The sequence below is a fragment of the Vicia villosa genome, unplaced genomic scaffold (genome assembly GCF_029867415.1).
Source record: "Vicia villosa cultivar HV-30 ecotype Madison, WI unplaced genomic scaffold, Vvil1.0 ctg.001440F_1_1, whole genome shotgun sequence".
NCBI classification, from domain to species: Eukaryota; Viridiplantae; Streptophyta; class Magnoliopsida; order Fabales; family Fabaceae; genus Vicia; species Vicia villosa.
Window position 1 is genome coordinate 414144 of NW_026705619.1, and position 135529 is coordinate 549672.

At 35.5% G+C, this 135529-nt stretch overlaps 5 protein-coding genes and 1 long non-coding RNA gene across 14 annotated transcripts; 4 read left to right on the forward strand and 2 right to left on the reverse strand.

Moving 5' to 3' along the window:
* Positions 1-18541: 18541 nt before the first annotated feature.
* LOC131635194 (remorin-like) lies at positions 18542-21109 on the forward strand. 2 transcript variants are annotated; one of them, XM_058905795.1, is made up of 5 exons: positions 18542-18917; positions 19748-19801; positions 20016-20103; positions 20565-20646; positions 20737-21109. In XM_058905795.1, exons 1-5 carry the CDS (start codon positions 18716-18718, stop codon positions 20929-20931), a joined length of 621 nt encoding a protein of 206 aa, XP_058761778.1. In that variant the 5' UTR covers positions 18542-18715; the 3' UTR covers positions 20932-21109. The 2 variants fall into 2 exon arrangements, with proteins under 2 accessions (XP_058761778.1, XP_058761779.1); XM_058905796.1 differs by having other exon boundaries at positions 18546-18917; positions 19751-19801.
* A 27705-nt stretch (positions 21110-48814) lies between these two features.
* LOC131635178 (uncharacterized) lies at positions 48815-58082 on the forward strand. Its single transcript, XM_058905778.1, has 4 exons — positions 48815-49269; positions 57041-57100; positions 57539-57620; positions 57710-58082. Exons 1-4 carry the CDS (start codon positions 48815-48817, stop codon positions 57869-57871), a joined length of 759 nt encoding a protein of 252 aa, XP_058761761.1. The 3' UTR covers positions 57872-58082.
* Positions 58083-58147: 65 nt separating this feature from the next.
* On the reverse strand, positions 58148-62892 carry LOC131635195 (calcium-dependent lipid-binding protein-like). 8 transcript variants are annotated; one of them, XR_009293752.1, is made up of 6 exons: positions 61794-62223; positions 61626-61711; positions 61356-61413; positions 60179-61190; positions 59268-59409; positions 58160-59074 (listed from the first exon to the last, which is right to left on the reverse strand). XR_009293752.1 is itself a non-coding variant. In XM_058905797.1 (4 exons), the coding sequence occupies exons 1-4, from the start codon at positions 62350-62352 to the stop codon at positions 61407-61409; spliced, it is 282 nt and encodes a 93-aa protein (XP_058761780.1). In that variant the 5' UTR covers positions 62353-62428; the 3' UTR covers positions 59418-61406. The 8 variants fall into 8 exon arrangements, 1 of the variants encoding a protein (XP_058761780.1); XR_009293748.1 differs by adding an exon at positions 62245-62892 and having other exon boundaries at positions 58148-59074; positions 60179-61711; positions 61794-61888; XR_009293753.1 differs by adding an exon at positions 62256-62404 and having other exon boundaries at positions 58152-59074; positions 60179-61711; positions 61808-61888.
* A 17062-nt stretch (positions 62893-79954) lies between these two features.
* Positions 79955-80614, forward strand: LOC131635179 (uncharacterized). The gene has a single exon (XM_058905779.1). It carries the CDS (start codon positions 79955-79957, stop codon positions 80612-80614), a length of 660 nt encoding a protein of 219 aa, XP_058761762.1.
* An 11176-nt stretch (positions 80615-91790) lies between these two features.
* Positions 91791-96960, reverse strand: LOC131635169 (uncharacterized). The gene is made up of 2 exons (XR_009293745.1): positions 96598-96960; positions 91791-92092 (listed from the first exon to the last, which is right to left on the reverse strand). It is a non-coding gene; the product is annotated as an uncharacterized LOC131635169 (long non-coding RNA).
* A 15133-nt stretch (positions 96961-112093) lies between these two features.
* Positions 112094-113701, forward strand: LOC131635182 (uncharacterized). The gene is made up of 3 exons (XM_058905780.1): positions 112094-112650; positions 112699-112926; positions 113035-113701. The coding sequence occupies exons 1-3, from the start codon at positions 112094-112096 to the stop codon at positions 113699-113701; spliced, it is 1452 nt and encodes a 483-aa protein (XP_058761763.1).
* The last annotated feature ends 21828 nt before the right edge of the window (positions 113702-135529 follow it).

The window sequence follows — 135529 nt, forward strand, 5'->3', positions numbered from 1 at the left end:
CTAACACCGCAGAGGTGCGCGCAATTTACGCTTCTCAGGTACTCATCCCCTTTGAACTTTCTGGAAAACCTCTTGCTTTTATGGGTCCATTACCAGGTGAAAGTAATCCATCTATAAACAAATTTTTCCCTTCTTATTACAAAACTAGACCCTTGGTTAGTAAGATTAAGATAGATGAAGATGGTCATTCCTCTTTAGGAGAACCTGATAATGCTGAAGAAACTTCAACTGCACCCCATTTGGCTCTGGCACAAATTAGGTTAAACTATATGACCAACTTTGTAAAAGTGTTTAGGTCAATCCCTTTAGCCAAAGATCCTGATCTATACTATGCCTGGTTAGAAAAAGTAGAGAAAAAGAAAGAATCTTTCTGGAAATCACTAGGAATATATGATTTGATTCAATTATCAAAAACAGGCTTAGAATATAACCAACCCATGTTAGTAGCAGCGGTTCATTTCTGGGATGCTTCCCACAACACCTTCCCTCTTCCATGTGGGATGGTTACCCCCACTCTCTTCGATATAGCTGCTATTACAGGACTTCGACCAACTGGGGAGACCTTCGACCCCAATGATATGGATATTGATACTATTAGCTTTAATGAATCAACAGTTACTTATACTGCATTCATCCAGAAGTACCACGACACAACACAAGCAGAAGTTTCTGATGAAGAACATATTGCTTTTTTAGCACTATGGCTCTCGCGATGCGCTTTCTGCTCAAGATCCATACAGGTTGCAAAGAGGTATCTTTGCATGGCTAATCAGCTACATGCTGGAAAAAAGCTCAACCTAAGCCAATTACTCTTAGGATTTCTTTATGAAAACCTCAGCGAAGCTGCGAATCTTACCAAAAACTACCAAACTGGCACTCTACTTTTTGCTGGTCCTTTTTGGCTACTGCAACTGTGGCTTAACGCTACATTTGAAACTCACCTTCCCTTTCAAAGCAACGTCAATGAAGAAGATAATAAAATTAAGAATCGAACTATAGAAGGAACTAGGTTGGCTTACCTAACGCCAAAAGAAGAAACTGGGAAACTTCGTGAACATTTTCTAGCATATACAATGATGTTCGCCCAGCGTAATCAGTTCGATCCTTCCATGGCTCCGTTTGTACACAGAACAATCGGTCCTGAATGGTTCACCCGAAGGTTCCCATCAACATCTCAGGATCAACAAACTGAGTCTATGGAAATTTGGGAAGCCTTTCTGACCCCAAGGTTGTTTTATCATCGTCTTCGACCATCAAAAAGTCAATGCGTTCTCGTATGCTACCAACCAAATCTGGTCTCGAGACAGTTTGGGCTGGTGCAGGTAAAACCCAAGTGTTTATATGATAAAAGGAACCATCTGTGCTTCCATACCTTGCACCTGACTGAAAAGGAGTGTGAATCAAAGATCAACAAATATGTTGGCGTCACCAATCTTTCTCCTATTTCCTTCGAACCTGCCTTTTACTCCACACCAGACTTTCACCAATGGTGGACGGATTACTATACTTCACAAATCTTTGACGCCGATAGTCTCACTCAAGAACTAACTACAGCTTTTGATGATGTGCAAGAGAATTTCCACAAAGGTACCTCGACTCATATTAAAGAAATCCAAGCTTTTCAAAAATTCTTTGAAACTATCTATCGGCCTGATGATCTTAGTCGGACCGTTCGTGAAGCTGCAGTTATTTTACGCGAAAAGTTTTCCGCCAAACTAGATAAGTTAAAATTGCCCTTGCATGTTCGACCAGAACTACGCTATGAAGTGGCTTTCAAACTTAATCCTCCAAAATTCCCTCCACTACCAAGTGCGGATTTTGGTGTGGCTCTGAGCCCTCCTTTTCCAAATTGGTTTGTGTGTGGCAACGTTTTAAAAGATCTTCAAGAAAGTACTAAAAAACGTGCTGATCGAGTGGTTCTGACTAAGCATACCCTAGATACTTTCAAAGGGCATCTTCATATAGATCTTGAACATGTTCGTGTCTTGACCCCAATACCTGAAGGTTTGGACTCAGACAATCTTTCGACTGACTTTTCTTTTTTCTGTTGATATACTGATTCCAGTCTCAACTACAGCCGTTGCTCGAAGAAAGAAGATTAAAGAAGCTCCTACACAGAAGGACTCTGGGGCATCTAAAAGTAACAAGCCAAGTGAGAGTGATTCCATTGCCACTAGCAAGAAACCCACGGTACATACCCATTTTATATCATTAATCTCATATAATCTGTGAATAGTGCTTATTTTACTCAATTTTATATTTCCCAAAATTCGAAACCCCCGGTAGGTTCGAAACGACAAGTCTCTTCAACAGTTGTCTCAGATGATGAAGACAAATCTCCTCCTCGTACCAGGCAAGGCCATAGAAAGAGACAGAAAGCTATTACTCCTTCGGGAAAAGAGAAAGGGCTAGGTTCCTCCAAAGTTGCTTCTCCTAGCGACAAGGCGTCTTCTGAGGAATCACCTTTAAAAACTGCCAGTAATGCCTTCGTTGTCGAAAGTCATAACTCAAGTCCAGACAATATTCCACCCAAGGTATTTGGGTTTCAACCCAAAATCATCTCATAATTTTAACTACATGATTAAGTTAACATCTTACCTTGTCATTGCAGGATGATACTGGTACTGCTACTTCAGGTCTTAAGACTTACAATTTCACCATTAATGTCGATAAACCTCAAGGTAATCATAACTCTTTCACTTTCATCGATAAACTTCTCAAGGCCTTATCGTTCTGACTAAGTCTGGTTTGTTTAATGCAGATATTTCCCAAAATAAATCCCATGTTCTCTCACCAGTTTTTGAAGATACCAGGCCTCTTACCACCATCTTACCTAATGAGCCAGTCGAAGAAAGCCAATCTACTGACGAATCCCCAGCTACTCATCAAGATAAAAACCTGGAAGAAAATCATCCATTCTCAGGTAGTGACAACGTGAATCCACAACCACATGGTAGTGAAGATACTGTATCCGAACAAGACGCTATGGAGGAAATTTCCAAACCAGATAAACACAATCGTCCAGAAACTTCAACTCTTGACACAGAAACTACTCCTGGGGCAACTTCGATGCCTGCCCCTATGAAGCCCACTCCTTCGGAACTAGAACAGCTTAAGCAAACTGATCCTCTCAGTTTTCTAAAAGCTATAATGAATGTGAATACTACTTCGCCTTCAGAACTTGACATCTCTCCAGCTGTCCTTGTAGAATCTGGTGACAAGGAAAACATTCCTGACCTCCTTCGACAGATAAAAGAAAGATTCTTTGGGGTCAATCTTGTGGATGTTCTTAGTCAAGATCCTATTAAAAGTCATAACTTGAATCAACTCTTGAAGAAAGTGGATTTGTTTCGAGTCTCGAAAGAAGTTTCAGAGGTGATTGTTTTGCTAGGTTCTCTAGTTGAACAACTTCACGCTAATATTCTTCGAAAACAAAATATCGAAAAGCAACTATCTGAAAAAATAGCCTCTCATGACTCTTCATGGAACTCTGCTGTGGATGCGACGAAACAAGGTGAGGCCCTCAAGCTTAAACATTCAGAAAATCGGAAGGCATATGATAATTATGAGAAGGATATCAACTCCTGGAAACAAGAGATAAAAGCTCTCGAAGAAAAGATAAAGGAAGCTGAGAATTGTCAGGCAACCATACAAAAGGCCAATCAACAAGATCTGCTTGCAGTGGCGCAATTGGGGATTAAACACTTCGAAACCGCACAAAATTTAGTGCCAGAGATTGAAGGATTGAAGAAACACCGGGCGTTACTCGAACTTCGTATGTCTTCATGGGAAACTCAATATTTGAAGATCAAAAATAGTCTCCCTGAGGATTTCAACTAGCTGCTTCGAACTCTGTATTTTGTTGCACTTTTGTTTTGTAATCGAACCTTTTATAAAAATGTCTATCTGTATGCTTGACCTCTATTTTTCGTCTATGTTTTCCATATTCGCAAGCACTATTTTTAGCAAATCTTTCATATTTTGCCAAAATATATATCTTCAGATTTTCCACAGTGATTCTAATCAATGCAACACATAACCCCGACCACTCTTCGCAGTATCTTTATTCTTAGACTTGACGTTTCTACTTCTCTAGCCGTAATCATTATTAAACAGTGACGTCACTTTCTTCAAAACGCTCATTTGAGACGTGCGTGCATCAGTTTCATGATTACTTTTCAACTTCCAAGGGCGGGAAACGGTGGAAGCCTTAACTCCCTTTTTGGAATACCAAACCGCAGTCCAATCAATCATTAAAACTTTAAACCACCCTTCATTACCTCAGGTCTATATAAAGGCCTAAGATCGTTTTCATTTCTCCATTCTTGCATTTCCTCAAACACTAACAACAGAAGAGAGAAACCTTTTCTTCAAACTTTCTTTTCAAAAAAATGGCTGCGCCTCTCTCTTACAACAACATAAAGGCTGTTATCAAGAAGGAGTTCAAACTTTGTGAGTATGAACTTGATAGCAACTTCATCACTCTTGGCAATCTCTTTGCTAACCAAAAACTGGATTTCTATTTTGGAGACATCCTGGAAGGTCCCGTTTACCCCAACATGCTTGCAAATTTCTGGATGTTTGCGTCTCTATGCATAGATCCTGAAGGGAGGACCACCATAGTTTCTGAGGTTCGACACGCTCATCTCAGCATCACTCCCACCACCATTGCTAACCTGATGAGATGCAACAACTCCGGGGAAACATTTGATGACAACAGCTTCAACATGACTACTCATCTTATGTTGAGGACTCTCATGGACAACGATCCTTTCAGTGCCAAGGTTATCAGGATCTGGCATCAAATGCTTGTGGGTAATTTCCATCCTCGGAGGCTTGATGAAAACAACATCATGGTCGAAGACTTGGAGTTTATTCTCTGTGGTCTTCGAGGAAAGAAGATTAACTTCCCTTTGATGATTTTCAAAGGGCTTGTTGAGGCCGTTTCTGTGGCTACTGCCGGTCAGGGAAACGTAACCTGTCTTCCGTATGGTAGACTCCTCTCTTATATATTCCTTAAGAAGGGTGTCGTGAGGCGGATGTGCACTTCTGGATCCATGGACATGTTCGAGGCTGAAAGCTTGCCTGTGCTGTCCTTAGAAGGATTGGATCAGAGGATTAATTAGCCAATATTTGCCCTAGGTTTTTATGCTTTCCCTTTTTTTTTTAATATTTTCAGGAGTTCCTGGGTCATGTCCCCGGATCTCTTTTTGTAATGCTTGTACTTCTATGTTTCAATGACAAAATATTTTGGTGCTTCTCTGACTCTTTTCTTAATTTACCATCTATTTTGATCGTAAAGCCATTTTGATCAATGCAACACATATACTTTGGTACATGTCTGACCATTTTGGCTTTCGTAGTCCCCTGAATGTCTACGTTTTTGCAATCTTTACTTCGTACATGCTTGGTTTATATCTCTTTAGATATTTTCCGTTTACTCTCAAGATCCTACGATCTTCTGCTAACTCTTCAATTTCATAAGCATTATTCGAAAATACCTTTAAGATTCGAAAGGGTCCTTCCCAGTGCGGGGACCATTTACCAAGTGCTTGATTCTTTCGATCTATAGGTAAAATAACTTTCCAAACTAGGTCATTACTAATAAACGTTTTACCTTTCACCTTTTTGTTGTATGCTCTGGATACTCTTTCCTTTTGCCTTTTTATCATTTCCAGCGCTCGAAGTCTGTCTTCATCCAAATCTACTAACTCATTCATCATTAACTCCCAGTATACGTTGGGAGGAATATCTGCTTGTCTTTGTACCCTTACTGACTGTAGATATATCTCGATTGGGAGTACTGCATCATGCCCAAACGTCAACTGGAAAGGAGTTGTGTTTGTAGCTTCTTTTGGAGATGCTCGACAAGCCCAAAGTGCTTGGTCCAAAGTTTTATGCCAATTTTTGGGTTTCTTTCCCACATGTTTTTTGATAAGGCCAATTATTATTTTGTTTGCTTCTTCAACTTGTCCATTTGCTTGAGCATAGTAAGGTGTAGAAGTAAATAACTTGAAACCTATTTCTTTGGCAAAGTCTTGCATTTTTCGTCCAGTAAAGACCGAACCTTGATCAGTTGTTATACTTTCTGGGATTCCAAACCTATATATAATATGTTTCTGAATAAACTCAATCACGGCCTCTTGATCCACATTTGCTAGTGGTATTGCTTCGACCCATTTTGTGAAATAGTCTATTCCTACTAATATGTATCTTTGGCCTTTAGACGACTTAGGGTGAATTTCTCCGATCAAATCTAACGCCCATCCCCTGAAAGGCCAAGGTTTCACTATTGTACTTAATTCGTTTGCTGGGGCGTGCTGGATACCTGCATGTTCTTGACATTCTTGACACCCTTTTGCAAACTCTATGCAATCTTTTAACATGGAAGGCCAATACATTCCATAACGAAATAAAAGCCATTTCATTTTGTGTCCTGCTTGATGTGCACCACATGCCCCACTGTGTACGTTCGACAGAGCCAAGTATGCTTCTGCTTCACCTAAGCATTTCAACAATACCCCTTCAGGAGTTTTCTTGAATAATTCGTTTCCCATCAGGAAATATGACAGGGCTCTATATTTTATCTTCCTGTCTGTATCCGTCGAAGGGCTTTTTAGATAGTTTATTATTGGACTCCTCCAATCTGTATCTACTAATGAGTCTATGTTTAGCACTTCGAATTCTCCTTTGTTGGCGTAACCCAATTGTGAATTCTCCAGATCACTTGGGGAAAGTTTAGTAGACATTGCTCTCCCTCTTACTTCAATCAATTCTTCTAACTTTTCTTTTGATACCTTGTATCCTGAAGCTAACTGCGCCAAGTCGTTTGCCTCTTGGTTATTCATCCTTGATATGTGTTTTAATTCCACATATTCGAATTTCTTGAGTAGCCTATTTGCTATGACAAAATACATGATCAAATTTTCTTTGATGCACTTGTATTCCTTCGTCAGTTGTTTAATGACCAATTAAGAGTCCCCTTTAATTTCGACTCTGGTTGCCCCCAATTCTAACAAAGCTTCAAGTCCAGCTATTAATGCTTCGTACTCAGCTTCGTTGTTGGAGCATAGCGGACCCTCGATTTTATACTTGAGCTTTGTTGGAATTCCATCAGGATAAATTATCAACAAACCAACTCCGGTTCCCTCTCTGTGCGTTGAACCGTCGAAGTATAACTTCCAAGGTTTTAAACCCACATACTATTGATGACTCTCAGCTACTGCATGGTCGACAATGAAGTCTGACACAATTTGACCTTTCATTGCCTTGAGAGGCTGAAATATTAGTGAATATTCAGTTAGGGCTAAAGCCCATTTACCGATTCGACTATGCAGTATAGGCTTGGATAACATATGCTTAATAACATCACAATGAGACGAAACATAAACATCAACTGGCTTTATATAATACTTAAGTTTGATACAAGAGAAATACAAGCAAAGGCAGAGTTTTTCTATAGCGGTATATCTAGTCTCGGCATCATTGAGTACTCTACTTAAGTAATAAATGGCTCTTTCGATGCCGTTCTCATCTTCTTGCGCCAGCATGTTGCCTATTGTTTTATCTGAAGCTGAAATATATAGGCGCATGTGCTTCTTCCCATTTGGGGGAGATAGAATTGGTGGACAAGTCAAGTATTGCTTGATTTTATCAAAAGCTTCTTGATGTTCAGCATTCCATTCGAATTTTCCTTGCTTAAGCCGCAGTAGAGGTGAGAAGGCTTGTGTGCGTCCACTCAAATTAGAGATAAATCTCGTTAAGAAGTTTATCTTTCCCAATAAAGATTGTAGTTCTTTCTTCGTTGATGGAGACTTGGTTTCCATTATGGCTTTCGTCTTATTCTGGTTAATTTCTATTCCCTTTTTGTGGACTACGAAACCCAAGAAATCACCTGCCTGCACAAAGAAAGCACATTTGAGGGGGTTCATCTTCAAGCCATGTTTCCTCATCCTTTCGAATGATTGGCTCAGATGATTGAGATGAGTTACATCTGAGGTGGATTTTACCACAATGTCATCTATATATACTTGCATGAATGTTTCTATGAAGTCATGGAATATAGAATTCATTGCTCTTTGATAAGTTGCCCCAGCATTTTTTAAACCAAACGGCATTACAATCCATTCGTAAGTACCTATTGCCCCTGGGAAACGAAACGCCGTTTTGGATACATCATCTTCTGCAATAAAGATCTGATTGTATCCAGAATATCCATCTAACATGCTCAAATACTCGAAGCCTGCGGCTGAGTCTACTAGCATTTCTGCCACAGGCATGGGATACTCATCTTTAGGGGTGGCTGCATTAAGATCACGAAAATCTATGCATACTCTTAATGAACCATTCTTTTTAATTACAGGCACTATATTAGCAATCCATTCAACATACCTTGTAGTTTGGATGAACTTGCAGCGTAGAAGCCTTTTGACCTCTGCTTTAATCTTCGAATGAATCTCTGGCGCGAATCTCCTGGGAGTCTGCTTTATAGGCTTCTTTCCTTCCTTTATTGGTAGTTTTAATTCGACCAGATCTCTTCCTAGACCAGGCATCTCGTCATAATCCCAAGCAAAACAATCTTTGTTTTCCTTCAACAGTTTGATGACCGTTGCCTTTAATTCTGGTTCTAGTTTCGCACTGATATATGTTATTCTTTTTTGATCTTCGTCTCCAAGATTTACTTCTTCGAGTGGATCTTGAGCTAACATCTTTATATTTGGTGCCATTGGATCTTTTTCGAACCCCAAAGGCTCTTCATCGTAAATTGCATCTAACCTTTGACTCGATTCTTCTCTTATGGTTCTTTCGACTTGAAACGAATCTTCAGAAGATTTGGAACTCATATGTATCTCTAAATCTGTGACTTCCTTCTTGGTTAGACCTGTGTCAATCTTTGCATTTGATAGTTCGGCCTCGAGAGCCGCCTTTCTTTTATTCTCGGCCACGTAAGCCGAAATCTTTTCAAAGAAAGAAAACTCAGACATTATTAATGTCATCGTCCCAGGCTGTCGGCCGTTCTGTTGGATAATTCTCCAATGGTGTTGGATCTGCTGGGCCATCCATGATCTCTCTATCCCACTGGAATCCATTTGGGTGTAGAGTTAAATAGTACAATGCATTCTTATTTGGGGTGTACATCTCTTCTGCCGCATGACAAGGACTTATGTTTGCCAAATTCCTATCGAAGTTAGTTTTATTAACCTGGTTAACTTCAGCCATATAGTAGCTCTAATCTCCTTCGATATTCTCTACTATACCGTCTTCCCTCCAAATTGTCACCCTTTGATGCATTGTTGAGGGCACAGCTGCCACTCCATGAATCCATTCTCTACCAAGCAAAAGGTTGTAGTTTGCTTTTGCTGGTATAACCATAAACATACTTGGCCTCGTGACTGAGCCTACTGTCAAATTGACCTGAACAACTCCTAGTGTTTGTCCTATCTTGCCTTCGTAGTTAGATAAAACCATGTTATGTGGCCTTATATCAGTATCGAACATACCAATTCTTTTTAGCATGTATTGAGGCATTAGGTTCACTGCTGCTCCCCCATTAACTAGGACTTTATTGATGCCAACATTCTCAATTTTAGCCCTGATATAGAGTGGCTTCAAATGATTTCGCATACCTTCATCAGGCCTTTCGAAGAAAGCGTTCTGTTCTTCAACTGCACCGTTATTCAGCACATAATAACACACAGGTCTGTGTTTTGCCATTTCTTCGATGTCAGCCTCCTCGCAGTCTTCAACTTCCGTTTCCTGATTGAACTCATGAGGAAGCACGGACACAACATTGCAGTTGAGGTTTATGGATGACACTCCATCAGAATCAAAGTCATTTGTCATTCGATCTTCTTCTTTCCAAGAACTAGAATGTATCTTGTCTTCTTCATCCAAGATCTTTTCAGCTTCGAATAGCCTGCGTTCCACTAGAGGTTTGTCTAACTTTGCCCCCTGGCGTGGGACTTGGTTGCTACTAGACTCTCCAGCTTCTCTTGGCCTGTATTCCTTCTGAGCCTTTTTTATTCTCTGATGCCTTCTCCACTGGGATCGGGACATAGGATTTTTTCCTTTGTAATTCTCCAATCGATACACCTCTCTATTTGGTTTTTGAAATTGCTTCCTGTATGCCATTGCAGTTCTTCCTCCTTGGTCCCAACTCCGCCATTTGTTTTCTCTTGCACCAGCTTGCACCCATCTATCCCTGGGTGCATCTGCAGGGACTTTGAATGTTACCCTTCGAACTCTGGGGTGTGGACTATCAGGTCTCTTCGTAGGAGTCCATATGTCGAAACCGTATAGGTTAGGACGCAACCCCTGAGTTTCTCGACCCATGTAGCAGTACACACGTTCGAAGGATCGTGCCAGCATTTCATCATAGACTGCCCCACATCTGGGACATAGTGCAACTTCAGTATTGCCTTTGTGACATCTGACCAAAAATCCTACTAAGCTCTCCTCCATCCTTGGGTACACTTGTAGTAGGGGATTTGGTTCTCTCCCTGGGTGCTCCCATCTTTCGCGTCGAGCCCTTTCGAAGTTAGCTTCGACCCTTCGATTCAGCATGATCGAACACCTTGGGCACATCCATTGTTTTCCACCGTTCCTCTTATGACAACCCCAAAGGTAGTCCTTGAAGCTTTCCCCTCTCAAAGGAACTTCAACACCCCCTTTTTGCCTTGTTAGCCATGTCTCTAACTCATCAAATTCAGAAACTGGACGTCTGGCGCTGACCATGTTAACGACTGCTGGAGGAACTTCAGAGATCTGGATTTTTTGGAGTTTCATTCTGAGGTGTTCAGTGGCCTCGCTGTTCTCTCCCCTCGAAATTTCAGTTATCTCTGTCCTTGGAGATTCTTCGACATCAGTATCGAAGATTATTTGGTTATTCAGACTCTCAGTAGCCTGCTCTCCATCGAACATTGCTTTAGTTTCTGCAACTTCGACTTCAGATGCCTCCACCATGTTAACATCCACTGGCTCACAGAGGCTAGCATCAGCGATGTTCAGAGGATTGGTATCGACCTTCATGTGACTCTTGGTCTTGTCAGCAAACTTCAACCTTCCATCTTTGATAGCATTTTGAATTAGATCCCTGAAAAGAAAACATTGTGAAGTTTTATGGCCTAAAAAACTATGATATTTGCAAAAACCTCTCTTCTTTCGTTGTTCTAATGGAGGAATTTTGGAATTTGGAGGCAGTATCATTTGGCCATCTTTTACTAGTAAATCAAATATCTCGTCACATTTGGTGATGTCGAATGTGTAAGTTTTCTTAGGAAACCTATCATTCTTATCGTTTTCTACTGGGTTTTTTCCATTTGCAGGGTTGAGTAATTTGCAGGCATAAGGTGGCGCTTCTCTTAATTCAGCCACATCTATTTCGACTTCTTCAGGGTTGTATGAGTCGCTAAGAGACTCATCACCAGCGTCCTCTGCTTCGACATACGCTACCCTTTCCTTCTTATAGTTTTTATTTGCCCTAACCTTTTCTGCCTTCAAGCGTTCGACTTGTCGAACCCTATCTGCTAACTGGGCCATATCCCTAAGATACTGAGTATCTAATTTCTTTCTAATTGAATAATCTAAACCCCCCGCAGCCATTTCGACTAATTCATGTTCTGGGACAGTTGTGAAACATCTAGATTTCAACAGACGGAACCTATTCAAGTAATCATCAATTGGTTCTGTAAACTTCCTCTTAATACTAGCCAATTCCTTCAAACTTATCTTGGTTTGACCCATATAGAATTGTTCATGGAATAACCTTTCCAAGTATGCCCATGCATCTATCGAGTTTGGTGGCAAAGTGGTGAACCAAATGAACGCATTCTTTGTTAGCGAACTAGGGAAGTATTTGATCCGTAAATCCTCGTTCCCTGCTAAATCCCCTGCTTCTGTCAAATATCTGGCAATATGTTCCACAGTTGACTCGCTAGTTTCGCCTGAAAACTTTGTAAACTTAGGTACCTTAGTGCCCCTAGGCAATTCTGTCTGCATAATGTAATCTGATATGAGGGACGTATAGTTTGGACGTCGAAGTCCAGTACTAAGGCCATTATTGGCCATAACCCTTTCTATCATGGCAGTTAGGTTATTTTCCGTAGCCAGATTTTCCCTTCTGACTCTCTGGACAATCTCATATGGATGTTCGTTCCTACCCACAATCCTTAATCTGGGTCGCTCTTCTTCTTCCGTTTCCTGTCGAATGGGAACGGTTCTTTGATTCGAAGCCTCTAAATTAATCACTTGAGTTCCTTCGATCGTTTCTGTTCTTCGTGAGGGGCCTACATCCCTAGTGGCTGTCCTAGATGGGGGATCCACATCTTGTATACGCTCCAAAACAGGCCTCACTTCTTGATTCGAAGGCTGTTTGTCTTTTCTTCTAGGTGGTGGCACTCCCATGAAATCTGCCATTCGATTCATTTGAGATGATATCTTTTGGAAAGTCTCCACGTTTTCCCGATTTGTATTAGCAATATTCGTCGCTAGTGGGTTCAAAATTGAAGCCAACTCTTTGGCCAAAGCCCCTAACATATCATGGTTGCTTGCATCCATTTCTTGCCGGAATGCTGCTTGGTTATTTGTGGTAAACATGGGTATCTGGGTAGAAAAACTAGTGTTGTGTGCACTTCGACCCACTGAAGCAACATTTGGCGAAAACGTCGCATTATTAGTTGTAGCATATGTAGGCCCAACCCCTCGTACGCCTGTTCCATATGGGTATGGCATTCCGTATGGGTTATTTGGCCTCCATTCGAAAGCAGAGTTTGTGCCTTGACTAAAAAAGTTATTTGCAGCATTTGTCGAGGAAAAAGGTATATCCTCTGCGCTTGTGGATGAAGGTGCAGTGGTCGACACTGAAACTGGAACAGTCCCTAATGGTCCTGTATTATTCTCAGGGATGGCCTGGGAATTATCTGCAGGTCTTGACCCATTTGGACCTGGTATATCCCGTGCTCCTTGAGTGGAAGTCGAATTTGCAGCGCCTGATCCTGAACCTTGTGGGGGATCTTGACCTCCCCCTGCACTGGTCGTGACGACCATTTTCTTGTTGTACCTTCGTTTGGGAATCGGTTGTGCACTGTTCGTTAACTTACCGTTCCTAAGGTTCATACAAGGTCTTGATATTTTCTAGACAAAAATAAAACAATTGATTAAAAACAATCTGGTTGACACAGTCCCACCGGGTGTGCCAATTTGTTTACGGTAATTTCCGGTAAACAACCGCTAGTCTTCCAAACTATAAGTAAATATGATTTGGTTACTCGCAGGATCGACTAGATTGATCCTAGGACACATAGTCAAAAAGATTGTTATTAATGGTCGTTCGAACCATATTTATGATTTATCTTTGTCAATAAGAGTTTCTTCGAATAAAACAAGTAAACTTGATAGTGACTTTGTTATATGCAAGTATAACTTCAACAAAAGGGTAAGTAAAGATAAGACATGAAACGAAAACTGTTTAAAGTGCAAAGAATCTAAAATTGCAGAAATATTAAATACTTCAAAAGTAAATGACATGAAAATAACAGTACAAGAATGTAAATGGCAAGAAGTAAATGAAATGCAATAATACTGAAAAGATATCTGAAAACGAAAAGGGAATACACATGTATTAAAATGGTGGTGTCATACGTACATTTCTCAGCGAACTCTTTCTCTTTAACACTTGATACTTGAGTAATATGTGAGTGATTTGTACAAAATGAACACACAGAATCCTAACATTAAGACTCCTATTTATACTAATTTCGACCTTAACGGCCCTACGCTAATCTAATGCCACGTTTCTCATAAGAACTCCAGGGATGCCATCTGTTGTTAGACAGTTACGAAACCATCTTCGAATTTCAAATCTTCCCGCCTAAGTCCTTCTTCGACGCGTGGCAGTGTATTTAACATTAAAACACTACGAAAACACGCTAATTAGTAATACTTTAACATATTTCATGAAATTTGCCTAAGTCTTCGAAGACATGCACTCCTATGAGCTTCAGTGTTCATCATCTCCGCTGACTTAGAAATCTTCACTCTCGAAGCATGGCCATCAGGAGCCATTTTCTTATCTTCAAACGATGGTCATCAGTAACCATCTCTTCTTCGAATTTTTATTCTTCGAAGAACCATATATTTGCAAAACGAAATCTTCAGCTAACACCTTCACCATTATTTCTTTCATATAGTATGCTGGTGTTGGAGGGAGGGAATCATTTAAATGTATGACTTGATTCCATTCTAAAAGGTTTCCACGAACACTTCCTAGTCATGGTTTATCACATTGATGGTGGGCTTGTTGAAACACGTCAGTTATTCGCATAAGGACTTGAAATTACTATAATGACACACATTAAAAATGCTTGTAATGTACACCTTGCGATTCTTGGCCGTTAATGGATCAATTTCATGGATAAGTCTTGATAACTAGTTTTAGAGAACCTGAGAAGATTCATGTACTCGTGCAAAGTCACCTATTTCAAGGTTTTTAAGAGAAGCTTGCAATTGAGAGATTCCTATGCACCTACGATCCCCATATGTGTATGGAAATTAATAATGTTCTCTTGAAGACCACTTTTTCCATCAAACATCACTAGAGGGGGTGGCTTAAACTTTTATAGGACTAGGGTGTCCCTGATCTCGACAACGAAGGGTTAGGGATCCATAACCTCCATGTCCTCCTGTTGATTTCCATCCTATTGTTATTGTTTCTAAATGTTCTAAACCCTTATTTACATGTTTAATTCTGGATACTTAGATCTTCTACATCAGCCTGTATCTCCGCTTTGGCCTCTTGGTCACCAGTACTGGATGAAATCCTAGTGGCCATCATTTTGAAACACGGGAAGATTAATCAAAAGCTCTTGAAATAGTGTGGTTCATGAACATTTTACCATACCACACAGTGGATGTTAACTATACTTGTTCTGAGTACAACAGTAGTGACTTTGGCTGTCATATGCCAAATAAATGGTCTTTGAATTAGTGATGTGTAAAAAAGTGATAAATAAGACTTAGTATGCAAGATATGTATATATAGTAATTTATAACCTAGCGAAACACACAGAGTCTTGAAGTTTCAATATCGGGTAAAACTCACATAACTCTTCTCTATTTGAATGTGTTGTGGATAACTCATCAACAAAGATGTAGTAAGAAATAACTTGCGAGGCACGTAGAACCGTAGGTTATAATCTTCGTTATGACTTACATGATCTTACTCCATTAAGGACGGTGTTGGTGAAGGATAGAAAAACACTTAGAAAGATGGGGTTTGAATAAGTGTGACTTCAAAAACCTGTAAGATAAAAACAATGAACACAATTATTTTTATCCTGGTTCGTTGTTAACGAAACTACTCCAGTCCACCCCCTTAGAGTGATTTACCTCAACTGAGGATTTAATCCACTAATCCAACTGATTACAATGGTTATCCACATAGAAAACTTCTAAGTCTTCTAGAGTATACAGATCACAACTTGATCACTCTAGGAAATTCTCCACTTAGAAACCTTCTAAGTCTTCTAGAGTCTACAGATCACAACTTGATCACTCTAGGAACCTTTTACAAACAATGTAAATTAATGTTTACAAGAGTAAGATTGCTTCTAGTAAAGCTATAATCACAACAGTGATATTTCTCTTAAGTTCTAAGCTTAACACTCACTAAAATATTACAAGAGTTTGTGAGGTTGAAGATGAAGTTCGTGAGTTTTGATTTTGACAGCGTTTCTGTATTTTGCACAAGTGTTCTACTTTGCTTCTGATCAGAACTTCTATTTATAGGCGCTGAGAGGAAATGATCGTTGGGAGCATTTAATGCTTTGCGTGAATAGTACAGCTTTGCATTTAATGTTTCACACTTTTGTCAACTACCTCGAGCCTTGCTTTTCCTGCTTTTACTGACTTTGCCTTTTGTAGCTTCTAACGTTCCTTTTGTCAGTCAAAGATTAGACTTAGTAGCCTGTCATCTTGTACTATCTTCTGGACTCAGATTTGTAGAATAACAACGTTTGAATTTCAGAGTCAACAACTTGGTGCAGAGCATCTTCTTGTCTTATGACTTTGAAGAGCTTGAGCGTGATACCATTCAGAACTTCAGAGCTTCTGCTTCTGACTTCGTTCTTCTGATGCTTTCAGTTCATGTTCTGATTCTGCTTGACCATCTTCTGATGTCTTGCCAGAGCATGTTCTGATGTAGCCATCCAGAACCTTCTGAGTCAGTTGCTTCTGAGCGCTGATCTGTGCATACTCTTTATGTATTTCCTGAAATGGAAAATGCAAAGGATTAGAGTACCACATTATCTTATACAAAATTCATATATAATGTTATCATCAACACACAGAATATTGATCAAAACAAATCTTGTTCTAACAGTTGGATGACTGATCACTAAGGATATAGTAAAACATGGTGAATATGCATCAATGCTAAACATGTGTATCATATATTCATGGTTTAGGCCCATTATTTCATTTTGGTCCAATATAATTTAATATTTATAAAAACTTGTTAGTTTTAAAAGACCACTAATTTTATTAATGTTGGTATGTAGGACTGTTTAAAAAAAAAATCATAAACTGAATCTATCAGCTGAATTGAATTGAACTCAAGTTAAAATAACTGAATCGTTATGTTTGTTTAGTGAATCAAACTATATTGCACAAACGGTTCTAGAACTAAAACAAAACTGAAATCGAACCGAAACTCAAAATAAAAAAAAAAAATACTAAAAACAAGTTTTTAAGTTTTTTTTTTTTATAAAAATAACTTAACAATTTCATTCTTTTAATAAATGATTCGGTTTGAAAAAAATTAACTTCTAACAATTCAGATTTTCAATTTTCAAAATAGTATATCAAACTAGTGATTTTAATTCAATTCAATTCTAAATAAATTAAACTGATTTGATTTAATTTAAATAATTTTTATTATAATTTAATTAAGTTTAATTCGGATCTCTCACCAGACTATACCATGAATACTCCTGATTGTCATCGATACAAATTTCTCTTTGGACAGCACATCGGAAGGATGGACCCTATAGATGCAAGTGGCATTGAAAGGGATACCAGCAGGGCCCATGTCAAAAGATTCATTTGTTTTTCTCAAAATAGGAATTAAAGAATCTTTTGTACCAATAAATATTATACAACATAGAATGAGTAATAGAAAAACATACAGCTATATATATATATATATATATATATATATATATTGCAAGAAAAAGTGTGAGAAGAGACACAAAACAACAGATTAGTTTATAAATTTAACTTCTCTTTCTTTATCGCACATTTGAGATACTGTTTACTGTAATTTTATTTTTTTTGTTGAGAAAACATAAAATGGAGGTTATATTCTTACATGATTGAGTCAAATATCTTTCTCTATGACAAAATCTAGTATAATATTTTAATTTTATCAATTTTTGTTAATGTGTCATTTAAAGGGAGAACACTAATACATACTATATTTGGTTGAGTATGTGTCACTCATCAATTTAATATCAGACATCTTTTTATATTAATTAACTTTAAAATAATCTAAAATTTAAATGAATTTTATTACACAAACCCGAGACAAAAATATATTTTTCTAAAAACGTGTAAGAGTAAACATCGAAGAAATCTTTATAATTACTTAAATTAATTTATCAATATCTTGTAGGGACAAAATTATATTTAGTTAAACAGAAAAAAAACATTAAGTTCCGTAAACGAAACCGATAACTTTTACTCTTTCATTGCTTGTTAGACATATGCTCTCTTTCGAGTTCCTCATTTATGAAAAAAAATATATCATTGTATCAAATTAATAACAGTCACTCTAATATATAATATAAAAAAGTTGTTTTTAAATAATCAATATAATAAATTTAATAAAAAGTAAATATTTTAATAAATATTAAAAACAATTTTTAACTAAAAATATCAGAAAGATTTATTTTTGTTTGACCGAGGATATAAACATTCATATTTTTAATAAAATTAATTTTTTATATTAATTAAAATATAAAATATATTCATTAAATCAATTTAGTTGGTAGATATATTCGATTGTAATACCCTAAATATGTCACACAAAAAATAAAGATTAATTTTTAAGTCAATTGATAAAAATCAATATGATTATTTAAATTTAAATTTAATCTAAAAATTGACCATGATTTTCTAGAAATTATTGTCATTCTATCTTCACTATGGATAAAAAAAATATTAATATTATTTTTTTCGTTCTTAACGAGTGATTCAGTTCATTATTTTCATTGTATTAAATTAATAATAAAATATTCTTTTATTCTATAATATATTAAAATATTTATTTTTAAAATTGATTAAATAATCAATATATAAATTTATATAGTAAATAAAATATAAACATTGACCGTGAATTTCTAGAAATTATTTTCACTTTGACTATGGACAAAAAAATAATATTAGTAGAAGATATTTTAATTGTTGCTATCCATCGCTATTGATGCGCTGTGCCAACGCACAAGAGTACCTACCAACAAACCCTACCCAGCTAAGATATACTTTAAGAATTTGTAGATAATTATTAAGCAGTAACATAACAGTTACCTTTCTTTTCTTCAACCATAATATCTCAACAACTCTATCCCCCATTCCATTCCAACACTTACTTACTCTTTAATTTTGTTACGAAATATAATTCGCCAAAATTCGTTACAACTAACATCACTTTGTGGTAGCAAAAATGACAGATCAAGAGCAACCAAAAAAGATTGAAACGGAATCAACAATATCTAATCCTTTATCAGTTCCACCACCACCAAAGGAAGATGTGACTGAGGAGAAATCTGTAATTCCACAACCTGATCATCTAGATCATAACCCTCCTCATCCTCCTCCTCCTGTTGTTGATGATTCCAAAGCTCTTGTTGTAGCTCAGACTCAGAGTATGACACTTTTATCAATCTTTTTTTTTCTTTATTATAAAATCAAATTCATTTTCTTTTGTTTCGCAAGTTTTTTTTTTTTTTTTTTTAAATTTAGCCGTGTTTTGTACATTTTTCGTTGTTTTTAGCGTTTCTCGTGGTAATTTTGATGCAAACGAACACTTTCTAGCTTATATATTGTTTATGAGAAACAGTTGAGGCCTGCCGTTACAAATATTCTGCAGTTTTAACGGCAAATTGAATTCGAACCTCTAATTTTTGGATTATCTTTGTCTTTTAGTGTCTGTTTTCTTAACAATTTTAATTTTTTTTTTAGATTATATTAAATTGCAGGGAATATTTTATGTTTTTTTATATGAAATTAGTACCTGTCCTGTCCTGTTGTGTTTTCTGAAGGGGTTTTACTTTTACTGGCCAAGTTTTATGTGAGTTCTGACATGGTTGATTATTTTTTATTTGGGTTTCCTTGTATTTTTTGTAAGTTTTGTTTTGCTGGAATTTGTCTGTTGATTGTTCAATTGAGAAGAGTTATATCTTCAATTTTTTTTCTGTGTTTACCAACCAACTGCATGTTAACTATGATTTTGGCGTTCAAATAAAGATCCTTTTTTGCAAATGAAAATTTGTGTGCAGTATTTAAATTCTAACTCAATTGATAGAAGCCGATATTGCTAAGCTGAACTCCATTACGAGGGTTTAAACTCTGATAGTCATGATTGTGTGTGTCAGTTTCGAGTGATCATTAGCACTTTGTCCGCAGACAAAAAATTGCATATTTGAAGGGAGAAAAGAAACACTAATATCATTCTGTTGTTTAATTTGGTTACTAGCAGAGACTGATGAAGCTGCTGAAGAGAAACCACAAGAGGGCTCTATCAACCGAGGTATGTCCCTTGGCATTCTTGTGTCACTGCTTTCCTTTTAGAGTTTAGTTTTATATTTGATATTGGTTTAGAGCTTTGTAACGACACATCTAAAACAAAGGTGTGTCTAGTGTGTCTGTGTCTTTAATTTATTCATTTTTTTTAGAATTATTAGATTCTTCCCTTTAGGCATTTCATATGTTAACATTACAAGCTATGATATTTCATTCTTCAGATGCGGTGCTTGAAAGAGTTGCAACAGAAAAGAGGCTGTCACTAGTCAGAGCATGGGAAGAAAGTGAAAAGTCTAAAGCAGAGAACAAGTAAGAAGAGCTTCCATCATTTATTGCTTTTTTCATACTTTAAGTGCTTTTTTTTAGTTCTGTCAAACTTTTAGGACCTTTCATTGACTGACCATAACTAGGAAGCAATGCAGATGAGGAAAAAGAAGTTTTGCATAAAACATGAAAAAGCTTGTTGAAGAACTTATGCAAAATAAGTTGAAAACAGAGTACAAACATGTCTTATGAGTAACTTATGCCAGGGAATAAACTGAAATAAGTTAATCCAAACAATCTTAAGTCATTGCAATAGCTAGCCTTATAATAAAATATCAAATTGCCTAGAAATTTAATACCAGCTCAAATAGGTATTAGCTATTTGTTTTGCCAAGTTAAGCTTATTACCATAACATCACATATTCATGTTATTTTATCAGTTAATGACTTGTTTCTGAGTTATTCAACATGCTTTGCTTATTAATTTAAATGAATATAATGAGCAGGGCTCAGAGAAAACTTTCAACCATTACCGCATGGGAGAACAGTAAGAAAGCTGCAACAGAAGCTGAATTGAGAAAACTTGAGGTAAGAACTTACTTTTACAAGCTTATAACATGACATTGAATGTGATAAAATATGGAAAAACAAATAATTTAAACTTTTCACTGTGAATAGGAACAACTTGAGAGGAAAAAGGGTGAATATGCAGAGAAAATGAAGAACAAAATAGCATTACTTCACAAGAAAGCTGAAGAAAAGAGGGCTGTGATTGAGGCCAAGAAAGGGGAAGAGTTACTCAAAGCAGAGGAGGTGGCTGCAAAATACAGGGCAACTGGAACAGCTCCAAAGAAACTCTTTGTTTTATTCTAATGCTACAATCCTCAAGCCTGATAAAAAAAATTATGTGTTGTTTATTCATATATACTTTCTTCATGTGTGGTTTGGTGTCTTTTTTAGTCTATGTTAATTTATTCTGTGTGCATAGTGATATATATTGGCTTGTATATATCCATTACTTTGGAATAAAAATAATTTATTTCTTCTTCAACTTGTGCAATATAAGATTTTTTTTAGCTTTAGACAACTAATTCATTTCTGTAACTTCAAATTCAAATCCATGTTACCAAAGTACACATTTAAGTATTTGCCTTGGTGATGCATTTACAAAAATAAAGTTAACATAAAAGGCAAAGATAACTAACTATTCTATCATATATCAAAGTTGATAACATAAAAGGTGTAAGTTCTCTTTAGCCTTGGCTTAATTTTTGTAAAACAAATAATAGCAACAATAATGAGATGTAGAATAATGAGATGTAGAATAGGATGTTAAACTTGCTAATAGAACATAACTACAGAACATGTACAACAAGAAGATGTCCTATAAAATATTGGAACATGTTATGCAATAACATGTCCTATAGAATAGCTATTGACGTCGCACCTGCTGAGCTGGATTAATGAGATTCAGTTTCACTTTAACAAATGCAGAATATTCTCTGAATATTATGGAAATCATATAAGGTGTTATATGTTTAAAGGGTCTGAAGAATCAATCAGAATATTTGAAGATTATATAGTTTCTAAATATGGAGATATATTCGGAAACTAGGATATTGAAGACCTTGTTTGTAGCAGAAGTTACTACTATCTTGTAACAACAAATTAGCTGTGATTGAAGGCCCAAATCCAGTTGGGTATAGGTTATAAATAGAAGGGTTTGTAACCTAGGTTTGTACGGCTCAAGATGTAGAATTATAGGGTTTGTCAAGGATGAATCTCCAGACTTGTGGGAAAGATCACCATGTCTGTCTCGAAGCTGTGAAGCAAGAGATGTAGTGTCTACCTCGAAGCCTGTAGGTAAGAGGTGTATTGTTCTTGGAGGAATATTTGAAGTAACTCCAAGTTATGGTTCATAGTCAAGAGACTTGGCTAGGTATTGTCATGGAAGTGTGTCTTCCAAAACTGTTTGTCTGTGTGATCAGAATGTTGGTGATTAGGTCATTGTTACAGATCCTCTCTCAATTGCAACTTTTGAATAGAAAAATTGCAAACCCTCTCTCAATTGCAACTTTTGAATAGAAAAATTGCAAAGCCTCTATCAATTGCAATTTTTGGACGGAAAAACCGCAATCCCTCTCAACAAACTATTTTTGAACGGAAAAATAGAAAACCCTCTCAACACTTGTACATTCTCCCGCAATCCAAAGCCACTGGATTATATTAGAAAGGTTATATAACTAATCCATTGTGATTTCTATCCAAAGCCACTTGATTATATTAGAAAGGTTATATAACTAATCCATTCTGATTTCTATATTTGTTATGTATTAGTATAACATATCATCTTAGATAATAATATATTCACATTTTCCAGGTTATTATTAAAGTAGAAGATTTTGGATATATACCTAAGACGTATATTCAATCAGAACTACTCCATGCATCGGTGATCATGTGTATCAAGTGGACTGACACTTTAAACAACTTAAGAAAGGTAAAAATTTAAATTTGGGATGTGTGAGAGACCATGATGGTGGTGAAACTAGTTTTATGTGTTTAATTTTTATTCTCTAACAAATCAAATTCATCTATCCAATGCAATTTTTGATAAATTTTAATACCTGCAGGGTAATGTTTATTGCGGCCCCATTAGAGATTCAGAACTCGAACCTCATTATCACTATCATTCCATAGTAATTACTAGTTACGGGATCCAGAAGATCAGGAAGGAATGTGTTGCATATTGGATGCTGGCTATGAAAAAATTGTTGTTGGAATCTTAGTATTGTCATTTTTATTGGTCAACTTAGTTATTTGTATGGCTGAGTCTGCCTAAGTTTTGGGAAAGTAAGTTTGAGTCATTCAATTCACTTATTATGCAGGTTAGTTATTTTAGAAGTGGCCTCTAAAATTAAGGAAAATGGGGTAGTGGTAAAGTTGAGTCAGACAACGTATTTAAGCTCTATTGCTAGCAGTGAATAAAGTTGTCAGTTTGCCCCAAATATTGTTTTATTATCAACAAAAATTAGCCATGGTGAAAAACTACAAATTTTTTGTTCCACATTAGTGGACACAATAAATATAGTGGTAGATTCCTATGGGAGTTGATAAGGGTTTTTTCTCGATAGTTGCTTATGATGCAAAATAATTTAAAATTCTTTATTAAATTATCACTTTTGAAAAGTTGACTTTTGTCAACAAATCAAACATGGAAGGTTGACTTAATAAAGAATTAATAGACTATTCCTACAAACTATTTGTCTTCCTAATTTAGTATTTAGTTGAAATAGTATAAATTTATCCTCTCTTAATTTTAACTTTTGAACAGAAAAATTACAAACCCTCTCTCAATTGAACCTTTTGAACGGAAAAATTTCAAACCCTCTCTCAATTGCAATTTTTGGATGAAAAAACTACAAACTCTCTCAACAAACTATTTTTGAACGGAAAAATAGAAAACCATCTCAACAAATTATTCTTGATCGGATACGAACCCAAATCCCCAATTCACCCAAAAGACTATATTTTGCTGTTGGGTATAAACTTAAATTAAGGCAAAATACCCTTTTTCGTCCCTTAACTTTATCCCCAATTCACCTAAAAGACTATATTTTGCTGTTGGGTATAAACTTAAATTAAGGCAAAATACCCTTTTTCGTCCCTTAACTTTACCTCGAGGTTCATTTTGGTCCTTCAATTTTTAAAATGTTCAAATGGTGTCTGACGAGGCTATGTTTTACACGCATGGCAGGATGATGTGGCATATGTTGTCACCAAGTTCCTGAAAATTCTAAAAATTATTCTAAAACTCTTGTCTTCACCATGGTTTGAACTCAACAGATTTTAGTTATGGTACAACTGGGTGTACCACTAGGCTATGCTCATTTTGGTTGCTTTCTTTTCTTTCTGCAGCTACTTATTAACTACTGCATTAGTTGACTTCTTTTACTTCTACATTAATAATAATAATAATAATAATAATAATAATAATTATTATTATTATTATTATTATTAACTACTGCGTTAGTCATATTATTATTATTATTATTATTATTATTATTATTATTATTATTATTAGTAGTATTATTACTATTAATATTATTAATATTACTATTAGTATTATTATTATTACTACTAGTATTTTTAGTATTAATACTATTATTATTATTTTTAATACTATTATTATTATTATTATTATTACTATTATTATTATTATCTCTATTATTATTATCTCTATTATTATTATTATTATTATTATTATTATTATTATTATAATAATAATAGTAATAGTAATAATGTAATACCCGGTATTAATATTCCCTAAAAGTCTATTACTTATGTTAATAGTAGAGGACTTTAGGAGTTATATTAATGTAAACCATATATTTGGTGATATTGGGAAATAAAGCTAAATGTATGTGTGTCAAGGGAATTATAGTATTTTCTCTCTTAAATAAAAGTTAGGGCATTGTTTGGATCCATGTCACTAACCTTTTAAAACAAAACCAGAATTTTAGTAGTAGAAGAAGAAGGAAAACGTGGAAAGGGAGAGGAAGAGGAGAAAAGTTCCAACTTGATTAAAGCTCTATCCTTGCATGCAACAGAATCCATCCAAGCTTCACCTCTATCATCTGATTTCTGCTCTCAGCTCCATCTTTATCATCTTCATCTCCTCCTAAGGTGAGTTCATAGTTAGTGAACTTGGGGTTTGCATGTTGGGGTTCTAATTGGGGGTTTAGGGATTGTGTGATAATTAATGAATCCATGAATCTAATTGTGTTGTAATGCCTTAAATCCTTGTTGGTTGATGATTCTGAATACAATGCATGTTTTAAATTCGTGGGAATCTGGTTAGTAATGCAGGGGATCATCTATAGGTTATTTGGGACTGGTTTAGAGCTCCCAAAATGCAGAAAAATGATTCTGGTTCAGTGTAACCGGTTACGGGTTTGAGTGTAACCGGTTACACTGTTGAAAAACTGAGAATCTGGGCATTTTGCGTGACCGTAACCGGTTACGGTTCCTGGTGTAACCGGTTACACTGGGCGCAGAAGGAAAAATTCAGTAGTTTGGGAAATTCATATCTCCCGCTTCGTACGTCCGATTGACGCGTGCCATATACCGTTAGAAAGCTAATTGAGTGTACTATCTAGGAAAATTAGTATCGGTGTTTGAATATTATTTTCCGGTGTATCTGACATACCTTCAGTTAAAGTGCGACACTGATGCTATGTAACTTGCGTATAATTAGACTGAATTAGTTCATTATTTCTAACTGCCATGTTATGCTGAAATAAGAATGCTATATTATGATGAATTATGATCATTCTATTAATGCCCATTGTTTCGGTTAAATAATCGGGTTTGTGTGCTTGCGTGCTTTAGTGCTTGTTTATGTACGTGTGCTGAATCGAAGTAGACCAGGTACTAAGTTACGATTCGGACCACGGGTCCTTGAGTTGTCTGTGGGACTGCCCTGATCTTGGATCCCAGAGGCACATACCTGAACTACCGTTGCAGTGTGCTTGTGAGGGCCTGGAGGCGTTTTACTCACTTGCTGTATACACACTCGCGTGCTCGGTATGATGGCGTTATGCGGCTAAGTAAGCCTACGCATAACAGGTAAACCATCTCTAATGATGCCATGTAGGCTACATCATTAGGTTCCTACCCGGATGGGCTCATGCGTCGAGACGGCGTGTTACACTTGCTGTTAACACCACGTGCGTACAGATGGTTAATGGGACGGTGTCGCCTCTTAGGCAAGGTCACCTCGCAGCCATGTAGGCTTGTGCGAACCCGTTTAACCATTCTTGCAGGGTGCTTGTGTAAGTCTCTTGACATATAGGCGTGGGTGAACCCACCGAGGGTGTGTTAGTAACTTAGTCTAGTGGTATTAACGTACTTCTGGATTCCCCGTTATGGATGCGGGTTTTGCATACTTGGTTGCTATACAATGTGTATTTGCTTGAGACAAGTCCAATGGTGGACGAGTCGCTTGTTTACTCCGTGCTTGTACCGGAAGTGAGAGTAACCCCGAATCCATGGTGGATTCGTGTATTTTTGTATGTTCCCTTTAGATCCGAGTGGACTAATAGGATAGGCGGACTCACTGAGATTTAGTAATCTCATCCCATTCCAATTATTTATTTTTCAGGTGGTTCGAGGCAAGATCGCGGTAAGGGAAAGATGGATTAGATCTCTTGGCGATGCTTGGACATTCTTCTAGTTCTTATCGTGCTTGCTAGTTTATGTATTTTGGATATGTACTTACATGATGTATTTTGGCCATGATACATTCGGCTTTTGTAATCGTGTACTTCTATTTTCCGCTGCAAACATTATGTACTTGTTGTCTTATGAACCATTTATAATACTTTATGCATATTATTCTAGACAAATATGTGTGGAGTGTTACAAATAATAATAATAATAATAATAATAATGATAATAGTAATAGTAATAATAATAATAATAATAATAATAATAATAATATTAAAAGTAATAATAATAATAATAATAATAGTAATAATAATAATAATAATAATAATAATAATAATAATAATAATAGTATTAGTAAAAGTAATAATAGTAATAATATTGCAGCCATTTATTATTATTCCAAAATTCTAATAATAATAATAATAATAATATTAATAGTAATAATAATAATAATAATAGTTATAATAATAATAATAGTAATAGTAATAATAATAATAATAAAATAATATAGTGAAATTATAATAGTGAAAGTAATAATAATAATAATAATAATAATAATAATAATAATAATAGTAATAATAATAATAATAGTAATAATAATAATAATAGTAATAATAATAATAGTAATAATAATAGTAACAATAGTAATAATACTGCAGCCATTTATTATTATTCTAAAATACTAAAAATACTAATAATAATAATAATAGTAATAACAATACTTATAATAATAATAATAATAATAATAATAATAATAATCAAGATTTTTTAGTTGAAACAAAATGGTTGCAGTACTTAAATAAGTAATTACAGAAAGAAATATGGTTAACAAAATGCGAAATGGCCTAGTGGTATAGCCAAATCCTTATTAACCATGATGTCTTTGGTTATCTTGGTAATACCATATGCCACGTAACATGCCACGCGTGTAAAACATATACACGTCATACGCCACGTATACATTGCTTAACGGCTGTTTGCATCAAGTAAACGGACAGGACTAACGTGCCACCTTTTTAATAGATAAGGGGTCTATTTGAACATTTTAAAAATTGAAGGACCAAAATGGACCCCGAGGTAAAGTTAAGGGACGAAAAAGGGGTCTACAAACTCTCTCAACAAACTATTTTTGAACGGAAAAATAGAAAACCATCTCAACAAATTATTCTTGATCGGAAAAATTGAAAACCATCCCAACAAATTATTTTACCCTCACCTTTAGAAACATAACTACGAACCCAAATCCCCAATTCACCCAAAAGACTATATTTTGCTGTTGGGTATAAACTTAAATTAACTATCTCTGTTCGTATTATTACTCAAATTCTACTTTCTTCCTACTAATCAATGTGAGACTTGGATGAATATACTATTTAACCCAACACTTATACATTCTTCCGCGATTCAAAACCACTGGATTATTTTAGAAAGGTTATATAACTAATCCATTCTATATATATATATATATATATATATATATATATATATATATATATATATATATATATATATATATATATATATATATATATATATATATATATATATATATATATATATATATATTTGTTATGTATAAGTATAACATATCATCTTTGATAATATTTATATTTTTTAGGTTATTCTTAAAGTAGAAGATTAAGATTTTGGATATATACCTGATACATATATTCAATCAGAACTGTGTGAGAGGCCAAAATGGTGGTGAAATTGGTTTTATGTGTTTAATATTTATTTTGTAACAAATCAAATTCATCTATCCAATTTAATTTTTGATAAATTTTAAAACATGCAGGGTAATGTTTACTGCGTCCCCGTTAGAGATTCAGACCTCAGACCTCATTGTCGCTATCATGCCATAGTAACTACTAGTTACGCGAGCCAGAATATATCAGGAAGCAATGAGTTGTGTATTAGACACTGGCTATGGAAAAATTAGCCATGGTGAAAAATGGTGTGATGCTCGCTATGGAAAAATTAGCATAACAGGATACAAAGGAATGATTTGTTTGCTATCTACAAAATTTATGTTCCACATTAGTGGACATATTGAAAGGTTAACCAACTTTTGCCAACAAGTCAACCATGTAAGGTTGACTTATTAAAGAATGGATAGACTATTCCTGCAAACTATTTGTCTTCTTAATTTAGTATTTAGTTGAAATATAATAAATATACCCTTTCTCAATTTCAACTTTTGATCGGAAAAATTGCAAATCGAAAATATAGAAAAACCTCTGAACAAACTATTTAACCCCCACCTTTAGAAACATAACTACCCAAATCCCCAATACACCAAAAAGACTAAATTTTGATATTGTGTATAAAACTTAAACTAACCATCACTATTTATATTTTTACTCCAATTATATTTTCTTTCTACTATATTCGATGTGGAACTTTGATGAATATACTATTTAACCCAACACTTATATATTCTCCCGCGATCCAAAGCCATTGGATTATAACTAATCTATTCAAATTTATATACTTGTTATGTATTAGTATAACGTATCATCTTAGATAATAATATATTTAGATTTCCCAGATTATTCTTAAAGTGGAAGATTTTGGATATATACCTCCGACATATATTCAATCAAAACTACTCCATGCACCGGTGATCGCTTGTATCTAGTGGAGTACTGACACTTTAAACAGTTTAAGAAAGGTAAAGATTTAAATTTGGGATGTGTGAGAGACCAAAATGGTGGTGAAATTGGATTTATGTGTGTAATTTTTATTTTTTAAAAAATCAAATTCATTTATCCAATGTAATTTTTGATAAACTCTAAAACTTGCAGGCTAATGTTTACTACGGCCCCGTTAGAGATTCAAAACTCGGACCTCATTGTCGTTATCATGCCATAGTAATGACTAGTTATGGGAGCCATAAGATTAGGAAGTAATGCGTTCCATATTGGAGGCTGGCTATGGAAAAATTAGCCATGGTGAAAAATGGTGTGACGCTGGCTATGGAAAAATTAGTAGAATAGGAAACAAAGGAAGATGGTGTGATTCGTTTGTATCTAAAAAATTTATGTTCCACATTAGTGGACATACTAATTATAATGGTACATTACTAGTGGGAGTTGATAAGTGTTTTTTCACGATTGTTGCTTATGATGCAAATTAGTTTAAAATTCTTTATTACATTATCACTTTTGAAAAGTTGGCATTTGTCAACAATTCAACCATGGAAGATTGACTTATTAAAGAATGGATAGACTATTCCTACAAACTATCTGTCTTCCTAATTTAGTATTTAGTTGAAATATTATAAATATACCTTTGTCAATGTCAACTTTTGAACGAAAAAGTTGCAAACCCTCTTTCAATTGCAACTTTTGAAGGGAAAAATTGCAAACCCTATCTGAATTGCAATTTTTGGACAAAAAAACTGCAAACCCTCTCAATAAATTATTTTTGAACGTAAAAATAGAAAACCCTCCCAACAAACTATTTTACCCTCACCTTTAGAAACACAACTACCTAACTCCTCAATACACCCAAAAGACTACATTTTCCTTTTGTGTATAAAACTTAAACTAACTATCTCTTTTTATATTATTACCTTAATTCTATTTTCTGCCTACTTTTCAATGTGAGACTTGGATGAATATACTATTTAACCCAACACTTTTTTTTTGATCACCTATTTAACCCAACACTTATACATTCTCCCGCGATTTAAAGCCACTGGATTATATTAGAAAGGTTATATAACTAATCAATTCTAATTTATATATTTGTTATGTATTAGTATAATATATCATCTTAAATAATAATACATTTACATTTTCTAGGTTATTCTTAAAGTGAAAGATTTTGGATATATACCCGAGACGTATATTCATTCAAAATTACTCCATGCACCGGTGATCACTTGTATCAAGTGGACTGACACTCTAATAAGCTTAAGAAATTTAAAGATTTAAATTTGGGATGTGTGAGAGACCAAAATGATGGTGAAACTGGTTTTATGTGTTTAATTTTTATTTTCTAACTAATCAAATTCATCTATCCATTGTAATTTTTGATAAATTTTTTACAACTTGCAGGGTAATGTTTACTACGGTCCCGTTAGAGATTAAGAACTCGGACCTCATTGTTGCTATGGACCTCATTGTTGCTATCATACCATAGTAATTACTAGTTACGGGATCCAAAAGATCAGGAAGGAATTAGCCATGGGGAAAAATGGTATAGGATACAAAGGAAGATCTCTCATCGATGATTCGTTTTCTATCTACAAAATTTTTGCTCTAGGAGTTTATAATGAAAGTTGATAAGGGTTTTTTCTCGATTGTAGCTTATGATGCAAAATAATTTAAAATTCTTTATTTAATTATCACTTTTGAAAAGTTGCCTTCTTTTGTCAACAAAACAAGTCAACCATGGAAAGTTGACCTATTAAAGAATTGGTAGAATATTTCTGCAAACTATTTGTTTGGACGGAAAAACTGCAAACCCTTTGAATGTAAAATAGTAAACCATCTCAACAAACTATTTTTGATATTTTTGATGGGAAAAAAAGAAAAACCTCCCAACAAACTATTTTACCCTCACCTTTAGAAACACAAATACCCAAATCCCCAATACACCCAAAAGACTACATTTTGCTGTATAAAACGTAAACTAACTATCTCTATTTATATTATTACTCCAATTATATTTTCTTACTACTATCCAATGTGTGACTTGAATGGATTTACTGTTTAACCCAACACTTACACATTCTCCCGCAATCCAAAGCCACTAGATTATTTTAGAAAGGTTATATAATTAATCCATTCTAATTTATATATTTGTTATGTATTAGTATAACATATCATCTTAGATAATAATATATTTACATTTTCCAAGTTATTCTTCAAGTAGAAGATTTTGGATTTATACTCGAGACGTATATTCAATTTGAACTAATCCCTGCACCGGTGTTTGTGTGTATCAAGTGGACTGACACTTTAAATAGCTTAAGATAGGTAAAGATTTAAATTTTGGATGTGTGAGAAACCAATATGGTGGTGAAACTAGTTTTATGTGTTTAATTTTTATTTTCTAACAAATCAAAATCATCTATCCAATGTAATTTTTGATAAATTTTAAAACCTGCAGGGTAATGTTTACTGCGGCCCAATTAGAGATTCAGAACTCGGACCTCATTGTCGCTATCATGCCATTGTAATTACTTGTAACGGGAGCCATAAGATCAAGAAGGAATGAGTTGCGTATTGGATGTTGGCTATGGAGAAATTAGCCATGGTGAAAAATGGTGTGACGCTTGCTATGGAAAAATTACCAGAATGATTCGTTTGCTATCTACAAAATTTCTGTTTCACATTAGTGGACATATTAATTATAATGGTACATTACTCGTGGGAGTTGATAATGGGAGTTGATAAGGGGTTTTTTCTCGATTGTTGCTTATGATACAAATTAGTTTAAAATTCTTTATTACATTATCACTTTTGAAAAGTTGACTTTTGTCAACAATTCAACCATGGAAGATTGACTTATTAAAGAATTAATAGACTATTCCTACAAACTATCTGTCTTCGTAATTTAGTATTTAGTGGAAATATTATAAATATACCCTTGTCAATGTCAACTGTTGAACGGAAAAGTTGCAAACCCTCTCTCAATTGCAACTTTTGAATGGAAAAATTGCAAACCCTCTCTCAATTGCAATTTTTGGACGAAGAAACTGCAAACCCTCTCAATAAATTATTTTTGAACGGAAAAATATAAAATTGCCTCAACAAACTATTTTTGATCGGAAAAATAGAAAACTCTCCCAACAAACTATTTTACCCTCACCTTTAGAAACACAACTACCCAAATCCCCTATACACCAAAAGACTACATTTATGTGAGACTTGGATGAATATACTATTTAACAACACTTCTACATTCTCCTGCGATCTAAAGCCACTTGATTATATTAGAAAGGTTACATAACTAATCCATTCTGATTTCTATATTTGTTATGTATTAGTATAAAATATCATCTTAGATAATAATATATTTACATTTTCCAGATTATTCTTAAAGTGGAAGATTTTGGATATATACCTAAGACGTATATTCAATCAGAACTACTCCATGCATCGGTGATCGCGTGTATCAAGTGGACTGACACTTTAAACAACTTAAGAAAGGTAAAGATTTAAATCTAGGATGTGTGAAAGACCAAAATGGTGGTGAAACTGGTTTTATGTGTTTAATTTTTATTCTCTAACAAATCAAATTCATCTATCCAATGCAATTTTTGATAAATTTTAATACCTGAAGGGTAATGTTTACTGCGGCCCCGTTACATATTCAGAACTCGGACCTCATTGTCACTATCATTCCATAGTAATTATCAGTTACGGGATCCAGAAGATCAGGAAGGAATGAGATGCATATTGGACGCTGGCTATGAAAAAATTGTTGTTGGAATTTTAGTATTGTCATTTGAATTGGTCAATTTAGTTATTTGTATGGCTGAGTCAGACAACGTATTTAAGCCCTATTGCTAGAAGTGAATAAAGTTGTTATTGCCCCAAATATTGTTTTATTATCAACAAAAATTAGCCATGGTGAAAAACTACACATTTTTTGTTCCACATTAGTGGACACAATAAATATAGTGGTAGATTCCTATGGGAGTTGATAAGGGGTTTTTCTCGATAGTTGCTTATGATGCAAAATAATTTAAAATTCTTTATTAAATTATCACTTTTGAAAAGTTGACTTTTGTAAACAAATCAAACATGAAAGGTTGACTTAATAAAGAATTGATAGACTATTCCTACAAACTATTTGTCTTCCTAATTTAGTATTTAGTTGAAATAGTATAAATTTACCCTCTCTCAATTTCAACTTTTGAACAGAAAAATTACAAACCCTCTCTCAATTGCAACTTTTGAACGGAAAAATTTCAAGCCCTCTCTCAATTGCAATTTTTGGACGAAAAACTGCAAACTCTCTCAACAAACTATTTTTGAACGGAAAAATAGAAAACCATCTCAACAAACTATTCTTGATCGGAAAAATTGAAAACCATACACCCAAAAGACTACATTTTGCTATTGGGTATAAACTTAAACTAGTTATCTCTGTTCATATTATTACTCCAATTCTACTTTCTTCCTACTAATCGATGTGGGACTTGGATGAATATACTATTTAACCCAACACTTATACACTCTCCTGCGATTCAAAGCCACTGGATTATTTTAGAAAGGTTATATAACTAATCCATTCTAATTTATATATTTGTTATGTATAAGTATAACATATCATCTTAGATAATAATATATTTACATTTTCCAGGTGATTCTTAAATTTGAAGATTTTGGATATATACCTGATACGTATATTCAATCAGAACTGTGTGAGAGACCAAAATGGTGGTGAAATTGGTTTTATGTGTTTAATATTTATTTTGTAACAAATCAAATTCATCTATCCCATGTAATTTTTGATAAATTTTAAAACATGCAGGGTAATGTTTACTGCGTGCCCGTTAGAGATTAAGAACTTAAATGGTGTTTCGCTGGCTATGGAAAAAATTAGCAAAATAGGATACAAAGGAATGATTTGTTTGCTATCTACAAAATTTATGTTCTTCTTAATTTAGTATTTAGTTGAAATATAATAAATATACCCTCTCTCAATTTCAACTTTTGAACGGAAAAATTGCAAATGGGAAATATAGAAAAACCTCCGAACAAACTATTTAACCCCATCTTTAGAAACATAACTACCCAAATCCCCAATACACCAAAAAGACTAAATATTTAACCTAACACTTATACATTCTCCCGCGATCTAAAGCCATTGTAGTATATTAGAAAGGTTACATAACTAATCCATTCTGATTTCTATATTTGTTATGTATTAGTATAACATATCATCTTAGATAATATACCTGAGACATATATTCAATCAGAACTACTCCATGCACCGGTGAACGCGTGTATCAAGCAGACTGACACTTTAAACAGCTTAAGAAATGTAAAGATTTAAATTTGGGATGTGTAAGAGACCAAAATGGTGGTGAAACTGGTTTTATGTGTTTAATTTTTATTTTCCAACAAATCAAATTCGATCTATCCAATGTAGGTAATGTTTACTGCGGCCCCGTTAGAGATTCAGAACTCGAACCTCATTGTTGCTATCATGCCATAGTAATTGCTTGTTACGTGATCCAAAAAGGAATGGGTTGCAAATTGGATGCTGACTATGGAAAAATTGTTGTTGGAATTTTAGTATTAAATATTAAGTCTTATATTTAGAGTTTAGTATTGTCATTTGAATTGGTCAATGTATTTATTTGTATGGCTTAATCAGCCTAAGTTTTAGGAAAGTAAGTTTGAGTCATTCAAGTCACTTATTATGTAGGTTAGTTATTTTAGGAGTGAGTTCTACAATTAAGGAAAATTAGGTAGTGGTGAAGTTGGAGTCGTTCTTGATTCATGTTGTCAATTTCAAGCTTCGGTGTTATTGACACTTGAAGGCTTTGCTTATGCTTTTGAGTGTTTTTTCACCTGAGATGAGACATCAGAAATGACTCGTCTAACTTTTTCGATGATAGTGATGAAGCCGATGCTTGTGAGACTAGACTTTGGGACACCAGTTCTTCCTTTCCCTTGATCTTTCGGAACGATTGACCAACATCAGAATTCCTAAGTTTAAGAAAGTAATATAAACATGTTGTTTTTGTTGAAGAGCCTGAATAGTGCAATATGGATTCCATTGGCAACCTTACCTCTGCCTCAATTGTCACACTTTTACATTGAACCATGCTTCCCTTGATATTACATTATCACCATATCATTCACTTTTCAGAGTTCTTAATTTCAATACAAAAACCGAACTGTAATATTTTCTCAGCATACCATTCTGGTGTTGCAACTAATAAGAAAAGACAACGTGATATTTGATGATTGGGACCAACATCAGAATGTTGTGAGAAATAAAAAACAGTCAAGCAATTGCTATGCTTTTGCGTGCTGCACTGTGGCTGAAGCAACTATCAACAAAAAATCGATATAAAATAATTGTTTTGTCAGTACAAGACATTTATAATCACCTGATGAAAGAAGAGGAAGATAAAAAAGGACAATATATTTCGACGACACTCGAACACATGATGTTATTAGGGTGTATCACTGAAGATTCATGCCCGTATTGTTGGGAAAGTAACAAAAAAATAAATTTCTAAGCTTGCAAAAGCATACCCATAAAAGAAGAAAAGAAGTAAAAAATTCAAAACTAAAACTCAAAATTATAATTCAACTTCTAATTTTACATTGAAAAAAATTAAAAACATTGGAATTTTTAAGGAGAATATTCCAAACCCTCCAAACTGCAATTTATAAGGAGAAAATTGCAAACCCTTCAAACTGCAATTTTTAAGGAGAAAATTGCAAACACTTTCTCAATTTCAACTTTGGAACGGAAAAATTGCAAACCCTCTCTCAATTGCAACTTTTGAACAAAAAAATTGCAAACCCTCTATCAATTGCAATTTTCAGACGGAAAAACTGCAATCCCTCTCAACAAACTAATTTTGAACGGAAAAATTGAAAACCCTCTCAAAAAACTATTTTTGATCGAAAAAATAGAAAACCCTCCCACTAACTATTTTATCGTCACCTTTAGAAACACAACTACCCAAATCCCCAACACACCCAAAAGACTACATTTTGGTGTTGTGTATAAAACTTAAACTAACTATCTCTATTTATATTATTACCCCAATTCTATTTTCTTCCTACTATCCGATGTGGGACGTGGATGAATATACTATTTAACCCAACACGTATACATTCTCCCGGGATCCAAAGCCACTAGATTATTTTAGAAAGGTTATATAACTAATCCATTCTAATTTATATATTTGTTATGTATTAGTATAACATATCATCTTAGATAATAGTACATTTTCCAGGTTATTCTTAAAGTGGAATGTTTTGGATATATACCTGAGACGTATATTCACTTTGAACTACTCCAAGCACCGGTCATCGCGTGTATTAAGTGGACTGACACTTTAAACAACTTAAGAAAGGTAAAGGTTTAAATTTTGGATTTGTGAGAGACCAAAATGGTGGTGAAATTGGTTTTATGTGTTTAATTTTTATTTTCTAACAAATCAAATTCATCTATCCATTGTAATTTTTTATAAATTTTCAAACCTGCAGGGTAATGTTTATTGCGGCCCTGTTAGAGATTCAGAACTCGAATCTCATTGTTGCTATCATGCCATAATAATTACTAGATACGGTATCCAGATGATCAGGAAGGAATGGGTTGCATATTGGACGCTGGCTATGGAAAAATTAGCCATTGTGAAAAATGGTGTGACGCTGGCTATGGAAAAATTAGCAGGATACAAAGGAAGATCTCTCATCAATGATTCGTTTGCTATCTACAAAACTTCTGTTCCACATTAGTGGACATAATAAATATAGTGGTACATTTCTAATGGGAGTTGATAATGGGAGTTGATAAGGGTTTTATCTCGATTGTTGCTTATGATGCAAAATAATTTAAAATTCTTTATTAAATTATCACTTTTGAAAAGTTGACTTTTGTGTACAAGTCAACTATGGAAGGTTGACTTATTAAAGAATTGATAGACTATTCATGCAAACTATTTGTCTTTCTAATTTAGTATTTATTTGAAATATAGTAAATATACCCTCTCTGACTTTTGTATACAAGTCAACTATGGAAGGTTGACTTATTAAAGAATTGATAGATTATACCTGCAAACTACTTGTCTTTCTAATTTAGTATTTATTTGAAATATAGTAAATACCCTTTCTCAATTGCAATTTTTGGACGGAAAAAGATCTGAAAAATAGAAAACCCTCCCAACAAACTATTTTACCCTCACCTTTAGAAACACAACTACCCAAATCCTAAATACACCCAAAAGACTACATTTTTTTTGTTGTGTATAAAACTTAAACTAACTATCTCTATTTATATTATAACCTTAATTCTATTTTATTCCTAGTGTCCAATGTGGGACTTGGATGAATATACTATTTAACCCAACACTTATACATTCTCCCGCGATCCAAAGCCATTAGATTATATTAGAAAGGTTATATAACTAATCGATTCTAATTTATATATTTGTTATGTATTAATATAAGATATCATGTTAGATAATAATATATTTACATTTTCCTGGTTATTCTTAAAGTGTAAGATTTTGGATATATACCTAAGACGTATATTCAATCAGAACTACTCCATGCATCGGTGATCGCGTGTATCAAGTGGAATGACACTTTAAACAACTTAAGAAAGGTAAAGATTTAAATTTGGGATGTTTGAGAAACCAAAATGGTGGTGAAACTGGTTTTATGTGTTTAATTTTTATTTTCTAACAAATCAAATTCATCTATCCAATGCAATTTTCGATAAATTTGAAAACCTGCAGGGATCCAGAACTCGGACCTCATTGTCACTATCATGCCATAGTAATTACTAGTTACGAGATCCAGAAGATCAGGAAGGAATGGGTGGCATATTGGACGCTGGCTTTGGAAAAATTGTTGTTGGAATTTTTGTATTGTCCTTTGAATTGGTCAATGTTGTTATTTGTATGGCTGAGTCAGCCTAAGTTTTAGGAAAATAATTTTGAGTCATTCAAGTCACTTATTATGCAAACACCAAAATATCATCTTAAGATATCAGTCAGGTATGACTTTATCACCCTGATTTTGCGTATGCTCTTTTGACACGACACAACATGAAGACACACACTGAGGCGCGTTGTTTGTTTAACCTTTAGCCTTTCTAGACATCCTTTACTTTCTGTTTATCCTTTGTGAACCCCCGTTGAGCCTGAGCCTTGTTGTTTGAAATAAACCCCTGGTTAATCCGTAACTATACACATCTTACCCTTGTTTGGCATGATTGTTGTAAATGATAAAGTGTGCAAAAAGCTAAGTTTGGGGTGGCAATTCGTAGAAAAAGGGAAAGTGCGTAAAAAGAAATAAGAAAGATAAGAAAGTAAGAAAATGAGAGGTATAAAAATGTCCTAAAAAAAGAGAAAAGAAAAGCACTTGCCGTGACTAAAGACTCTAACATGCTCATAAAAAAAATTTGAGTGAAGAAGAATCAAAATTGAATAAACCCCCAGGTTATTAGTGAGGCACAAAAATGAGAAAAACAACATGAATGCCGAATCCAAAACCCTTTGTTATCCATTCATTTGTCTATCCTACCGTACCTGAGCCCCGTTATAACCCAAAAGACCTCATAAAGTGTGTGGAATCTGTTTGTGTAGTGAAGATAGAGTAAATTCAAAATTAAGAGTTGATATTGCATACTTTAGTACTGTGACTGAAAACACTTTAACCCCGAGAGATCTGGTGAGAGTGTGAAAAAGTTTGTAGGTAAAGAAGCCCTCTGATGTGAAAGTGTGGTAGATAGTTCGATTCAGGAAACTAGAAGCTTGATCGGGAAGGAAAAAGCCGAGTTGCGAAAGACACAGGTTGTGTTGTGGAAAGGAGAAATTCGTGGGTGACCTCTATTTAGTCTCAATACATTACTTGAGGACAAGCAATGAGATAAGTTTGGGGTTGTGATCGGTCACCATTTCTATTAAGTTTTTGTATGTCATCCGACACAAATTATCATTTCTATAACACATTCGGTTGTTTTTATTGCTTTTAAGTTAGGTTTACCAGGTTTATTTATTAATAGTATTGCATTGCATTTTGTTTAAAGTTTATGTCAAAAGATCCTCTTTATGCCTTCGTTTGGTAGTGTTAGTGTTTCAGGTTGATGCATGTGATAAGAGGAAATGATAGTCAGGCCGTGGAGACTCGGGAAAGCTGAAAGATGGAACTTTTTTTTTGAAGAATCAGGAGGTTACCACGGGCGCCCGTGTACATCAACAAGGCCCGTGTTGGAAGCTTCAGGAGAGAAGTGAAGAACCAAAGTCAATGAATCAACACGGGCACCCGTGTACATCAACACGGCCAGTGTTGTTGGGTCTGGAGCAAGAAACCAATGCCACGTGAGTCAGGAGATCTACAGGTGGACCCGTGTGAATCAACACGGCCCGTGTAGATGGATGCGTATAAAAATACCACTTTTTGATCTATTATAAGTTGTCCTGTCATTAAGGGAACTTTAGACTTTTTGTTGAGACTGATACTGAAACTACTTAAATGAAGTTGTGTAAGGAGAAAGGGACTTTTTGGATCGTACAAGAAAAACACCATTAGAGAGAATATAACTATCACGGAGTATTCGAAGACGGAGAAATTCAAGGGCAACCACCATTGAAGATCAACGTCATCATTATTCTTTGTAATGTTTAACTCTCATACTATGTTTTCTTCGAATACTATGAGAGGCTAAACCCCTCAATGCTAGGGGGTGGTCCTGATTTAACAATTGTAATGAATTCGGATATATGATTTTCTTTATGAATTGTTCATCTATTTCAATTAAATTGTGTGATGTTATTATGCATTTTGTTGAAGGATAGAAAAACACTTAGAAAGGGGGGGGGGGGGGGGTTTGAATAAGTGTGAATTTAAAAACTCTTAACATAAAAACAATTGCACAATGATTTTTATCCTGGTTCGTTGTTAACGAAACTACTCAAGTCCACCCCCTTAGAGTGATTAACTCACCTGAGGATTTAATCCACTAATCAGCCTTGATTACAATGGTTTTCCACTTAGATACCTTCCAAGTCTTCTAGAGTATTCTGATCACACCTTGATCAGTCTAGGAACCTTTTACAAATTAATGTAAACAAATTCTTACAAGAGTATTACAATGCTTCTTAATAAGCTATAATCACAGCTATGATATTTCTCTTAAGTTCTAAGCTTAAATCTCACTAAGATATTACAACAGTAATGTGAGTTTGAAGATGAAGTTTGAGAGCTTTTGAATTTGACAGTGTTTCTGTATTTTTGCGCACGAGTTGTATATCAAATCGTAACATTGCTTCTCATCAGAACTTCTATTTATAGGCGTTTTGAGAAGATGACCGTTGGGAGCATTTAATGCGTTGCGTGATCTGTACAGCATTGCATTTAATGTTTCACTCTTTTGTCAACTACCTCGAGCCTTGCTTTTCCTGCTTTAACTGACTTTGCCTTTAATAGCTTCTAACGTTCCTTTTGTCAGTCAGCGTAGCCTGCCATCTTGTACTGCTTCTGATCTGATCTTTGTAGATACAACGTTTGAATATCAGAGTCAAACAGCTTGGTGCAGAGCATCCTCTTGTCTTCTGACTTTGAAGTGCTTCTAGCGTGATACCATAAGAACTTCAGTGCTTCTGCTTCTGAACTCAAGTTCTTCTGATGCTTCAGTAGACCATGTTCCGATTTTGCTTGACCATCTTCTGATGTCTTGCGAGAGCATGTTCTGATGTTGCATACTTGAACCTTTTGACTCAGTGCTTCTTGCGCTGAATTGTGCATACTCTTTATATATTTCCTGAAATGGAAAATGCATAGGATTAGAGTACCACATTGTCTTAAACAAAATTCATATACATTGTTATCATCAAAACTAAGAATATTGATCAGAACAATTCTTGTTCTAACATTTGTATCGGACAAATACAGATTGATCTACGACTAACAGTTAACAGGATTGTGATTGTTAGGGTTTTCACACAATAAGGTTAAATGGAATACGACCTAGGACTAGGAATTCTTATTAATCACCATAAACCTCGACGATAATAACGGTTTAAAATCAATAATTGTTTGAATGATCATTTAGATAAAGATTGATAGTTTAATAGTTTCTTTCATTAAGGACTTAAGGACGAACACTCAAAGGTTAGGTAATTGAACGTTTCTGTGCATTGAGGAAATCCGGATTTGGATCATTACTGGTTAAATCAACCACTCTCCCTAGCATGCTTTTTCTTCATAGAACTTTTGCAATTTTAGTTTTACTTTTATTGTTTAAAATCTTATAAAACAAACTGCTTTGTGTTTTTGTTCACTAGAATCTACAGTAAAAATTGGTACTTAATACGCAGTCCTCGAGATCGATATTTGGGGAAACTCACTATAACTACATCAGTAAAAATAGTACACTTGATATTTTTCCGATCAATACTCTTATAGTACTTTTTGTTTAAATCAAGATGAGCTTATATCAGGTATTTTCCTCTGATCAAAGGAACCAGATATGTGGATTTTTAATAGAACAGTTGTTGGAGCTGAATACCGTGCCTCAACCATAATGAAGGAAATCAGATTGTTCAGAAGAATCTGACTATTTCAATGTTATGCCAAAATTGAGGCTGTTCCAGAAACCTAAATGAGGGAATCTCCTCTATAGGTACAGACTATGGCATCCACCATCTCAAAATCAGAATGAAAGTCTCAAGAAAAGTTCATTGAGATGTGCCATATACTAAATCCTTGATATGTCTGGATGTAAAGTTGTTGGTCACTATGCGTCTTTTGTTCCCTCCAAGTGTTATGAATAAAATGTTAGAGATGTTAACCAAGAACCATAATAGATGATGTCATATCAAATGATAAAACATCATCTTATAGTCTTCAGTTATTGGAAGTTGTTTTATTGCCAAGAATATGCAAGTATGAAGAGGTAATTAGTCAGAATGATCTAGTGTGAGTTGTAAATTCTAACTGACTAACTGATGGGTACTTTGACGAGAGACTTAGTAGTACTTATTAGATGTGCAGCTTGAATGCAAGATCCATATACTATGTCGGGAGCTGAGTACTTGTATTCATAGACTAATGTGAACTGAACATCAATATTAAAGTTCACTGTTATCTTCACAAGTTTAGGAGATGTGACAATGTTGTCTGGTGATAATTTGAAGAATTAAGAAGATAAGTACTGTAAAATATCGTGATGGGAGCTGAATATTTGCAACAACTATGTGGAAATCTGAAGAGAAGAAATATGTGATCTACATAAAGATGTAACAACACAACTATTGAAGAGACCAGAGAGATGATGTTCGAACTTATATGTTGAAGACAAATCTATGGTTATTCACATAAGGTTTCTTCTATTGCAAGTTACAGAGTGTGGCAATCTGAATCTTGTATGGCAAGTAAACTAAGAATTCCTAATGTGGAAACCGTGGCTAATTCCAAATGAAGAATACTTCAAGGACCAACATCAAAGATGTCCTTAAATTATATATCTAAGGGGAGTAAGAGGGTATGGAGATCAACAAAGACAATATAATTCTGCTTCTAATCATTCAGAAAGTCTTTCAAAGACAAATCTTTTCAAGCCAGAAGAACAATGTCATATAAGAAGTCAGAACATAACTCAAGACTTGTTTTATCCTTGAAGACTAGCAAGGATAGTTCTCAAACTGTTCATCTAAAAACATGTATTGATGGTGTTTATCACTTGCTCTGACTTAGTGCGTGTTCCAACCAATGTACAAATTCACCTGTTGCAGTCCTTAGTCAATTAACATCTCTTGATCACGACATTTGTTACAGTCTAGGTATGTTATTTCCATTGCTCAGGTTTTTAGAGTCATCATTTTCCTTTCTTTTCTTTTCTTTTAAGTCTTTGTTTGTGTGTCTCTCATGTCTCTTGTTCGGATATGGGTAAATTTAGAGTCTCTATAGGTTATGTTTGTCATCTTGTGGCAAACATAGGGAATAAGGGCAGTGTTCAGACATTGTTAAGTCTGAGGTCCTTCTTTGCAGTTGTTTTTGCAAAGATATTGAATAGGTCTAAGTCAGTCAGTCTTACTATTTAGAGTCTTGTTTTCAAGTCATGGACACAAATTGTGTCTTTTGTCCTAAGTCATCCAATATAGAGGTCCAACTCTCTATGTCTGTAAATGGAGGGTTCGAGTGAGTTTGTCTAGTAGTTGGATCACCTCTTATGTTCTAGGAGAGTAATTTTTTTCTAACAAATAGTAAACACTTTGATGGGAGACTAAGTATTTGTCTGGAAGTTACACATGCCTGCAGTATGAACAGTTTGACTCTGAGAGTGCACTTAGATTTTCTTTGGTTGAGAAGTTTGTAAGTGGTGCTCTGAAGTTTGAAAAATAGAGATAGTCTTATCAGCTGGTTGTCTCAGAAATTGTGTGAAAGCTTTTCTAGCCATCCTATTCAGTAGTTGATAAATTGATTGAGAAGCAATAGGTGTGATTCTCTGTCTGTAACGTGAAGCCAATGTTATTCATGATGTCACAACATCTTTGTGTGCTGTAGGATTATCTAGGATTGCGCATATGAAGATTGAAAAAGCAACATTATTGTCTAAAGTGACAATTTTGACATAATGTGGATGAGAATGGGCAGATTCTGATCTAGGCATTAGTAGTATGTTCTGGAAATACATTACATGATTCTATCATGTTGAAAAGTTTCACTAGGAGTTAGTGACTATAGGGACAGAAGTTTGATGTCTGATGGTGAGATCTGATTAAAATGGCTGAGGATAAGGAGAGTCCTTCTACTGCAAGAGATTGACAGTCATTGTGCGTTTTGGAATATGTGAGAAATTCCAAATCAAGTGGACTTATGTGTAGATTTGGCACTCTCTTAGTGGTTTTCACCTAGTGTCAAGTGAAGGAGAATTGTTTGTTCATGTCAGGGGAAGTTTAGGATGGTGTTTGTATTTGTTTGGTATCGATATCCGTGAAGCTTGTGTATGAGTTGTTATCCTCTGATGAGGATGTGATGTCAATCAGCATGTTGTGACATTTGACTGCTATGTGTGGCTGATTATTCCTAAAGCTAATGCGCTGATCTGGATGTGTGAAGCTTACTTGTGTTGTTGGATTCCTCAGGAGGGTGTGAAAAGGATCTATGTTTAGGAAAGGGAGAATTCATTTGTCTCTGCAGAATGTGTTAGAAATCCAGAAGTTTATATGTCACATGTGATATGGTGTAATTTTGTGTCCTGTGCTTATGTTAAAAGGAGGAGTTGAATTCAGCAACTAGATGTTTCTTATATGATGAGGGTGCTCTAATCTATTGCTGAGTATCCTAATGATGATATTAAGGGGGAGCAACTGTCTATTTGGTGATGTAAATGACTAGGGAGAACCTAAGAGCAAGATATATGATCTAATGCATAAAGACACAAGATATAGCTAATTGTATTAGCATGTGAGATAATACATGTGATTTTTATTGTGTGCAAAGTTGGAATACTGTGCCTATGATAGGGGAGTTATTATAGTGTTTGCGAGGTCTTTAATTGGGTCGATAAAGTGTTTTTCTCAAGGATAGTTGAAGAAGCTTGGTCTGGGTGCATGATGTAACACCCTTTACTAACCCCGCGGCAATTTAAAACAATTATTCAGAGTACATGAAATAAGGGTGCCACAATTTAAAACAATTATTCACAGCGGAATTTTATCAAAAACGGACTAAGTTTAACATCTTTAAAACTTATCCTTCAAAACATCAAAACATAACTAGAGTCATAATCATAAACTCTAAACAATCGCGTCCCCAGTGTTACAACTATCAGAGCATGACACCTGACACTACTAAAACACTGACTCATGAGCTAATCCTCACCGAGTCGAACAGCCGCTATCCTCAGTCTGAAAATGACAACATGTAAGGGTGAGTCTCATCATAATTAACAAATGTTATAAGGTTATAAAGCAATAACACATCACAGTTGCATCATTCACCCAATTGTTTCATAAACATACATTCAAAACAAGTCAAACAACAATCAACACATCCTCAACATTTACAACATTGGAATACATCCAATCATGTTATAAATTATGCATATGTATGAACTGACACTATGCATGTGGTACCAACATCATCAAATGGGAATAACCCATGACCGATCCAACATCATCCAAGATACGGCCCTGCCAGCACAGATTCCACACAATGGGAATCATGCCCTTCATTGATCCAACACACCCTTATGGATACAGTATCATCAATGAACATGAATGAATGCAACATATACAACATACTTATACCATCATCATCATCATCAACATCATCATCATCATCCCAGTATGTTCATATATATTAACATCATTCAATCACAATTCCATCATCATCATATACAAAACATACACGTATTTGCACCAATCATCATACTCAATAAGAATAGCATACATGTATTTTCATCATTCTAAAAACCAATCAATCATCATCATATAGATTATTCTATAAGGTTCGTTTAGCTCGAAACGGCGCATCAAACGGACCAACAGTTAAAAAGTTATGCGTCTTTGAACTTTTAAAAATATCTCAAAACACCAACAGCACGCGGCGCCATCATCAATTCGCAGCGCGAACTGAGCGCTCCAAGAATCCTTGGCTCTCTGCCAAGCTGTTCGTGGCGCAAACATCTGCACGCGGTGCGAAGCGAGAAAAAGTTACGCCTTCGCGGCGCGAACACGGGTACGCGGCGCGACCTGTGCGTATCACAAATTCCTGGCATTCTGCCCACCTGTTCGCGGCGCCAACCCTATGCACGCGGCGCGAACCGGCGATTTCAGAAACCCCAACCTGCAGAAAACAACATTCTACACATTCTAAACTCACCCAATTCATACCAGTACGAACCTAGGGAAAAAAGAATGCACAAACAACACGAAAAACACCTCATAATACATCAATTACACATCAATTAAGTTCATAACAACCTAGATATCATGGATTCAATTATAGGATCAAACATCACACAATTTGACTCAATCCCTAAACCTATCATATGACTCAATCGACCCAAATTCCACATCTATTCAGTATTATCAACCCCTAACCCGATAATAGATGATAATCAGATAAGTCCCCCCTTACCTTAGCCAAATTCTTGAACTCTTCCTCTTTCTCTGCTTCAGCACTTTCACGTTCTTCCTCTATTCTCCTTTTCTGCTCTTTTCACGTTCTTTCTCTAATTTCCTCCTTTTCCTTCTTTTATGAAAAATAATACAATTTAGTAAAAGGCCTTGTGACTAACACCCCTCCTTTTACTAACACTACATCGGCCCAATTCTATTATTTTCCATAATTTTTAGAGAAATGCCAAATAATTCCAATAAAATAATTTAAATCCCAATTAAATTAAATTAAGGAAAATTATGGATGTTACACATGAAGAGTGAAAAGGTGGCAATGTCTGACAAAATGTTATGACATGTTTAAGGACATAGTATCTACTGAGCCTAACAAGGAAATTTGCTTGGATATTATCTATACACATCAGTGGATGGTGTAAAGTTTAAATGATGACTATGCGTGCGTTGGATTTAAAGATAACTCTTTCCAGAAGAAACAGTCAAAAACCGCATTGGGAAGATTAATTGCTTTTAGAGATGTTTCCTTAAAACGCATTTAACCAAAGACCAAAACCATGACCATCGTTAATTTCTATGAATTCAAGTGGCTATATATAGGTGTTAATTCTTCTCTTAAGTCACAACATTCAACATACATCAATTTCTCTCAGTATGTTTTTTGTTTGCATTCAAATAAGTTGTGTCTGGGTTTGGTATTGTGATGGGGTGCTATGCCAAGTGCTAAATCGAAAGAGAAATATGGGTTAGGGATGCTGTTAAATTCTGTCATGAATTATTGTGTGAGGTCACCAAAAAGTGTTCATCCCTATGCATTGTCATGCCTTTTGAAGGAACTGGTGTAGTTGTTATTTGTGATCTAAGTTATGAACACAATTGTAATTTGTGTTATGAGTTACAAGAAATGGTGGACGTGCTGAACTTGAGTTTTCTCTTATGCTCCTCAACAAGTGTATAAGAGTACTCTTATTCCACCATTGGTCCTCAGTGATAAGAACTGGTCTCTTTGATGAGGAACCTATCCCCTATCTTCTTCCTCATGTACACCATAATGTGTGTACTTCACAGAGGGAGTAAATGCAAATGTCAAGTTGCATGTTATGACATCGATGTCTTCTTTGTCATATTGTGGCTAAAAAGGGGGAGAAATATCCGAAGGTATTCTAAAGTCCACTACTATCAAAAGAAACAAAGGATTATTTAAAGACAGTATGGATTGAAGATGTTATGATGTGGTTATAAGATGTTATGAAGACTTGGAGGATTTCTGGAGTCTCTGTCAAACATTAAAAACATTAAACGGGGCTTCATTATTTTAATGATGGTTCTATGTTCTTAAGTTGTTTTTCTGTTTAGTTTATCTGTTGCTGCTAATTATGTGTAATTTTTAATGCCAAGATGTATAGTTTTAGCCAAAATAAGCCAAAGGGAGAGATTGTTAATGCCTTGATCTGTGTGATTGGCATTTATGTTTGGCTAAAATATAGTAGCAGCAATATGTAATAGGATGTATAGAACTTGCAAATATAAATATGAACAAAACAGGTACAACAGCAAGATGTTCTATGGAATGTTAAGATATGAACCGTGACATCGCGCCTGCTAAGCTGAAAGATGAAGATTCCATATGTAATAAACATATGCAGAATAATCTATGGAATATTGTACAATCATATGTGGCGCAGTTTTAAAGGTCAAGAGAATCAAGTCAAAATATTGAAGATTATGTAGTTTCCAATTATGGAGACAATTTAGGAAACTTATGATTTAAAGACCTTTCTTTTAGATGATTTGTAACAGCAAATAAAGTTGTGATTGAAGGCCCAAGTCCAGTTGGGAATATGTTATAAATAGGAAGCTTTGTAACCTAGTTTGTTAAGCAAGCCGAGTATTGAAAAGATGTAAACATTAGGGTTTGTTAAGGTAGATTACCCGAGCTGTGGGATGGCTGCCATGTTCTTCTCTAAACCTGTAGGGAAGAGAAGTATTGTTCTCACTCTAAACCTGTAGGTGAGAGTTGAGTGATATGTGTCTCTTGATCGAAGCTGGTAAGCAAGATCAAGGTTTGTTTGAAGTGTGACTTCACTATGTTCTTATTATCTTCTGTTTGTTATCATTGGTTGTGATTGAAGGGATTGAGGGGGGCCTCATATGTAGGTGAGTCTTAGATAGAAATCTAACTTGGGTAGTGATTAAGTGAGAAGTTATAAACGAGGGAGTTTAGCTTTGAATTGATACTATCATAGTAGATTTATCCCTGGCTTGGTAGCCCCCAGAGTAGGTTGGTTTAACTGAACTAGGTTAACAATTCTTTGTGTTATCTATTTTCTGCACTGATTTATTTATCTAGTATAAGATGTTGTAACATCGGTTATAACATCAGGGAATTCTTTCAAAGCTCGTGCTTTCAGTAAATCAACCCAGATCAAAACCTAATTGTAATTTCTGTGCTATCATTATGTTTAGATGGTCCCAATATCCTTATGGTATTCCATCATGCTAGTATTAAAACTGAAGATCATAATATCCTACTTGTGCAGTTTTATAACAGACCAGATGTCACGACATCATACATGACATTCGGATTCTGTCATACCAGAATTTCAGAGATGTAGGACCCCTTTGTGTTGGCATGAATCTGGAGAAAGTGTAGTACTTGGACCGGAAATTGTTCAAGAGACTATTGAGAAAGTGAAGTTGATTCGAGAGAAGATGAAAAATTTTCAAAGTATGCAGAAAAGTTACCATGATAAGTGGAGGAAAGATTTGGAATTTCAGGCGGGTGATCATGTATTTTTGAGAGTCACGCCAGTGACCGGTGTGGGGAGAACGTTGAAATCTAAGAAAATCACTCCTCATTTTATTGGTCCGTATCAGATTTCGGAAAAAGTTGGAAATGTGGCGTATAGGATGGCATTACCTCCGAATCTTTCGAATTTACATGATGTGTTTCATGTGTCGCAACTCGAGAAGTATATTTCTGATCCGTCCCTTGTGATTCATATGGATGATGTGCAAGTACGGGATAATTTCATGGCGGAGACTATGCCGGTGCGAATCGAGGATCATGAAACGAAGATGCTTAGAGGCAAGGAGATTGATTTGGTGAAAGTAGTCTGGTCGGGAGCTGTTAGAGAGAGTATGACATGGGAGTCGGAAAGCAAGATGCGGGAGTCTTATCCCGAGTTATTTGAATGAGGTAAAATTTCAAGGACGGAAATATTCTAAGTGGGGGAGAGTTGTAACGCCCGTTTTTATTTTAATTATTTATTTTATTATGTATCGTGTGATTTGTTTGGTAGTTAGGTGATTAATTGGTTTTATGTTATTTTATTGGGAATTAGTAGAAATAACATGATTTAGTGAGATTAGTGTTGTTGGGCCTAACTTAGAATTAGAGTTGGTAAGTGGGAGGTGTTAATTAGAGCCTATTAGTAATAATAAGTTAGTAAGATTAACAAAACAAGAGAATTTGGAAAATAGAAAATTAGAAGCTAGGGCAAAACCCAATTGAAGCTAGAGTTGTCTTCAATCCAAACCAAGGTAAGGGTGAGATTCTTTCATGATAAGGAATTATATGATGATAGGTTATGGTGGGGTTTGATTATATGCTTAGTATCCATGTTTGTGTGAGAATTTCAATTGGGAATTGTTAGGGTTCATGCTAGATTTCATGAAATTTGTGTTCTAAACATGTTTTTGATATAGGTTGTTGATGTTAGATGTTAAATACTGGTTCTATATGTTGTTAATTGCTGTATGGAAGTGACTTTGAGGTGTGTGATAGCCTTTTCACAGAATTGAGGTTGTTGTTATTTTTCTGCATTATCGTTAGTCCGCTAAGTGGGATCTGGTCTGCTAAGCGAAGTCTGGAAACAAATTCTGAAATTCACGAGTCCGCTTGTCATACCCCAAAATTTTCCCAACATATTTATTCATATTTCAGTCCATCTGACTTTCAAATGCTCAAAGATACACAAGAAGGAAGCATGCAGTCTCTCTCCTATACAACAACCTCTAAATTAGGGTTTCTGATTTAATCAAGGAATTTGAACTTCTGACACCTCAAGTGGATTCCATGATCTCTCAAATGATTCAAAGTACCCTCATGCCAAGTTTCAAGCCCTGATTCAAAAGATTTCTCATTCAATGACCCAAATAATCAATAATCGACTGGTTGACCTAAAAGTCAAACTATGGTCAAATCATAGTCAAAGTTCCTGATTTTTTGTGTAATTCATCATTTGATCAAGAGTTGATCATGATTCATCAAAAAAAGGTAAAAAATCCACAAAAGTACAAAGTTGCTAAATTAGGGTTTCTAGATAAAAGTCAACTGAACTTTGACCAGCCATAACTCTCTCATACTTTCTCACAAATTCCTCAACCAAAGCTCATTCTCAAGGAAATTTGAGTCTCTACAACTTTGATGTTTGGCCCAAGGTCAAGAAATGCTTCCGCATAAGAGATATGAGCCAATGCATTACAGGTCCTTCTAGAAGATCGCAAAAAGCTATTTTTTGTCAGGAGCCATATCATCAAGATAAAATCTCCAAATGCAAAATATGTTCCAAAGTGGCTTGTAGAAGACATCTTGGGCTTTTCAAAAAGTCCTATAACACCTCCATATGATAATTTTTGAGAGAGTTATGACCTTCTAAAGTTGAGCAATTTTGATGAAAATACATGAAGGCCAAAGTGGTGAATTTTGAGTTTTTAATTAAATGGGCCCAAATCCTTGATTCCAAACTTGATCCATAGGTCATTCACGACCCATAGGCCTTTGGGGTCATTTTTATTATTCTTATTTATTTTTATTTTGAATTTAATTATTTAAATTCAATTTAAATTGAATAGAATAAAGCAAATAAGCAAAGATTTGAATGAGGATACTTTTTTATCAAATATTGAGAGATATTTTGAGTTAAATCAAAGAAATTTCATGGAGGAAAAAGAGATTTGATTGGAACCAAAGATAGAAAGATTTACATAAAATTTTCAATCAAATTTCTTCAAATTTGCAAATCACCAATCACATGATTTTTCTCCAAGTTATTAACCCTAATTATTCCTCTATATATAAGCATAACATCTGCAGACCATGAGGACGAAAAGAGAGAGCAAGGGACTAGGGTTCAAGGTAGCAAAAGTTTCATAAAGCTAGGGCAAATAAAATTTCTCTGTACAGCTACTTTCAAGTCGAACCAAGGCTATATTCTTTTCCCTGAGGAAATTCTGAGTAAGTAAGGATTGGTACAGCATCAACAAATCACGTAAACACCATGTTGCATGTCATTCATATTTATTCAAAGTCTTGATTATCGAATTTTGTTATCTAACGCATTTCCATGAGTTTTGTTGCTTCTAATGTGCTTGTGCTAGTGTTTAGGGTGGTAAGGATCCGTTGTTTCGAAGCTTTAGTGTGGAGATGAGCAATCACCATTGTTAGGGCGTGGAAGTTGGAGACCTTCGTTCTTCATGGTTTAGGCCGTTTCAAGCTAAAATATTAGCACCATTAGATTTAGGATGTCCTAATTAAGTGAACTGGGCTTGTGGTTTTCTCTCTTTCCTTTGATTTTCACAGGATCTAAGCTGTTGCCATGGGAGAAGAAGAAGCAAAGGAAAATCCGTGGGAAATTCTGCAGCAATTCCCATGACTGAATCCGCAGCGAAGATCAAGTGGCCTGGTGGAGAGTCAGTGCGTCCAAGTTAAGGTGCACAAGGTCAGGGGTTCGACCCTTGCGTGCCACACATTATTTTTTCTAAACGTTGCTACGCAGATCCTACGTGCAGCATGCGTATGGGGTTATGGTGTGCCTTCCGAGTCTAGCCATCAGATTCAGTCCAAGATCAGATCCATGCTCCAGAGGCTGCCAATCCACCATGGAACCTCAAAGGCCAACCTCACAGGATCCAACGCCCAGATACATTCTTATTCTCTTTTTTTAGCCTTTTCATTCTATTGTATTGCTGTTTCTTTTTTTTTTTTTGTTTTGTTTTGTTTTCTTTAAAACCAAACTAATCCCTTAACTAATTAGCAACCCCATTAATTAAAATTTAGTTTTAATTTTATTTTTTATTAGTTAATTGTAATATTTAGGATTGGTTAATTTTAATAATTAAAATTATAATATTTAGGTTAGATAATTAGATTGATATTAGGGTCAGTAATTTTAATTAATTAATTTTAGATTCTTTTAATAATATTAATTTTAGGTTTGATAATTTTAAATTAATTTTAGGATAGTTTAACCTCGTTTTTTTAACAAAACCTTAGGTAATCCTAGAATCATCAGGTAGGTATTATCCATTAACATAGTTTTTAAGCCTCATAAACCTTTTGGGTCATAATAAGTTTTCTTAAATAAACCTCATAGGTTTATGATTAGGGTTTGAAGGTTTTTTTTATCTATGTCATTTTTGTCTGTTTATCTGTTTGCCTAAATTATTACAATTTTAACTTTTGATATGTTACATTACAATTGTTGAGAACCCTAATACATTAACCTTTCTTTTCTTTGTGCCCAACTTTTAGGGTTAACCAAGATCATTCAGCCACGCGCCACCAATCAAAAAAGCTGATCAGAGCGGATCAAGGATTCGAGGAAATCAAGACATTCAAGGATATTTATACAAATTATTGATCCCCTCTTATTTTCTGCTTTTAATTTCCCCCATCCCCGCAGGTGTTTATTGTAATAGCGTAGGTTTTAATTCATGCCTTTAATTTCTGCAATTTTTAAACTGCGTGGTTAGTAATCTTAGGGAGTGCAAGCATTGAATCGAATTAGGATAACTAATTACAAGATAAATAATTGAATTGAATCACGTGATTGTTGCACCCACGCACCTTTAGGGTAATCCCTCTTGTTGTCTTATACTGTTGCCTTATTGTTACCTGTTGCCTCTAATTGTACTAAATAGTCAAGTCCCTCGATTCCGAGGATACCTAAAGCAAGGTTGCCTATAGAGATTAAAAATCATCTAGTCCCTCGATGTTGCCTCGGTAAAACATGATGATTGTCCCAATTGCTAAGGTATCCTCGCATGATGCCTAAACAGAATGACTATTACATCCTTCCCTTAGACTACCTGCCCTCTTTATGGCAAGGGAAAGTCTTATGGCGAACGATATCTCGATGACCCTTAACATCCAATTGAAAGACTTCCTGCCCTCTCATGGTATGGATAGACCCTTTCGCCCTGAAAAGCTAAAAGAACAAATTTCTAAACTTAGGGTAGTTGCTATTAATTGCTTGCTCTTTTTCAAATTCAAATTCAAGTTCAAAATCTTTTCCCACTTCTTTTCAAAGAAACTTTTCAAAAAGACTACGCTTATTTACAAGCTAAAGTTCTTATTCAAATTTCTATTCACAGCCCACTTTTTCAAACAATTCAAATATTTTGAAAACAAAGTGAGCTAAGCAATTAAGAGCCCATGGATAACCATGGATGCAAAGGGTGCTTTACACCTTCCCTTTGTATAATTTACCCCCCGAACTCAAATTTTTTTAAAAGGTCTTTTTCTGTTCTTTTAGCCTTTCCTAAAATTGGATAAAATAAAAGTCGGTGGCGACTCTTGCTTACCGCGACATTTCTTAAAAGTCAGTTCACCGTATTACACCGCTAAGCGGGATTGGTCCACTAAGCAGAGCTGTGAATATGATTCACTACTGTTTTTAGTTTTAGTTAGCGCGCTTGTGGCCCGCTAAGCGAAATTTGCTGTCAAAAACTTTTTGAAACTTCTACTTGTTGTATCTTTTGATTCGTAACTCTTTTTTACGCACCGTTTGAACCTCCATAAAGAAGAAATTAATTCCTATCTAATGAAATTGATTTGAAATGATCTTTGATAACTTTTCTTGAGTTGTATTTTTGTGATATCGTGATGTATTGTGAAGTGAGTATTGTTGTATGTTGGTATATACTAAAGACGTGATTGAGAAGTGATGAATTACTATAATAGTAATGATATTGTTGTTGCCATTGAATCTTGGCATTGAGTTTAGGTTGTTTAGCCAATGTTGTGACGTGTTGTGAATGTTGTGTTTTGTGGATGTCGCATTATTGAGTCACATCCATTGTATAGTTTGGTATAGCCTGAAAATGGTAACGACGATAGCCTGAAAATGGCAACCACGATGGCCTATATTGGCGATTTTTTGAGATGGAGCCAATGCTCAACATAATGGCATGTATTGGCGGTTGGTATCACATGCATATACATAGTATTGAGTCGCATATTGAGTTGCATATTGAGTTGTGATTATGAAGTGAATGTTATACTGTGTTGATGACATAGTTGTGAAATTATATTTGTTGTTATGATTGGTTGATAACATTGTTGTTGTGATGAAAGTTGCATTATGTTGAGAAGTGGTGAATTGTGTATGATCTTATTTTTGTTATAAGTATTTTCATACGTTCCTTTATACTGTTTGATATCTCACCCCTTCTGTTTGAATGTTACCCTTTGTTGGTAACGTGCAGGTAACGAAGATGAGTAGCCGTTATCGTTAGTAGCTCGAGTTGGTGTCTTTTGCTCTGATACGTAGCACTCGGGGGGATTGACGCTTATTTTGTTTTGTTATGATTAAGTTGAATTATGAGTTGTTTCCGAAGAAGTTTATTTCTTGTTGCTTTCAAGATAAACAAAGATGCTATCATTTGAAGCTTATTAAGATGTGTTTTCCGCTGCATTGTTTATTAAAGTTGATTTGGTTTTGAAGACTATTAATTGTTATGAGTTCTCCCTGTTCACATGTGTTATGTATCTATTATAATGAGCTTTTATGTGATTGTTTCAATGCTGTAATGTAATACCTCATGTCTGTTTGGAATTTCTGCACTCTGATTGGTATTATGAATGTTGGGTAGATTTGGGGTGTTACAAGTAGTCGCTTGACATCTTAATTAAAAAATTTGTACACTGGTAACCATGAGGTCGTCTTCATGGAATTGAATCATAGCAATGTCCCCATAGGAGAAACTGACACTGGATGCAGAAGTTAGGTGAGACTTTGATGGTGAATCAAAGAAGTGCATGACCTGGTGAGCATGCCTCTTACATGAGAAGATTGACTTTCCCCCTCTCGATGAAACCTTTAATAATAGTGTTGATTCCATGGTGAATAGGTTTTCATCTACTTCTTTCTTCTACTTCTTTTTCTTTCTTAGTTGGGGACTTATAGGTCTATTATAGACACAAGATTGTGATCTCCATTTAGAGCTATATAACGTGCCCTAAACATATATTTTTAGATACCCTCTAGACAAGGCACTATATTTCCTTCTTCAGCTGATGAAAATCATATGTATAATGATCTGTAACATTATGGTATTTTCACTACTTGTTGGGTTTGTTTACCATCACCTCCCATTTAGGGATTAAGGTCCGGGAATGTCCTTGGTATGAAAACCTCTTGGCATATTTGTTTTCACCTGGTGTTTAACGGGGTGTAATTATCCACGGGTTTTCTAGGAGGTTTGAAGAGCCCGTTGAACCTAATTGTTTGAGGGTAATTCTCTACATTTTTCCTATATTGACGTGTTCCTTCGCAATTATAGATCTTTTCTCGAAATTCCATTCCTCTTCCTTTACGAAACATTTCTCCTTTGCCATTATTTCTTCCATCTTCTATGCATGTGTTTGAGTGAGGGACTCGTTGAAATGTATGACTTTGAGTCCATTCTAAAAGGTCCCCACAAACATCTCCTGGTTAGGGTTTATCACAGTGATGGTGGGCTTGTTGAAACACGTCAGATATTCGCACAAGAACAAAAAATGACTCTAATGACACACGTTAAAAATACTTATAGTGTACACCTTGCGGTGCTTGGTCGTTAAGAACTAGTGGAACAATTTCTTGGACAAGTTTTGATAATTGATTATACAGAACCTGTGAAGATTCATGTACCCGTGTAAAGGCACCAATTTCAAGGGTTTGAAGAAAAGTTTGCACTTGAGAGATTCCCATGCATCTATGATCACCATATATGTATGGAAAACAATAATGTTCTCTTGAAGACCCATTTTCCATCAAACATCACTAGAAGGGATGGCTTAAAGTTTTCTGGGACTAGGGTGTCCCTGATCTCCACAGCGAGGGGTTTGGGGTCCAGAACCTCTATGTCCTCATGTCGATCATTGTCCTATTATTGTTGCTTCTAAATGTTCTAAACCCTTGTTTGCATGTTTAGTTATGGATACTTAGATCTTCTACATCAACTTGCATTTCCGCTCTAGACTCTTGGTCACCTTTACTGGATGAAATCCTTGTGGCAACCATTGTGAAATGCGAGTAGATTAATCAAAAGCTCTTGAAAGGGTGTGGTTCATGAACTTTTTTCGTACCCCACAATGGGTGTCAACTATAGTTGGTGTGAGTACAACACTAGTGACGACCTAGTTTGCAAGATATTTATGTATAGTCATTTATAACCTAATGAAACAAACATAGTCTTGAAGTTTTAATCTTGGCTACAAGTCACAAGACTCTGTTCTATTCGAAAGTATGGTCGATAACTCATCAATGAAGGAGAGTGGTGTATGACTCATCACTAAGGATGTAGCAAAACATGGTGAATATGCATCAATGTTAAACACGTGTATCATATCACTGATTCTCCTTTAAATCCTCTCTGTGTATCACATGGTTTGAAACGAGTGGATCGAGGTTACCAATCAAACTATATTATAGTATTTCCAGTGGCGGAGCCAGAAATTTTAGACAGCCTGGGAAAAAACTTTACACCATTGATTATTCATCTGTTTAATTTTCAAACCCTATTTTTACTAATTTTGCCCCTAATTTTGTCTAAGAATCGACTATTAAATTGGGGGGAGTACAAAGAAAATAGGGGTTGAGCCCGGGCGCCTGCCCGGGCTAGCTAGGCCTTGGCTCCGCCCCTGACTATTTCATTATGGTCCAATACAATTTAATATTTATAAAATAGGCTGTCAGTAGTCAAAGCATGGGAAGAAAGTGCAAAGTCTAACTCTAAAGCACAGAACAAGTAAGAGCTTGTACTGTCTATTGCTTTTTTCATAATTGAAGTGTTTTTTTTTTAGTTTTAGTAAATTGTTAGGACCATCCATTGAGTCTCCATAACTAATAAGGAAGTAATGCTGATGGGGAAAAAGAAGTTTTGCATAAAACATGAAAAAGCTTGTTGAAGAACTTAAGCAAAATAAGTTGAAAACAGATTACGAACATGTCTAATGAGTAACTTATGCCAGTGAATAAACTGAAAAAGTTAATCCAAACATTCTTAAGTCATTGCAATAGCTAACCTTCTAAAAAAATATTCAATTGCCTAGAAATTCATTACATTTCATTTCAAATAGGTATCAGCTATTTGTTTTACCATGTTAGGTTATTAACATCAAATGTTCATGTTATTTTATCAGTTAATGACTTATTTTTTAAGTTAGTCAACAAACTTGTATAACAGGGCTCAGAGAAAACTTTCAACCATTACAGCATGGGAGAACAACAAGAAAGCTGCACCAGAAGCTGAATTGAGAAAACTTGAGGTAACAACTTATTTTTACAAGCAATAATAACATAAATTTAACTTTAAGCTATGGAAAAACAAATAACTTAAACTTTTCACTGTGAATAGGAACAACTAGAGGGGAAAAAGGGAGAATATGCAGAGAAAATGAAGAACAAAATAGCATTACTTCACAAGAAAGCTGAAGAAAAGAGGGCAGTGATTGAGGCCACGAAAGGAGAAGAGTTACTCAAAGCAGAAGAGGTGGCTGCAAAATACAGGGCAACATGAACAGCTCCAAAGAAACTCTTTGGTTTATTCTAATGCTAGAATCCTCAAGCCTGATAAAAAAATTATGTGTTGTTTTATTCATATATACTTTCTTCATGTGTGGTTTGGTGTCTTTTTTAGTCTATGTTAATTTATTCTGTGTGCATAGTGATATATATTGGCTTGTATATATCCATTACTTTGGAATAAAAATAATTTAATTCTTCTTCAACTTGTGCAATATAAGATTTTTTTAGCTTTAGACAACTAATTCAGTTCTGTAACTTCAAATTCAAATCCATGTTACCAAAGTACACATTTGAGTATTTTGCCTTGGTGATGCATTTACAAAAATGAAGTTAACATAAAAGGCAAAGATGACTAACTATTCTATCATATATCAAAGTTGATAACATAAAAGTCAAAGATAACTAACTATTCTATCATATGTCAAAGTTGATAACATAAAAGGCAAAGATAACTAACTATTCTATCATATATAATTATATATGGAGGAGAGTAATCTTAGTCATATCTACCATCAAGGAGATTCAGGAAATTGTCAGTGTGTCCCAAGAATTATATATCATCAGGCATATGTAATAGGTGCTTTAGTGCAGAATCAGAAGTATCAAGAAATTCATAATTTCCTGAATCTGAACCAGCTCTATTGTCGCCAAGCTTTGGTTTATAGCTATTTGTTTGTTCGCGAGGCCTGTTTTGTTCTTGATTCATGTTGTCAATTTCAAGCTTTGGTGTTGTTGACACTTTAAGGCTTAGTTTATGCCTTTGAGTGTTTTTCACCTGAGACGAGACATCAGAACATGACTCGTCTAACGTTGTCGATGATAGTGATGAAGCCGATGCTTGTGAGACTAGACTTTGGGACACCAGTTCTTCCTTTCCCTTGATCTTCCGAAACGACTGACCCACATCAGAATTCCAAAGTTTAAGAAAGTAATCTGAACATGTTGTTTTCGATGGAGAGCCTGAATAGTGCAATGTGGATTCAATTGACAACCTTGCCTCTGCCTCAACCCTCGCACTTTCCCATTGAACCATGTGGCGCATAGAAGGAGCATTCGACTGGACATTACTATCAGGAATAAGACAGGGATGTCTTCCCCTAGTGACCGAAGGACGCGCTTCTTTAGATGTGTGCTGCAGTAGTTCTTAATTTCGTTGTTTGTTCTTCCTGGTAGCTGGGATGCTATAGCAGCCTACCTAAATTATTGCATAGTTTCCAGTTACATGACAAGTGAATGCAATATCACAAGTAGAGATCAATGCAACAACCATGTTGCAACACATTTACTAGGAAGCTTATGAGTGGAGTGAAGCTTTAGGAACAAGATGAGATGATATCTTGTATATATGTGAATGTTGAACAAAATGAAGAAATGGAGCAGTGAGGTACCTGTTGCCAAGCATGGCATGAAGTTGCATAATAGTAGTTTCTTCTTCATTAGTAAATGGACCACGCTTGATGCCAGGACGAAGATAGTTTATCCATCAAAAGCCGACAACTCTTTCCACATCTCAAGAGATCTAGTTGTAAACTGTTGTGAAAATCGATACCGTAAACAAAGTATAAACAATTTCTTTTTGATCAAGAAACACACAAGGGTAGAAGAGATAGTAAAATAAGAAGAACACAATAAGGATTGGTTATAACTTCTATTCTTTCCTTTCTCCTTAAAACAAGATTACAAGTTACAAGAACTAGTATGAGACCCGTGCTCCCGCACCGGTAATAGAATTATCATAGTGTAAATAACTAAAAATATGTCGTAATTTAGAATCTTTAAATAATAGTCATAAAATAAAAAAACAAAATATTTGTTAATGTGATAACACATAAATGTGTTTTAATGTTATAACACTTAGATAATATCAAATACAAATATAAAATTTGAAATGATTTATTTTTAAAAAAAATAAAGAGTAATCATATAGAAAAATAATGATTGATTGATTACAATTAGATTGATTAAACTAAAATAAATATTGTCTTGTTAGAGATTAAATAATTTATTTTTTTTAACGGAGTTTTACTCGTTTTGTTTCTTAAATTAAAATAATGATTGATTAAACTAAAATAAATATTATCTTGTTAGTGACCCGTGAGATAAATAGATTTTTAATGTTATTAAAATTTTTTTTAAAAAAAAAATACATGCAATTGATATGATATAATATTCTTTTAATAGCTTCAACTTAAATTTAAAAAAGTTTGATATGACAGCAAATGCCATTGCTACATTTTTTTATGTTTACCTAAACAATTAATTTAGATATCCTAACACTGAATTGAAGTTAAACTGGTACCTGCGGTGCAGTGCAGCCTTTTTTCTCTGCCCTCCCAAAATTTCAAGAAGTTAAACTGGTACCTATATTAATATCTATATAAAGTGCACATTTAAAAGGTATAAATTTTGCAAGTTAAACAATGTGTGGTGCCTATATTGATATCTAAATAAAATGCACAGTTAAAAGGTAGAAATTTTGCAAACCAGTTAATAAATTAAGTAGTTGTTTTCTATGGTTAAAAGTGATGTTACAGGGACGGGGACCAAGATCTTCCTAGTGGTTAAAAGTGATGTTACACAACTACCAACTCATCTAATTTAATCGGATAATATCTATTTGAAAAGCAGCTTTTGTGAAGACCTTAAGTTAGTAGGTGCAAGTAGGAACTTCTGCATCAGTAAGAAAGCACATCAAGTTAATGCAAGTTGATAAAGAACTGTACAATGCGCAGAGTTTCACCAAAATGTTAAACATCGGTTTTGCAGCAATTGTCATTTAATACAAACCAAACTAAAAAATTATTCATATTTCATATTCAACGAATTGCTTTAATATACTTCATATTCCTACAGTATGATTCTAAAAATGAATTGCTTTAGCATCCAAGTTATCCAATGGAAACTTTATATTCAACGAATTGCTTTAATATATTTCTTTGGACAATGCAAAAATGTTAAAAAACCATATAGTAAGAAGAAAGAGTAAAGTATAAAACAACCCTTGGACACTACAGAAATGTTAATAACCCATATAATGAGAAGAAAGAGTAAAGTATAAAACATAAGTTTTAAAAAATTATATTGTTATATTCAATCATATTGAGATATAAGTGAATGTGTTTGAGATATAAGGAAAAGCCACAATAAACACCTGCAGAATATGTTTAAATAAAGACATGAACAACAGAAGTGTAAATTGTTTTTTTATAAATTATTATATATTAACAGAGGAACTTCGGGTGCAAGGAAAAGCCATAACCTTTTGTAACGATTATGTTTGTTTGTTGTGCTCCAAATGGCGAGAACAACTTCTAGAACCAACAAAGCAATGTTGAAAAGTTAAGGGATTAATGCATTGAACACAAATAAATGAGTGTATTAGAAAAGCAGAAGATTAAGAAAAACAAAAATCAATCCATATAAGCCGCTTCTGTGTGTATAATAAAGTTCTCGAAATATCACAAAACTTAAACTACCTAAAGGGTTCTGCCATTGAACCTGTAAATAGTTCAGCAGATATGAAACTTTTACAACCTACAAAATAACAAAAATAAATTAACAAACTTTTAGTAACATGAAATAAGTAAACTCATGTCCATGTCTCTAACAATCGTAGATCTGCAAGTTAGTGACAAAAAATGGAACAACAATCCTATGAGGCCTTTGGAACAACTTCAAAAACTTAGATATGTTTTGATCTGGATTCAAGAAGATATATAACTAAGACAAATTAAAATTCACATTACCTAGTTTTCACAAGAATACCACCAAGTGGCACAACAATCCTTTGAGGCCATTGGAGCATATCAGTAACAATTGAGTTCATAGTATCCTATTAAATGATGGGTAAATCTTAGTGTGGATTATGAGTATTAGTAAAAAAATGAGTATTAGTTCAAAAGAGGCCAACTTACAGATTAGAACCTACATCAATCATATATGAAATTCTAGGAAGTGCCGGCAAACTTCCACAAACTTCCTTCAGAGTGTAATCAACCCGAGGCTTTGGCTGAATAAATGTTAATGGGAAAGTCAGTAAGTCCAAGACTGATAATCAAACAGTAGTGTCCCAAGTAATTCATAATTCAATTCGAAGATTTCACAAACAAAACTATAAGCAGCAGATTAAGAAACTCAAGTATATTACATAAAGAATAAATAACTTTAAATTCAAAAGACTCATCCTCAACAAATCAATGAAAATGATCACATAAGATAATAAAAACAAAAACTTTTGCTTCTAAATGATTTCTGACATCATCTTTCAAATTTAAAACACACTAAACCGATATGCATATGCAATCCTTCAAGAAAAATAAGAAGATATATATGTAGAGCAGAAGAATTCCAAAATCATGATATAACCTTGTCAGTACCATAGATGTAATCGCAATAAGTGAAAATTGATGCAAAATTACTTTGGCTTTGTCCTCCAACATAATGATGGTAATCATGATGCTCAGAGCCCACCATAAAATGGAATATATTTCGTGGGATTCCAGAGACTGGAAAAAAAATTCAAACAAATATAAAACAGAACCGATAAATTGAACTCAATCTACAGATCTTGAACAGTCAAACTGGGAGGAAGAGATTGCCTCAACTTATCAGCCTTATTAGTATTAAACACACACAGCGTGTACAAATACTTCGAGCAATGAATCTTTAACTTTAGTACCACATCCTTATTCCTCTTGATTTTCACAGATCTCGCATCCTTTCTACGCGCCGTCAAAAGAAATTCCTTGATCTCGTGGATCTGCTTTGCCATTGATGCGGTTGTTTTGAGAGTATCAGAGAAGGAGAGGCGACGGTCAACGGCGAGATCGCTCGAAATAAGAATCCAACTGCTTCCTTGTGACACCCGTGAGATGGGGAATATGAAAATGGGCTTAATATTTTCATTAAGGTGGTGGTGGCCGGAGAAAGGGCCGACGGCGGCTAGGGTTTAATGGAGAAGAGAGGGGAGACGAGAGAAAATGGAAGAGAGAGAATGAAAATGTAGTGACAGATGAAAATGGTGTCGAAGAGGTTGGAGTGAAATGGGTTATGCAAGTACAACAATTGAAATAACTGACCAATGAGAACACAACATTTGGCATGTGCTATTTTTTATTTTGTTAATTACATGAATAACCTTTTGTATGGGTAAAGAAATTATAAGAAAAGGGCAAAATAGACAGTTTGGGCAATCTCTTATTAATGGGTAGATAGTAGATAACAAATAACCCTCTCACCCTAAATTAGGATTTGCAGTCTGCAATGATGAGAGACTAGTATGCTATTTATAATAAAACCTAACATACTAAACTAACGGGCCTTTTCACAAATACCCATTACAAGCCAACTTAGAGTACAAGTTAACTTAAACAATTGGACATAACAAACAGACCCAATTCAAAATACTAACAACCCTAACATTTCAACACCCACATACTAGAACTCACTTCGACTACAGTATGTAGGTCTTCGACACAGTCTCTGTCGAACCATAAGCTACCCTTCGACACACTAGAGTTCGATCCAATTCTCACAAATCTTCACCTTGGAACAAACTCTATAACATCAAGGAACAAACTAGCTTTCTTCATGCAGCTTTATCAACTGCATACAGCGGAAAAACTTGCAACTCGGCAATGTCTTGGTGATCATATCAGCAGCATTGTGATCTGTCAAAACCTTCAGCATTTGGACTTCTCCACGCTCGATTACTCCTCTGACAAAATGCAACCTGATGTGCTTAGTTCGCTCATGATATGCTGATTTCTTCAACATGTGTATTGCACTTTAACTATCACATTTAACAATGATACCTCGACCTTGAAGTTTCAGCTCCTTCGCAAAACCATCAAGCCACAATGCTTCTTTAACAGCTCCAGTGAGAGCAATATACACCGACTTAGTGTTTGATAAAGCAACAACCTTAAGAAGTATTGCTTTCCAACTAATTGCAGTGCCAAACATAGTGAAAACATATCCAGAAATAGATTTTATGGAATCCATACAACCTGCATAATAAGAGTCGACATATCTTTCGATTACTGCTTTACTATATTCACCCAAGGCTCCCCCATAAATTAGGACCTTATTCAGAGACCCGTTTATGTACCTTAAAATCCACTTCAATGCTTGCCAGTGACACTTTTCCAGGATTCGCCATGTACCTGCTTACAAGACTTACTGCATATGCTGTGTCGGGTCTAGTACAGACCATAACATACATCAAAGAACCTACTATATTAGCATATGGAATAACATTCATATAAGCTCTTTCGACATCAGTACCGGGGCACTGATCAACACTCAGCTTGAATTAAGGGTTTGTTGGAATCACAACAGGCTTTGAATTCAACATACCAAACTTTTCGAGAATCTTCCGTAGATATGTCTCTTGAGATAAGCATAATTTCAACTGCTTTCTATCTCTTTGAATGTCAATTCCAAGAATCCTGGATGCATCTCCCAGATCCTTCATATCAAATTCCTTATCGAGTTCAGCCTTCACCCTCTTTACATCTTCGACATTGTTGTTTGCTATGAGAATATCATCCACATAAAGCAACAAAATAACAAATGAATTACCAGGTAGAAATCTGAAGTAAACTCAATGTTTGAGGTGACTTCTAATGAAACTTATGCGTGCCATGAACCTGTCGAATTTCCTATTCCACTATCGAGGAGATTGTTTCAGTCCATATAAAGATCTCTTTAGCTTGCACATATAATCTTCCTTCCCCTTTTCGACATACCCTTCAGAACGCAGTCTTCACATCCATCTATTCCTGTTCAAGATCAAACTGTGCCACTGTGGCAAGCAACATTCGAATGGACCTATGCTTCACAACAAGAGAAAATGGATCATTAAAGTCGGCACCTTCTTTCAGAGTGAAACCCCTTGCGACCAACCTTGACTTGTATCTTTTCGATGGAAAAATAGAAATCCCTCTCAACAAACTATTTTTGAACGGAAAAATAGAAAACCCTCTCAACAAACTATTTTACCCTCAATTTTAGAAACACAACTACCTAAATCACTAATACACCCAAAAACTACATTTTGCTGTTGTTTATAAAATTTTAACTAACTATCTCTATATATATTATTACTTCAATTCTATTTTCTTCCTACTATCCGATGTGGGACTTGGATGAATATACTATTTAACCCAACAAGTATACATTCTTCTGCGATCCAAAGCCACAAGATCATTTTAGAAACATTATATAACTAATCCATTCTAATTTATATATTTGTTATGTATTAGTATATTATATCATATTTGTGTTACCAAAGATTTCGACTTCTCTATATTTTTAGAAAGTGTGGGAAGAGACGAAAAGATAGCCTGGACGAAGAAGGTTCGACGCAGAATCTAATAAGGCTCCGTCGAAGCAAGTCACAGCGCATTTACTCTTAGAAGATGCAAGTGTCAAAATTCTGGCTTCTAAGAGTAGTCGAAGTCGAAGGGCGGGAAGAAAAGTGACAGTTGTTGGTGGTTTTATATTATGAGACATGTGGAGAAGTTCTAATAAATATCTTATGCATGGTTGTACACGTGTCGTCAGTGGTTTAAGCAACCGTCAGAAGCAGTTATTTTGAAATGCCTATTTAAGCAGAAGAATAGAATCATCTTAGAGGTCCACAATTTTACACTTTACGATAAACTCAATCTCTACACTGAAAATGAGAAACGAGTGCAATCTGAAAATGTATGTCTGTGTACCAATTTACTTTTCATGCAATCATTTACATCCTTTCCATTAATGTCATTTTGTTTCCTTTTACTACGCTTCATCACCTTTTACTTTGCATTTATTTCAGTTAAAGTCTTTTCACTAGTTCTTCTTTTTCTCTACATTAATTTCGTTTGTCTTTATTGCATTTAATTGGGTTTTATCCCGCGTTTATTGCATTTAAAAGTCACTTGCTGTCCACTTTTCTATCATTCATTAATCTTAATGTGTCCACATTAGTCAATAGTCTACAACAAATCATAAATTAGCACTTTGGTCTGGAATATTCTAGTTGATTCCGCAAGAGTAACCTTTAAAAAGGAAACTAGCGATTGTTTACCATTTTTCTGGGTAAACAAATTGACACACCTGGTGGGACCCGTTAGTGCTAAATATTTTCATTTGTTTTGATAAAATTGAAAGTATGTATGAGATTAAGAAGTGGCAGGCAATTGAGTGAAATGTCGAACAAAAACACTTCAAATAATGTCGATCCACCTAGAAACAACATAGATGTGGTTCCAACTGGAACGTTACCACAAAATACAGTGCTTATGTCGCCAACACGAAATTCTAACAATACTGGGACAGTGGCAACCATTGTATCGTCGCCAGTACGTTCGCCATTCTAGTTGGCGAGACATTACTTCAAGGAGGAATTCCTCCACCTGTATTTCCCCAATATGGAATGCCTACATCAATGATGATGGGATTACATACTAATCTTGCCACCTATTCTGAAAATATGATGGCTACATGTACTTCTTATAATCCAGGAGGGAGAACTCCAGGAGTAGGGTATTTGCCACCACCATCACCGACGTTAAATACGTCTTCCATGATTTCAATTAGACAACAGATGGATGAGAGTAATCATGATATGGTTAATGCTTTGACTCAACAGATTGGGACTATATTCACTCCCATGATAAATAACAAAAACCATAGTTATGAAATGTTAGCCAATCAAATGTCTAGAATAGCAGATTTCTTTGGGACACCACCGGTCCAACCCAGGCATACTTCCCAAGTGTCGAACGTGAGGGTAGTCGAAACACCAGGTAATGGGGATGGTTTAGGTACTCAACGTCAAACCACAGAGCGAGACAAAGAGGAACATTTGGAACAAAATATTCCTAGGGTAGTACAAAGATATCAAGATGCAGAGCAAGTCTTAAGAAATGTTCAGCAAAATAATTTTATGGGTCATAATAACATTTCAAATGTAGTAGAGCAAATCTTAGTCCAAAATGGCATAAATGTGGGTTTGCATAGACCCAATTTTGTATCTCCTCTGTCGGAGTATATTAGACAAACTGAGTTACCTAGGGGTTGGAAAGTCCCAAAGTTTACAAAGTTTGCTGGCGAGATTGGCGAATCTACAGTCGAACACGTTGCTAGGTTTCAAACAGAAGCGGGTGATCTTGCCAATAATGAAAATTTAAAATTAAAATACTTTCCCAGTTCTTTAACGAAGAGTGCTTTCACTTGGTTTAACACTTTGCCACCTCAATCAGTGTTTTCATGGAACCAATTAGAAAGATTGTTTCATGAACAGTTTTATATGGGACAGTCTAAGATTAGTTTGAAAGAGTTAGCAGGTGTAAGACGAAAGACGTCTGAGTCGATATATGACTATTTAAATCGATTCAAATTATTAAAGGCTAGGTGTTTTACACAAGTTCCAGAGCATGAGTTAGTCGAAATGGCCGCTGGTGGTTTAGACTATTCCATTAGGAAAAAGTTAGACACTCAGTATTTGAGAGATATGGCGCAGTTAGCCGATAGGGTTTGCCAGGTAGAACGGTTGAAAGCCGAAAAAGCAAGATCAAATAAATATCATAAGAAAGAAAAAGTGGCATATGTTGCAACAGATGAGTTTGACTCAGACAGTAGTTATGACGAAAACGAAGTTAATGTGGCTGAGTTAAAACCAGGGCCTCCTTATGTTTGTAAATTACTCAAGCCTTCGAACGAAAAAAATCCTATAGAAGAAAACCAAAATGTAAAGTTCACAAATAAAACTTATACTTTTGATATAAAAAAATGTGATGAGATATTTGATTTGTTAGTTGCTGATGGACAAATCATTGTGCCTCCAGGATTAAAAAATCCTCCTTTAGAACAAAAAAAGAAAAGAGGATTTTGTAAATTTCATAATTTTTTGGGCCATAAAACATCTCAATGTGTGCTTTTCAGGGATTTGGTGCAGAAGGCTTTGAAGGAAGGTAGGATGCAATTTGGTGGGAAGCCGAAATCACCAATGCAAGTGGATGAGAATCCAATGATGATTGGAGAAGCCAACTACACTGAAGTTGCTAATATAATGATGGTCGAAACTACTAAGGGTTTTGACAAAGAAAATAATATGGCTATTGATGGCCAGATATTGAGCATGGCTTACCCTAAGCCAGCCGAAAGTCTGCTGAAGTATTTGGAAAGGTGTCACAAAAATAATGCACAAGTTGGATTGTGCCCAAGATGTGACGCTGTGTACGACGTCGATGCTGCGAAGAAAATTAGGGCTGAGGTTTACAAAAAGAAATTTGAAAAGCCAAGAACTTTTCGTCCCCCATATGACGTTCCCCAGGATAAATGGGTGAAGCCAGTCAACTTTCAAGGAGGAAAGTGCCCTGAATGGAGGATCCAAGAGACAGGAGCCAGTGCTGAGAGCTCAAAGGGAAATGGGTCAAGGAAAAAGGACTACATCTCTCCAAATTACAAAGGGAAGAATCTAATGACAAGAAGTCAATGGAGACGATACCAGCGAAATCACAAAAATAGAAGTATTCCGTCAAATCCAGTTTAGATACATTTCGACAGATACCAACCAAGACCTTATCAGAAGAAGTTAACAGAAGAACAAATAAGGATAGCCAATAACCGTTTATCGCCTGGTTTAGTACTAGGAAAAGAAATGGTGGAAATTTCACCAAATGATAGTGCTGGCAAAGAGCTGGTAGACGATAACTTTGATGCAGAATCAGACGAGTTATTAATTGACTGTGGGATTGTGCTCATACTTCCTGCTGAGTTCGACAGGGTTTCAGAGGCTTCTAAAACTGAAGATGACTTTATGCCGGACGAAAAGGAAGAAGATATGCCTGTCTGTTAATATGTAATGGAAAATGGCGTAGTCGAGGGACAAAAGGCTATATTTGAAAAGCCTGATCATGGGATGAAATACCATCTCAAGCCTTCGTTCATAAGGGCAAAAGTGAATGGTGTGTCTATCAATAAAGTGTTTGTTGATGGTGGGGCTGCTGTGAATTTAATGCCTCACTCCTTATTACATAAAATTGGAAAATTTGATAAAGATTTAAGGCCTCATAATATGGTGTTGTCAAATTATGAAGGTAAGACCAGCAGCATCCTGGGAGTATTGCAGGTGAAATTAGTTGTGGGTTCGACAGTAAGGACCACTATTTTTATGGTGATTGCTTCAGAAGCAAATTTCAAATTGATGTTGGGTCGAGAGTGGATTCATGGAGTAGGAGCTGTCCCGTCAACATTGCACCAAAGGGTTGCAATTTGGAGAGAAGATGGAATTGTGGAAAATGTGGAAGCTGATCAGAGTTATTATAGAGGTGATGCAAGCAAAGTGAGTCGAAGACACTTTGAACAGCATTTGGCTAACGTAGGGCCTTGTTATAGAGCATAGGAAATATATTCTTCTGACGAAAGTGTGTCTAAATACTTGAACTTAGACCCCAATTATGGTTTTATTTGGAATAAAGATGACCCAAATGAGCCAATGAATGGAGAAGGTCCACCTGATGGGTGGACAATGATTGATGACAATGACTGCTGAGTCAATTCATTTGGCTCGAATTACCGCTTATTTAGCCGAAAATAAATTAAAAGCGGCTCTTGAAGACGACTTAGAGGAAAATATGGCTTTAGAAGCCATGCTTACAAACGAATGTACTCAATCTAACAACAAGTTGGATTCAGAGTTTGAAAGGTTTGATGGGATTTATGATGACGAGCCCCTTGGGTTCGAAAAAGATCCAGACGAACCACATAAAAGGATGAAAGCTCAAGACCCTCTTGAGGAGATTGATTTGGGTGAAGGGTCAATTCGACGACCAACTTATGTTAGTGCAAAGATGGATGTCGAAATGAAGATTAAATTAACTCAGCTTCTCAAGGAATATAAGGATTGTTTTGCTTGGGACTATAATGAGATGACTGGTTTGAGTCGAACTGTGGTAGAACATCAATTGCCATTAAAATTGGGGCAAAAACCAGTGAAACAAGCTCCAAGAAGATTTGCCCCACAAGTCATGACGAAAATTAAAGTAGAGATTGAAAGACTTTTAAAAAGCAAGTTCATTCTAACTGCAAGGTATGTCGAATGGTTAGCTAATATTGTACCTGTCATTAAGAAAAATGGGACACTTCGGGTGTGTATAGATTTCAGAGACTTGAATCGTGCTATTCCCAAAGATGAATATTCCATGCCTGTGGCTGAAATGTTAGTCGACTCAGCTGCAGGCTTTCAATATTTAAGTATGTTAGATGGCTATTCAGGATATTATCAAATTTTTATAGCCGAAGAGGACATACCTAAAACAGCATTTAGATGTCCAGATGCTTTAGGTACTTATGAATGGGTGGTAATGCCTTTTGGTCTAAAAAATGCTAGAGCCACTTATCAAAAGGCAATGAATTTAATGTTTCATGATTTCATAGAGCATTTTATGCAGGTTTATATTGATGACATTGTAATAAAGTCATCATCTGAAAATGAACATTTGAACCACCTTCGACAGTCCTTTGAGAGGATGAGGAAGTACGGTTTAAAAATGAATCCTTTAAAATGTGCTTTTGGTGTTCATGCAGGGGATTTCCTTGGTTTCGTGGTGCATAAAAAAGGCATTGAAATAAACCAAAATAAGACCAAGGCAATTTTGGAGTTGAAAGCGCCAGACACAAAAAAGCAGTTACAATCACTTTTGGGGAAGATTAATTTCTTGAGGAGATTTATCTCAAATTTAAGTGGTAAGACGAAGTTATTTTCGTCGTTACTCAAACTCAAGAATAATGATGTATTCAGATGGGAAGAAGAACATCAACAGGCGTTTGATCAAATCAAGGCATACTTGACGAAACTGAAGGATAGAAAAACACTTAGAAAGGGGGGGTTTGAATAAGTGTAGCTTTAAAAACTTGACAGATAAAAATAAATTGCACAGTTATTTTTATCCTGGTTCGTTGTTAACTAAACTACTCCAGTCCACCCCCGCAGAGATGATTTACCTCAACTGAGGATTTAATCCACTAATCGCACGGATTACAATGGTTCTCCACTTAGTCAGCAACTAAGTCTTCCAGAGTCTTCTGATCACACACTGATCACTCCAGGAACAACCGCTTAGATACCCTCTAAGACTTTTCTAGAGTATACTGATCCACACGATCACTCTAGTTACAACCTGCTTAGATAACCTCTAAGACTTCCTAGAGTATTCTGATCCACACGATCACTCTAGTTCCTTACAACTTAATGTAACCAATTCTAAGAGTATTACAATTGCTTCTTAAAAAGCTATAATCACAAACTGTGATATTTCTCTTAACGTTTAAGCTTAATCTCACTAATATATTACAACAGCAATGTAGTGAGCTTTGATGAAGATGAAGATTCTGAGTTTTGAATAGAACAGAGTTTCAGCAAGTTAATCTGAGTTGATTTGGTGCAGAATCGTTAACCTTGCTTCTCATCAGAACTTCATATTTATAGGCGTTGGAGAAGATGACCGTTGAGTGCATTTAATGCTTTGCGTGTTCCGTACAGCATCGCATTTAATGTTATACGCTTTTGTCAACTACCTCGAGCCTTGTTCACGCTGTGTCTACTGACGTAGCCTAGAATAGCTTTTAACGTTCCTTTTGTCAGTCAGCGTAGCTTGCCACTTGTACTTCCTTCTGATCTGATGTTTGTGAATACAACATTTGAATATCATCAGAGTCAAACAGCTTGGTGCAAAGCATCTTCTGATCTTCTGACCTTGAAGTGCTTCTGAGCGTGATACCATCAGAACTTCAGTGCTTCTGTTCTCTTGTTCTTCTGATGCTTCCATAGACCCATGTTCTGATTCTGCTTCGACCATCTTCTGATGTCTTGCCAGACCATGTTCTGATGTTGCATGCTGAACCCTTTGAGACAAAGCTTCTGAGCGCTGAATTATGCGTACTCTTTATATATTTCCTGAAAAGGAAATTGCATTGGATTAGAGTACCATATTATCTTAAGCAAAATTCATATTATTGTTATCATCAAAACTAAGATAATTGATCAGAACAAATCTTGTTCTAACAATCTCCCCCTTTTTGATGATGACAAAAACATATATAAATGATATGAATTTGCGATCAGAAAGAACAGACGGCAAAAGACAAATTACACAGCTATAGCATAAGCATATGAATATGTCTCCCCCTGAGATTAACAATCTCCCCCTGAGATAAATAATCTCCCCCTGAAATAAATACTCGAAGAACTTTAATAAAAGACTTCCCTGATTATTTCGGTAGAGACGATCATATAAGCTTCTGTCTTTAGAGAATTCATAGCTTCTGACTTCTGCTTCCATTGGACAGCTTCAGAACTAGAATTTCCTTAGATCCCTAGAACACTCACAGCTTCTGATTTCTGCTTCCATCTAGGACAGCTTCAGAACTTGAATTTCTTTGATCTTCTGAACATTCACAGCTTCTGATTTCTGCTTCCATCTAGGACAGCTTCAGAACTTGAATTTCTTTGATCTTCTGAATATTCACAGCTTCTGATTTCTGCTTCCATTTAGGACAGCTTCAGAACTTGAGTTTTCTGGATCTTTAGAACCTTCACAGCTTCTGATTTCTGCTTCCCTCGGATAGCTTCAGAGCTTTGAATTTCTACCAACATCACTTCATGCTAGATTTGTATCAGAACATTGTTGAATGTACCAGAGCATCATCTGAGCATCTCTACATCCTGAAATGTTACAGAACAAAAACTAAACGACAAAAGTCAGCATGAACGAGTCAGAACATAAAATGTATATTAGAACACATGATATGTATCAGAGCCATATAGGCTAAAATAATGTATCAGAGCAAATAGAATTTTGTCAGATCAAATAGACAAATATGGATCAAATTCTATTATCAGTGCTTCTGATTTATTCTTCTTTCTTGCTTCTGATTTCTGAAGCTTGACAGCACTAAGCTTGCTTCAGTTTCCATGAGTTTATTCTTTTTACAGAATAACACTCCTTATGGTTTTGCTTCTTGTGTTTGCTTTGAAGATTCTCTTCACTTCTTTATACCTGCAAAACACTTAAACCATATAGAACTTGCAGTTCTTGTTAGTAAATGTGTGGGAACTTTACCCAACAACTGATAGATTTAATCAAATCATTTATCATTTATCTTCTCCCCCTTTTTGTCATAACATCAAAAAGAATATTTCAAAAGATTCAGATGAATAAAACGACAAATAAAATCACTGGAATGTAAATCAAGGAAAGTTTTCATTGATAATCAAAAAAGATTACAAGGGAGGAATGCAGGAAAACAGATGCAACAAGGAAAGAAAAAAAAACTACAAAGACCAAAGGACTAAGATCCTAGCCTACGCAAAATCCGCGCCAGAACATCATGAATCCCGTCAGTGCTTGTAGCTTGCCTTGCCATGAAGGAGCGAAACTCAGCATTGGCTACTTCTTGCGCGTCCAAACGAGAAGCCAGCATAGCTTGATTCTGATGAAGAGTTTCCAAGGTCTCCATCAGAGCTGAGGTTTCACCAGAAGAGGAGGCACCAGTATTTCTGCCAAGAGGGACAGCAATCTCAGCAGGGTGATCTTCTGGGAGATCTTCAGCTTGTGCATCTTCCATTTCCTCATCTGAGTCTGACTCAGAAGTAGCCTTAGCATATTCTGGTTCAGGCAGCTCAGAAGTTCCATCTTCCAACGCTTGAAGAATAGCTGCTAGGTTTGTTGGAGGAGTAGGACCAGCAACTTCAGCAGGATAAACCACTACTGGAAAGACCATGTGAGGTGCTTTTTCAGAAGGGTTCATTCTGAACCAGTTGAACAGCCACTGAAAATCTCCAGTCAGCACAGGAAACCATGGTCTCCACACCACGATGTCTCTACAGAGATTTTCTTCTTCCAACTCATCTGCTGGTATCTTCCCTTCAAGAACACTTCTGTTCCTGATGAGATGGTGATGGCTGCTTTCACCAACTTCCAACCGAAGACCACGAACACCAGGAGCTTCAGACATAATCCTTCTCTGAGTGTCTGTAGCCTTAGCCAGAAAATCCTGACGAAAGGTATTCCAAAGGTTGCTCGTAGCATACTCATCCAGATGGTTAAGGTGAGCAGCACCTAGAATCTCCAACCAGCCATTTACATCAGAATGTAAAAGCTCCAGATAAGATTGAGAGGTAGGGGTTGGAGGGTTGACAGTGAACCTGGAGTCGGTAAGAACAACACTATAGGGATTAGGTGTTCTGGTGGGAAAAGGGTGTGAAAGAGATGAAGAAATATCTGATGGATGGGTTGAAGGAGAGGAGATATCAGATGGTGAAGAAGGTGGTTCCGAGAGGATGAATGAGGAGGAAGAGGTGGTGGAGATCTTTGAAGAGGGAGGTGATTGAGGGGTACCGTCAAGGGGTTGATACACTTTGAGAGGGTCATAGGAGATCCTTACTCTTTTTGGTTTGGTTTCTGGTTCAGCAGTTGCCTTTCTCTTTTGTTTCCGATTATTATCTTGATTCCCAGAGCTTGACGATGGATTCATGATGAATTTGCAGATATTGGAAACTGCTACGGTTTATGATATGAATGCAAAGAGAGAGAACGAAAAAGAAACTGAATGCAAAGTGAGAGAAATATGAGAGGGAAAAGAAACGTTTGAAGAATATAAAAAGAAAACTGAAAGAGAGTAAATGATGAAAAGCATTTAATGTTACGTGACGTGAGGAGAGATAATAATGACAAAAGACGTGATTTGCACAGTTACCTAAGTAGACGTCCCCTCAACTGCACGCACGCTTGTCCAGGAATAGTGAACACGTGTTTACCATCTGGATAGCCAGTTACAGCTGTTTTGCTTTTATAGAGATTCTGAATCAACTTAGACAATGAAACGTTAGTAATAACTGAATCACAATTTCTAATTGATTTCTATCAGAACTTCTTATAAAAAATTTCATTTCAGAAGATACTCATACATAAGAACTTCTCATCTTCTCATTCTGAGCTTGTTTCTGAAGACCCATTTTGTACCGATTATATTGAATCCATCTGTTATAGGAACAAGATCCCAAACATCATTCCTTGTAAACTGATTCAGTTCTTCTTGCATAGCAATTATCCAGTCTGGATCTTCTAGAGCATGATCAACAGAAGTTGGCTCGATCAAAGATACAAGACCTAATTGACAGTCTGCATTGTTCTTAAGGAATGCTCTTGTTCTGATTGGATCATCCTTCTTTCCAAGAATGACATCTTCTGAATGACCAGAGATGAGTCTGGATGATCTTCTGACAGATGGTTCTTCAGATATGCTTAGATTCTCCAGAGAAGCTGATACTTGATCTTCAGATTCTTTGCTTCTGAGAAGCTCTGCTTCTGATGCGTTGCTTCTTGGCTCAACAACTTCTGATATATCAATATCACAATCTGCAAAATTATCAAACTGCTTTGGTTTTTCAGAACCAAGCTTATCATCAAACCTGATATTGATTGATTCTTCTACAATCAATGTTTCAGTATTGTATACTCTGTAGCCTTTTGAGCGTTCAGAATATCCAAGAAGGAAACATTTTTGAGCTTTGGAATCAAACTTACCAAGATGATCTTTAGTGTTCAGAATAAAGCATACACATCCAAAAGGATGGAAATATGAAATGTTGGGCTTTCTATTCTTCCACAATTCATAAGGAGTCTTATTTAGAATAGGTCTGATAGAGATTCTATTCTGAATATAGCATGCAGTGTTTATTGCTTCTGCCCAGAAATGCTTAGCCATATTGGTTTCATTGATCATGGTTCTGGCCATTTCTTGCAGAGTCCTATTCTTTCGTTCTACAACTCCATTTTGCTGTGGAGTTCTAGGACAAGAGAAATCATGGGCAATACCATTTTCTTTGAAAAATTCTTCAAAGGATCTGTTCTCAAATTCACCACCATGATCACTTCTGACCTTTATGATTTTACACTCTTTTTCAGATTGAATCTGAATGCAGAAATCAAAGAACACTGAATGAGACTCATCCTTGTGTTTCAAGAATTTTACCCATGTCCAGCGACTATAATCATCTACGATGACTAATCCATATTTCTTCCCTCTGACAGATGTTGTTTTGACTGGGCCAAACAGATCAATGTGCAAGAGTTCTAATGGCCTTGAGGTAGAAACAACATTCTTGGACTTGAATGCAGGTTTGGAGAACTTGCCCTTCTGACATGCTTCACAAAGAGCATCTGATTTGAATTTCAGATTAGGGAGTCCTCTGACAAGATTCAGTTTGTTAATCTGAGAAATCTTTCTCAAACTAGCATGACCTAATCTTCTGTGCCAGACCCACTGCTCTTCAGAAACAGGCATAAGACAGGTCACCTTCTGACTCATAAGATCTTGCAGATCTGTCTTATAAATGTTGTTCTTCCTCTTGCCTGTAAATAGGATTGAGCCATCCTTCTGATTTACAGCCTTGCAAGACTCTTGATTAAAGATTATATCATAACCATTGTCACTCAATTGACTGATAGATAAGAGGTTATGTGTTAATCCTTCTACAAGAAGTACATTAGAAATGGAAGGAGAGTTACCAGACTTTATAGTTCCAGAGCCAATTATCTTGCCCTTCTGATCTCCTCCAAACTTGACTACTCCTCCAGATTTATGCACCAGGTCTTGGAACATAGACCTTCTTCCTGTCATGTGTCGTGAGCATCCAGAGTCCAGGTACCATGACATGTTGTGCTTTGTCCTTTTTGCAGTCAAGGATATCTGCAATAGGAATAATCTTATCCTTAGGTACCCACATCTTTTTGGGTCCTTTCTTGTTAGATTTTCTCAAGTTCTGATTGAACTTGGGTTTAACATTGTAAGCAATAGGAGGAACAGCATGATAATTCTTAATGTGAGTTCCATGATATTTCCTAGGTTGTGTCACATGCTTTTTGGTGTGTGTTATGTGAAAACTTTGAGCATGTGAAGTGTGCCTAATATCATGGGAGTGGCCATACTTGAACTGATCATACAATGGCTTGTATGTGAATTTCATTTCATCAACAGGTTCAAGTTTGTATGGGGTTTCACCCTCAAAACCAATGCCGAATCTTTTGTTTCCAGACACAGCATATATCATAGAAGCTAGCTGACTTCTGCCAATACTTCTAGATAAGAACTTCCTGAAACTTAAATCATATTCTTTCAGAATATGGTTTAGACTAGGAGTGGATTTTTCTGAATCAGAGGGAGATCCAACATTATTGGATAATTTTAAAAATTTTTCTTTTAATTCAGAATTCTCCAACTCAAGCTTCTTTGTTTCAAATTCAAATAGCTTTTTCAGCTTTTTGTATTTGAGACTCATCTGAGACTTGAATTCCAGAAGTTCAGTTAGACCGGAAACTAACTCATCTCTAGTAAGTTCAGAAAATACCTCTTCAGAATCTGATTCTGATGTAGATTCTGATCCGTCATCTTCTGTCGCCATCAGCGCACAGTTAGCCTGCTCATCTTCAGAGTCTGAATCATCTTCTGACTCATCCCAGGTTGCCATAAGACCTTTCTTCTTATGAAACTTCTTCTTGGGATTTTCCTTCTGAAGATTTGGACATTCATTCTTGAAGTGTCCAGGCTCATTGCATTCATAGCACATGACCTTCTTCTTGTCAAATCTTCTGTCATCAGAAGATTCTCCACGTTCAAATTTCTTTGAACTTCTGAAGCCTCTGAACTTCCTTTGCTTGGTCTTCCAGAGTTGATTTAGCCTTCTGGAGATCAAAGACAGTTCATCTTCTTCTTCAGATTCTGATTCTTCAGGATCTTCTTCTTTAGCCTGAAAAGCGTTAGTGCATTTCTTGATATTGGATTTTAATGCAATAGACTTACCTTTCTTTTGAGGCTCATTTGCGTCCAGCTCTATTTCATGACTTCTCAAAGCACTGATAAGCTCTTCCAGAGAAACTTCATTCAGATTCTTTGCAATCTTGAATGCAGTCACCATAGGACCCCATCTTCTGGGTAAGCTTCTGATGATCTTCTTTACATGATCAGCCTTGGTGTATCCCTTGTCAAGAACTCTCAATCCAGCAGTAAGAGTTTGAAATCTTGAAAACATCTTTTCAATGTCTTCATCATCCTCCATCTTGAAGGCTTCATACTTCTGGATTAAAGCTAGAGCTTTAGTCTCCTTGACTTGAGCATTTCCTTCATGAGTCATTTTCAAGGACTCATATATGTCATAGGCCGTTTCCCTGTTAGATATCTTCTCATACTCAGCATGAGAGATAGCATTCAGCAAAACAGTTCTGCATTTATGATGATTCCTGAAAAGCTTCTTCTGATCATCATTCATTTCTTGCCTTGTCAGCTTTACGCCACTGGCATTTACTGGATGTTTGTAACCATCCATCAGAAGATCCCATAGATCACCATCTAGACCAAGAAAGTAACTTTCCAGTTTATCTTTCCAGTATTCAAAGTTTTCACCATCAAATACCGGCGGTCTAGTATAACCATTGTTACCGTTGTATTGCTCAGCAGAGCCAGATGTAGATGCAGGTGTAGATTTTTCAGATTCACCAGCCATCTTTTACTGAAGCGTTTTTCTCTTCCTGAATCTTTTCTAAACACGGTTAAGTGCTTGCACCTTAGAACCGGCGCTCTGATGCCAATTGAAGGATAGAAAAACACTTAGAAAGGGGGGGTTTGAATAAGTGTAGCTTTAAAAACTTGACAGATAAAAATAAATTGCACAGTTATTTTTATCCTGGTTCGTTGTTAACTAAACTACTCCAGTCCACCCCCGCAGAGATGATTTACCTCAACTGAGGATTTAATCCACTAATCGCACGGATTACAATGGTTCTCCACTTAGTCAGCAACTAAGTCTTCCAGAGTCTTCTGATCACACACTGATCACTCCAGGAACAACCGCTTAGATACCCTCTAAGACTTTTCTAGAGTATACTGATCCACACGATCACTCTAGTTACAACCTGCTTAGATAACCTCTAAGACTTCCTAGAGTATTCTGATCCACACGATCACTCTAGTTCCTTACAACTTAATGTAACCAATTCTAAGAGTATTACAATTGCTTCTTAAAAAGCTATAATCACAAACTGTGATATTTCTCTTAACGTTTAAGCTTAATCTCACTAATATATTACAACAGCAATGTAGTGAGCTTTGATGAAGATGAAGATTCTGAGTTTTGAATAGAACAGAGTTTCAGCAAGTTAATCTGAGTTGATTTGGTGCAGAATCGTTAACCTTGCTTCTCATCAGAACTTCATATTTATAGGCGTTGGAGAAGATGACCGTTGAGTGCATTTAATGCTTTGCGTGTTCCGTACAGCATCGCATTTAATGTTATACGCTTTTGTCAACTACCTCGAGCCTTGTTCACGCTGTGTCTACTGACGTAGCCTAGAATAGCTTTTAACGTTCCTTTTGTCAGTCAGCGTAGCTTGCCACTTGTACTTCCTTCTGATCTGATGTTTGTGAATACAACATTTGAATATCATCAGAGTCAAACAGCTTGGTGCAAAGCATCTTCTGATCTTCTGACCTTGAAGTGCTTCTGAGCGTGATACCATCAGAACTTCAGTGCTTCTGTTCTCTTGTTCTTCTGATGCTTCCATAGACCCATGTTCTGATTCTGCTTCGACCATCTTCTGATGTCTTGCCAGACCATGTTCTGATGTTGCATGCTGAACCCTTTGAGACAAAGCTTCTGAGCGCTGAATTATGCGTACTCTTTATATATTTCCTGAAAAGGAAATTGCATTGGATTAGAGTACCATATTATCTTAAGCAAAATTCATATTATTGTTATCATCAAAACTAAGATAATTGATCAGAACAAATCTTGTTCTAACAGAAACCTCCCATTTTAATACCCCCAAATAGAAGTAAGAACATGAAATTGTACATAGCTGCATCTGATTCGACAATAGGGAGCATGTTGGCCCAAGAAGATGCTCATGGTGTCGAAAGAGCTATTTATTATCTGAGTCGAATTTTAGTGGATGCAGAAACTGGATATTCTGATATTGAAAAACTATGTTTATGTTTGTACTACTCATGTAATAAGTTAAAGTAATATATGAAGCCTGTTGATGTGTATGTTTCATCTCATTATGATATTATTAAGCATATGTTGTCCAAACCTATTTTGCATAACCGAATTGGAAAATGGGTGCTAGCTTTAAGTGAATTTTCTTTAACTTATGTTCCTTTGAAAGCTATGAAAGGACAAATAGTAGCTGACTTCATAAGAGACCGTGGATTAACTGATATATCAGTGAATATGGTCACTCAAACTATGTGGCAATTGTATTTTGATGGTTCCAGTCATAGAAATGGTTCAGGTATTGGGGTTTTAATTATATCTCCCCAAGGTATACCTTCGACGTTTAAGTACAAGATCAGTGAAGCTTGTTCTAATAATGAGGTAGAATATGAAGCTTTGATCACTGGATTGAGGGCTCTTTTAGACTTAGGGGCTACTGAAGTACAGATAAAAGGTGACTCCGAGCTTGTTATTCGACAAATTACAAAGCAGTATAAATGTATTAAAGAAAATTTAATCATTTACCATGCTCTAGTAATTCAGTTGTTGGAGAAATTTCACGTGGTGCATATAACTCATGTGCCTAGGAATGAAAACAGTGCACCAAATGAGTTAGCACAAATTGCTTCAGGATATAGAGTTTCTAAAGATCGACTGAGAGAGTTAATTGAAGTTAAAGATAAAGAAGTCTAACGTTATTACCCTGCTTTGTCAATAGCAAAAATTGGGGGGGGGGGGGACGTGAAAGTGAAGACGAAGGTTTAGAAACTTATATGGAAGGTGGTGAAATTTTTGCCATCGACAATATGTCAGATGCTGATTGGCGAAAACCATTGGTACAATACTTAAACAATCCAATTGGGACGACTGATCCGAAAATTAAGTATAGAGCTTTGAGTTATGTCATATTAGGGAACGAATTATATAAGAAGATAGATGAAGGTGTATTAATGAAATGTTTAAGTGAGGCTGAAGCATTTATAGCCGTATCAGAAGTACATAGTGGTGCTTGTGGGGCACACCAATCAGGCCATAAGATGAAATGGCTTTTGTTTCGACGAGGGTTATACTGGCCATCAATGTTAAAAGATTGTATTGAATTTGCAAAAGGTTGCCAAGAATGCCAGAAGTTTTCAGGTATTCAACATGTACCCGCTAGTGAATTACATGCAATAGTGAAACCTTGGCCGTTTCGAGGTTGGGCTTTAGATTTAATAGGAGAAATAAATCCTGCTTCGTCTAAACAGCAGAGGTATATTTTAGTTGGGATAGATTATTTTACGAAATGGATAGAGGCTATCCCATTGGTGAGTGTTAATCAAGAAAGTGTGATTGATTTCATACAGAAATCTATAATTTTTAGATATGGGATACCAGAAACAATTACTACTGATCAAGGATCAGTCTTCACTGGTCGAAAAATGAAAGAATTTGCAAAAGAAACAGGTTTTAAGTTGTTGACTTCGAACCCATACTATGCCCAGGCCAACGGACAAGTCGAAGCTGCTAATAAAGTTATCATAAATTTAATAAAGAAACATGTGGGAAGAAAGCCAAAAAAATGGCATCAGACACTTGACCAAATTTTATGGGCCTGTCGAACTTCCTTAAAAGAGGCAACAAATACTACTCCATTTCTTCTAACTTTTGGATATGATGCAGTTTTGCATGTTGAAATTTGTTTACAATCAGCAAGGATTCAAAGACAAAATGATATGGCTATAGATGAATATTAGAATTTGATGTTAGATGAGCTGGTTGATTTAGACGAAGAAAGGTTAATAGCTTTGGAAAGACTGATAAAGCAAAAAGAGAAAGTGGCAAACGCTTATAATAAGAAAGTGAAAACAAAGTTGTTTGCTTTAGATGACTATGTTTGGAAAGTCATTTTACCTATGGATCAAGAAGACAAGTCCTTAGGAAAATGGTCACCTAATTGGGAAGGACCATTTAAAATTGTGCAAGTCTTCACAAATAATGCATATGAAATCGAAGAGTTAAGTGAGGATTGTCGAATCCTGAGGATAAATGGTAAATATTTGAAAAAAATATAAGCCAATACTTCAGGAAATAACAATTGAAACTTAACAAAATAAAAATATGATTGATAATGGCTCAATAGCCAGATAGTACAGTTGAATGTTATAAATAAAGCCACAAATTACAAAGTTAAAGGGTTAGAAATTCATTCTTAAATCCTTCTTAGGCATCTGACTCAAAGTCAAGTTTCTTGTTGAGTCGGGCCAAGCCTTGTTTCAAAAGGCAAATATCTTTCTTTAGCTTTAAAGCCTTTTCGCCATGGCCGATACCCTTCAACGCTTCCTGGTTGACAGTTTCAGACGAAGGAATATCCTCAGATTTAGCCAGATTTATTTTCTTTTCCTCAAGGACGAGAATTTTGGCTTGAAGCTTCGCAATCAGGGCTTGGTAGTCAGAGATTTCATCATTAATAGGCTTTTCTTTCTCAGAAAATTTCTGGATCTTATCTTGAAATTCTCTAACCTTTTTCTCAGAAGCTGCACTGAAATCCCACTCTCTGTCCATTTCAAGAGCCTTATTCTTCATTTGTAAGTCAGCATTTTTGTGTGTGATCAAGTCTCGCCAAACTTGGTTGAAGTAAGCTTCAAATCTGAAGAAGTATTGGGCAACATGATTGGGATGTTGCGCTTTGAGTATTTGGTCTAACATGTTTCTTATCTCGCCATCAAGAGAGTCAGATTCCTCTAGAACAGTGAGAAATTCAGGTTCATGAATATGACTGCGAAGGTCACAGATTAGGGAAACTATCGACGCTTCGATTTCAGATTCTGGGATAGAAGTCTGAATGGCAGTTTCTTGAATCAAGGAAGTTTCCCTAAGCCTTTGAAGACGCAACAGAGCCTCTGAAGGGTTGGTCTTTTTTAGGTTCATAATTTCTTCTTGACTAAGAGGATTGTTGGAGGTATTTTCTTCAGGATGATTGATTGGATGAGTTTGAAAACCAGTTCTGAGGGATGTGTCGACTGCGGCAAGAGTTGGCTGGACATCAGCTTGTGTTTTGGACGGTGAAATGGTTAGTGAAACTTGTGCAGAACCATGAAGGTTCATTCTTGATTGTTTTGGGTCATTGGAGAGGTGAGAGTAACAGCTGGTGCAGGCGTAGGTCGAGGTGGAGAATTGGTGGTATTAGTACCACACCCAAAAGCATCTATTTTTTGTGGACTTGGAAGAGAGTTAGAGGAAGTCTTGTTGACGGTTGTTTCACCTTTCTGAGGAGAGTCATCGATAATTACCAAGGGCTTCTGTTAAAAGAGCAACTTATGTATCAGACAAGCATTCGTCGAAAGAAGACAAAACAGTAACAAAATGATTATACCTCAACATTTGCTTCTGCTGGTTTTTTTGCTCCTTTAGGAGGAGGCTTCTTGGTGTTTCTAGTGATGGTCTTTTTCTTCTTTGATGGTGTTGGAGGATTGGAAAAGATTTCACTTTCGTCAGGTTGTGGAGGTTGGGTTTCCTCTGGTTCATCTTTCACAATCAACTGAGAACAAAGTTTCTCATTAAGTCTAAGAAAGGAAAAGAAATAAAAGCCAAGTTGAGAAAGACATACCTTTCGTCTTGTAATTTGTTTTTTAGGGGGAGGTCCAGTGTTGGTCGAAGCTGCTTGACGCTTTTTCCCCTGAATTGAACATTATTTATTAAAAGCAAAGAGAATGAGTAATGTTAGTGAGTATCCAAATACCTGTTTGACGATAGGGTCTTCGACTTCGTTGACAGGTTCGTCACCAGAGAGATCTAAAGAGAATCAATGATATACATGAATAAATATGGAAGGACAATATGATAAATATTGATTAGGAGAGGAAATATACCTTTGAAGAGTTGATCCTCCAAAATGTCATAAGCAGTATTTAGCCTTTCATATAAGTTGGTGTCGAAAAGTTGGTAATAAATGGTCCACCACATTTCAAATTCTTTTGTTGTAAAATAAGAATTTTGAAAGGTAAAGGTGGGAAGTTCTAAACTTTGCCTACAGAGGAATTTGAGGCAACCCGTATGGTTCTCAGCTGTGAATTTTCGACCAGACCAACATATGTTAGTGGATCGACTGTAGAAACTTTTTGGCAACATATGGCTCAGACCAAATTGTCTGGAGACCAAGTTTGGTTGATAACTAGTAACCCCATAACACTTGCCCGTTGCTTCAATACGATGTGACAAAAGCGTAGGGGTTAGAAATGCAGCCCAAATACCATTAAGTTGAGCATGCAGAGTAGGAGTGTCTCCATGGAAGATGGCTCTAAACCAATTGGGCCCAAAACACCTGTTGGAAAAAGGAGCCATAGACGCAAGAAAGACTTTGCAGTTCACAAAGAGTTTTATAAATTTGAAGAAATTTGTACGGTTTGAATCGCACCGTGGAGTTTGAAGAGCCAACTTCACACCTTCGACTCTTCTATCATGAAGAACTTCAAGGATGGCTGGAGAAACGGTGAAACCTAAAGTATGTTCAAACATGACGTTTAGCCAGTGTTGCAGAAGCCAATAAGGCCCAGACAATGAGAGTTGTTTTGGAGTCTCGATGAGTCGTTTGATTCTGAGGGAGGTACTCCCATATTATAATAAAGGTAAGCAAGCAATAACTTAACTAAGGAGATCTTTCGACCTTCATGAATCTGGACCACCATGGGAATGTAAGCTTTGGCTATTTGAAGGAAACATGGGCAGAAGAGATAATAAGACAACCAAAAAGTCAGGAAAGCGACATGCTCTTCGTCTGACACTTCACAAGTACTTTTGTCATAGTGATTCTGAATGTAGCTTGTGATGGTGGCGTTGGTGAAATTGAATTCCATTTGAGTTGGCAAGGTGGGGTCAAAAACTTCTCCCATGGGCGAAAGCCCTGTGATAGCTTCCACGTCGAAGCGGGTCGGGGTCATCATTCCACAAGGGAATTGGAACGTGTTAGTCGAACCTTCCCAAAAGAAGAGTGACGCTAACAACATATAGGATTTTACCTTGTGAGCGTGCCTGGAAATGTGAATTGCATCGAAGATACCCAGTTCTTCCCATCGCTGTTGTTTTTTGGCTTGAACCTTGTCGAGCCAAGCGATATAGTTTTTGTTGCCAGGAGGGGGCATCAAGAGGAAAACCCTCATAGCAGGATCCATGAACTTCAGGTTGAGTTTCCTTTTCTTCTCAAAGGCCAAGGGCATAGTCGGAGCATAGGTAGGAAAGAAGCTTTGAACCGTTTTTGGATGGGTACGGGTATCTGGATACGGACCAGAAAATGCAAGGCGTTTGTCAGATACTTGGAACGGTATAAGCATCTGATTTCTCCAGATTGCAACGTTAGTTTCGTTTACGAGTAGAGGAGGGAGTGTTGATATCCCTTTTTCCTCTTCTTCCTGGTTAATGACAAGGGCAAGAGGGTTAGCACAAGTAAGCGCTAGTGTTGGATGCCATTGAGAAGAGAATGTATAGATTTTGAAAAACTCTGTGTTTTGCTAAAAGGTTGTAGATGAAACGAAGAAGAAGAAGGAAAATAGACTTGGAATAAAATAGAGAGCTTTTATAGTAAAGAGTGGTGATTTGATGATGTCAGCGAAAGACGTTTCAGAAACAAATGTCATTTCATTGGCTGTTTTCTTGGGAAATGGTATAGAAAGTGGGAGAGTGGTTAAAGAGCCCACTACCTAGGGTTTTAGGTCATAATTAATGACTTTGGAGACTGAAACGTAATGATGGCATTTAGGGAAGTCGAAATCTGAAGAAAGACAAAACGCCACTTTTTCTCTAAAGTCGAAAGTGGCCCTTTTGGGGGGGGGGGGATTTGTTACCAAAGATTTCGACTTCTCTATATTTTTAGAAAGTGTGGGAAGAGACGAAAAGATATCCTGGACGAAGAAGGTTCGACGCAAAATCTAATAAGGCTCCGTCGAAGCAAGTCACAGCGTGTTTACTCTTAGAAGATGCAAGTGTCAAAAGTCTGGCTTCTAAGAGTAGTCGAAGTCGAAAGGGCGGGAAGAAAAGTGACAGTTGTTGGTGGTTTTATATTCTGAGACACGTGGAGTAATTAATATCTTATGCATGGTTGTACACGTGTCGTCAAGGGGTTAAGCAACCGTCAGAAGCAGTTATTTTGAAATGCCTATTTAAGCAGAAGAATAGAATCATCTTACAGGTCCAAAATTTTACACTTTATGATAAATTCAATCTATACACTGAAAATGAGAAACGAGTGCAATCTCAAATTGTATGTTTGTGTACCAATTTACTTTTCATGCAATCATTTACATCCTTTCCATTAATGTCATTTTGTTTCCTTTTACTACACTTCATCACCTTTTACTTTGCATTTATTTCAGTTAAAGTCTTTTCACTAGTTCTTCTTTTTCTCTACATTAATTTTGTTTGTCTTTATTGCATTTAATTGGGTTTTATCCCGCGTTTATTGCATTTAAAAGTCACTTGTTGTCCACTTTTCTATCATTCATTAATCTTAATGTGTCCACATTAGTCAATAGTCTACAACAAATCATAAATTAGCACTTTGGTCTGGAATTTTCTAGTTGATTCCGCAAGAGTAACCTTTAAAAAGGAAACTAGCGATTGTTTACCATTTTTCTGGGTAAATAATTTGATAATGATATATTTACATTTTCCAGGTTATTCATAAAATGGAAGATTTTGGATATATACAAGAGACGTATATTCAATCAGAACTACTCCATGCACTGGTGATCGCGTGTATCAAGTGAAGTGACCATTTAAACAGCTTAAGAAAGCTAAAGATTTAATTTTAGGATGCGTGAGAGACCAAAATGGTGGTGAAACTAGTTTTATGTGTTTAATTTATATTTTCTAACAAATCAAATTCATCTATCCAATGTATTTTTTGATAATTTTAAAACCCGTAGAGTAATGTTTATTGCGGCCTCGTTAGAGATTCAGAACTCGGACCTCATTCCTGTTATGATGCCATATTAATTACTAGTTACGGGAGCCAGGATATTAGGAAGGAATGGGTTCTGTATTTGATGTTGGCTATGGGAAAATTAGCCATGGTGAAAATTGGTGTGACACTGGCTATGGAAAAATTAGCAGAATAAGATACAAAGAAAGATTTCTCATTGACACTGGCTAGTGGACATAAAAAATATAGCGGTACATTCCTAGTGGGCGTTGTTGTTGCTTATGTTGCAAATTTCTTTAAAATTCTTTATTAAATTATCACTTTTGAAAAGTTGACTTTTGTTTACAAGTCAACCATGGAAGGTTGACTTATTAAAGAATTGATAGTCTATTCCTGCAAACAATTTGTCTTTCTAATTTAGTATTTAATTGAAATATAATAAATATATCCTTTCTCAATTTTAAATTTTAAGCGAAAAAATTGCAAACTCTCTTTTTAACGGAAAAATAAGAAACCCTCTCAACAAACTCTTTTACCCTCACCTTTAGGAACACAACTCCCCAAATCTCAAATACACCCAATTCTAATTTATATAAAACTTAAACTAACTATCTCTATTTATATTATTACTCCAATTCTATTTTCTTTCTACTATCCGATGTGAGACTTGGATAAATATACTATTTAACCCAACACATATACACTCTCCAGCGATCCAAAGCTACTAGATTATTTTAGAAAGGTTATATAACTAATCCATTCTAATTTATATATTTGTTACGTATTAATATAACATATCATATTAGATAATAATATATTTACATTTTCCAGGTTATTCTTAAAGTGGAAGATTTTGGTTATATACCTGAGACGTATATTAAATGAGAACTACTCCATGCACCGGTGATCGCGTCAATCAAGTTGACTGGCACTTTAAACAACTTACGAAAGGTAAAGATTTACATTTGGGATGTGTGAGAGACCATGGTGGTGAAACTGGTTTTATGTGTTTAATTTTTATTTTCTTACAAGTCAAATTCATCTAGCTACTGTAATTTTTGATAAATTTTAAAACCTGCAGGGTAATGTTTACTGCAGCCCTGTTAGAGATTCAAAACTCTGACCTCATTGTCGTTATCATGCCATAATAATTATTATTTATGGGGAGCCAGGAGATCATGAAGGAATAGGTTCCGTATTGGACGATAGGTATGGAAAAATTAGCCATGGTTAAAATTGGTGTGACGCTAACTATGGCAAAATTAGCTAAATATGATGCAAAGGAAAAATTAGCAGAATATGATACAAAGGAAAAAATAGCAGAATATGATACATAGGAAGATCTGTAATCGATGATTCATTTACTATCTACAAAATTTCTGTTCCACATTAGTGGACATAATAAATATAGGGCTACACTCCTAGTGGGAGTTGATAATGGGAGTTGATAAGGGTTTTTTCTCTATTGTTGTTTATGATGCAAATTACTTTAAAATTCTTTATTAATTTATCACTTTTGAAAAGTTGAGTTTTGTCAACCAGTCAAACATGAAAGGTTGACTTATTAAAGAATTGATAGACTATTCATGCAAACAACTTGTCTTTCTAATTTAGTAATTAGTTGAAATATAATAAATATACCCTCTCTCAATTTCGTTTTTTGAATGGAAAAATTGCAAACTCTCATTCAATAGCAACTTTTGCACGGAAAAATTGCAAATCCAATCTCAATTGCAATTTTTAGACAAAAATACTACAAACCCTCTCAACAAACTATTTTCGAACGGAAAAATAGAAAACCTCTCAACAAACAACTTTTGAACAGAAAAATAGAAAACCCTTTTAACAAACTATTTTACCCTATCCTTTAGAAACACAACTACCCATATCCCCAATACACATAAAAGGCTACATTTCGCTGTTGTTTATAAAATTTAAACTAACTCTCTCTATTTATATTATTACTCAAATTGAATTTTCTTCCTACTATCCAATATTGGACTTGGATGAATATACTATTTAACCCAACAAGTATACATTCTCCCGCAATTCAAAGCTACTCAATTATTTTAGAAAGGTTATATAACTAATCCATTCTAATTTATATATTTGTTATGTATTAATATAACATATCATCTTAGATAATAATATATTTACATTTTTCAGGTTATTCTTAAATTGGAAGATTTTGGATATATATACCTGAGACATAGTTTTATATGTTTAATTTTTATTTTCTAACCAATCAAATTCATCTATCCAATGTATTTTTTGATAAGTTTTAAAACCTGCAGGTAATGTTTACTACGGCCCCGTTAGAGATTCAGAACTCGAACCTCGGACCCTGGCTATGGAAAAATTAGCAGAATAGGATAGAAAGGAAGACATAACAAATATAGTGGTACATTCTAGTGGCCGTTAGAGATTCAGAACTTTGGCCTCGGACGCTGGCTATGGAAAAATTAGCAAAATAGGATAGAAAGGAAGACATAAGAAATATAATGGTACATTCCTAGTGGGCATTGTGAGGGTTTTTTCTCGATTGTTGCTTATGATGCAAATTACTTTAAAATTCTTTATTAAATTATCACTTTTGAAAAGTTGACTTTTGTCTACAAGTCAACCATGGAAGGTTGATTAATTAAATTATCACTTTTGAAAAGTTGATTTGTCTACAAGTCAACCTTGGAAGGTTGATTTATTAAAGAATTGATAGTCTATTCCTGCAAACAATTTGGATTTCTAATTTAATATTTAGTTGAAATATAATAAATATACCCTCTCTCAATTTCAACTTGAACGGAAAAATTGCAAACTCTCTCTCAGTTGCAACTTTTGAACGCCAAAATTGTAAACCCTCACTAAATAGCAATTTTTGGACGGAAAAACTGCAAACCCTCTCAACAAACTATTTTTGAACGGAAAAATAGAAAGCCCTCTCAACAAACTATTTTTTAATGGAAAAATAGAAAAACCTCTCAACAAACTCTTTTAACCTCACCTTTAGAAACACGACTACCTAAATCCCCAATACACTCAATTTTACTCCCATTCTATTTTCTTTGTATTATCGTATGTGGGACTTGGATGAATATACTATTTAACCCAACACGTATACATTCTCCCGCGATCCAAAGCCCCTAGTTTATTGTAGAAAGGTTATATAACTAATCCATTCTAATTTATATATTTGTTATTTGTTAGTATAACATATCATCTAAGCCTTGTTTTTTTTGCATAGAATATCTTTTATTTTCTTTTTGTATTATGTGTTGGCAATAATAGGCAAAATCTGATAATAAAAAAATGGATCATAAATTAAAATGAATGAAAACGGTGCGTTTTGGTTTGTTATGTGACGATTAAACTTTCATTACTCAGACTCATCTTCCCTTCCTCATGAACGAAGACGGCGGCGATGCCTCCCCCTCCGTGAGCCACCACCTCCGCCCTCTCAATCAACCACATCTACACATAGACTCGACCTAAAATCACGCCCCGAACCTAAATCTTCCACCGGTTTCTTAGGAAGAAACTTCATATGTCTGAATCGGAGAAGAGGGGAAGTCGAACCCTAAGTCTAAGATTCGCAAATTCGAGCTATAACGGAGGAATTGAAATTCAGAAAGAACAAGGATTGCATACGTGATTGAATGAAGACAAGTGTGATGGGAACCTGATTGAAGATCGATGGCGGAAGAACATAAATCCGGATGGGAGATTCTGACGCTCTTGAATACGAAGTAACCGGAGGAAGATGAAGCTTTTTGGGGTAATTTCTGATTCCGTATTTCTCGTATCTTCTCCTTCTTTTGTCAATTTTCTTCTTCTTCTTCCAATTCTTCGTTTCCGTGTGCAATTTCTGTGTGGTGCGTATTGTTGCGGCATGAGTTGTTGTGAGCTTCGTGCGTATGCGAGCAAATTGAGAGAGTAACGGTGGAGGTTGGTGGCCGAGCTCAGGCTGGCTCAGAGCTGGAGGCAGGCTCTGAGCAACCTTGGTGGTGAGCTTTAGAGTGAGGGTGAGGAAGATGAATTGAGAGAATTGAGGGAGAAGAGAGGATTCAGAGCGAGAGAGGGATGAAGGAGGTGGTTATGGCAGTGGTGAGTGAAGATAGAGAATGGTGATGAAGTGGTTGAACTGTGAAGAATGAGCGTGTAGAAGATGATGAGAGAAGAAGATGATGATGGAGATGAATGAGAGTGGTGGAGGAGAGTGAAAGTTGCCGAGAGAGTTGAAGGGAGAAGATGAAGGTTATGTCATGGTTGAAGGAGAGAATGAGCGTGTCTGAGAATTGGAGGGAGAGATTGTTTATATAGGCTAAGCGTGAAAGGAGAGTCCAGTTACAGAGGGAGAGTGATTGAGAGCTGTTGGATTGATTTTCAGTTATGAAATTGAAGGGTGATATTTAGTTGAAAAGATGAGGTTAGTTGCTTCTGTTTTGGTGGTTATGTGACAGTTAGGAAGTTAGTTATTTTGGACTCACTGAGTTGATTAGCAACTTAGTTAGTTACAAATCAGAACTCAGTTAGTTATGTCAGTTTGGAATTCTGTTATGTGGAGCCAAGTTAGTGTGAACTGTTTAGGGAATTTTGGAAAGTGGTTACGATTCTGTTTTGGTTGTTAGAAGTTGGTTAGATGGAGGTTATTAGTTATTGTCGCACCCTAAATTTTGACCTAAGCTTTTTCATCTAATTCATTCACATTAGCATCGGTCATTTCATCTGCATCCAGATTAAGTTTCAACTTCACACGTTGCGTTTCAAATTATTATGAAATTCACAATTAATTTGTCATCTTTTTTAATTTGCATCTTGAATTCAATTTTATCATTGCATTTTACCTTTTAATAAATTAACTTGCATTTTCTCTTTGAAATTCTATTTAAAATTGATTTAATGATTAAATTATCATTTAATTGTTACCAATTTAAATTTGAATTAAAATCGAAACTATAGGATCATATAATTCATGCATTTAAAATAATTTTTGTTTTTTATTTCATCTTTTATTATTTTATTATTGTACATATATTAGTCCAAATACAAAACAAAACAAAAAATAAAAGATACAATTCTTTGGCCCAATGTATGCATCGGCCCAGTATATGCACCTTCCAACCATCATCTTTGTACAAACCTGCATAAAACAAAATACTGCTCCATCATCAAGCAACCTGCTCAAAGTTGCTGCTCCACTTGCCTGCTACACCACACTAGTCCAAAAAAAATTCTGCAACAATACTCCAAAACATTCACCAAAGTAGACAAACCATAGCCTGCATCAAAAAAAGCAACACAACAGTTTATCACAAATGCTCAAAAAGCTATTCAAATTTTCCCCCCAAAATTACTTCATCCCATCTATAAAAACAGGGAGAGAAAAAGGAAGAGGGGACGCGACCTCTGTCCAGAACGAAAATTAACTCTAAATTCGTTCATCACCAAAAACCAAACACAAAACCAAAAAACCTAATTCATTATGTTCATGTTCATCACAAAAGAAAAACAGCCGAGACACCACCCTCTCACACCAAACAACCATACAGCTAACTAACCTTAAGCTGTTTCCCTTCAATCCGCCGTGAAGATCACACTCATCCTCACAAAACCTCTCCTTCAGACCTCACCTTGCTCATACGTTCAAACAATCTCACCACACTCGTAAACAGCAGGGCCGGCCCAATCAAACCGGAGGCCCTGTTTTAATTCAATAAATGGACCTAAAGCTAAAAAATATATAACTTTTAATAATAAAAAAATGCACCAAAAATAAATTGTTTTTAAATTTTTTTTACTGTTTTTAGTATTTTGCATTTCATTACTTAAAAAGCTCTTACTTGTAATAAGTTTATAGCAAAGCAATAAACATTGTACACAAATGGCTGCTATTATCATAAACTATTGAAATTATTGAGAGACACACATGCATATAAATGACATATTTCTTGCACAATAATAAGAAAGTAGCCTTAATTATTTTTTAATATATCGATCAAAACTTCAAAAAGTATAAAGTAATAATCCTTACAAGTTACACTTGGTTTCTAACTTGTTTTGGTTTCTAACTTGTTTCCTTTGACAGCTAGCTACTTTCTATTCTTCATTCTTCATTTATTTTTAATATAAGTTAATCAAAAATATAAGTTTAATCAAAAGTATAAAATAATCTCATTCTTCAATTCTATTCCAACTCTTCTTTTCTTCTCTCTTCTTTGTCAACTACCACTTTCCTTTCTCTTATTCTCTATCTCTCTCATATACAAATTTACCCAAAAATGAAAAACCACATCCACATTCAAATAAACAAACCCAGAAAAAGAAAAAAGAAACATAGAGCCATAAGAGAAAGAAACAAAGACAAACAAATACCTACAACTTTAATTATCCTTGCAATTTTATTAATCCATCACCTCTTTATCTCTGTTCTTTCTTTAATTTTAGAAGTTTTTTTTGAAAATAGAGAACAATCAAAACAAGATGAACAATTTTGATTTTAAGAAACTTACCGCCGCACCATCGCCGTTGTGATCTCTTGTATTATTTTGTTTCGTGTTTCCTTTGTGATATATAATTTCTCGTATCATATTGAATGTTTCGTTTTGCTTTTGTCGTCGTTTCGCTTTTGTACTTTCGCCGTTTCGTTTGGCCGTTATGCTTGGAATGAGGGGAAAACATATATTTCACTTTTATGAAACATTTTGTTTTAATTATATCATTTATATTTAACAATTAATAAAAAAGAGGCCCCCAAAAATTTGGGGCCCAGTGCTATAGCCCTTGTTGCACTGGGTAAAGGCCGGGCCTGTATGAAACATTTTGTTTTAATTATATCATTTATATTTAACAATTAATAAAAAAGAGGCCCCCAAAAATTTGGGGCCCAGTGCTATAGCCCTTGTTGCACTGGGTAAAGGCCGGGCCTGGTTGGAATAGAATTGAAGAATGAGATTATTTTATACTTTTGATTAAACTTATATTTTTGATTAACTTATATTAAAAATAAATGAAGAATGAAGAATAGAAAGTAGCTAGCTGTCAAAGGAAACAAGTTAGAAACCAAAACAAGTTAGAAACCAAGTGTAACTTGTAAGGATTATTACTTTATACTTTTTGAAGTTTTGATCGATATATTAAAAAATAATTAAGGCTACTTTCTTATTATTGTGCAAGAAATATGTCATTTATATGCATGTGTGTCTCTCAATAATTTCAATAGTTTATGATAATAGCAGCCATTTGTGTACAATGTTTATTGCTTTGCTATAAACTTATTACAAGTAAGAGCTTTTTAAGTAATGAAATGCAAAATACTAAAAACAGTAAAAAAAATTTAAAAACAATTTATTTTTGGTGCATTTTTTTATTATTAAAAGTTATATATTTTTTAGCTTTAGGTCCATTTATTGAATTAAAACAGGGCCTCCGGTTTGATTGGGCCGGCCCTGATTCCAACTCTTCTTTTCTTCTCTCTTCTTTGCCAACTACCACTTTCCTTTCTCTTATTCTCTATCTCTCTCATATACAAATTTACCCAAAAATGAAAAACCACATCCACATTCAAATAAACAAACCCAGAAAAAGAAAAAAAGAAACATAGAGCCATAAGAGAAAGAAACAAAGACAAACAAATACCTACAACTTTAATTATCCTTGCAATTTTATTAATCCATCACCTCTTTATCTCTGTTCTTTCTTTAATTTTAGAAGTTTTTTTTGAAAATAGAGAACAATCAAAACAAGATGAACAATTTTGATTTTAAGAAACTTACCGCCGCACCGTCGCCGTTGTGATCTCTTGTATTATTTTGTTTCGTGTTTCCTTTGTGATATATAATTTCTCGTATCATATTGAATGTTTCGTTTTGCTTTTGTCGTCGTTTCGCTTTTGTACTTTCGCCGTTTCGTTTGGCCGTTATGCTTGGAATGAGGGGAAAACATATATTTCACTTTTATGAAACATTTTGTTTTAATTATATCATTTATATTTAACAATTAATAAAAAAGAGGCCCCCAAAAATTTGGGGCCCAGTGCTATAGCCCTTGTTGCACTGGGTAAAGGCCGGGCCTGTATGAAACATTTTGTTTTAATTATATCATTTATATTTAACAATTAATAAAAAAGAGGCCCCCAAAAATTTGGGGCCCAGTGCTATAGCCCTTGTTGCACTGGGTAAAGGCCGGGCCTGGTTGGAATAGAATTGAAGAATGAGATTATTTTATACTTTTGATTAAACTTATATTTTTGATTAACTTATATTAAAAATAAATGAAGAATGAAGAATAGAAAGTAGCTAGCTGTCAAAGGAAACAAGTTAGAAACCAAAACAAGTTAGAAACCAAGTGTAACTTGTAAGGATTATTACTTTATACTTTTTGAAGTTTTGATCGATATATTAAAAAATAATTAAGGCTACTTTCTTATTATTGTGCAAGAAATATGTCATTTATATGCATGTGTGTCTCTCAATAATTTCAATAGTTTATGATAATAGCAGCCATTTGTGTACAATGTTTATTGCTTTGCTATAAACTTATTACAAGTAAGAGCTTTTTAAGTAATGAAATGCAAAATACTAAAAACAGTAAAAAAAATTTAAAAACAATTTATTTTTGGTGCATTTTTTTATTATTAAAAGTTATATATTTTTTAGCTTTAGGTCCATTTATTGAATTAAAACAGGGCCTCCGGTTTGATTGGGCCGGCCCTGATTCCAACTCTTCTTTTCTTCTCTCTTCTTTGCCAACTACCACTTTCCTTTCTCTTATTCTCTATCTCTCTCTTATACAAATTTACCCAAAAATGAAAAACCACATCCACATTCAAATAAACAAACCCAGAAAAAGAAAAAAGAAACATAGAGCCATAAGAGAAAGAAACAAAGACAAACAAATACCTACAACTTTAATTATCCTTGCAATTTTATTAATCCATCACCTCTTTATCTCTGTTCTTTCTTTAATTTTAGAAGTTTTTTTTGAAAATAGAGAACAATCAAAACAAGATGAACAATTTTGATTTTAAGAAACTTACCGCCGCACCGTCGCCGTTGTGATCTCTTGTATTATTTTGTTTCGTGTTTCCTTTGTGATATATAATTTCTCGTATCATATTGAATGTTTCGTTTTGCTTTTGTCGTCGTTTCGCTTTTGTACTTTCGCCGTTTCGTTTGGCCGTTATGCTTGGAATGAGGGGAAAACATATATTTCACTTTTATGAAACATTTTGTTTTAATTATATCATTTATATTTAACAATTAATAAAAAAGAGGCCCCCAAAAATTTGGGGCCCAGTGCTATAGCCCTTGTTGCACTGGGTAAAGGCCGGGCCTGTATGAAACATTTTGTTTTAATTATATCATTTATATTTAACAATTAATAAAAAAGAGGCCCCCAAAAATTTGGGGCCCAGTGCTATAGCCCTTGTTGCACTGGGTAAAGGCCGGGCCTGGTAAACAGCAACCAAAAACACAATATACAACACTCAAACAAACCGAACCACCCCAACACTAAAAAATGCTTCCAATATAAACTTTCAACCTCACTCATAACCTCAACTTTCACTATACTCCACTCATCATCTTCAATTTACCTTCACACAATACCTTAACTATACTCAGAAACCTCACTAAAAACCTTTAACCATCATCAGCATCATTCAATCACTTGACCTCCCTCCCTCGGTTCAGAGCAACAACAATGAACACTCACTAATTTCGCAGATCCAGAGAAGGAGCAGAGACAAATCGAAAGCAATATAGAAAAACGAAGCATAAGAGCGTACCTGGGAATAAAAGCGTTGTACCGGAAAGTTCCCTAGCCGCATCAGAGCTTGTTGTCGGTGTTTCGGTAACTTGAAGTATATCTTTATCCTTTTGTCAATTATATTGTGATTACTTTAAATCTTGCTTTTGATTTCATTATGTAACTGTAATCACTGATTATTAATGGATTGGGGTATAAGAGTTCGATTTGGGGGTTAGGGTTTGGTTTGTATTTGCTTGCATCTTTTACTTGTTTTTGTGTTACCCTGAGCCGAGAGAGATACCAGAGCTTCAAAGGCTCCTTCAATGGCGGTACCGAACGAGATGTGAGCATTTTCTTTTAAGTTTGACCTTATTGTTGTCGAGTGCGAAAGAGAAAGAGAGTTACGTGTTTCTGTTTGTAGGGTTTCTCAACCCATCAACTTTGTTAGTGAGGAAGGCGGGTCGCGGGTCGGATCATGTCGGCCCAGTTCAAATCTTGAGTTTGTTCACACTTTGGGCTTCCATTTGTGTTGTTATCTTAGGCCATATAGTTAGCCGAGTAAACCTCTTGGCTCATCTAGTCTTTTGTTTAGTTTTTTTTTTTTAATAATAATAGTTTAGTTTTATTGAAAAATGATAAAACAAAATCAAAGAAAAAATATTTAATATTTTTATCAAATTAAAAAAGACCAAAAAATAATTTCTCTTTAGATGTATGTTTAGGATTTCTTTCAAATATTTTCAAAAGATCAAAAAGATTTTATTTTCTTCAAGTTGTTCATCTTTTAGATATAATCTTGTTAGAATTGTTGCATGAATTACTTGCCATATTCTTGTATGCTCGTATGCTTGATCTCGTACTAAATTCTTTCATTCAAAACAATCTTAATAAACCTTGGTCAACACCAATCATTTTTTTCCCACTTCAAACAATTTCTTAATCATTTTTGGTAAACACCAAGTATCCATTTCAAACTTCTTTTATCACAATCAAAAACTTCAAAATTGCTTTTAATAATCAAATCGAGTTTGATCTATAATGGATGAATCAAGAGGGGTTTGTACGTACTTGTACAAGTTGCTCTAAAGCATTTAGGCGATGGCCGTTAAGCTTTTGTTTGAATGCTTAGATTCCATTAAAGACTCCTTAAAATTCGATTTGTCTCGCCTTTCTCTACAAAACGCTTTTTGATAATCGAATTGAATTTGGTTTATAATGGATGAGTCAAGAGGGGTTTGTACGTACTTGTACAAGTTGCTCTAAAGCATTTAGGCGATGGCCGTTAAGCTTTTGTTTGAATGCTTAGATTCCATTAAAAACCTAAAACTCGATTTGTCTGATCTTTCAACAAAACACTAAAATTAAACAATTTCAACTCATCAAATCGTTCTATCCTTCGCCCAAGTGCGAATCTTTTCATAACAAATCTTGGTCAATACCAAGTTCCTTTTTTCGATCAAAATGCTCTTTTAAACAATCGAATTGGGTTGGATCCACAATAGATGAAATTAGAAGGGTTTGTACGTACTTGTACAAGTTGTTCTAAAAACATTTAGGCGATGGCCGTTAAGCCTTTGTTTGAATGTTTGTATTTCATTAAGGACTCCTCAAAACTCAAGTCGTTTCAATCTCTTTCATCACCCAAGAGGGGTTTGTACGTACTTGTACAAGTTGCTCTTTCAAGCATTTAGGCGATGGCCGTTAAGCCTTTGTTTGAATGCTTGTATCCCATTAAAGACTTCATCAAGCTCAATCTAGTAAATGCTCTTTCAAGTATTTTAGGCGATGGCCGTTAAGCCATTGTTTGAATGCTTGAATTCCACTTTTTTTCATAAAACAATTACCCATTTCAAACTCATCTTTTCTTTGCCCAAGTGCGAACCCATTTTCAAACAAAGTCTTTTCCGCCCAAATGCGATTAGACCCATAAAATCTACCAACAAATTCGTAGTTCTTTCGAACTACAATCGCTCTGATTCTTCCATTGAAGATATGTAGGCACAAGACTCAAATGTCTTGGCGAGCACACTAAATAAAAAAACATAATTTCGTAGCCCCGAACTACGATTGCTCTGACTTTCCCATTGCACGAGGGAATACGTAGGCACAAGATACAAATGTCTTGGCGAGCACAATAATAAAAAAACCAAATCCCGTTTCTTTCTTGTCCATATAGTAATTAGAACACAAGTATATAATAAGCTAACAATAAATCACCAAATTAACTAAATGGGTCCCATCGAGTACGATGGAGGTAAGGGGTGCTAATACCTTCCCCTTGCTTAACCGACTCCCGAACCCAAATTTGGTTGAGATGACCATCTTTGTCCATTTTATTTCATTTGTGGGTTTTATCAATATTTTCCCATTCCCATTGGAATAAATAAAATTTGGTGGCGACTCTGTGTGTTACAATTTCGTGGCGATGATTTTTTGACCCGCTACAGTTATGTTTGACAGTAGGGGATATTTTGGGATAGTTAGTAAGTTGGGAAATTCTGTTCTACGTTTCAGTTTGGTCAAACGGATGTGTGGTTTTGTTATGTGAGGTATAAGGCTGTTTTGATTAGTAGTTTCGGTTTATGCAGGGTTTATGTGAACTGAATGTATGTGGACTGTTTTGGCATTGGATTAGTGAAGGGCTATTAGCAAACTGACTGTTAGGTTTCTTTTGTGAGGTTTTTTGGATCATGGCAGGATTGCTTGGTTGTTGTATGTGCAGGGACATTGGATGATTTTGACCAGCTGTTTGGCGTCAATTCTGAAGAATTTTTATGCGGGCGCCGGCCTTGGCTTGCTGATGGTGTGGCTCGGATATGGCTGCAAGGTCATGGTTTGGGGTGAGCGTAACTGTTATGATTGAATACGGCACAGGTTCTTGATAGCAACTGCGTTCATCTTGAACTTCGGAATATGGTTTTTCTGGTTCACTTGATTGTGCGCAGGTCTTTTAGATTGCGTTAGATTTTGTTTGTGATGTAGGATGTGTTTGTATCTGTTTCTTGTAGTTTGCGAACTGTCTTGAACTGCTGTGAAGTCATGAACTGAATTTTTGAATGTGCTTATGATTTTGATGCTCTGGCTTGTCAATTGCTTCATTTTTCTTCTGAGTTTATGTTGTAGTATTAACTGAACCGAGTTTAGATGCTGACTGTGTTATAATGTGTCCATGAAAGTGGAATGTGCTACTTTTGAACAATGACCATGGCTTGAATTCGATTTAGATTTTCTTTGATGCCCTTTTCTTTTGTTTGCAGGAGCTTGGTTTATGAACTAACAGCCTTTGGTATTTGGATATTTTGAGCATGGAAAGAACAAGACGGTCACGAAGATGGGTGGAAACGAAGTCGCATAGCATTAAGTTCCAACATTATAAAGCAAAGAGATTGGACTTAGACATTAGGCTTTGTAACATGTGTTTTTTGTATATGGATGTTTATTGAAATAACTTTGAAAGTTACTGATAATTTGTAATGATTTTTGTATGGGGATGTGAGCATGATAGAACTTTTACAATGACCTTGGATGTTTTTTTTTGAATGAGAAAAAGGATGATACTTGAATTCATGCTCGCAACTTTGAATAGAACATTCTTATGAGTGGGTCATGAATGATACTTGAATGAATATTGAATGATGACTTCTTTTCCTCCATTTGTGTTATTTTGAGTTTAAATCTTCTTTTCCTTTCTTTTTGAATGGGCACCATGACATAATCAAAGAATGTAGTATGGGCCAAATGTCAAAAGATGAGCAAAACAATAGTAGTTGGTTTACAAAAGTCAACCTTCTATGGTTGACTTCGTTGACCAAAAGTCAACCCATGAGCTCATATCTTCAAATTCACTCTTTTCCAAGCAAGCACATTAAGAACCTCAATTCCATTTATTCTTTGGCTTTAAAAATCAACTCAAGCGCCTGTTATATAAGAAATCTACCCGAGCAAGTCAAAGTTTCCAACTACTGTATGATCATTATAACAAAAGACTTGATGAGATGTGCACGAGCTCGAAACCCTAATTAAAGAGTCTCGATTCAAATAACCAGGGAAATAAACCCTAGTCCATGACAAATGATCCCATGCTTTGTGTATGTTTATTTGATGAATGAATGTGAGGTCATGTTAATGGCCTAATGGGAGGTATGCAGATGAATGCAAAACCTAAGCCAGATGAAAGTGAAAGGGTAGGACAAATTTGGGGTATGACATATATTTACATTTTCCAGGTTGTTCTTAAAATGGAAGATTTTGCTTATATACCTGAGACGTATTCAATGAGAACTACTCCATGCACCGGTGATCGAGTGAATCAGCATGAATCAAGTGGATTGACACTTTAAACAGCTTACGAAAGGTAAAAAATTTAAATTTGGGATGCGTGAGAGACAAAAATGGTGGTGAAATTTGTTTTATGTGTTTAATTTTTTTTTTCTAACAAATCAAATTCATCAATTTAATGTATTTTTTATAAATTTTAAAACCTGTGGGGTAATGTTTACAGCGGCCCCGTTAGAGATTCAGAACTAGGACCTTGTTGGTGTTATGATGCCATAGTAATGAGTAGTTATAGGAACCAGAAGATCAGGAAGCAATAAGTTCCGTATTGGACGCTAGCTATGGAAAAATTAGTAGAGTAGGATACAAAGGAAGATCTCTCATCGATGATTCGTTTGTTATCTACAAAATTTCTGTTGCTTATGATGAAAATTACTTTAAAACAATTTGTCTTTCTAATTTAGTATTTAGTTGAAATATAATAAATATATCCTCTCTCAATTTCAAATTTTGAACGGAAAAATTGCAAACTCTCTTTTTTAACGAAAAATAAAAAACCCTCTCAACAAACTCTTTTACCCTCACCTTTAGAAACACAACTCCCCAAATCTCAAATACACCCAATTCTAATTTATATAACACTTAAACTAACTATCTCTATTTATATTATTACTCCAATTCTATTTTCTTTCTACTATCCGATATGAGACTTGGATGAATATACTATTTAACCCAACACGTATACATTCTCCAGCGATCCAAAGCCACTAGATTATTTTAGAAAGGTTATATAACTAATCCATTCTAATTTATATATTTGTTATGTATTAGTATAACATATCATCTTAGATAATAATATATTTACATTTTCCAGGTTATTCTTAAAGTACCTGAGACGTATATTCAATGAGAACTACTCCATGCACCGGTGATCGCGTCAATCAAGTTGACTGGCACTTTAAACAACTTACGAAAGGTAAAGATTTAAATTTGGGATGTGTGAGAGACCATGGTGGTGAAACTGGTTTTATGTGTTTAATTTTTATTTTCTTACAAGTCAAATCCATCTAGCTACTGAAATTTTTGATAAACTTTAAAACCTGCAGGGTAATGTTTACTGCAGCCCCGTTAGAGATTCAGAACTACTATCTCATTGCCGTTATCATACCATAGTAATTACTAGTTACAGGAGCTTGAAGATCAGGAAGGAATATGTTCCGTATTGGACGCTAAAAACCTTTAAGTAAATATGGATTAGGTTTTATGTTGTTTCAGAGAATAGACAGGACCGTGTTGAAGATGAGCCATTGGTTCGTGTCACGGAGTGGCTCAAGCGTCGTAATATGGATAACTTTGATATGTTTGACTTTGCCTATAATTTTTCAGACATGTCAATATATGGTACCCACCTTTTCCCCATGAATATTTAGATTATAGTTTTTCCCATGATTATTGTTTTATTTGTAGGATATGAGTAAAGGTAGTAATTTCAACTATAATGTCCAATGTGCTGAAATTTTCAGGAAGGTGTGATGTCAAGAAAAGCGAACAACTGCTTTGTTAATAAGAGCAGGGTTAGTATTTTCTCTTAATGGATTGTTTGGCTTTGGCCACAATTTAATTATAATCAACAAAAATATTCCATTTAAAATATAACTAATAATTAAAATTAAACTACAAATGAGTATGACCATCTTTTGTTACTATGATATCAAAAACTAATCATTTTTCTTTATAGAAATTGCATTCTTGATGGTGACGGGTGATTTGTTTCAAAAAAATCCATAGATTATACCATATTAGAAAATAAACTAGTGCTATCCAATTCTTTTATAATCTAAACAACTTTTACATTCTAATATTCTCTCATACTTGTTGCAACTCATAAGAAAATACGACGTGATATTTGATGATTCGAAACAACATTGGAATGTTGTGAGAAATCAAAAATGAGTAAGCAATTGTTATGCTTTTGCGTGATACATTGTGGCTGAAGCAACTATCACCAAAAAATAGATATAAAATAATTGTTTTGTCAATACAAGACATTTATAATCACCTGATAAAAGATGAGGAAGATAAAAAAGGACAATATATTTCGATGACACTCGAACATATGATGTTATTAGGGTGTATGACTGAAGATTCATGCCCGTTTTGTTAGGAAAATAACAAAAAAATAAAATTCTACGAGAAAACTGCAAATCACAGAAAAATTGCAAACCCTTTCTCAATTGTAACTTTTTGACCGAAAAATTGCAAACCCTTTCTCAATTGTAACTTTTTGACCGAAAAATTGCAAACCCTTTCTCAATTGTAACTTTTTGACCGAAAAACTGCAAACCCTTTCTCAATTGTAACTTTTTGACCGAAAAACTGCAAACCCTCTCAACAAACTATTTTTGAACGGAAAAATAAAAAAGCTTTCAACAAACTATTTTTGAACGGAAAAATAGAAAACCCTCTCAAAAAACTATTTTTGAATGGAAAAATAGAAAACTCTCTCAACAAACTATTTTACTCCACCTTTAGAAACACAACTACCCAAATCCCCAAAACATCCAAAAGACTACATTTGCTGTTGTTTATAAAACTTTAACTAACTATCTCTAGTTATATTATTACTCCAATTCTATTTTCTTCCTGCTATCCGATGTGGGATTTAGATGAAAATATTATTAAACCCAACACGTATACTTTCTCCTGCGATCCAAAGCCACTGGATTATTTTAAGAAGGTTATATAACTAATCCATTCTAATTTATATATTTGTTATGTATTAGTATAACATATCATCTTATATAATAATATATTTACATTTTCCAGGTTATTCTTAAAGTGGAAGATTTTGGATATATACCTGAGACATATATTAAATCAGAACTACACCATGCACCGGTGATCACGTGTATTAAGTGGACTGACACTTCAAACAACTTAAGAAAGGTAAAGATTTATATTTGAGATGTGTGAGAGACCAAAATGGTGGTGAAACTAGTTTAATGTGTTTAATTTTAATTTTCAAACAAATAAAATTCATCTATCTAATGTATTTTTTGTTAAATTTTAAAACCTGCAGGGTAATGTTTACTGCAGCCCTGTTAGAGATTCAAAACTCTGACCTTATTGCCGTTATCATGCCATAGTAATTATTATTTACGGGAGCCAGGAGATCAGGAAGGATAGGTATGGAAAAATTAGCCATGGTTAAAAATGGTGTGACGCTGACTATGGTAAAATTAGGTGAATATGATGCAAAGGAAAAATTAGCAGAATATGATACAAAGGAAAAATTAACAAAATATGTTACAAAGGAAGATCTGTCATCGATGTTTCATTTACTATCTACAAAATTTGTGTTCCACATTAGTGGACATAATAAATATAGTGCTACACTCCTAGTGGGAGTTGATAAGGGTTTTTTCTCTATTGTTGCTCATGATGCAAATTACTTTAAAATTCTTTATTAAATTATCAGTTTTGAAAAGTTGACTTTTGTCTTCAAGTCAACCATGGAAGGTTGATTTATTAAAGAATTGATAGTCTATTCCTGCAAACAATTTGGCTTTCTAATTTAGTAATTAGTTGAAATATAATAAATATACCCTCTCTCAATTTCGTCTTTTGAATGGAAAAATTGCAAACTCTCATTCAATAGCAACTTTTGCACGGAAAAATTGCAAATCCACTCTCAATTGCAATTTTTAGACGAAAATACTACAGACCCTCTCAACAAACTATTTTCGAACAGAAAAATAGAAAACCTCTCAACAAACAATTTTTGAACAGAAAAATAAAAAACCCTTTCAACAAACTATTTTACTCTATCCTTTATAAACACAACTACCCATATCCCCAATACACCTAAAAGGCTACATTTCGTTGTTGTTTATAAAATTTAAACTAACTCTCTCTATTTATATTATTACTCAAATTGTATTTTCTTCCTACTATCCAATATGGGACTTGGATGAATATACTATTTAACCCAACAAGTATAAATTCTCCCGCAATCAAAAGCTACTAGATTATTTTAGAAAGTTTATATAACTAATCCGTTCTAATTTATATATTTGTTATGTATTAATATAACATATCATCTTAGATAATAATATATTTACATTTTTGAGGTTATTCTTAAATTGGAAGATTTTGGATATATATACCTGAGACGTAGTGTTATATGTTTAATTTTTATTTTCTAACAAATCAAATTCATCTATCCAATGTATTTTTTGATAAATTTTAAAACCTGCAGGTAATGTTTACTACGGCCCCGTTAGAGATTCAGAACTCGAACCTCGGACGCTGGCTATGGAAAAATTAGCATAATAGGATAGAAAGGAAGACATAATAAATATAGTGGTACATTCTAGTGGCCGTTAGAGATTCAGAACTCGGACCTCGGACGCTGGCTATGGAAAAATTAGCAGAATAGGATAGAAAGGAAGACATAATAAATATAATGGTACATTCCTAGTGGGCGTTGTGAGGGTTTTTTCTCGATTGTTGCTTATGATTCAAATTACTTTAAAATTCTTTATTACATTATCACTTTTGAAAAGTTGACTTTTGTCTACAAGTCAACCATGGAAGGTTGATTTATTAAATTATCAGTTTTGAAAAGTTCACTTTTGAAAAGTTGACTTTTGTCTACAAGTCAACCATGGAAGGTTGATTTATTAAATTATCAGTTTTGAAAAGTTGACTTTTGTCTACAAGTCAACCCTGAAAGGTTGATATATTAAAGAATTGATAGTCTATTCCTGCACACAATTTGGCTTTCTAATTTAATATTTAGTTGAAATATAATAAACATACCCTCCCTCAATTTCAACCTGAACGGAAAACTTGCAAACTCTCTCTCAGTTGCAACTTTTGAATGCCAAAATTGTAAACCCTCGCTAAATAGCAATTTTTGGATGGAAAAAACAGCATACCCTCTCAACAAACAATTTTTGAACGTAAAAATAGAAAAACCTCTCAACAAACTATTTTTGAACGGAAAAATAGAAAAACCTCTCAACAAACTAATTTTGAATGGAAAAATAGAAAAACCTCTCAACAAACTCTTTTAACCTCACCTTTAGAAACACGACTACCTAAATTCCCAATACACTCTTTTAACCTCGCCTTTAGAAACACGACTACCTAAATCCCCAATACACTCAATTCTAATTTATTTAAAACTTAAACTAAGTATCTCTATTTATATTATTACTCCAATTCTATTTTCTTTGTATTATCGTATGTGGGACTTGGATGAATATACTATTTAACCCAACACATATACATTCCCCTGCGATCCAAAGCCCCTAGTTTATTATAGAAAGGTTATATAACTAATCCATTCTAATATATATATTTGTTATTTATTAGTATAGCATATCAACTTAGATAATGATATATTTACATTTTCCAGGTTGTTCTTAAAGTGGAAGATTTTGGTTATATACCTGAGACGTATTCAATGAGAACTACTCCATGCACCGGTGATCGCGTGAATCAGCGTGAATCAAGTGGATTGACACTTTAAACAGCTTACGAAAGGTAAAAAATTTTAATTTGGGATGTGTGAGGTACAAAAATGGTGGTGAAATTTGTTTTATGTGTTTAATTTTTTTTCTAACAAATCAAATTCATCAGTCTAATGTTTTTTTTGATAAATTTTAAAACCTGTGGGGTAATTTTTACAGCGGCCCCGTTAGAGATTCAGAACTAGGAACTCGTTGGTGTTATGATGCCATAGTAATTAGTAGTTATAGGAGCCAGAAGATCAGGAAGGAATAAGTTCCGTATTGGACGCTAGCTATGGAAAAATTAGCAGAGTAGAAGTTAGAGATTCAGAACTAGGAACTCGTTGGTGTTATGATGCCATAGTAATTAGTAGTTATAGGAGCCAGAAGATCAGGAAGGAATAAGTTCCGTATTGGACGCCAGCTATGGAAAAATTAGCAGAGTAGGATACAAAGGAAGATCTCTCATCGATGATTCGTTTGTTAGCTACAAAATTTATGTTGCTTATGATGAAAATTACTTTAAAACGGAAAAATTGCAAACTCTCTTTTTTAACGAAAAAATAAAAAACCCTCTCAACAAACTCTTTTACCCTCACCTTTAGAGACACAACTCCCCAAATCTCAAATACACCCAATTCTAATTTATATAACACTTAAACTAACTATCTCTATTTATATTATTACTCCAATTCTATTTTCTTTCTACTATCCGATGTGAGACTTGGATGAATATACTATTTAACCAACACGTATACATTCTCCAGCGATCCAAAGCCACTAGATTATTTTAGAAAGGTTATATAACTAATCCATTCTAATTTATATATTTGTTATGTATTAGTATAACATATCATCTTAGATAATAATATATTTACATTTTCCAGGTTATTCTTAAAGTGGAAGATTTTGGTTATATACAGATTTTAATTTGTGATGTGTGAGAGACCATGGTGGTTAAACTGGTTTTATGTGCTTAATTTTTATTTTCTTACAAGTCAAATTCATCTAGCTACTGTAATTTTTGATAAATTTTAAAACCTGCAGGGTAATGTTTACTGCAGCCCTGTTAGAGATTCATAACTACTATCTCATTGCCGTTATCATACTATAGTAATTACTAGTTACAGGAGCTTGAAGATCAGGAAGGAATATGTTCCGTATTGGACACTATAAACCTTTAAGTAAATATGGATTAGGTTTTATGTTGTTTCAGAGAATAGACATATGGATAACTTTGATATGTTTGACTTTGCCTATAATTTTTCAGACATGTCAATGGTACCCACCTTTTCCCCATGACTATTTAGATCATAGTTTTTCCCATGATTATTGTTTTATTTGTAGGATATGAGTAAAGGTAGTAATTTCAACTATAATGTCCAATGTGCTGAAATTTTCAGGAAGGTGTGCTGTCAAGAAAAGCAAACAACTGCTTTATTAATAAGAGCAGGGTTAGTATTTTCTCTTAATGGATTGTTTGGCTTTGGCCACAATTTAATTATAATCAACAAAAATATTCCATTTAAAATATAACTAATAATTAAAATTAAACTACAAATGAGTATGACCATCTTTTGTTACTATGATATCAAAAACTAATCATTTTTCTTTGAAGAAATTGCATTCTATGATGGTGACGGGTGATTTGTTTCAAAAAAATCCATAGATTATACCATATTAGAAAATAAAATAGTGCTATCCAATTCTTTTATAATCTAAACAGCTTTTACATTCTAATATTCTCTCATACTTGTTGCAACACATAAGAAAATACAACCTGATATTTGATGATTCGAAACAACATTGGAATGTTGTGAGAAATCAAAAATGAGTAAGCAATTGTTATGCTTTTGCGTGATAAATTGTGGATGAAGCAACTATCACCAAAAAAAAATATATAAAATAATTGTTTTGTCAATATAAGACATTTATAATCACCTGATCAAAGATGAGGAAGATAAAAAAGGACAATATATTTCGATGATACTCGAACATATGATGTTATTAGGGTGTATGACTGAAGATTCATGCCCGTATTGTTAGGAAAATAACAAAAAAATAAAATTCTACGAGAAAACTGCAAATCACAGAAAAATTGCAAACACTTTCTCAATTGTAACTCACCTTGCTCAAAACGTTCAAACAATCTCACCACACTCGTAAAGAGCAACCAAAAACACAATATACAACACTCAAACAAACCGAACCACCCCAACACTAAAAAATGCTTCCAATATAAACTTTCAACCTCACTCATAACCTCAACTTTCACTATACTCCACTCATCATCTTCAATTTACCTTCACACAATACCTTAACTATACTCAGAAACCTCACTAAAAGCCTTTAACCATCATCAGCATCATTCAATCACTTGACCTCCCTCCCTCGGTTCAGAGCAACAACAATGAACACTCACTAATTTCGCAGATCCAGAGAAGGAGCAGAGACAAATCGAAAGCAATATAGAAAAACGAAGCATAAGAGCGTACCTAGGAATAAAAGCGTTGTACCGGAAAGTTCCCTAGCCGCATCAGAGCTTGTTGTCGGTGTTTCGGTAACTTGAAGTATATCTTTATCCTTTTGTCAATTATATTGTGATTACTTTAAATCTTGCTTTTGATTTCATTATGTAACTGTAATCACTGATTATTAATGGATTGGGGTATAAGAGTTCGATTTGGGGGTTAGGGTTTGGTTTGTATTTGCTTGCATCTTTTACTTGTTTTTGTGTTACCCTGAGCCAAGAGAGATACCAGAGCTTCAAAGGCTCCTTCAATGGCGGTACCGAACGAGATGTGAGCATTTTCTTTTAAGTTTGACCTTATTGTTGTCGAGTGCGAAAGAGAAAGAGAGTTACGTGTTTCTGTTTGTAGGGTTTCTCAACCCATCAACTTTGTTAGTGAGGAAGGCGGGTCGCGGGTCGGATCATGTCGGCCCAGTTCAAATCTTGAGTTTGTTCACACTTTGGGCTTCCATTTGTGTTGTTATCTTAGGCCATATAGTTAGCCGAGTAAACCTCTTGGCTCATCTAGTCTTTTGTTTAGTTTTTTTTTTAATAATAATAGTTTAGTTTTATTGAAAAATGATAAAACAAAATCAAAGAAAAAATATTTAATATTTTTATCAAATTAAAAAAGACCAAAAAATAATTTCTCTTTAGATGTATGTTTAGGATTTCTTTCAAATATTTTCAAAAGATCAAAAAGATTTTATTTTCTTCAAGTTGTTCATCTTTTAGATATAATCTTGTTAGAATTGTTGCATGAATTACTTGCCATATTCTTGTATGCTCGTATGCTTGATCTCGTACTAAATTCTTTCATTCAAAACAATCTTAGTAAACCTTGGTCAACACCAATCATTTTTTTCCCACTTCAAACAATTTCTTAATCATTTTTGGTAAACACCAAGTATCCATTTCAAACTTCTTTTATCACAATCAAAAACTTCAAAATTGCTTTTAGTAATCAAATCGAGTTTGATCTATAATGGATGAATCAAGAGGGGTTTGTACGTACTTGTACAAGTTGCTCTAAAGAATTTAGGCGATGGCCGTTAAGCTTTTGTTTGAATGCTTAGATTCCATTAAAGACTCCTTAAAATTCGATTTGTCTCGCCTTTCTCTACAAAACGCTTTTTGATAATCGAATTGAATTTGGTTTATAATGGATGAGTCAAGAGGGGTTTGTACGTACTTGTACAAGTTGCTCTAAAGCATTTAGGCGATGGCCGTTAAGCTTTTGTTTGAATGCTTAGATTCCATTAAAAACCTAAAACTCGATTTGTCTGATCTTTCAACAAAACACTAAAATTAAACAATTTCAACTCATCAAATCGTTCTATCCTTCGCCCAAGTGCGAATCTTTTCATAACAAATCTTGGTCAATACCAAGTTCCTTTTTTCGATCAAAATGCTCTTTTAAACAATCGAATTGGGTTGGATCCACAATAGATGAAATTAGAAGGGTTTGTACGTACTTGTACAAGTTGTTCTAAAAACATTTAGGCGATGGCCGTTAAGCCTTTGTTTGAATGTTTGTATTTCATTAAGGACTCCTCAAAACTCAAGTCGTTTCAATCTCTTTCATCACCCAAGAGGGGTTTGTACGTACTTGTACAAGTTGCTCTTTCAAGCATTTAGGCGATGGCCGTTAAGCCTTTGTTTGAATGCTTGTATCCCATTAAAGACTTCATCAAGCTCAATCTAGTAAATGCTCTTTCAAGTATTTTAGGCGATGGCCGTTAAGCCATTGTTTGAATGCTTGAATTCCACTTTTTTTTCATAAAACAATTACCCATTTCAAACTCATCTTTTCTTTGCCCAAGTGCGAACCCATTTTCAAACAAAGTCTTTTCCGCCAAAATGCTATTAGACCCATAAAATCTACCAACAAATTTGTAGTTCTTTCGAACTACAACCGCTCTGATTCTTCCATTGAAGATATGTAGGCACAAGACTCAAATTTCTTGGCGAGCACACTAAATAAAAAAACATAATTTCGTAGCCCCGAACTACGATTGCTCTGACTTTCCCATTGCACGAGGGAATACGTAGGCACAAGATACAAATGTCTTGGCGAGCACAATAATAAAAAACCCAAATCCCGTTTCTTTCTTGTCCATATAGTAATTAGAACGCAAGTATATAATAAGCTAACAATAAATCACAAAATTAACTAAATGGGTCCCATCGAGTACGATGGAGGTAAGGGGTGCTAATACCTTCCCCTTGCTTAACCGACTCCCGAACCCAAATTTGGTTGAGATGACCATCTTTGTCCATTTTATTTCATTTGTGGGTTTTATCAATATTTTCCCATTCCCATTGGAATAAATAAAATTTGGTGGCGACTCTGTGTGTTACAATTTCGTGGCGATGATTTTTTGACCCGCTACAGCTGGCGACTCTGCTGGGGAATTTCCCAAGAGAGTCAACCCTAATTTAGTTTTATTGTGATATTTGCTAGCTTTATTTACTTGCTTATTTATTGTCTTTATTATATCTTTGTTTGATTTCTCATTATTGTGGTTGGAATCTCTTGATTATTGGCGCATGTGAGGAAAAGCTCTACACCCGAGCTCGAGTGACACGTAAGATAAGATGGTGGTCTAGTACTAAGCTTGCTTGACGTAGTGTCAAGTGGGAAGTACTAAAACCCCGCCTGGAGTAGGTCCTTTGAGGAGATGTATGTGACTAAGAAAGTTATTTACTTGGGCTATGATGTTTCCAATTCGGACCGCCGACTCTAGGGACCTTTAGAAAAACCCTAAACCATGACTTTTAGGAAATGGTGGTTTCGTGCCCAACTTGCGTAACGTAACTATTACTGTGGGTAAGTGCGAAAACCACAATCAGAATAGGCTTCATTTGAAAACGCAGTTGGATGGTAAGTTATTTACTAGATGACTGAGTTTTCAAAAGGAGTTTGTAACTCTGAGAACCGTGTCTAGAACCTTTCCAACATAAAAACCTTAGACTTTGTGCCAAGAAATCAGAATTTTTTTGTATCCATATGATTTTGAAATCCATTACTTGTGAATCATACATGACATGGCATTCATTTTTACATAAAAAAAAATAAAATAAATAATAATAAAAAAATGCATGCATTTGCATTCATAACATGCATTTCCATCTCCAAAATCCATTACTCATACCTTTCTTCACCCAACAGTAATAAGGCAAGCTAATTTCCAGACATCCTTATCAGACGCGAAGTGTTACTCGACAAAAAGATGGAAGACCTTGAACAAGAGAATCATGAATTCCGTGATGAAGTAACTACTCTCCGTGTCGGGGTGGAAAGATTGACTGCTTTGGTGGAAAGCTTAGTAGCTGCTCGGAATCAACCATCACCCCCTCCATCAACTCGTGCCACTCAAACTGAAGTCCAGACTACTACGATTTGTGAAGTTTCTACTACTAGTGTTTCTATGGCTCCTACCACTGGTCCCTCTCACTATCAGATGCCTAATGGCTATCCTGGGGGCATGTCTTACAACTTTGTGCCAGAGGGATACCATCCTATCACTGGAGCTGCTCAAACTACTCCTATAATGACTGTGACTTCACCCCTGGTACATGTTGTGCCACAAACTGAGGAAGCCATTTACCATGTTGAGCCCAATGAAAGAAATGAAGCTTATGATGATTTCAAAGACCAATTCCAAGAGATGCGAAAGGAGATTAAAGCCCTCAAAGGGAAGAATTCGTTTGGAAAGAGTGCTTATGATATGTGTCTTGTGCCAAATGTGAAAATACCTGCCAAGTTTAAAGTGCCTGATTTTGAAAAGTATAAAGGGAATTCATGTCCTCAGAGCCATTTGACCATGTACTGCAGAAAGATGGCCACTCATACTGATGATGATAAGTTATTGATCCACTATTTTCAAGATAGTCTAACTGGTGCCGCTTTGAAATGGTACATGGGATTAGATAGTACTCATATCAGTTCTTTTGATGACCTTGTGGAAGCGTTCATTCGACAATACAAGTATAATGTTGACATGGCTCCTGATAGAGACCAACTCCGAGCCATGGAACAGAAGGAGAAAGAGTCTTTCAAAGAGTATGCACAAAGATGGCGTGAGGTTGCCGCCCAAATCTCTCCTCCTATGAAAGAAAAAGAGATGACCAAAATGTTTTTAAAGACTCTAAGCTCATTTTACTATGAGAGGATGGTTGCAAGCGCTCCGACTGACTTCACTGAAATGGTGAATATGGGGATGCGACTAGAAGAAGGTGTACGAGAAGGACGATTGACTATGGAATCTGGATCGTCAACTGAAACCAAGAAATATGGAAACAACTTTCAAAAGAAGTGGGAAGATGAAACTATTGCTTTTGCAATTGATGGTGGAGAGTCTCAGAACTCACATTCCTACCAACCCTTAACTTATCAGCAAGCACCATTCATACCATACGATAAGTATCCATATGTTGCAGCCGCACAATTCAAACAACCATACCAACAGCCATGGGAAGCTTCACCTTATAATTCTTCATGGAATGCTCCTCAGAATGCAGCTCAGAATCAGAATCGTCAATGGAATCAGAATATACCTCAAAGGAATCAGCAGAAGGAGGATCGTCGCATTGACCCAATTCCAATGACCTACGCTCAGCTATGGCCATATCTAATTGAGAAGAAAGCAATAGCTCCCAGACCAACTCAACCGGCAAAGTTTCCATTTCCAAAGGAATACAATCCAAACGTCAAGTGTGATTTTCATAGTGGGATATCAGGTCACTCCATTGAAGATTGCAATGTCTTGAAGGAAAAAGTTCAAGATCTGGTTGACAAAAAGATACTCTCTTTCAAGGATATTGGTCCTATGCCATGATCAGTGCTAAGACACCAAGAACATTCCTAAAGCCAATGGATCAAAGCAGATCATTGAGCCACTTTTTATCATTTTGCATTTACGCTTTTTCACTTGTTTGTTAAGTGTTTACTTGCTTCTGAACATTGTTAATTTTAATGGTAATATTAATGAAATGAGCATGCAAGTTCTGAATCAGTCCATTCGTATTCACTCTTCCTTTCTTTTATTTTATTTTGTTTTCTAAAAAATATGAAAAAATATGTTTATGTTTCTCCCATTTCCTTTTATTTATTATACTTTTGTTTAAGCAAGTATTGGAGGGAGGATGACGATAAACGAAATACCCAATTTGCATCAGTGTGCTTTCAAATAAAACTTTGTTGATGATGTACAGGCATTCTTTCAAATACCCAAACACTGGAGATATAAGGATGATAATCCCTCGTTAACCCCTTTTGAGCCTTAGAAGTAGGTGTTTTCTTTTCGCACGAAATTAAAACCCTTAAACAAAACCTGGGGCAGGGTAGTTGTTCAGTTAAAGTGATTAATTCATAAGATTTCCAAGAAAATCATTCTATGGGAACTATTCCCGACTCGAGATTCAACTGTATCCTCTCTTCGTACACAATGTCGAAGAAGTAATGAATATTCAAAACTTATAACTGTTGTCTTTCTCGAACCATCAGTGGGGCAGTCATATTCCTCTCATATTATTGAACTAGTGTCACGCAAGTTGTTCAAAAAAATAAATAAAAAAAAATCAAAGGAAAGCCCGCTAAGTCAAAACCTAAAAAGGAGACTTAGGCAGAAAAAATAGGGATATGGATACAAAAGTCAAAATAAAAAAGAGATCAAAAGATCATAGTCAAAAGAAAAAAAACGAACAAACTTGTGTGATTTCCAAAGAAGAATAGGTGACTGCCACCTTAGAATCCATTGGTTCTCATTTATCATATGCAAATACTCTTGAAAGTCGACAGTTAACTGAACTTAGGACTGGAGTACATTACGAAGAATGGGTGGGTTAAAATCAAAATTTGAGCCTATATCCTTTGTTTCTTAAACCGTGAACCTGACCACGTTACAACCTTCAAAAGTCCTAATTGAAGCAAGGTTTCTTTTGAAAGTATACTAAAGCAAGGTTGTGTTAACCTGACTCCTAAATATTTGCTAATCATTTTGTTTTGATACCACGCCATCATATCATCTTTCACACCTTGAATTTCAAACTTCCATTACATCCTCATTGAGATTTATTCATCGTACCACGGTTTCATTTCAATAAATGATTGTTTTCAAAACTCGCATGCACGTCGCATTAAAATTACCATTTTGAGTAAAATAGTTTCATTTGCAAATCAACATTTTCCATCAAGGAAGTTCCAACAATGGAACTCATTCGAAGAGCCTAATGTGGAACTATCAAGGTCACATCACTTCAGAAGTCCATCATTCAGGGGCATTTCATTTCAAAGTTCCCCAAATACTGGGGCATGTCATCTCAGGATCATCAGTTCGAATCCAAAACTTTGTTGAAGCAAATTTCTCCATAGACTCAGCATTCTGGGGCAAATAAAGGCAAAGACCTTTCCTTCAAGCAATCCAAGCATACTTTGTCATATCAAGCAATCCTCAAGCTCAGAGTTGGTGTCGGGAATTATGCTTTGCACAAACCTTCTACCAAGGGACCTTTGTCCACTTCACAAAAAAAATCATGACCCTCCACTGGGGCATATGTCAAAACATTACAAATAGAAAATTTCATTCATTGCATGCATTCATTTATCATGCATATCATTCATGTTAGACGCTGGCCTTAGGATCTAGAGGGGGGGTGAATAGATCGTTCACAGTTTTACGGATTTAAACGACTTTTCAGCGGAAGTGATTCTGAATCGACTCGCGTCTATTCCGAACCACTATCGAAACGATTATATATGTGTTTAAAAACCAGTCAAAGACTTGAGGTAAATGATAAGAGTATATGTTGCAGAATCAAAGCGTTGCTCTTATTGAAAATCAGATTAACTTTTTGTATGATGGACAATGTTTGCAATGCAGTAAGAGTGATAGAAACAAATATACAAACACTTGGTGATAATGATCAAATTGAAGGTAATTCAATGTGTGGTGGATTGTGATGTTTATGTAAGTTCTTAATTCACAATCTTAACACTCGAATCGTTGATCAATTTGCTATTATAACCAAATATGAACAGAATGTAAATGAAAAAGTAAAAGCGACAAGAACACAATATTTGTTTAGGCAGTTTGTCGATCGTCCTCGCTACGACTACGTCTGCCCCCAATTCCAAATTGAAATTGGGTAATCTTTCATTAATGTTGAAAGTAGTATATACAAAGAAGATAACAAAGCGATAAACGATAAACCAATTATGTCGATCCTTTGAATCTTCTTCCCCCTTAATCTTGAGCAAGATCAAGGTTATCCAAGAGCTTCACTTTGATTCCCTTCTGCAGTGTCTTGATTCCTTGAACTCCCCATTCCTCAATCGTTACACTCAGCCGAATCCTCAATGAACGCCTCTTGATAAAAACCCCCAAGAACCACCCGTCGTGGAGGACAAAACCCGCAGATTTTATTCACCAACAAACCCCACAAACCTTCACCCACTAGGAATCTTCAATTCCGTTCCATGGACGTTATCGAACTCATCACTAACCCGCAACGCAAGAATGATTATGTGTAATTGTGTTGGAGATGATGAAGAACGAAGATGAGAAGCGTTTGTGTATCTTTCAGTCGTTGGTGTTGTATTGAATAATTGAACCTTTGACAATATATATGATAGCTTAATAGTTGGAGATGAGAGAAACAGAATTTTTGGCATTCTTGATCAGTTAGGTCGACCTCTTGTAGTGCTTAGGTCGACCTAGCAGAGCTTGCAGAATTTTGCTCCCAGTTAGGTCGACCTGTTTAAGGAGTAGGTCGACCAGAATCTTCTTCAAATGCATTCTGGGGACATTTTCTCAGATTAGGTCGACCTAGTCGTTGTGTAGGTCGACCTAGCAGACTGGTATGTAAATTTCATCAATTTAGGTCGACCTAGATGATGTGTGAGTCGACCTAGCAGAAGTATGTGGATTTTTCTCCATTTTAGGTCGACCTGGGTTGACAGTAGGTCGACCTAACTGCTGGTTTTCTGCATTCTTCTTGATCTGCTTGTGTTGAGTCGACCTAAAGTATAATAGATCAACCTGTACTATCATGAGTGATCAATGCTTGCTTTTCTTTGAGTTTTCTGCTTCCGCCTTGTTGTTTGAATGCTTATTTGAGTTTGCCATAAATCAAAAACATCTTTGAGTGTAATCTTGTATTCACATGCTCCCCCTTTTTGATGATGGCAAACCATTAGTCGAAGCTTTGGTGGTAAGTGATAAAGACTCAACAAAGCTCCCCCGTACATCCAGCATCTATCTCTCAACAAGGCAATCTCTCAACACAGCTCCCCCGTACACTCAGCATCTATCTCTCAACAAGGCAATCTCTCAACACAGCTCCCCCGTACACTCAGCATCTATCTCCCCCTTTGTCAACATCAAAAAGAGATACAACGAAAATAGAAGAGTAACGAGAGAAACATAGATAAAATGCTAGCATTCATAAAAAGGTAGTCAGTTATAGCATGAGAGTCAAATGAGCAAGAGCGATATATGTATGAAGTCACTATAAGCATGTTAATTGATAGCATATTATAGTATCAATAATATTTTTGGAAGTGAACAACAATAACGTTACCGCTTTCTCAACTTTAATGGCAGCCTTTAATCAATGTGGAATGACGCCTGGCTAGATGATGAACTACCTTTACGCTAAGAAAAAATGTTAGCAAGAGAGAACATATATATATATATATATAAAGTAAAGGAATAATATTAAGAGAGAACAAACGTAATTAGCCCAAATTAGAGATATCGAGTATCCCTAATTCCCTACGAATGTTGAAGTATTGCTCCGTTGCTAGAGGTTTGGTGAAGATGTCAGCTAGTTGCTTCTTGCTTTCTACATGTTCAAATGTAACGTCTCCTTTCTCTACATGATCTCGTAGAAAGTGATGTCTTATTTCAATATGCTTGGTACGTGAGTGTAAGACAGGATTTTTACTCAAGTTTATGGCACTTGTGTTATCGCACATGATAGGTATGCGATCAAGCTTAATACCAAAGTCAAGAAGTTGTTGCTTGAGCCATAATATTTGTGCACAGCAGCTTCCAGCAGCTACATATTCTGCCTCAGCAGTAGATAATGCAACCGATACTTGTTTCTTGCTATGCCAACTTATCAATGAATTTGAGAATAGATGACACGTTCCACTGGTGCTTTTTTTATCGGATTTGCAGCCAGCAAAATCTGAATCAGAGAATCCTACCAAATGACACTCATTTCCCTTTGGATACCATAGGCCATATGTAGTAGTTCCACGTAAGTATCGCAGAATTCTTTTGACAGCTTTCAAGTGAGATTCTTTTGGACAAGATTGATATCTTGCACACATACACACACTAAACATGATGTCTGGTCTTGAGGCAGTAAGATACAATAGTGAACCTATCATACCTCGGTATAATTTCACGTCAACCTCTTTACCTTTCTCATCTTTGTCTAGATTAGTATTTGTTGCCATAGGTGTGTCAATTTCTTTTGCTTCACTCATTCCAAATCTTTTGAGCAGCTCCGTACAGTATTTAGTTTGATTCACAAACGTTCCATGACTGAGTTGCTTGATTTGTAGGCCAAGGAAGAAATTTAGCTCACCCATGAGACTCATCTCAAATTCACTCTGCATAAGCTTAGAAAAATCTTTGACAAGTTTTGCATTAGTCGACCCAAATATAATGTCATCTACATAAATTTGGACTAAGAGAATATCTTCATCTTTTCTTTTAATAAAGAGAGTAGTGTCAACTTTACCCCTAGAGTACCCTTGACTAAGGAGAAATTTGCTCAAACGTTCGTACCAAGCCCGAGGGGCTTGTTTAAGACCGTATAGAGCACGTTTCAGCTTATAGACATGAGTTGGATACATGTAATTCTCAAAGCCGGGTGGCTGAGCAACATAGACTTCTTCATTTATATAGCCATTTAGAAAGGCACTTTTAACATCCATTTGGAATAGTTTGAAGTCTTTAGAACAAGCATAAGCAAGTAGGAGACGAATAGCTTCGAGACGTGCTACAGGAGCGTATGTCTCTTCATAATCAATACCTTCCTCTTGATTATAACCTTGGGCAACTAATCTAGCTTTGTTTCTAGTAATAACGCCGTTTTCATCAAGTTTGTTACGAAAAACCCATCTAGTGCCTATTACTTGATGATCTCCCGGATGAGGGACTAAGTCCCAAACATCATTCCGTTTAAATTGGTTTAATTCTTCTTGCATGGCCATTAGCCAATGCTCATCAAGTAATGCATCCTTAGCGTTTTTCGGCTCAACTTGTGAAACAAAAGCAAAATGATGACAGAAGTTACTTATCTTTGAGCGTGTTGTAACGCCCCTTGAGATGTCTCCTATTATATTGTCAATTGGATGGTCTTTCACATTTGTCCAGGCCTTGGGAAGTTCTTCATTGTTTGAGATGCTTTCTTTTTCATTTTCATTGTGAGACTCATCTTTCTCTCTCTCAGCATCTTTCTTTACAATACTTTCATTCTCATCTTCCTTATCCTTGACAATGTCTTCAGTGGATGGACCTGCACCATTAAATGAAAGACCTTTCTCGACATATTTTGCATAAGATTCATCAAAAGAAACGTGTACTGACTCTTCTACTATAAGTAATCTCTTATTATATATTCGATATGCTTTGCTAGATTGTGAGTAACCAAGGAATATGCCCTCATCAGCTTTAGCATCGAATTTGCCAAGATTATCCTTACCATTGTTCAAAACAAAACACTTGCAACCGAATACATGGAGATGAGATACATTTGGTTTTCTAGCTTTTAGTAATTCATAGGGAGTTTTGTTCAGTATAGGACGTATTGTTATCCTATTCAAAACATAACATGCTGTACTAATCGCGTCAGCCCAGAAATACTTTGGTAGATTACCCTCATTCAGCATTGTTCTTGCCAGCTCCTCTAGAACCCGATTTTTACGTTCAACTACTCCGTTTTGTTGAGGTGTTCTAGGAGCTGAAAAGTTATGCTCAATTCCATGTTTATCACAGTATTTTTCAAAAAGAATGTTTTCAAACTCTCCACCGTGATCACTTCGAATTGCAACTATTTTGTTGTTCATTTTGTTTTGACATAATCTTGCAAATTGTGTGAAAGCTGGAAAAGTTTGATCCTTACTAGGTAGAAAGATTGTCCAACAAAATCTCGAGTAATCATCGACAATGACAAAACCATAGGTGTTTCCACCTATGCTTTTAGTCCTTGAAGGGCCAAAGAGATCCATGTGAAGTAGTTCAAGAGGGCGTGATGTTGAAACCACGTTCTTTGATTTAAAAGAGATTTTTGTTTGCTTTCCCTTTTGACAAGCATCACATAGATGATCTTTTGAAAACTTCATTTTAGGTAAGCCGATTACTAAATCTTTTGAGACAACTTTATTAAGTAAGTCAAAATTTATGTGGGCGAGACGTCTATGCCAAAGCCATGAGTCATCGCCCAGAGCAACTAGACACTTGGTACTAGACTTAGATACCGCATCCAAGTTTAGCATGTAGATGTTGTTTACTCTTAAGCCCTTAAACATAATGTCTCTTTTCTTAGTATGTTCTATTGTGCAGCCAGAATTTGTAAACATTACTTTAAATTCTTTGTCACACAATTGACTTATGTTAGAACAAGATTTGTTCTGATCAATTATCTTAGTTTTGATGATAACAATAATATGAATTTTGCTTAAGATAATATGGTACTCTAATCCAATGCAATTTCCTTTTCAGGAAATATTTAAAGAGTACGCATAATTCAGCGCTCAGAAGCTTTGTCTCAAGGGTTCAGCATGCAACATCAGAACATGGTCTGGCAAGACATCAGAAGATGGTCGAAGCAGAATCAGAACATGGGTCTATGGAAGCATCAGAAGAACAAGAGAACAGAAGCACTGAAGTTCTGATGGTATCACGCTCAGAAGCACTTCAAGGTCAGAAGATCAGAAGATGCTTTGCACCAAGCTGTTTGACTATGATGATATTCAAACGTTGTATTCACAAACATCAGATCAGAAGGAAGTACAAGTGGCAAGCTACGCTGACTGACAAAAGGAACGTTAAAAGCTATTCTAGGCTACGTCAGTAGACACAGCGTGAACAAGGCTCGAGGTAGTTGACAAAAGCGTATAACATTAAATGCGATGCTGTACGGAACACGCAAAGCATTAAATGCACTCAACGGTCATCTTCTCCAACGCCTATAAATATGAAGTTCTGATGAGAAGCAAGGTTAACGATTCCGCACCAAAACAACTCAAATTAACTTGCTGAAACTCTGTTCTATTCAAAGCTCAGAATCTTCATCTTCATCAAAGCTCACTACATTGCTGTTGTAATATATTAGTGAGATTAAGCTTAAACGTTAAGAGAAATATCACAGTTTGTGATTATAGCTTTTTAAGAAGCATTTGTAATACTCTTAGAATTGATTACATTAAGTTGTAAGGAACTAGAGTGATCGTGTGGATCAGAATACTCTAGGAAGTCTTAGAGGTTATCTAAGCAGGTTGTAACTAGAGTGATCGTGTGGATCAGTATACTCTAGAAAAGTCTTAGAGGGTATCTAAGCAGTTGTTCCTGGAGTGATCAGTGTGTGATCAGAAGACTCTGGAAGACTTAGTTGCTGACTAAGTGGAGAACCATTGTAATCCGTGCGATTAGTGGATTAAATCCTCAGTTGAGGTAAATCATCTCTGCGGGGGTGGACTGGAGTAGTTTAGTTAACAACGAACCAGGATAAAAATAACTGTGCAATTTATTTTTATCTGTCAAGTTTTTTAAAGCTACACTTATTCAAACCCCCCCTTTCTAAGTGTTTTTCTATCCTTCAACTTATACTTAAAAGATTATGTTTAAGACCTTCTACTAGCAGCACATCAGTTATAGTAGTGGTAGAAGGGTTACCTACACTTCCTTTACCAAGTATGGCTCCCCGATTGTTATCTCCATAGGTGACATACCCCTTTTTCTTTGCTTGAAACTCAACGAAAAGAGATAGGTCTCCAGTCATGTGTCTTGAACATCCGCTATCAAGGAACCACAACCTTTCGGCAATGTCAAGACACTTTTCCTGCAAGATTAATTTAAAGAGGGAGGTCCCCAATTTTCATTGGGTCCTTGGTAGTGAGTACACAATTTGTTGCACTTAGGCAACCATTGAAATACTCCTTTAGGAACTAAAATTCTCCTAAATTTGCATTTTTCAATGGTATGTCCCTTTTTGCAACAATAATGACAGGTAATATGATGAGAATATGGAGTTTTGCTAGTTGATACTTTTGGTACAAAAGTGTATTTGCTATATAAAGGAGTATACGATCTTTTGAACTTGTTTGGATCAACCGCAAAAGTCACTTTTGGTTGTAGAGCCTTGTCTAACTTGGCTTTTAGATCTCTTACTTCTTTTTGCCAAATGTGACATGTCTCACAACCAAACCATGATGTAGGATCTATTTCAACTTTATCCTTTTGAATGTCTAGCATAGATTGTTTTAAAGCTTCCATATCCTTTTCGGTTTTCTCAACTTTTGATTCAAGATATGAAAATATTTTCTTATTTGAGGCCAAAAGTTTGAAAGCTTTAATTGCATCTCTATGTAATTCTTCAAAAGCAAGTTTTAGTTGAGAATGAGATACCTTATCTACGAGTTCAGGTTTAAGATGACTTACAGCTTTCTTTTTCTTGTTTTGATGAGCCATGAAACATAGGTTTGATGATTCTTCTTCATCGCTTGACGAGCTTTCACTAGATGAATCACTTTCCCATGCTATGTAGGCTCTTTTAGATTTGTTATGACCTTTGCTTTGGTTCCTCTCCTTTTCTTTCTTAAGGTATGGACAATCCGGTTTGTAGTGACCGGCTTTCCCACAATTGAAGCAAAGACCTTTGATTTTTCCCTTGTTGTCGTCATCTTGTTTGAACATGTTTGATTGCTTTCTATAGTTGATCAATCCTTTGTCAGAATGTTTTGCTCCATTTTTCTTTAGATATTTGTTGTATCTTCGCACAAACAGTCCCATTTCCTCATCATCGGAGTCTTCGTCATCACTTGTGTCACTATCCTTTGGCTCTCGTTTTGAGGTCTTGGAGCTCGAAGCTTTTAGAGCTATTGACTTCTTCTCTACCTCTTTCTCCATGTTCTTTTCTTTCTTTGTCCTTTTCTCATGCATGTCAAGGCATTTAAGGTGTTGTTCATGTTCCTCTAGTTTACCAAATAGAGTTGTGATGTCTAAAGTGTTTAGATCATTTGCTTCCTTTATTGCTGTAACTTTAGGTTGCCATTCCCTGTTCAAACATCTTAAGATTTTGTTAGTAGCAACTGCATTGGAAACAGGTCTATCAAGAGAATTTAACCGATTTTTCAGATGAACGAATCTCTTCTGCATGTTTTCGATGGATTCACCATCTTCCATGTGGAAGAGTTCGAACTCTTGAGTTAACGTATTGATCCTAGCTAGTTTGACATCATCCGTTCCCTCGTGGGCAACTTGCAATGTATCCCACATAGCTTTAGCTGATCTACAATGGGAAACGCGATAGTATTCATCAACTCCTAGAGCTGAGATTAGAATGTTTCTCGCTTTCCAATCGTATGCATATCTCTTTTCATCTTCAGCATCCCAAGTATTTTCTGGTTTTGGAACAACTGCACCAGCTGCATTTGTCATGGTGATCTGAAAGGGACCATTGACAATAGTTGTCCAGATGTTCCTATCAATTGCATTGATGTGGACACACATACAATCCTTCCAATAGCCATAGTTTTCACCGTCGAAAACTGGAGCTCTATTGTGAGCCCCTTTAGGTCCGGAAGCCATCTTTCCAATAAGTGTTTCACGTAGCACGGAATAAAACAGAGCTCTTGATGCCACTTGTTAGACGCTGGCCTTAGGATCTAGAGGGGGGGTGAATAGATCGTTCACAGTTTTACGGATTTAAACGACTTTTCAGCGGAAGTGATTCTGAATCGACTCGCGTCTATTCCGAACCACTATCAAAACGATTATATATGTGTTTAAAAACCAGTCAAAGACTTGAGGTAAATGATAAGAGTATATGTTGCAGAATCAAAGCGTTGCTCTTATTGAAAATCAGATTAACTTTTTGTATGATGGACAATGTTTGCAATGCAGTAAGAGTGATAGAAACAAATATACAAACACTTGGTGATAATGATCAAATTGAAGGTAATTCAATGTGTGGTGGATTGTGATGTTTATGTAAGTTCTTAATTCACAATCTTAACACTCGAATCGTTGATCAATTTGCTATTATAACAAAATATGAACATAATGTAAATGAAAAAGTAAAAGCGACAAGAACACGATATTTGTTTAGGCAGTTCGTCGATCGTCCTCGCTACGACTACGTCTGCCCCCAATTCCAAATTGAAATTGGGTAATCTTTCATTAATGTTGAAAGTAGTATATACAAAGAAGATAACAAAGCGATAAACGATAAACCAATTATGTCGATCTTTTGAATCTTCTTCCCCCTTAATCTTGAGCAAGATCAAGGTTATCCAAGAGCTTCACTTTGATTCCCTTCTGCAGTGTCTTGATTCCTTGAACTCCCCGTTCCTCAATCGTTACACTCAGCCGAATCCTCAATGAACGCCTCTTGATAAAAACCCCCAAGAACCACCCGTCGTGGAGGACAAAACCCGCAGATTTTATTCACCAACAAACCCCACAAACCTTCACCCACTAGGAATCTTCAATTCCGTTCCATGGACGTTATCGAACTCATCACTAACCCGCAACGCAAGAATGATTATGTGTAATTGTGTTGGAGATGATGAAGAACGAAGATGAGAAGCGTTTGTGTATCTTTCAGTCGTTGGTGTTGTATTGAATAATTGAACCTTTGACAATATATATGATAGCTTAACAGTTGGAGATGAGAGAAACAGAATTTTTGGCATTCTTGATCAGTTAGGTCGACCTCTTGTAGTGCTTAGGTCGACCTAGCAGAGCTTGCAGAATTTTGCTCCCAGTTAGGTCGACCTGTTTAAGGAGTAGGTCGACCAGAATCTTCTTCAAATGCATTCTGGGGACATTTTCTCAGATTAGGTCGACCTAGTCGTTGTGTAGGTCGACCTAGCAGACTGGTATGTAAATTTCATCAATTTAGGTCGACCTAGATGATGTGTGAGTCGACCTAGCAGAAGTATGTGGATTTTTCTCCATTTTAGGTCGACCTGGGTTGACAGTAGGTCGACCTAACTGCTGGTTTTCTGCATTCTTCTTGATCTGCTTGTGTTGAGTCGACCTAAAGTATAATAGATCAACCTGTACTATCATGAGTGATCAATGCTTGCTTTTCTTTGAGTTTTCTGCTTCCGCCTTGTTGTTTGAATGCTTATTTGAGTTTGCCATAAATCAAAAACATCTTTGAGTGTAATCTTGTATTCACAATTCATGGGGCAACCTCCCACAACATCAAATCAAAATTTCAATCTTGCTCAGGCTTTTCCATTGAGAATCAAGCCCAGTCCACCATGGACATCCAAAAATGAATTGCCCATTGGCACACATCCGGTAAACTCATTACCTGCATTGATCAACCATTATACATCATTACACGTGCATCAATTTGCACAAAAGAAAAAACCAAGATGTCTCATACATAAGCAAAAATCATGCATGGATTCATAATCCCTAATGATGTCACCGCAATCATTATTTTCTTGCTAATCCACTGATTGAACATGCTTGTTAACCTTTTCCAAGCCACTAGTTGAAATTGGTCATTTACCTTTTGTTCTTTTGAATCATCCCTCTGGTTGAGAACCGTTCTGTTCATTTTTGTCAGCCCACTGGTTGAATTTAATCATGGATCGCATTTTTCAATTGTTGTCAATCCGCTGATTGAAAGTAATTTGTTTTGTCAACCCTCTGGTTGGGACCAAACATTTTCTCACCATCTGAATCAACTCATTGGTAGAAAATTAATCTTTCACTTCCTATCAACCCACTGGTTGAGGAAAGTTTTCCCACTTTTTGTCAACCCACTGGTTGAAGTTTGTCTTTTTTCGTGTCAATCCACTGATTGACTATCAGTCATTTTGTCAACCCATTGGTTGAAGTTTATCTTTTTTTGTGTCAATCCACTGATTGAATATCACTCATTTTGTCAACCCACTGGTTGAAGTTTGTCTTTTTTTGTGTCAATCCACTGATTGAACATCACTTGTTTTGTCAACCCACTAGTTGAAGTTTATATTTTTCCGTGTCAATCCACTGATTGAATATCACTTGTTTTGTCGACCCCCAGGTTGAAGCTAATCATTTTCGTGTCAATCCACTGATTGAACATCGCTCGTTTTGTCAACCCACTGGTTGAAGTTTATCTTTTTCGTGTCAATCCACTGATTGACTATCACTCGTTTTGTCAACCCACTGGTTGAAGTTTATCTTTTTCGTGTCAATCCACTGATTGACTATCACTCGTTTTGTCAACCCACTGGTTGAAGTTTATCTTTTTCCGTGTCGATCCACTGATTGACTATCACTGTTTTGTCAACCCACTGGTTGAATTTTATCTTTTTTGTGTCAATCCACTGATTGAATATTATCTTGTTTTTTCAACCCACTGGTTGAACTTTATCTCTTTCTGTGTCAATCCACTGATTGAATATCACTCATTTTGTCAACCCACTGGTTGAAGTTTGTCTTTTTTGTGTCAATCCACTGATTGAATATCACTTGTTTTGCCAACCCACTGGTTGAAATTTATCGCTCATCTTGTTAACTCGATGGTTACAGTCAATCATTTACTTCCCGCTTAGGTCAAAGCAACCCACTGGTTGAAAGCATTTTTTTTTTGTCAATTCGCTGGTTGATAGAGTCAACTCACTAGTTGACAACAAATTTGTTTCATCTTCATTAATCCACTGGTTAATTTTAGTCATGTCTTGTTTTAAAGTCAACTCAATAGTTGATGACATTTTGTTTACATCCATCAATCCACTGGTTGATGTGTTTCTTCTTTCTTAATTGTTCGAACTCAATCCACTGGTTGAGGAAATCGTGTCATCTTTCATCAATCCACTGGTTGATGTTAGTTCTATCTTGTCTTTTGAAATCAATTCACTAGTTGACTTACCTTTATCAATCCACTGGTTAAGGACGACGTGTCTACTTTTCACCCGTCCACTGGCTGATAATAATTTCTTTTTTTTTTGGACTCAACTCACTAGTTGATGTTTTATCGATTCACAGGTTGATGACAGTTTTCTCTTTTGTTTAGGCTCAATCCACTGGTTGAGAATCAACCCTTTGTTAACCAAACTCAATCCTTCGTTTGAAAACGACTTCTTGGCACCATTGCCTTTCCCCAGCAAGTCTTCCCACTGGAACTCCTTGACAAATCATTTCATAATCTCCACAGATTTACATTTCATCTCCATATCCCCGACAAGAATTCATGCATCCATGCATTCATGACGTTCCATCGCATAAGGGTCAAAATTCAGGTCACTTGTATTTAATTACCTTTCGCCTTTGATATCCCGAAAATCAAAGTCGTTCGAGCTATCTGGCTAAAGATAATTAAATAGGGGCATCTGTCGCACCCTAAATTTTGACCTAAGCTTTTTCATCTAATTCATTCACATTAGCATCGGTCATTTCATCTGCATCCAGATTAAGTTTCAACTTCACACGTTGCGTTTCAAATTATTATGAAATTCACAATTAATTTGTCATCTTTTTTAATTTGCATCTTGAATTCAATTTTATCATTGCATTTTACCTTTTAATAAATTAACTTGCATTTTCTCTTTGAAATTCTATTTAAAATTGATTTAATGATTAAATTATCATTTAATTGTTACCAATTTAAATTTGAATTAAAATCGAAACTATAGGATCATATAATTCATGCATTTAAAATAATTTTTGTTTTTTATTTCATCTTTTATTATTTTATTATTGTACATATATTAGTCCAAATACAAAACAAAACAAAAAATAAAAGATACAATTCTTTGGCCCAATGTATGCATCGGCCCAGTATATGCACCTTCCAACCATCATCTTTGTACAAACCTGCATAAAACAAAATACTGCTCCATCATCAAGCAACCTGCTCAAAGTTGCTGCTCCACTTGCCTGCTACACCACACTAGTCCAAAAAAAATTCTGCAACAATACTCCAAAACATTCACCAAAGTAGACAAACCATAGCCTGCATCAAAAAAAGCAACACAGCAGTTTATCACAAATGCTCAAAAAGCTATTCAAATTTTCCCCCCAAAATTACTTCATCCCATCTATAAAAACAGGGAGAGAAAAAGGAAGAGGGGACGCGACCTCTGTCCAGAACGAAAATTAACTCTAAATTCGTTCATCACCAAAAACCAAACACAAAACCAAAAAACCTAATTCATTATGTTCATGTTCATCACAAAAGAAAAACAGCCGAGACACCACCCTCTCACACCAAACAACCATACAGCTAACTAACCTTAAGCTGTTTCCCTTCAATCCGCCGTGAAGATCACACTCATCCTCACAAAACCTCTCCTTCAGACCTCACCTTGCTCATACGTTCAAACAATCTCACCACACTCGTAAACAGCAGGGCCGGCCCAATCAAACCGGAGGCCCTGTTTTAATTCAATAAATGGACCTAAAGCTAAAAAATATATAACTTTTAATAATAAAAAAATGCACCAAAAATAAATTGTTTTTAAATTTTTTTTACTGTTTTTAGTATTTTGCATTTCATTACTTAAAAAGCTCTTACTTGTAATAAGTTTATAGCAAAGCAATAAACATTGTACACAAATGGCTGCTATTATCATAAACTATTGAAATTATTGAGAGACACACATGCATATAAATGACATATTTCTTGCACAATAATAAGAAAGTAGCCTTAATTATTTTTTAATATATCGATCAAAACTTCAAAAAGTATAAAGTAATAATCCTTACAAGTTACACTTGGTTTCTAACTTGTTTTGGTTTCTAACTTGTTTCCTTTGACAGCTAGCTACTTTCTATTCTTCATTCTTCATTTATTTTTAATATAAGTTAATCAAAAATATAAGTTTAATCAAAAGTATAAAATAATCTCATTCTTCAATTCTATTCCAACTCTTCTTTTCTTCTCTCTTCTTTGTCAACTACCACTTTCCTTTCTCTTATTCTCTATCTCTCTCATATACAAATTTACCCAAAAATGAAAAACCACATCCACATTCAAATAAACAAACCCAGAAAAAGAAAAAAGAAACATAGAGCCATAAGAGAAAGAAACAAAGACAAACAAATACCTACAACTTTAATTATCCTTGCAATTTTATTAATCCATCACCTCTTTATCTCTGTGCTTTCTTTAATTTTAGAAGTTTTTTTTGAAAATAGAGAACAATCAAAACAAGATGAACAATTTTGATTTTAAGAAACTTACCGCCGCACCGTCGCCGTTGTGATCTCTTGTATTATTTTGTTTCGTGTTTCCTTTGTGATATATAATTTCTCGTATCATATTGAATGTTTCGTTTTGCTTTTGTCGTCGTTTCGCTTTTGTACTTTCGCCGTTTCGTTTGGCCGTTATGCTTGGAATGAGGGGAAAACATATATTTCACTTTTATGAAACATTTTGTTTTAATTATATCATTTATATTTAACAATTAATAAAAAAGAGGCCCCCAAAAATTTGGGGCCCAGTGCTATAGCCCTTGTTGCACTGGGTAAAGGCCGGGCCTGTATGAAAAATTTTGTTTTAATTATATCATTTATATTTAACAATTAATAAAAAAGAGGCCCCCAAAAATTTGGGGCCCAGTGCTATAGCCCTTGTTGCACTGGGTAAAGGCCGGGCCTGGTTGGAATAGAATTGAAGAATGAGATTATTTTATACTTTTGATTAAACTTATATTTTTGATTAACTTATATTAAAAATAAATGAAGAATGAAGAATAGAAAGTAGCTAGCTGTCAAAGGAAACAAGTTAGAAACCAAAACAAGTTAGAAACCAAGTGTAACTTGTAAGGATTATTACTTTATACTTTTTGAAGTTTTGATCGATATATTAAAAAATAATTAAGGCTACTTTCTTATTATTGTGCAAGAAATATGTCATTTATATGCATGTGTGTCTCTCAATAATTTCAATAGTTTATGATAATAGCAGCCATTTGTGTACAATGTTTATTGCTTTGCTATAAACTTATTACAAGTAAGAGCTTTTTAAGTAATGAAATGCAAAATACTAAAAACAGTAAAAAAAATTTAAAAACAATTTATTTTTGGTGCATTTTTTTATTATTAAAAGATATATTTTTTAGCTTTAGGTCCATTTATTGAATTAAAACAGGGCCTCCGGTTTGATTGGGCCGGCCCTGATTCCAACTCTTCTTTTCTTCTCTCTTCTTTGCCAACTACCACTTTCCTTTCTCTTATTCTCTATCTCTCTCATATACAAATTTACCCAAAAATGAAAAACCACATCCACATTCAAATAAACAAACCCAGAAAAAGAAAAAAGAAACATAGAGCCATAAGAGAAAGAAACAAAGACAAACAAATACCTACAACTTTAATTATCCTTGCAATTTTATTAATCCATCACCTCTTTATCTCTGTTCTTTCTTTAATTTTAGAAGTTTTTTTTGAAAATAGAGAACAATCAAAACAAGATGAACAATTTTGATTTTAAGAAACTTACCGCCGCACCGTCGCCGTTGTGATCTCTTGTATTATTTTGTTTCGTGTTTCCTTTGTGATATATAATTTCTCGTATCATATTGAATGTTTCGTTTTGCTTTTGTCGTCGTTTCGCTTTTGTACTTTCGCCGTTTCGTTTGGCCGTTATGCTTGGAATGAGGGGAAAACATATATTTCACTTTTATGAAACATTTTGTTTTAATTATATCATTTATATTTAACAATTAATAAAAAAGAGGCCCCCAAAAATTTGGGGCCCAGTGCTATAGCCCTTGTTGCACTGGGTAAAGGCCGGGCCTGTATGAAACATTTTGTTTTAATTATATCATTTATATTTAACAATTAATAAAAAAGAGGCCCCCAAAAATTTGGGGCCCAGTGCTATAGCCCTTGTTGCACTGGGTAAAGGCCGGGCCTGGTAAACAGCAACCAAAAACACAATATACAACACTCAAACAAACCGAACCACCCCAACACTAAAAAATGCTTCCAATATAAACTTTCAACCTCACTCATAACCTCAACTTTCACTATACTCCACTCATCATCTTCAATTTACCTTCACACAATACCTTAACTATACTCAGAAACCTCACTAAAAACCTTTAACCATCATCAGCATCATTCAATCACTTGACCTCCCTCCCTCGGTTCAGAGCAACAACAATGAACACTCACTAATTTCGCAGATCCAGAGAAGGAGCAGAGACAAATCGAAAGCAATATAGAAAAACGAAGCATAAGAGCGTACCTGGGAATAAAAGCGTTGTACCGGAAAATTCCCTAGCCGCATCAGAGCTTGTTGTCGGTGTTTCGGTAACTTGAAGTATATCTTTATCCTTTTGTCAATTATATTGTGATTACTTTAAATCTTGCTTTTGATTTCATTATGTAACTGTAATCACTGATTATTAATGGATTGGGGTATAAGAGTTCGATTTGGGGGTTAGGGTTTGGTTTGTATTTGCTTGCATCTTTTACTTGTTTTTGTGTTACCCTGAGCCGAGAGAGATACCAGAGCTTCAAAGGCTCCTTCAATGGCGGTACCGAACGAGATGTGAGCATTTTCTTTTAAGTTTGACCTTATTGTTGTCGAGTGCGAAAGAGAAAGAGAGTTACGTGTTTCTGTTTGTAGGGTTTCTCAACCCATCAACTTTGTTAGTGAGGAAGGCGGGTCGCGGGTCGGATCATGTCGGCCCAGTTCAAATCTTGAGTTTGTTCACACTTTGGGCTTCCATTTGTGTTGTTATCTTAGGCCATATAGTTAGCCGAGTAAACCTCTTGGCTCATCTAGTCTTTTGTTTAGTTTTTTTTTTAATAATAATAGTTTAGTTTTATTGAAAAATGATAAAACAAAATCAAAGAAAAAATATTTAATATTTTTATCAAATTAAAAAAGACCAAAAAATAATTTCTCTTTAGATGTATGTTTAGGATTTCTTTCAAATATTTTCAAAAGATCAAAAAGATTTTATTTTCTTCAAGTTGTTCATCTTTTAGATATAATCTTGTTAGAATTGTTGCATGAATTACTTGCCATATTCTTGTATGCTCGTATGCTTGATCTCGTACTAAATTCTTTCATTCAAAACAATCTTAATAAACCTTGGTCAACACCAATCATTTTTTTCCCACTTCAAACAATTTCTTAATCATTTTTGGTAAACACCAAGTATCCATTTCAAACTTCTTTTATCACAATCAAAAACTTCAAAATTGCTTTTAATAATCAAATCGAGTTTGATCTATAATGGATGAATCAAGAGGGGTTTGTACGTACTTGTACAAGTTGCTCTAAAGCATTTAGGCGATGGCCGTTAAGCTTTTGTTTGAATGCTTAGATTCCATTAAAGACTCCTTAAAATTCGATTTGTCTCGCCTTTCTCTACAAAACGCTTTTTGATAATCGAATTGAATTTGGTTTATAATGGATGAGTCAAGAGGGGTTTGTACGTACTTGTACAAGTTGCTCTAAAGCATTTAGGCGATGGCCGTTAAGCTTTTGTTTGAATGCTTAGATTCCATTAAAAACCTAAAACTCGATTTGTCTGATCTTTCAACAAAACACTAAAATTAAACAATTTCAACTCATCAAGTCGTTCTATCCTTCGCCCAAGTGCGAATCTTTTCATAACAAATCTTGGTCAATACCAAGTTCCTTTTTTCGATCAAAATGCTCTTTTAAACAATCGAATTGGGTTGGATCCACAATAGATGAAATTAGAAGGGTTTGTACGTACTTGTACAAGTTGTTCTAAAAACATTTAGGCGATGGCCGTTAAGCCTTTGTTTGAATGTTTGTATTTCATTAAGGACTCCTCAAAACTCAAGTCGTTTCAATCTCTTTCATCACCCAAGAGGGGTTTGTACGTACTTGTACAAGTTGCTCTTTCAAGCATTTAGGCGATGGCCGTTAAGCCTTTGTTTGAATGCTTGTATCCCATTAAAGACTTCATCAAGCTCAATCTAGTAAATGCTCTTTCAAGTATTTTAGGCGATGGCCGTTAAGCCATTGTTTGAATGCTTGAATTCCACTTTTTTTCATAAAACAATTACCCATTTCAAACTCATCTTTTCTTTGCCCAAGTGCGAACCCATTTTCAAACAAAGTCTTTTCCGCCCAAATGCGATTAGACCCATAAAATCTACCAACAAATTCATAGTTCTTTCGAACTACAATCGCTCTGATTCTTCCATTGAAGATATGTAGGCACAAGACTCAAATGTCTTGGCGAGCACACTAAATAAAAAAACATAATTTCGTAGCCCCGAACTACGATTGCTCTGACTTTCCCATTGCACGAGGGAATACGTAGGCACAAGATACAAATGTCTTGGCGAGCACAATAATAAAAAAACCAAATCCCGTTTCTTTCTTGTCCATATAGTAATTAGAACACAAGTATATAATAAGCTAACAATAAATCACCAAATTAACTAAATGGGTCCCATCGAGTACGATGGAGGTAAGGGGTGCTAATACCTTCCCCTTGCTTAACCGACTCCCGAACCCAAATTTGGTTGAGATGACCATCTTTGTCCATTTTATTTCATTTGTGGGTTTTATCAATATTTTCCCATTCCCATTGGAATAAATAAAATTTGGTGGCGACTCTGTGTGTTACAATTTCGTGGCGATGATTTTTTGACCCGCTACAGTTATGTTTGACAGTAGGGGATATTTTGGGATAGTTAGTAAGTTGGGAAATTCTGTTCTACGTTTCAGTTTGGTCAAACGGATGTGTGGTTTTGTTATGTGAGGTATAAGGCTGTTTTGATTAGTAGTTTCGGTTTATGCAGGTGTCATACCCTAATTTTTGACCCCCCTGAGATGACATATCTTCAGGATTTTTCATCAGGTCAAGACAAGTACCCAGAGCAGTCATTTCTCCATCTGATACCTGATCGAGGATGCACAAAGACAAGAAAGCTCAGACAAAGGATCAATCAATACAAAGATTAGCCTCTAATACAATCATGGAGCTCAAAAACTTCATTTTTCTCATCTATGATTGATTAGACATCCAGTCATCTGAGTACAGGTTTACTCAGGTCACCAGACCAGGGTTTTGAGCCTATCAAGGACTAAAATCAGGGATCACATTTGGGAAACCCTAAAAAAGCTTCAGAGGGTCATTCAAAGACATCAATCATCTTCAAATAACTCATATTACAAGGTCTACTGGACATCACACTTCAATTCAAAGTCTACAGTCATTACTTTCACATGGTCGACAAATTAGGGTTTTGACCTAATTCACCAAGATAGTTGACTTCTGATCAGGGCATGAATCCAAAACTCAAGACATGATTCAAGGATCTCTACTACCTCCATATAATCCATTTATATCATCCATTTGGGGAGAAGATCTTATTTCTACACAAAAGCCCAAAAATTCACTTTGTCAGGAAAAAAGTCAACTGTGAAGGATCATCATTGACTTTTAAGGTTTTTGGTCAAAAAATGACTTTCAAAGATCAATATCATCAATATATGGATGTCAAAGTCATTTGGCCAAAGAAATTCAAAGAAATTCATCAAGGAGCGAAAAGTCGGGAATTAGGGTTTTTAAAGGCATGGTGAGATCTCAAAATTTCACCTACACAACTCAAAAAACTTCCAACATGAAAGTTGTAGATCTTGCAAAATAAAACAACATCTTACAAAGGAACTTTTTTCAAAAGATCAACCATTTATGAAGTTTTGGAGATTTTGAGGTTTAGGTCATAGACACTTAGAAATTTTTCTAAGTGTTTTAACCTAGTTTTCTTCCAACTTTGACCTCATTTTTCACAAATTTCCCAAGTGATTCTGAAGAAGACATAAACTAATGATTTGAAGTAGATGTTTAGGGCTTTCCAAATTGTGTTCAACCTTCTCCAAATTCAATTTGAGCTAGGAGTTATGCTTGTTCAAAGTTGGCCTCATGAAGTGAAATTATAGGTCATGGACACTTTTTGACTTTGCAAATTTTGTGCAAATAACCTCTCTTATGGATGCTACACGACCCATAACACATCTGAAACCATGCCATACATCCATTTTCATCATTGCATAAGGATTAGAGAAGATTCCAAAAACAAATGCATGTGATTATGTAATGATTGCATTTTTGAATTTATGACAAATTGGTGATTCATCAAAGGAATCTTCTCCCAACCAATTGGAGCTCATTTCTGCAGCAATTTGGTCCCCTAAGATCAAGCAAAATCGAGGGCTAGGGGATTGATCAAATGGAATCAAAATTCCCATCATTGCATAAGAGATATTTGCAAACTTTCTTCATGGCTAAGAAACCAAATCAACTTCACTAAGCAAGCTCACACTCTCACTCAGTACTGAACCAATTGCCTATAAATAGAGGCCTCATTCTCATTCAAAAAACACACCAAAGCAACTCAATTACTTGCTTTCTCTTTCTCTCCTCTTGTTCATTGTTTTTCAAAGTTCTTTGGCAAGAAGAATCGTTTTCTTCAAAC

Bases quoted from the DNA above. Each gene is read 5' to 3' on its own strand.
- LOC131635194 (XM_058905795.1), top strand. From the start codon at position 18,716: ATGACAGATCAAGAGCAACCAAAAAAGATTGAAACGGAATCAACAATA. The intron at 19,802-20,015 runs GTATGTCCCTTG...TTCATTCTTCAG, and splicing joins AGAGGGCTCTATCAACCGAG to ATGCGGTGCTTGAAAGAGTT. The intron at 20,647-20,736 runs GTAAGAACTTAC...CACTGTGAATAG, and splicing joins CTGAATTGAGAAAACTTGAG to GAACAACTTGAGAGGAAAAA.
- LOC131635178 (XM_058905778.1), top strand. From the start codon at position 48,815: ATGCAGAAAAGTTACCATGATAAGTGGAGGAAAGATTTGGAATTTCAG. The intron at 49,270-57,040 runs GTTATTTGAATG...TTTATAAAATAG, and splicing joins ATGCGGGAGTCTTATCCCGA to GCTGTCAGTAGTCAAAGCAT. The intron at 57,101-57,538 runs GTAAGAGCTTGT...CTTGTATAACAG, and splicing joins AACTCTAAAGCACAGAACAA to GGCTCAGAGAAAACTTTCAA.
- LOC131635195 (XM_058905797.1), bottom strand. From the start codon at position 62,352: ATGGTGGGCTCTGAGCATCATGATTACCATCATTATGTTGGAGGACAA. The intron at 61,889-62,244 runs GTTATATCATGA...ACATTTATTCAG, and splicing joins ACATCTATGGTACTGACAAG to CCAAAGCCTCGGGTTGATTA. The intron at 61,712-61,807 runs GTAGGTTCTAAT...ATCATTTAATAG, and splicing joins GAATTTCATATATGATTGAT to GATACTATGAACTCAATTGT.
- LOC131635179 (XM_058905779.1), top strand. From the start codon at position 79,955: ATGAAGCCTGTTGATGTGTATGTTTCATCTCATTATGATATTATTAAG.
- LOC131635182 (XM_058905780.1), top strand. From the start codon at position 112,094: ATGGAAGACCTTGAACAAGAGAATCATGAATTCCGTGATGAAGTAACT. The intron at 112,651-112,698 runs GTATAAAGGGAA...CATGTACTGCAG, and splicing joins AAAGTGCCTGATTTTGAAAA to AAAGATGGCCACTCATACTG. The intron at 112,927-113,034 runs GTATGCACAAAG...TTACTATGAGAG, and splicing joins GAGAAAGAGTCTTTCAAAGA to GATGGTTGCAAGCGCTCCGA.